Consider the following 126,912-nt stretch of genomic DNA (forward strand, 5'->3'; position numbering starts at 1 on the left):
GGCTCATTGTCATTAAAAAGTTTGAAACCCCCTGCTAAAGAAAATATAGGCTAGGAAATTCATAAGCTATAAACAATCATTTAACTTTGATGGTTTAATGCTGCCTGTACAATTAATTTACTGTACAAAAACACTTTATGGTTTTCCTGAACCATCTCAGTGTAACAGCTTATTTTTCTTTCATAATATATTATATTATTGTAAATAATTGAACTGTCCTGCAGAAGATTTTGTAAATAATTGTTCATAGGATTTCTTAGTAAAGACTGGAAACAGAGGACACCGAGGAATTGGAGGATGAGGAGGATACTATTTTGTAAATATGTTTTCTGTCATGGGTGTGGCTATGGCAATTAAAGTTTGAGCATATTGTTTGCAAACTGCAATTGATTAATTAATTAAAAACAAAGTAGTTGATATGCTGTGTTGTTTTTGTTGTTAAGTAGCAGCAATATGCAGTTATTAGCCGTGTCCACTGTATTTTTTGTTGGTTTTCATAAGACCCCCCTTGAAATGACCAGGACCCCCCATTGCCCCCCCAATCAAAATTGTCTGGAGCCGCACTGTTACAATGGCCATCAAATACATAATATACATAAAATACAAGACAGTAAATCATTCACAATAATGTTCTGGGATGCATGCTCATTTATAGATCCATTCATCGATAAATAAATGCAGGGAAGTCTGTTTCAATGTCTGTAGGTTCTAATGGCAGGGGCCCTGACCACATTCTTAACAGCAATAAAACCAACTTATTTGATCGTAGTCATGGTTACTAAGACCTTCTTGTCCTCACTGGGGGATGGGACCACAGACCCCAGAGTGAGTTTTTTTTAAGTTTGTTTGGTACATATACCAAATAATTGTGTCTGATTTACATTTACATTTATTCATTTAGCTGACGCTTTTATCCAAAGCGACTTACAATTGCTATATATGTCAGAGGTCGCACGCCTCTGGAGCAACTAGGGGTTAAGTGTCTTGCTCAGGGACACATTGGTGTCTCGCAGTGGATTCGAACCCGGGTCTCTCACACCAAAGGCATGTGTCTTATCCACTGTGCCATCACCACCCCTATTCTTGGGGTGACGACTGATTTGTCTCATCTAACGACTGATTTGTCTCAGTCGTTACATCTCCATACCAGCAGGTGGCAGTAGTCAGTATTTGTCATTCAAAAAAGGCAACCCGAAGAACTACGCCTGTAGATATACAAACCGTAAACAAAGTAGTGTTGTTAGAAGTATCGACTTCAGGACCAAGTCGGTACTGAAATTTAAAAAATGTGACGCTTTGAGCACTGTTGGACGGAATCGTAAATACTTCTGATTGGTCATGCGCTCATCGGATATGTCTATGATTGGCTACAATACTACAAAGTAATCAAAAAGATGCTTAAGTACAGTAACTAATTACATTTCCTCAAATACTTCACACAACTGCACTGTACACTAGCCTGGGCAAACCCAGACAACTTCCGGCAAATTTAGGCAAGGCAAGGCAAGGCAAGTTTATTTATATAGCACATTTCATACACAATGGCAATTCAAAGTGCTTTACATAGAAGAAATTAAAATAATCAAAACAAGTAAGAATAATTAAAACAGTTTAGAATAAAAAATCAAATAAAGTAGTACTGGTCCACCCCTATCGGTGCAACTGGACCTCTAGCCCAGGGACGTACTCTGCTGGGGTGGTGCTACACCAGTAATGCCCAGCGGGGCCCCCACAGAGCACGCTTCGTGTGCGCTGTCTGCTGCCGTTACCCTTAACGACGCTCTCAGCGACTTCTTATACAGCAGTATAACTTACTCCTTCACTCGCCTCATCGGAGTGAAGACTCTCCCGCTCTCCTTCAAAATCTCTTCCAGAGATTATAAAAATAAATAAATTAGAAATTAGAAAACAAACAAAGACAAAACCAGTACAGTAAAAACAGTCGGACGGACAGTGGCACAGTGCTCATTCAGTAAATGCATAGCTAAACAGATGTGTTTTGAGTCTGGATTTGAAAGTGACTACTGTAGGAGCACATCTGATCTCCTCTGGAAGCTGGTTCCAGCTGCGGCTGGCATAATAGCTAAAAGCAGACTCTCCTTGCTTAGAGTGAACCCTTGGTATTTCTAGCTGATGTGATCCTAATGATCTGAGTGATCTGTTAGGTTTATATTCAGTGAGCATATCTGCAATATATTGAGGTCCTAGCCCATTGAATGATTTATATACCAGTAATAATACTTTAAAATCAATCCTAAATGTAACTGGGAGCCAGTGTAAAGACCTGAGGACTGGTGTGATATGTTCATATTTTCTGGTTCTGCTCAGAATCCTGGCAGCAGCGTTCTGTATGAGCTGCAACTGTCTTATGGTCTTTTTAGGAAGGCCAGTGAGGAGTCCATTACAATAATCCACCCTGCTGGTGATAAAAGCATGCACAAGTTTCTCTAAGTCTTGATTGGAAACAAAGCATCTAATTCTTGCAATATTTTTCAGATGATAGTATGCTGATTTAGTTATTGCTTTGACATGACTACTGAAACTAAGGTCTGACTCTAGAGACACACCAAGATTCCTGACTTGATTTTTAGTTGTTAGACCCCTAGCGTCAAGGTATGCGTTCACCTTGAGAACTTCATCTTTGTTTCCAAACGCAATGACTTCAGTTTTGTCTTTGTTTAACTGAAGAAAGTTTTGGCACATCCAACCGTTGACTTCATCAATGCATTGGCACAGGGAGTCAATGGGGCTGTAGTCGTTAGGCGATAGGGCTAAGTAGAGCTGTGTGTCGTCTGCATAGCTGTGGTAAGCAATTTTGTTCTTTCTCATTATTTGGCTAATTGGGAGCATATACAGGTTGAACAGGAGTGGTGCAAGAATTGAGCCTTGAGGGACTCCGCAAGTCATGGATGTCCACTCAGACTTATGGTCTCCTATACTCACATAATAACCTCTCCCTTCTAAGTATGACCTGAACCATTTTAGGACTATCCCAGAAAGCCCCACCCAGTTTTCCAGCCTGTCAAGAAGTATGTCGTGATCGACAGTGTCAAATGCAGCACTGAGGTCGAGTAGCACCAGCACTGATAATTTGCCTGTATCAGTATTTAAGCGAATATCGTTTATTATCTTTATGAGCGCTGTCTCTGTGCTGTGATGCGATCGGAAACCAGATTGAAAATTGTCAAAGTAACCATTCGAGATTAAGAATTTGTTCAGCTGATTGAAGACAACTTTTTCAATGATCTTGCCTGGTTGTAGGTCTATCCAATTGCGCCCAGATGCATTTGAGCTACGTCCGTTGGTGACGCCCCTTTGGAAATGATTTGTCTATGAAGCTTTGCCAGACCATAACTCAGTTACAACTGAGAATGGTCTGGTTTTAACCAGGCTAACTGTACACTGCAATTTAAAACAAAATTAAAACACAGCACACACTGTAGTTCATATTCTCTTTTGCTGTTTATCAGAAAGAATGAAGAATATCTATATCCTTCAACTGTTTTGATTTGGACTGACAACTTTTCAAATTGCATCACTTATCAACGATAAAAATGTATCTTCCAAAACAATTGGGAAAGACTATTACAGAGCTGAAATGATGAAAAAGTTATTTTCAGCAATCAGTACAATCACATGTAATAAAAAATCTAACTTTATCATTATGAAGATAAACAAATAAGATGTATTTTATTAGGCCTACTCACTATCAAGCTAGCATATTGATATTGGTAAAGTTTAAAATATATATTTATTGATTCGGTAACGAGCTAGTTATCGATAAGGCAAAGCTAAAAACAGGTTGCATGATACACGTTTTTCCATTGCCATCATTTACACTGTGATGAAGATGAATTTCGTGTAACATTCATAACATATATGGTGTTCTGCATGTAAGAGTTTCCATGATGAAAGCATTGTTGACTCTGATGAGGACTACACAGAGACAAGTACCGCATCGTCAGCTCGAGGACAGATCCGGGGTCGAGGGCGAAGCAGAGGAGGTCGTCACAAGGCGTCACTTTTCAGCCCCTTGAGGTCTCTCAGTTCTCGCCATCGCTGGAAAGCCACGCCGATATTGACACGCGTTTTATTTCGTTGTTTATCCAAAGACTTTTTGTTCATTACCTTTTCTAGTAACGTTACGGTCTTCCTTTTTTGCCTGGTTTGCCTTCGCGAACTGCATATGTGAATTTTGATTGGTCTTTCTCTGCCATTGTTTTGCTATTCCTAGGTTCCGTGCCTCTTGAATTCCTCAAATCAAACGGATACGCGCAAGTGGGCAGGTCCTGTGTGGCAAAAGGGTGGTTGCCATGGTTGCGAGAGACTGACAGTCGCCTAAGCCAATCCTTTGTTTCGTCCCGGATGGAAATAATGAGCTGTGTTTAGTGCAGATTAAACGGTCTAGAGTCACTCGATTTGTATACTCTTTTTATCAGAGTACTTACATTTTAATTATGCATTGATATATACAGAAAGTTTAAACAAATTTGGAAAAAAGTTTTTTTTATAAAATTCCGACCTACAATACCTTTAATCCATATTTTATGTAATGCTAACGTAAATGTGCATTGTTCTAAAAAAGGGGCATCATCCCCAACCTTCAATGTATACTTTTATTTCACAAGGATGCATTAAATTGATCAGTGAAGTGAGAGTAAAGACTTTTATATAGCATATGGATAAAGATAATAAGTGCCTCTATAATGTAGTTGCAGCAAGGGCTAATGTACCCATGTCCCAAACATGTTTCTAGAATCATGCAAAGATGGCAGCCTCCAGGACTGCATGTACAAGCTGAAAAACTGCCAATGAGATGGAAGGGAATGTTAATGATAGCATCCAGGTTGCTTTGCAAATTCATAAATGATCCTGGTATACGTTTTTCATTGCTTCAACCAGTTATCCAAACTACGCATCTGAATTGAGCAAACTCCACATGAATCATCAGTGGCATGCATTATCAGGACCCGATTTCCCAATACAGACAGATGAGCTTTACCAGACGTCCTCAAACATGCAGTGTTTCTGAAAACCGGGATGTTCAGTCCTCCGTTCAGATGCGTGTTAGGTTTGTGAGATGTTTCCCGTTCAGCTTGTGGTCCCGTGAGAAGCCTGGCTGCACTGGTTCACAGGGTCCCTGGAGACTCCAGGCTTTTGAAGAGGGTTGAGCTGCGAGACCAAGCTCAAACCATCCAGCAGCCTCTGAGGGATCACTGACGTTTGAGGAGAACGCTGGGATGACACTCTGATGCCCCTGCTGTGAAGATTTCGGCTGTTTTGGCAAGGAGAAAGAGACAGACAGACGGGAGTTCTAGAACTTTAGCACACGTTACCACCTGGTATTATGCATCTTACAGTAGGTTGATTGCTCAGACGTCCCGGTTTCACAACATGTGTCCTGACATGACAAGTACAGTATATCCTGGTTCCTGTGGTTATAGGCTCACTGAGGTTTTTTCTTTGAAATTGAACATGTCAGTCTAGCCATTGTCTCTGCTATTGTTTGCAGATGGTTTGTCATTTTCGCAATAAGCAGCTTCTGAAGAAATGCGTATTCAAAGATGAGCAGGATTAAGCCGGTCAAGTTCTTTCCATAATGCGGTACATTATGTAAAGAAGTAAAAAGAGTAAAGTGACATTACAAAACATATTCAGTCCACTTACTAATTGCATCTTAAAGGGATAGTTCAGCCAAAAATGAAAATTCTGTCATAATTTACTCAACATTATGTTGTTCCAAACCTGTATTCGTTTTTTTTTCTTTTTCTGTTGAACACAAAAGAAGATATTTTGAAGAATGTTGGTAACCAGACAGTTGACATAATTAAGAGAGAATACATGACATTTTTACTTTTAAAAATTCTTTAATTTAAAAAAAGAGCATTTAGTATTCATTTATGAAATGACCATTTTGTCCTAAACTCAACAGTCAGCTTCTCCATATTAATTTATTCCTCCGGCTTAAGTCTAGTCCCAGACTAAAATGCATGTTTGAGCTGTTTTAACTGAAAGCAACTTGCACTGGCATATATATTTCAAGATGCACACCAGTAATGTTTTTTTCTAAGGCATGTTTATAAAAGTTACTTAAATGTCCTAATTGAACTAAGGCCTAACCCTGTCTGTGAAACCAGGCCTTTGTTTATTAAATTGTTGTATAGAAACGAAATCACACTTAAAGGGATAGTTCACCCAAAAATAAAAATTATCCCATGATTTACTCATCCTCAAGCCATCCTAGGTGTATATGACTTTCTTCTTTCAGACTAATACAATCATAAAAGTAATCCATACGGCTCCAGGGGGAAGCGAAGCAATTAAGCAATGTGTTTTTGTAAGAAAAATCCATATTTATAACTTTATACTCTATAATCCCTGGCTTCCGGTAACGTCTGTCTGCGTGTTCACAAGAGAGTCGAGTTCCGGCGTATGACGTAGGATGTAGGAGTAACGTAATCTTAGGTGAGAGTAGACGGCTCTCGCAGTTCAAACAAAAATGGCTGGGCAACAAACTCAAGATCCTCCCACATTTCTCCTTAAAAATTCTCTTTTTAGACTTTTAATTCATCACCGGTGTTTTGTTTTGCTCTATCCTCTGCGCTTCCACGTTCATCGATACATCACTCTTTCGCCAGAACTCGACATGCATGGAAGCTACAGTTTATAAAGTTATAAATATGGATATTTTTCTCACAAAAAGCATTTTGCTTCGCTTCAGAAGGCCTTTTATTAACCTCCTGGAGCCACATGGATTACTTTTATAATGGATAGATGCGCTTTTTAGAGGCTCTACTCACTCCCATTATTAAGCTTAGAAAAGCCAGAATATTTTTTATTATTACTCCGATTGTGTTTGGGTGAAAGAAGAAAATCATATACACCAAGGATGGCTTGAGGGTGAGTATGAATATTTTTTAGGGTGAACTAACCCTTTGAAGGTGCAGTATGTAATATTGACTAGTGGTTGAAATGGGTACTGCAGTCATAATTAAAAATATTGTAGAGAGTCATTTCTCCGACCCCCTCCTCCTCAGACTTAACCCTCTGGGGACCAAGGTGTTTTTGGGGTCCTTGAGATGTTTTGACATGCCCTGACATTTGTGCTTTTTTCAGTTGCTTATAAACATATTAATGGCACAGGTGAAATTACACTCTATTTAGCACAAACAGGGCTACAATAATATGTGAGCAACATGTATGTACATGTTTGTATTTTTGAGAGAATATTGTTTATGCATGGTTATTGAAAAAACTAAAAATTTAAGTTTCTGAAATAAAGCCACAAAACACATACTAAATATGTGTCCACAAGACTTTTGACTAATGGAAGTTGTGGCCTAGAGTTTTTGCTTCAAAATTAACTGAAAAACATCCTTTATAATCATTCACATAACACAATAGATTCTTTTAAATTGTGAAAAACATTTTTTGTTAGCCAAGGCAATATGCGAATGGGCGTGTGAACGGCCCAACCCCATTGTGAATAATTAGGTGGTTGAGAAGACAAAGACCCCGCATATTAATGAGCCTTTCATTCAGGTGTGTCACATAAGAAAGAATGCAAGGACAATATACACACACACACACATACATACATATACATATATATAAAATCAAAATATAAATGAAAGTCAAAAGCACATTTTTAGTCATACCTGGAAACAAATCCTGTTCAAATAGGTTATATGGGCCATTCTACAGAATTCGTTCAAAGTTAGAGTTGGAAACATCTTGAAAAGAAAATTGTCTTTTTCCATAAATGTCTTAGTAGGCCAATACATTTTATCATACATATTTCAAAGTTAAGGATTCATTATTTTGATATAGTTTGCATTGGATCAAACACTATTCTTAGTTGATTAGTTTATTGACAAAACATACTATATATTTAACATATGAGCAGAAACTGCTAACAAAAGCTTATTTGATGTCTATTTTAGAGTTAAAACTTTATAATCTATCCAAAACTAGTCACACACACACACACACACACACACACACAGAAACATGATTCAAATTTAAACAGTAGGCTATTTTTGCGTTTACAGACACTAACGTTATTATATATCGCGATTAGAACAAAGCACAAGAATAAAAACACTTACAGCTCAGCTCGCTCCTCGAAGTGAAAATAAACCAGCACTTGTTCTGAGGTAAGTAAATGTCCCAGGATTATTCCTCACAGGTCTCTTCCGCGCAAGACGACAGTACATTAATCTGACTAAATATAGTGTGTTTACAGAGTTTATGTGGGCGTTTACACGTCTCAATGTGTTGCTTCAGATCATTAGTGTTTGAATAGCGCGCGCTCTCCGTGGGCGTGTCACATTAGCGGAATAATGAGATGCGAGAACGATAATGAGAACGGCTGTCACCTCTCTCTTTTTATATAGATTACATAAACAGAGAATATTTATTTTAGTTTTAAATTAGATAATTTAAAAGTACAAACTTAAATGATCATAAACATATATTGCTCATGTCTGGGTGAATAGTATTCGCTGAGTTTTGTTTAAGTTTAGAGACGTGCTCCAGAAAAAAAGTTCACGGACACGGAGAAGCAGAACGCACACCCTGTTTATTTTCTTTACTTTACAAAAGCACAATACTTTATTTCGATTGTAGGTGGGCACATAAAAAAGTAGACATTTAACAGTTTATTTTTTAATATGTCTTAACTCTGTATGACCAGAAATGATGGAGTAGTTTAAGTCTATTTTTCTGCTATGTGAAAAAAATCTGCCAAAACGCACCGGTGCGTTTGCCATCCCCAGAGGGTTAAGGCACACGTGGGTTGCCAGATTGAGGACATGCAAAAGGAATGAGAGCAATTGAAAATAGAAAGCATCGCGATGAGCCTTATACTGTAAACGCATCTCCAATATTAATCTGCATTTTAATATCCTCTTGTCATAGAGCTTTTTAGGAGAATGCCATAGTATTTAATTTGGAATGCATGGCTTCAATACGTTGTGTTTTCCGCTGGCAACCCGGGGTGTCGAAATTCTACTGGGTAAAATGGCAGTTGGCGGGATCACAGAGACCAAAACACCAAAAAGACATTCAAAACAGAACGCACATTTCAGAGTAGAATAACTGGCTGTACCATTGTTTCTCAGAGAAACAGGGATTTGAATTTAGCATGTTTCTTAAATCTCTGCTAATATTATGATATTTTTGTGCTTTAGCAAAGTAATAAAATTAGATACAGCACCTTTAAAATTACGCTGTTGTACTGTATATTAACATGGCTGGGTTTCTTGAGGCCTTGTGCAGAAAGCTTGCATGGATAATTTGGTTCAGTTCATTTCAAGAAGTTATTTAACTATGCAGCAAATGTGTTTATTGGATAGCCAACAGTTATTAAATGATGACACTCAGTTATCAAGACATTTTTTATTTACATACTTTTCTGCCCTCTGCCCATGTACCTTAGTCAAATAGGATAAGTTTGACCCACTTTAGAGGTGGTTGATATGATCAATTTAATTCAAACTAAACAAAGGAAATGTGTTTTAATATTTAGAAATTCTCCTAATATATGATTAATTTTTTTAATTCACATCCTGGTTATAGAAGAAGAGAAGAAAACATTGGAGAAGAAAACACAAAACACTAAAAGAAGAAGTAAAAGCTTTTAGTTTCTTGTTTTCAGGGACAAGTCATTTAATAATGATTGCTGACAGGGCTATTTCTAAAAAACTTGATGATACAGTAAATTTCACTTGTATTGAGGAACTGTCTAGATTAATCGTGGGTGAAGAAATGTTATTTCATTTTGTCCAGTCTGCAGCAGGGGTGTTTTCTCCTAGGAGGCAGTGTCACCTCAAACTGGCATGAGAAAAATAATCAAAAGTTCAAAAATGAAACCAACCATATATTATGAAACATGAGATGAAAAAGGCCAACAGGGACACCTATAATGTTTCAAAGTGAAGCTTAATAATTAGTCAAATGACAGATTGTATTAAAGGATTAGTTCACACAAAAATGAAAATTCTGTCATCATGTACTCAAGTTGTTCCAAACTTTTATGAATTTCTTTCTTCTGTTGAAACCAAAAGAAGAATTTTTTCAATAATGTCGGTAACCAAACAATTGATGGGCACCATTGACTTCCATCAACTGTTTGGTTACAGACATTCTTCAAAATATCTTTTGTGTTCAGCATAAGAAAGAAATTCATACAGTAATTAATGTTATATGGTTTTAACAAACAATACAGTTATTTAAAAATACAAATATATTACATTAGTTAGGGTTATTGATAAAAGCATGTTATACAGTGTTCATATGCTTTTACAAATTAAGACTGTAATAATTCAGCAAATTTTAAACATGAATTTCCATTAGACTGCAAAATCCGAGAGCAAGACAAGGTTTCTCATTTGAGAAGTCCACCACAAGCCTGTGAAATTACATCTCCTCTTAACTGCTATTTAATGGAGATCGTTATATTATCACATGCATAAAGGTCAAGAGGGTCATTATTGAAAAAGTAAGAGCCTTTCATCGGAAGTTATCACCAAAACTTCAAAAGTTAGTAGAAAACTAATAACATTTTCGCTTCATTTTGGCTGCTACCGTATACTATTAAGCCACAAATGGGCTTTCTAATAAAATCTCAAAATATATGCTGTACTGAAGTTAGAGAATTTGCTCTTTGTCATTACATTGGACTTTTTCAATCAAAGCACCCGAGACACTTCTATTACACTTTCACGCTACATTTAACGCCTTGACTTTTGGTTAACAGGTCCTGATAGCGTTACTAGATGAGCTCAAGTTTCATTTGACCTTAGAAAACTTACTGTTAACAATAGGTGGAGACTTATATTGTCTTAGTTAAGGTATCTTTGGGTTTTCAAACCAGGTTCTGAAGTCATTCACATTTCACAAGGGAATCATATTTCCTTAGGTACATTTATATTTATACATTAAATTTTACCAGTTCATGCACTCCCTGGGAATCAAAGCCATGACCTTGGTGTTACTCGTAGCGCATGCTACTTTTCGAGCTACAGGAATGCCCAAGGTAACTTGAGTCATTATTTGATCAATGCATCATTGTCTATGTCCCCATCTGGCTTTTTACACATATACCTTCATGAATAATAAAACAAGAATATCCTAGGCACTGTTATATATCCATCTGTTTGTGACCTCTTGTGAAATAAGAATGTTATCCCGTTGTACAAGACACCAAAATCTGGTTGATCTGTGTGTCTAGAGAGCAATGCCTCAACAAAAAAAAGACAGATTCTGACTGGTACTTTCAAGCCTTAGTCCAGTCAAGACAGTTTACTACTTTGAGGAGTTCTTCAGACTCACAACAGAGATAGCAGGAAAGAATAGCGTCTACCTTTGACCAGAGGCTTCTCTGTGAATAAATTCTCTACTCGGTCAATTTTGCAGCGTATACTATCCCCTGACTCAACAGTGCACCGAGATGGGAATTAATTGAGCGGTTTTGGAGGACACAACCTAGAAGATCCGACTTTCTAGTGCTTGTATTAGATGAAATCAATACTTGGACAACTACAGCTTTAGAGTTTGTGACAGTGTGAGAGTCGACCGTTGTTTCATTTGCTCCACATTTGTTTTCTTCCTTGCACTTTTACATTTAACTGAGGGACGAGTTTAAATGATATCGATAGAGAGGTTGAAAGTTTCTGTTTTTAACAAGGAGGACTTCTGCAAGGAGAAATCGCTCCCCATACGTGTCAGACCCGCTTGCAGGGGTGTGAAGTGTCAAATTACAAATACTCACGTTACTGTAATTGAGCAGTTTTTATCAGAAATCTTTACTTTTTACTTGTGTACATTTTAAGGTATATAAATGGTGTAAGCTATGCCATAACCATAAACTAGTGCTGGATAACTGTCAAAGCCAAGCAGCCAAACCCTAACCCCTTAGTATAACACAACAAGAAACAAGTATAACTGAACAAGTAATCAGTGTTGGGCAGTAATGCGTTACTAGTAAGGTGTTACAGTAATGCAGTAGTGTAACTAGGTACTAACAAGGTTTCAGTAAATATTACAGTTACCATCCATAAAATAGCTCGTTACAACATTGTTTTTGTTGTCTCAACCCTTACTGATTTGAAATCCAACAATCCAATCATTCCTAGATTCGTTTTCATAGTCTCCAAGACTATTGCGTGCATGTGACGTTACCATTGCAGCAAGCTATAGCTTGGCAAATAGAAAGGCTTATATTAAGCAGCTGGAAACATTGACATTACTTTGATTTTGTCAGAAGAAATGATGACAAGAACACTGTTGTCAAATGTAGGCTGTGACATTACCTTACTCTGGCATTACATGGCTTGCCAATCCACATCCCTTTGATCCCAATATACATTATACCCACCTATTGTACATTTTCTAGAAAACACCAAAAAAAGACTTTTCTTATGACCTTACGTGAATTCTTTTGAAAACATACATCATGAAATACAACGTTCTGTCATGAAACTCTAGATGGCACAGGCTAATAGGTCCACAACTCAAACTGCTTGCAATCATATCATTCTCTATAGGGCACAGCTGATTGGTTCCTGCTGTATCGGTAGCCAATGAGCTCGCTGCTCAACCTTCAAATAGTTGGTTAGCATTTGCAGCACTCTTTCAGAAACCTTCCCCAGCTCCACTTGTATAGATTTGCTATAGGTAATTCATCTACGCTATATTGTACAGACCCAGCATGACTTACTTGCTCACAACAGTGTGTTGTGTATGTATTGGCAGTAGCAGGTCCCGTACATGCTCTGTAGCAGCAGCGTAGCAGATCTATTCCGTCAACTTCGAAAGTTGTCATGACAGAAATATAATTGTATCTGGGTAACAGGTAAATTAGTTACAATTAGCATCAAGCTACACATGAAAATTTATATACTATGCTTCTACTCAAAACTCACTGTAAATCCCGATCGAGTGTTTGTAATAACTTCCGATCGCGATCTAATGTGGATTTTGGTCATATGATGAGGCAGAAATATGTTGGTTGTAGCATTTTTAAATAAGCTAATCCTTACACCTGCTTAGCATATTTTAATGTGAACATCCTTTATTCTTATAAAAATAGCCCAAATCACATGCTGTCGTAATTGTGTGTTTATTAGCTTCATGTTTCATGTGTAGAAACATTTCTCTGGGTTAGTACACGGAACAGAACACAAGAAGTGTAGTGGAACTTTGTCATGGAAGAGACAGGGCGGATTATGTGGATTATGGACAACCAGTGGAACCTCAGATGGATAAATAATTGTACAAATTTTCAAATAATTATTATTTTGATTGTTTGATATTTTAGTAATTGTTTTATTTTATTTTTTATTGTTCACTTTTATTTATCTATATGTTTGTATATGTCTATTGCTTTGGCAATATTGTGCTATTGTACACATTCATGCCAATAAAGCTGAATTGAATTGAATTGAATTGAATTATGAACACGTAATAAGAGTGATGTGCAGCGAATGATCTTGGTCATAACAGTGATCACACAAGTGCTGTTCATGTGTATTAAATTGTGTAACAAGTGCTGCATCTGAAATCACTTTCTATATAGTAGGTATTTGGTTTGAAACTTACTTTGCAACCATTAAAAAGTATGTTTTATATAGTATGAATGAAATTTGGACGCACTACATCCGAATAGTGTAACGAATAGTGAAACAAATTGCTGTTGCCAAGTAATAAGTAAAGTAATTATATTCGTTTTAAAAGTAATGTAATGAGTAATAAGTATTAAATTAATTTATTTGAGTAGCGAGCCTAAAACTCCAAGTAATGAAAGAATGAACACAAACATCCTGAAACACATGACTTTAGTTTGCTTAACAACACTGTTCAGCTGGGGTTTGTAATCACTATACAATGAAGTGCATTTATTACTGCAACGTAAAGTGATCACTGAAGTCCTATTTAAAAGTCTCAAAGTGCTTTCACTTGGTGTGAAGCGATGGTGTGAAAGAGACAAATGTGAGAAGGATGGAGAAAACCGCACCTTTAATCATGTTTTATTCCAGAGCGAACAGAGAGCTGAGGGAGAGACCAGAATTAATTATTGCTGGGAAAAGACATGCCAGCGAGGATGAACAATTAAATCCTAAGGGAATGCAGCTGAGTCAAGTGAGACGTTCTGTACTGTAGGGTTTGTTTACACACGCATACATGAGCATATTAGGGTGCCGACCCGATGACTAGTATGGCATATTTGCAGCTTACAAATGAAGAACTTCTGCTTTGCGGCTAGAGCTCCCCAAATGGAAACGATCTGTGAGTCGTTGCGCAATTTGCTGTTGACCCACTGGACCCACCAATCAAATCGTTGCTTTTTCCACCAGAAACTGTACATAAGTTGCTTCAATTATTCACATTTATCATACATCCCATCTTTTCCAATGATTGCACAAGTACTGCAGGAATTCAGAGCTGGTTTGGACTATATAGAACCAATCAATGGGTGTTGAGAAAGATCATGTGGTCTTGTTGAATTGATTTCATGCACTAAGTCATGGCAAGCGAAGTTTGGTTTTTAATGAATGCATAGATTTCCTTTACCATATCATTATACCAACACCGCAAACCCCAAGGTCCACCATGTCATCTGTTTTGCATGTAAAAACACATACTGCTTGAATAAATCTTTATCAGAGCAAAGATAACTGCATAAGACTCTAAATAATTAATGCAGTGTATGCCAGAGAAGGGTACTTTTAATTATATTAGCCTCTGTTACTTCACATACTGTTCCATATCAGGGTGAAAATAATGAGCGTTTTTTCCCATAACATCTGTCCTGTGAGTGTAACCTTTCCCCTGAGCAAATCGCTGCACAACACAAAAGAGTGATTTACCGCATAAAGAAAATATACAATGAAGGATTTTCACTGTCGCTTGCCAATCAGATTCATAGTGGGCAAAAATGGTGTTGCTAATGTGAACCAGATGACTGTAAAGCAATCCTTTACAGGCGTCCATGGAATTCCACAGGAACGTAATAATCCTAGAAATTCACAAGTGGATTTTTGTATGTCAGTCAACAATGTAGTGCACTTCACGGATAGATTTCATGCATATTTATGATAATTATCATAATGTTGAATAGTTAAAAAAAAAAATTCTCACAATTTGGAAAAACAAACATTAATGTAGGTATCAGTATCAGTATTGGTATCGATTTTAAACGTGTAATAAATAATGTATATTTATGGCTTGTGTAATTAATTAGTTAATATTATATTATGTATTTTAAACATGTTAAATAATATACATTAAAATATTGTCAACTCACATGTATGTATACATATAGTCTACGAATGCAAAAAAAAAATGCAAAGAGTTCACACAGTGACCTAAATATTCAGTGGATTTGGTTTGTGTGTGTCAATCAACAATGCCAGTTCATGATTTTTCATAGAAAGAACCCTGACAGTTCCCTCTATGAAAGAATCATGAACTACTGTTTCATCCCGAAAACAGTCATGCAGAACTCCATGTTTAGTCGTGAGGAAGAAAGCTGACGATAAGACATTGCTAATTATACTTCACTGTTGAGATGAATGCGCATTTGAAGTTTCAACATTTGCAATCTGACCTAAGTTTCTGCAAACAGTGATAGTACTCTGCCGTTCCACTTGTGGGGAAGAGTTCAAAGGAGGGAGGCAGGATGTCTTTTTAGCCATCTGACAAGTCCCACTGATTATTTTCACTACAAGGCCATGCAATTTTTAAGCTGTGGTTTAAAGTTTAAAAAGGCAGATGGGTAGGAAACGACAGCAAAAAATAAACAAAGATGGCAGAATCTGTTGCTCATGTTGGGTATTTGGTATGTTAACACAGAATTGAATTATGCCTGACATATGGCAGCAGAGCATCTGTGCCAGTAACATGCCATGATCCGGACTGCCAGAAGCTCAACATATTCTCTAGGGCAGGAAGAATCTGCCTGGGTCAGTTTATGTGTTCATGTGCTGTTTGCTCTGGCAACAGGAAGTACTGTAGTACAGGCAGCTGCTTTGTAGACCCAAAACCTGGAAACGAATGAGTCATTTTAAACAATGGGTTTTTAGAATGTCATTTTTTTTTTGTAGTAAAATTACCTTCACGTTTTGTTCTACAACATAGATTTCACATAGTGGAATCTTACATGTGAATGGGTTTCATGACAAAACAGCCATACATATAGGCCTATGTATGGCTGTACATATCTTCCACAATAATAAATAATAATACTGACATTAAACAATTACAAATAATAACAATAAAAGAAGAAAAATACAAATTATATATAAATATACACTGCCCAGCCCAAAAAAAGGTCGCTGTTTGGATTTAAATATGCATATGCTTAAGAGTATATGATTGGATCATTATTGCAGTGATTATTATGTTTCTAGCATGTTATATGTCTGGCAACAGTTCTTCTAACCCTAATTGATGGAGTGTGTAGCTTTTCATTTCTTAAACAAGCATGTAGGAAGACTCATCACGGCCATATTCCAGGATGACAATGTCAGGATTAAATTCTTAAATTGTGAAAGAATGGTCGGGAGGGAGCATGAAGGATCATTTTCACACATGAGTCCAGACCTTAAATTCATTGAAAGTCTTTGGGATGTGTTTGAGTACACTTTACACTGACTCTTGCATTGTCAATTCAAGATCTTGACCAAACATTTATGCATCTCTTGATGAAAATAACATCACAACATTTGCCTATTTAAATCCAAACAGCGACTTTTTTTGGCCAGGCAGTGTATACACATAAATTAGCTCATTTATGTAAATGTGCCTTTAAATGTTAACGTTTTTAAAAAGAAATGAAGCACACACGTGGATGTTTGTTAATGTTTGCAACTTAATATTTGAAGTGTGACTGTGGTTTATTTTATAGAACAAAAAGCAAGTGTCTCTTCAAGTAATGTGATCGGAATTGAATCACTGCAATAAATCATATTCTTAATCAAAACATTTTTAATGGGAAGCAAAATTAAATACACATTAAAATTAAATACACATCTTACTGCATTAGGAATTGTTTTCATATTTTAAACAAATATCTCTATATTTAGTCAGAGTTATGCTTAAAACAAGAAAGAAAACTAAATATCTTATGCAATTTTGCTCACAAAAACAAAATCTTAATATATGGATAATTAAATATTTGTGGTGTACAACAAGACAAAAATATGAATTAAGAAAATGACACTGTGTAACTAGAACCCATTGCGATTAAGAGTTCCAATTTGGAAGACGACCTAAGAATGAATCCACTGATCAGCATTACAAGAAAATTCTCTCTTTCAACATTTATGTCTAATTATAAATGTCATCCTTTGTAAGTACACAGTGAGAACTTCGATTATTCAATAAATACGAGGACACTGTGAAAAGCCAATCACGACAGATTGTACAGATCTGTTTATTGAGAACCAAATTGTTTGTTTGGAATCAAAGAGTCAACCCCAAAAGAGCTGACAGTATGAAATATAGAAAACAGAGAAGTTCTCCTGTGAAACGGGAAGTCATGGTAAAGCCAAAACGGCTGGAGAAAAAGCAAAGATAAAGAAAAAAGGGGACAGTCCTTGCACAGTTCCCTACCCTTCATTAAAAGAGACATCCAAACGTAATATTTATCTTCGCGTCCTTCTTAGAAATGATTGTGTATGACTGGTGACCATCCAGATGCACGACTAACTTTATCTTAGAGATGAGGAGGGGTGGTGACGCTTAACCCGAAGTAGATGCTATTTCCTTTTCAGGCTCCTCTGACCCCTAACTTAGGAGGAAAAAAAAGTTTTCTCCCCCTTTCCTTTTCACTCTCCCACTTTCTTTCTCTCTCTCTCTCTCTCTTACACAATCTCATTTTAGAGGGTGTCTGCAAACTACATGCAGACTTTTTGCATCAAGTGTCAGGCTAGCAAGAAGAAACCTCCTTCTCTCTGGGCTCCCAGCTGGACTCAGAGGATTCACCGCGCTCAGATGGAGTGAAAAGCGACTGGACAGCTTGGGAAAGCGTATGGATATGGCACACACGGTGAAAACTCCACTCAGGAGGTCTTTTAGCGAGCACGTGAAGGATTCCACTAACAAGGCTTGGGATACATTTTGGAAGAGTGCACGTGAGAAGCGGCTCTCAGGTAAAGAGATTGTGGGTTACTCTGTTGTGGTCGACAGACCGCCTTGGTGGTCCATTGACGTTCTTGCTGTATGATTTTCTCAGTGAACTTTGCATAACCGAGGTGTAATGACAAGCTAAACGTTTGTTTAAGCATACCAGGAGTGCGCATTGGGAATTCTCCGGTTTCAAGGGTTTATACTCCAGCTAAATATGTATTTTAAGAGGTTGTTATATGAAGCTGTGCCTTCAGGTAGAGTTTGATACACTTCACCTGTCTCATCATCTGTATCATCCACTTAACTTCTCAAAGTTGTCAGTGATGATGGCTTTCCAAATGTCTAAAATGGTTTGAAACGTTTCTTTTAACTCTGTGATTGAAAAAAAACAACCCTGACATGTTAACACGAGCCAGTTAATTGCTCGGATATCCACATCTCTGGCACCCAAGAGCATGAAAGGCACCGCAGGAAATGGCCTTTGGTCGATAAGAGGTCTAAATCTTCCTTGATAGTTTTTCTATCTCTAAGTCTTTCTCGTGGGGCCTCCTCTCGCTCAAGGGTGGGGATTTCTGTCCGTCATACATTACAAGCCTGTCCTAATATTTACGCCCTGACCCAGCTTGTCATAACTCGGTGTAAACACGGTCGCACGCGCATAGATCACGATGTGCATCCAAGGATCCGTGTTGGCCAGATGCGGCCCATAAACGCGCGAGAACTCCGAAAAACGACATTAGCGGGAGAAAAGCTTTCTTAAAGCCAATTAAAACAGATTATTGCCAAACACTAACGCACCCCAATTAAATGCGGCACGGCGCCAGGGACTCGCGTTTTTTGTGCAACTTCGCACGACATCACGGCCAAGTAAAATACAATGCGGCACTTGCAAGAATGATGGTCTGGCATCTGGAGTAAACATCTGGCCGGGAAAGATTGGAGCTTTTATCGATGTGGGCTGATGTGTGAGGTATTGCGGTATCTGGGTTACGTCAAAGTCGGAATACACGCGAGTTCCTGCGCAGCAAAAACAGTGATAATTGCTTTACCTTCTTTTCTATTGTATTGCTTCACTTATTTTTTACCTGAGGTTTACACTGAACAGATTGTGCTCGCCATTCACGGTCAGCTCTTGTTTCACCCATGCCAAGAGGCATTACCTCATCGCAGGAACCGGAGCCACGTGTTTTTTGTGTGCCTGTCAGAGCAGTTGTTTGCGTGTGTGAACGATAGAGGAACTGTGTATAAAGAGTTCTAAGCTCCATTATGATGCAGAGCAGACCTGTTAGCTCCAGAGATTACTGTGAGAAAGCCTCACCAGATGTTGCAATCTTGAAAAAAAAAAAAAGGAAAAGAAAGAAGATGGGGTGGTGGTGGGGGTGTAGAAGAGAAACATACACAGCTGGAAAAAAAAGGAAGGAAATGGGGTCAGATTCCACATTTTCCTAAGCTACAATAACAGAATCTCTGAAAAAAAATAAGTTCTTCTTTTTACCACAGCCATGAATATTTTGCAAGTCGCTTTGAGGAATTGTTTGATTTTGAAACATCGCATATGGGAAATCATTGTTCTTCTGAATTCCTGATTTGAAAATGTCATGATTATTTTAACAGACCCTTCTAAAACATAATTTGGAATATTCTGGGATTAAATTTGTTTCAGACATGATGAAGCGACAAGTGATTTTGGAGTGGAAGCAGCATCACACAAGCGCAAAATTTTGGTTACCATTACCACTGTAGAAATATTATTCAATGACATGTTTATTACACATCATTCATTTATTCTCCCACCAAAACTATGCATCAATTGGGAGGGGTATCAAGTGTTCTCAAAATGACAGCCACCATGCAGAATAAAACTGTTTTAATCTTATGGAAGCCTATTTCCATCAATACACCAATGTATTAGATGAAGTATAAAGTAAACATTTTAACTTTTTTGAAAATGTTACGATTTTGAGATAAAAAAAATACAACAAGTTGTAGATATGAACAAGAAATGTGAGATATAAATATAGGAAGTCACAATTACAGGAAATAAATTCACAGTTGTGAAACAAGTCACAATTTTGAGAAATAAATTCTCAATTATGAGATTATAAATCACAATTAATATTTATTTTCTCTGAGGAAGTAATGAGCTTCCCCATCAAATCACAACACCTTTTTTTTTTTACGCCCACATTTGAATTTACTATATCATTTTCAGAACCGGAATTCTTTTGAGTCTGTTAATGTTTTTCACAAGTGGCTTTGCTGGAATAACTGCAGGGCATCAGTAAGACTATAAATTCCACTGACTTGTTTTTTAGAACCTTTGCAGGTCTCCATTTCATAGGCTTTACCTAATACGCACATGTTTCAAAGTATTAAAACATATTTTATAGCATCTTATATGTAGCAGATTATTAAAGGTTTAGTTCACCTGAAAAAAAAAAAAAGTATGCCACCGTTTACTCACCCTCACGTTGTTCTAAACCTGTATGAGTTTCTTACTTCTGTTGACCACAAATGAAGATATTTTGAAGAATGTTGTTAACCAGACAGTTGACGGCACCTATTGACTTCCATAGTATTATTATTTTTTCCCCACTATGGAAGTCAATGGCTACCGTCAACTGTCTGGTTAACAGCATTCTTCAAAATATCTTCTTTTGTGTTCAACAGAAGTAAGAAACTCGTACAGATTTGGGAAAACTTGAGGGTGAGTAAATGACGATATCATTTACATTTTTTAATGGACTATTACTTTAAGAAAGACTAACATAAACAACAGAAGTCAGCTGACTTCTCTAGGAACTAAAAATACAGAAGAACAGTCAGGAAGAAGTTGAGCTAAGTTCTGGGGTATCAGAATGATCACTTCTTAACACTGGCTGCCCTGTATTAAACCAAACATTGAACAATCGATCGCATCTGTCAGCAATTTACCATAAAAAATGCAAATAGCTGATTAGAGTAACAGATTTACGCGTGGACCTCTCTATAAATTGGGCTCAAAGGTTAGGTGGGCATGAGGTAGGCGTTCACACACCCTCATAACCATATATAATCTGGCTTCTCATTGCTGGCCAAGGCTCATTAAACCAGCTGCAACTCAGATTTACTGCTCAGTCTCCCTCTATTGTCCCATGTGACCAGGGGTTCATTGGACATCGGATGTGTTGGAATTTGTGCTGCTCCGGTCAATGGCCGTCTGTACAACTGTTAAATGAATGAATGAATGGTCTGTGCTAAATGATCATAGTTCATTTTGACAAAGACTTTTTTCTAAATGCAGAATTACAATGCACAGAGTGTTATAACCCCTCAATCGATTAATTCATTAAATAAATGGTTTATTAAATTAATAATTTTATTTAATCCATCAATCCATCAACCCATCCATCCATCCATCAATCCATCAACCCATCCATCAATCCATCAACCCATCCATGAATCCATCAACCCATCCATCCATCAATCTATCAATCCATCAACCCATCCATCAATCCATCGACCCATCAACCATCAATCCATCAACCCATCCATCCATCAATCCATCAACCCATCCATCCATGAATCCATCAACCCATCCATCCATCAATCTATCAATCCATCAACCCATCCATCAATCCATCGACCCATAAACCATCAATCCATCAACCCATCCATCCATCAATCCATCAATCCATCAACCCATCCATCCATCAATCCATCCATCCATCCATCAACCCATCCATCCATCAATCCATCAATCCATCCATCCATCAACCCATCCATCCATCAATCCATCAACCCATCCATCCATCAATCCATCCATCCATCAACCCATCCATCCATCAATCCATCCATCCATCCATCCATCCATCCATCAATCCATCAATCCATCCATCCATCAACCCATCCATCCATCAATCCATCAATCAATCATCCATCCATCCATCCATCCAGAACCAGGATGTCTGGGAACCTGGAAAAATACTGACAAACCGGTAACACTTTACAATAAGGTTCATTAGTTAACATTAGTTATTGTATTAACTAACATGAACTAGCAATGAGCAATTATACATGTGTTAGTTAATCTTATAAAATAAAATACAGCTATTCCAGCCCGTTCTCATCCTTTGGCGTCATATAGGTGACGCTATATGACAAAACGTCGAAATACTACGCACATGGCACCCTTTAGCGTGAATATAACACGCGAACCCAAGGCGTCATAAAGTTGACTGGCATCCTTTAGCGTGAATATGAGACGCAGACCCTACCCCACACCTAAACCTACCCATCACTTCGCGTGTTATATTCACGCTAAAGGGTGCCATGTGCGTAGTATTTCGACGTTTTGTCAGGCGTCACCTATATGACGCCAAAGGATGAGAATGCGTTGGCTATTCATTGTTTGTTCATGTTAGTTCACAGTGCATTAACTAATGTTAACAAATACAACCTTTGATTTTAATAATGTATTAGTAAATGTTGAAATTAACATCAACTAAAAAGTAATTAATGCTGTAGAAGTATTGTTCATTCTTAGTTCACGTTAACTAAGGTGGTTAACTATGTTAACTAATGAACCGTATTGTAAAGTGTCACCGATAAACCAATTCAAATTTGCTCAAAGTTATATTTGAACACTACTTGGGCCAATAATCGAAGGGTGCATGCCTTAAAACTTCTGCATTCAGTGGTTCGAGAAGCATGTTTCCTGTTTTTCATAACTCGTCAGTCGTATATTATTGCCTCAAGACTCTAACAAGACATTTATGCTACATTTTATGAAAACAAGACCAATGCTGAGGATCGGTTTCCAACTTGAAAAAAGCAATACTGTTAATACAATAATATGTTTGCTAATAAAACATTTGAGAATACTGTGCTACCCCACAACTCATAAATTAAAGTTAACATGCTTAATGGGCGCTTAAAGAACTGACCTCTGTAACTGCCGAAATGTCCTCCATATGACTCTCAGGGCACCGTTTATGACTTTTCTCTCTCTAATGACCTCATTTTCCTCCCCTTAAAGCGTTTTCAAAAAAGATAGTCTCTTCAGCTTTCCTTCATGTTTATCCAGTTCTAAAGGATCATCTGGAATTATGGCCTAATCAAAAGTCTCTTCCCTGAAGGAAGGATCCAGATCCTTCATTACCTTTGATGATGCATAAAATTGTCATCTCTCAGTGCTTGCACAGCCAAGGCAACTGTCTCTACAGCCCCACAAGTTATTAAATCAATACTTTTCAGCTCCACTCACCACTGAGAACATGCAAAATGACCGTCACAAATAAGAGTCTCGCAACGTCAAGTCCGACTTAACAATGAAATGAAAAATATTCCTGCGTAAAGTGCTTCCTTTAATATCCCTTGCCACTTGAAGACTATTTTTATGGAAATTACAGTGCCATGTTGAGATCATGTAAAGCTCTTTAGATGAATAGAAATGGTCATGTGAACTTGATCCTTTTGACGCACACCCTTGACTTTATGAGATCATCTGACCATGAAAACACAACTTTCTCAAAGTAAACAATGAGCAAATCAGAATAAACAGCTTACATTAGCCATGTAGGAGTCAGTCAAACAGACTAGCCATGAGAGTGCACTGAAATTGAATGGCACTTTCCACAAACGTGACTTTTTAACAACCATATCACAAAGCACACAAGCACAAATCCCATGTTTTTTTTATTTTATATATATATATAAAATCATCCATCGGTATACTCCTTTTGGCCTGTCTCACCTCAGAGGTCTTGTCCTTTTTGACTGTAACCAAAAATAAAAATCATTCAACAATGTCATTCTTTTCAATCGCATTGTCAAAATGTAGTACAGTTTTGAAACATTTGAATTTATATTCAAAATAAAAGAAACGTCATTTTAATGACCAAACATTCTGAGTGCAGCCCTATTGATGCATCCTTTTTGTTTACACACAAAAAGGATAATTTCTTAAAATTCTGGATTGCAGGAAGTGACAGTAAATAATCTCATTCTATTTTACTAATATTGTTGTGTTGAGATTTCATCGCTATGTACTGTATGAATGTCAAAATGTTTATTTTATAGAAAATTAGTTTATCAGTAATTACAAACAAACATTTGGTCCACTTAAATCTCTAACCCTGTTCCCTTTAAAATATATTGTCTATTTAATTTGAATGTTTGTTTAATGTTTATCACTATAACATTACAAAGCAATAAATCAATTCCTTATTAAAAAAAAGTTTGACTTCTTATTCAGATATATTCAGAAATGTTCAGATTTCTAAAGGTTAAGCACAAGTTTTTTCAGGCTGTATTATTATTACATAGTAAAAAGAGCTGGCTGATCTTCAAAATAATGGCTCCTTTTCTTTACATTAAAATAGCGACAGCAACATCTAAACCTTAACTTTCACTGTAAACGATCAATACGGTCCCAATCCCAAACTTTTATTACAGAGACATCCAAAAGAGAGCAGAACAAGCTAACTTTTCAGGTTTTTCAGCTGAAGTTCCAAGTTGGGAATCAAGGCTTTAGCATAATTTGAGACCAGAGCTTTATCATTGAGATTACTGGAAGCTGAAAGTTTTGTCTCTTGTTTCAGGGCCACTGTTCTATTCTGGTTCAAAAGCCTGATAAGTAGCAGTCTTCTAAGACTTACAGAGGTTTGCGTCATTGGTATGAGTTCCAAAGGTGCAGGTTGCCTAATGGTTTTTCACACTGCAATCTGCACAGTGTCTTCTATAGTGTCACTTGGCAAGCATGTCTGTTATTAAAGGCCTGAGCTTCAGTGTCTTTCGCTTAAGCACGGAGAGTGTCATAACCTTAAATGGCTAGACACCGTCTGGGAGATATCCAAGAGCCTAGTTTCTGTGTAGACTGTTAACCTTCAACAATTTCCTCAAACTTTGTCTGTCTACTTCCTGCATCCACTTACAAAAACAAAATATTAAGCCTGATTCTTATATCAGTATATTCTACAGATGCTCTCTTAAGAAATAAAACTACCCCATTGTTTTGTTTTGTTTTTTTGGAGCTTATATAACTTTTATAGTGCCTTGTATTTATTCAACAGGGCTACAGGGCCCACTCGTAGTTTTCGTTATGTCTTCTACTGATTGCTGATAACAGAATGTTAGACATCTAATCCCCATCGGTTCCTGAAGAACAACCAATTCGGAGACCAATTCATCTGCATGCCGGGCCGCATGTGGCGGGTGACAATAAAGGAGGAGCCGTTGAAACGGAATCATTGGCGCTTCCCAACGCCTCCTATTAGTTTTGATCTCAATCTAGTTTCACGCACAGCTGGAGAGAGATCGCAGATTATTTCCAGTAGACTCATGAAAAGTAGAAAGATAGAATCGCTTGATTATATTCTAATACTGGGCTTTGTGTGAACCCTGAAGCACTGTTGTGTGTGCAGAATGAACATGCAAACAGGAAGTGACAGTTGCGTGTTGAGCTCCTGAGCCACTAATGCATACTTCCACTTTTGGGACCCAGAGAATATGTGAAACATGGCGTGTTTGTTATCTTGGGGAGTTTCACATAATACGTGAAATGGATTAACAGTATAATCTGGTTAGTGAGTAAAATAAGTCAAGTATATCTATAAAATAACCTTCTGTTTATTGGTGATTTACTAATACTGTAAATCCGTAAAATTCATACAATCATGGCACATTTATTTACAGCAGTGGGAGTTGAGAAGAAGGGCCTGAAACTGATGAAAAAAAATATTTTTTCAAAACAATGGTCGGTGAAAGGAATTGTTTGTTGTTGAAAGTCAACCTGTGGTTATATATATATTATAAGTATACAGTAATAAAGTACTTTCAAATCATTAACAAACTAGTTTAAAGTTATTTAACATATTGTAGTATCTGTGCTGGGATACTAGCACAGATACTACATTAATATATTAATTAGGTTATAAACGGTGAGTTCTTCATTCATTGTCACTGTAATTAACCAAATTATTATTGTATAATTAGTGCTACTATTAATATTGTTGAAATATATATATATTTAGGGGTAGGGTTAGTGTAAGGGGATAGAATATACCAGCCCGTTCTCATCCTTTGGCGTCATACATGTGACGCTTTGTATATTTCGTTGAAATCTTACGCACATGGCATCCTTTAGCATCAATATGAGACGCAGAACCCAAGGCGTCATAACCGTACCCTAACCCAGACCTAAACCTACCCATAACAGTGCGTGTTATATTGACGCTAAAGGATGCCATGTGCGTAAGATTTCGAAGAAATGTCATATGGCGTCACCTATATGACGCCAAAGGATGAGAATGCGTTGAATATACAGTGTGTACAGTATAAAAACCATTACGCCTATGGAGTGTTCCCATAAACTGCCTCTGTGTGTGTGTGTGTATTTGTAAGCCTTTAAGGGAACACTGAATATGAATGCAATTAATGTGCAATGAAGGTTGGTTTAAAGCACTTAATTACCGTAATAACATTTTCCCATTTCCCTTGACCTAATCTAAAGTGAGAACTATTTACTCATAATAACCAATTCAAAAATTCCTTTAAAGCTAATTAAACACAGTTTAATGAATGAAGACCTCACTATTTGGATATAACCTATTAATTAACAATGTAGAGACTACAATATATAAACTATGAACTATAAAGTAAGTCTGTTAATAATTTGTAAGTACTTTATCACTTATAAAGTGTCACCAAATGTAGGAATAGAGGCACATTTTTCCTACGTTGTATTGAACAGTTCTCAGGCCGAACATGAGCTTTGTGTCTCTGGTGAATAAACGGAACAGCAGACCATATTCATGGAAAGCACTGGAAATCATTTAAGCGTTACAAATAGAGAGCAGTAGCTTGGTGTCGTGCCTTCCACTGCCAAAATGATGCTGTATCACAGCATGTCTATCTGTGTTTCCTCAGCCTTGAGTGTGTGTGTGTGTGTGTGAGTGTGTGTTTGTATTAAATCACAGCACCAGTAGGGTGAATGAACCTGCTGATTTACAGTACAGGTCCGTAATGACTAGAGCTCACAAGATACGCCAACAAACTCTCATCAAATCTGTCTTTTAAAACCTTTGTTTGTGGGCTCAGGTGTGAGTGTGTGTGTGTGTGTGTGTTTGTTTGCGAGCCCTATTTGCCCTTCATGGGTCTCAGGTTAGATGTCTCTGTCAACAGCGTCTAGACACCCAGTCGGACAAACAATAAAAACCCTATTGTGTGTCCAGCCTCTGTGAATGAGGATGCAATGGTCAAGAACTACAGCACTCACACACTACTAGTGTGACACTGTGTGTATCCGCTTATTGATGTCACACAGTCTTCAGACAACAGATGAAATGTCTCGCTCATACTCTTCACGCCTTTCTCCCGTTCCCCACATTTGAACCCGCAGAGGCAAACATTTGTCGGTTGTAACCACCCTGCTTTCAGAAGTCATTCCCTTCACACTTTCTGTTGAACCCTCCTGTGTTTCTCTATTTATTACCTTAGGCTCTCTGCAGTCTTATCAGAAAAATCAGTCTCTCCCGCCCGCGCTGTGCCGCTTCTCTTATCCGTGGCATCACACCCACCGGCTCACTTCATCCCGGGCCCTCCCTCACACACTCAATCTTTCTCCCTTTCCTCACTCCTATTCATCCGCTGGAAACCTGGCTCCATCTCTCCTCACCCTTCTTATGGAATAGCCAGTGTCTCCTTTTCTGCAAAAAGTGGTTCGGGGACCCGGCTTGATTGATTCAGGCCGACAAAAGACACTCTCATTTTGGGGTGAGACGAGGGCCGAATAATGCTGGATAAGCAGGCCTAAAGGAACAGGGCACGGATAGAGAAAACAGCTGACTATAAACACTGTGGGAAGAGAGAAGCCGGGGAGCTGTAAATCTACCCGATGAGAGAAAATAAGCTGCTGGTAAACTGGCAGGAAAAGGTCACTTTACACATTTGATCCTATTTGTAATATTGACATGGGATAAGACCAGGCAAACACTGAGCTGCCAGTCAAAAAGGAGAGATATTGACACTGAGTGTATAGGCTTAAGTTGAAATTAAAACGGAGAATTATGTAGGTGCCATTTTGATGTAGGGGCTTTGCATAGCCAAACAACAAAATATTAACTGGATTATATATATATATATATATATATACACTACCAGTCAAAAGTTTTTGATCGGTAAGATTTTTAATGTTTTTAAAAGAAGTCTCTTCTGCTCGCCAAGGCTTACACATATAACATAAATGAACTATTCTATGAACCTAAAGAATGTCAATCAGAAGAATGAAAGAATGAAAGAATGAAGAATGAAAGAATCAGTTGTTCATCAAGCTGTTCATAAATAAATACTCATAGATATTCTCAATATGTTTATAATGGACATTTCATTGTCTATAAAAACATTTGGAAATGTACTGTATGTATGCTAGAACCACACTTTAAATATGAATACCTGCAATTACCAATAAAGTTACATTGGCTCCACATGAAATTATGGCTTCGTAATAAGTGGGATATAAAATTGGCCTTAAACTGAAACATTTGGGGCCCTATTTTAACGATCTTAAACGCAAGTATCAAGCGCGAAGCGCAAGTAACTTTGTGGGCGGGTCTTGGGCGCTGTTGCTATTTTACCGGCGGGATAAATGACTCTTGCGCCCGACGCAAGTTTAAAAGGGGTTGGTCTGAAATAGCTTCATTATTCATAGGTGTGGTTTGGGCGTAACGTGAAATAAACCAATCAGAGCGTCATCTCACATACCCTTTAAGAGCAGGTGCGCATGTTGCATGGCGGATTGCTATTATAACGGCGGATTTACCAGGTGCACGCCAGGAGCGGTTCACAGCCGAGGAGACCGACGTTCTTGTCAGGGCAGTGAAAGACAGAGAAGTGACCTTGTATGGGGATGGGAGAAACCCACCCAAATCAGCGTCGGTTAAACAGGCGTGGGAGGAAAAAAACGACATTTTTTTACATCTTCATGGACACCACAATGATTTCCCTCATGTGTTAATATTTTTCCTTGTTATAATTCATGATTTGCAAAAATAAAAACTGCTGCATCTGTGTTGATGAGAGAATCAAAGTGTATGCGCATTGAGCATTATGAACAACGCGCAACGCGCCACTGACTTTGGACTAGTTTTTTTCTGGTCAGTGGCGGAATTGTTTTCTGGAAATGCAAAATAGCACCAGGGAATGTTTGCGCTGAAACACGCCTCCTTTTTGCGCCGACCCGCCCAGGGAGCGCAAGTTCATTTCCTAGTTTACCGGCGTGCGTCTGTCGAGGGAAAAGCCCGCTTTGCGCGGGTGCAAAATAGGAATGATACATGCGTCAGTGTACAAAGTCATTTGCGCCGGGTGCAAGATAGGGCCCTTGATGTTGTTGGCAACTATTTTGTGCCTTCCGAAAATTTTTCTTTTTCTTTTCTGTTGCTTTGTTCAGTCAGTGCACCCTGTTTAAATTTAGTTCAAGAAATGGTGTGATCCTCCGTCAGACAGTTCCTCATTTACAGAGCGAGGTCTGTTTCACTGCTCACGGCAATGAACAACTGCCACTTTCTTTGCCACTTGCTGCCAGGTGCAAAAATTCTCGAAAGAGCAGGAAAAAAATGTCTACCACTCTGCAGGACACAAAGGCAAGAGTTAACCTAAAGGCCATGTAACAACAGGAATCGGAATCTTCCAGAGTCAGCACAGCTTGAGTATCATCCATGCACAAACTGTAGTGACCTGCCATGGGCTGGTGTGGCTTTTGCACTGTCCAGAGCTTCTGAAGCATGAGTTTCATAGTGTGAAACCTAAAGCTGATAGAACAGGGTTTATATACTGTACGCAGCAGTTAGAGGTAAAGTGGAGGCGATTTATAGTAATATTTATCATTTGGTTTCATGATAATTTAAATCCAAATTTGGAAAGGCACGGAAAATGAATAACACTTTCTGCGGAGGCCCTAAAGAGACATGGATGCTGCCTGCGGTAGTCGGTTACATTACAGTACATCATATTTCACTTATCACGTGAAGATAGAGAGATGACTGATCCTGAGTGTCATTGACAAATATGACAAATTTAAAAATGTGTGGTCAGTACGCGTGATGCGAATGTAAAAGTAAAAAATGAGTGTGCATTCAAAAAGTGATTTCAATAGCAGTATATTGATAGTGTTGTCACGATTCTGGAAATTTCTAACTTCGGTACGATACCTTGAAAAATATCGATATTTGATACAATTTTCAATACCATGGGGAAAACTGCCATATATTCTGCCATACAGATATTTTACAAGATGTTTTTTTCCATCACCATGTCCCTTTAGGGGATCCGTAGAATTCGTAATTTCCTTTCCTAACATAGTATTTGTCTTCATGCACATCCCTAGTAAACATGTTATTAGTATTAAAAAAGTGCTGTATCAAGAAATCATGAATAGATCTGAAATTGGAGTCAACTACGAAGTAGTGGTTACGGGTTAACTTGACCACGATTGAATGCGTTTCTTAGGGGACATTTACATGATGCTGTCTAGCGTTCACCAACTATAACTTGAGAAACAGGCAGTCAGCACTACAATTTGTGTTATAATTAAGGTTTTTTGATGCATCTGTCAATTTTGAGATTTTCATAAAGTGTTTTTTTCAGACTAGAGGACAGAAAACATCCAAAATACACTTTTAATTGTATCTTTTAGAGCACTTTATCTATTTGCGTCTTTAGAATTCAATTACAGTATCTTTAAAGGCCGTTTTCTCAAAATGAGTTTTTCCTCCAAAATTATATTCAGTAACACTTACATACACCAAACTTTACAGTTGTATTCTTATTTGTATTCTGAAGGTTTTGGGGTTTGTTCATACATAATTTTCCAGATTTTATACAACATTTTATTCCTATTTTTGGCTGTTGACAGTAATTTGTGGAGTGATAAATAGAGATATCCAAAATCCCCTCGGTAAAAACCTTTGACTCTAATAAATAAATAAATAAATAAAATAAGACAAGAATTTAGAATTTTGTCTTCATCCAATGTTCAGATTTTTGTTCTAAAAATGTATGCAAATTACGGCATATTTAATTAGATAAAGCTTCATTTGCATATTTAAACATACATTTTCAGATTTTTTTTGTGTAATTATTAATGTAATCAATCAACTGGTGAAGTATGGTGATATTTATTCTTTTTTTTTTTTTGTTTACCCTATTCACCTGGGGTGTGTTGACTTTTGCATATTTTAAATTGTAATAAAATGTCGCAATATTACTGCTTTTACTGTATTTTTGATCAAATAAATGCAGCCTTGGTGAACATAAGAGACTTCTTTCAAAATCTTACTGACCCCGAACTTTTGAATGGTAATGTGTGTATTTATATATTTATTTTTATACACACACACAACACTGCAAAAAGTCTATAAACCAGGCAACCCTAACAATAGACTAGACCATCGTGGCTGATCCCTCCAATATTACAACACAAAATTGTACAGATTAGATCGCATTTCATTATTCAATCCATAGCTATGAATGCATAATGCCCATCCCCGCATGGTGTTTTGTCCTACCTTGTCTGTCTTCCTGAGCCAGGGGAGAGCAGTTCTACCCGCCACCTGCTCAGGCCTGATGTAGGGAACGCTTCTCTCATTCAGCTTCACCATGACGGATGAGCAGTCTGCAGGGCCATGTTAACCATAATGGAAACCATGATCACGACCGAGCTTTGGCGCTCCCATCCCAGAGTCCATAAAAAGCCCCCTAACCTTGAAACTTCAGTCAGCTCTGCTTAGTTTCCGAATCTATCACAGCGTGCTAAGGTACTCCGTAGTGCTGACTGCAGGCTTGAATAATAGATGAGAATAACAATAATGCTTAATAACTGATTGACCCGTTCAACATGATCGGTGGCCTTTCTTTTCGGATGGTTTTGTTCCTCGAGATTAAGATGGATTCATACCGCGAGGCAGCTAAAAGTGGACCGTTTGATTCTGTATTATTCTTCCCGAAGAAAAACGAATGATGTTGCTGAAGCTTTTTATGTGTTTTTATATAACGGTGTGTTTTTTTCATCTTTCGTGAACAGAAATATCTGGGGGATTTTTGGACTGTATCTCTTGGAAAATACCCTTCACAGGGGAGTAATGTCAACAAGTCGGCAGGTGGTGGGAATCAAAGAGAACCTATTTATCAAGCTAAATGACTATGGCTTGGAGACCAGACCCAATCATTTGCTTGGTAACACTTCCAAATTTTTGTCTGTCCTGGATGTTGCCTGTCACGCTTGAGATCCTTATTGACTGGGAGTGCAACGTTTTAGAGGACCATAAAAAATCAGTTTCAAGAGAACATTGCCTTTCGATCTTAACCCAACAGGCCAAATTTAGAAAACAACTGAGAGAACAATTCCTAAATGAAACAACCAAACCGACTGCTGATCTTACAGTAACCGCGATACTTGCAAAGCAATTTGTATGCATGCATTCGTTCGGTCATTTATATGCAAACCAGGCTCATTGGAAAATCGTGTGGCTATCACAACACTTTCAGAGTGAAATTCCCAGTGAGTGGGTGCTAAAAGCATCGTTTTATTTGGAACAGATGAATCTGAAAACGTTTTATTTTTTTACTTGTACTGCCGAGGCAGGTCGGAAATTAAATGAACAGTGAGTGTTTTTAAAAGGTTAATGCTCTATCATGTTCGAAAATGACATACTACTCTACACTAAACTATGTAAACAGAAGCAAACTTGAGATAAAAATGCATTTGCTGAAGCAACCATGCCATTTTAGCTTGCTTCCTTGAGTTTTTTTTGCAGGACTCGTACCCAAATGCTCTGCATTAGCAAGTTTACTGTATCAGAACAGCCATATGCGGTATATGGAGCTGGTTAAGCAATGCAAACATCAAAATGTATTGGTTTACAAATCATGCACTACAGTAACAGTGTTTTAAGGTCACAGCATAATATTGTGCAAGGAACTGTGTGAAAATAAGTCTTTATTAATTGATAATCTGCCCTTATAATCATCATCAGTGTGAAAAGGAATAATAGTTGTAGGTTGTCTTGTTCATTTCAGCTGGAAAGGAACGTTTTTTTGAGATTTGCAAAAAATGTAGGTAGAGGCACGTTTTTCAATGAGTCTATGTTGTTTGTATGCCCAGACATCAACTTGACCCAGGCATGCAAGGATAACGCTGTGAAGAAAAAAGAAAAAGAAAAAACTCTTGAGGAATAATTACGAGGAGAAACACGTTCAGAAACAAACCATGGAAAGTTCCACTGAGCCGTATCTCGCAGATTGAGAGGACTTCCAAAGACTGCATAACAAGCGCATTACCATTCCTGCCATTTGTTTAGTCTCTTCAACCATCCACTTCATTTAACTGCTGCAAAGGACATCTCCTCTGCCCTTTCAGGTGTGACAAATAAACAACAACACTTCAAAATGTAGTTTTTCCCACTGCCTCTGACCTGTATGCAAATGGAAAAACTCATTTTGGGCTGGTGGGATTTAAAGCTTTATTGATTGGCATTTGTCATATCAATAAGCTGGGGTGTCAAAGGAAGAATAACAGTTGAGTATGTGTAGCATTACCTACTATAAGGAAGCAATATAAGGTGCTTTGAATACGGTGGCCGAGAGAGCTCAACGCGCTGCAACTGAAGACAACGCGTGCAAATAGAAAAAAACACATGCAAATAAAATAAAACGCATGCAAATAGAAAAAAACGCGTGCAAATAAAAAAAAAACACCCGCAAATTAAGAAACCATCTTCATCAGTTTCACAACACAGGTGTGCTCCAAATACTCACAACACCACCAAATACATAAACGCGCTGCAAATAACACAGAGCACAACGGAAATGTTTCCAGGGGAACCAAATAAGTGACGAACCCGGCTGGGACGTGCTGGCATAGATATCCATAAATCTATGCGTGCTGGTGCTTACAGCTTAAAATTATACTTTATTTATTTGTTTATTTATTTATTTGTTTGTGCAAAACATACAGAGATTACATTTTTTTATGACATACAACTTGTATACAATGTACAAAATGTATTAACAATATGTTCAATGTCATCAGAATACAAATGAGAAAAGAACAATGAGCTGGAAACTAAAATAAATAAATAAAAAAGATAAAGAAGAAAAACATGAAGGAAATATATGTATCTATAGATCAGTTACACTGTACAAATTGTTTCATGTTATTACATTTTCATAAAGAAAAGTTTCATAAGAAATGTTAGGTAATGTAGGGTCCAAAATGTTAAAGTTGAGACACAGATATATAACGCATATTTTAAAAGCTTTTTTTGTAAAATAAAAATAAAAATGTATTTGCATCCGTTATGTTAACAGCATTATATTTCTGTGGTAAGACTGGCTGATGGACGCCGTGCTGCGTTGTCATTGGAACATCCCAGGTGAAAATAATGAGGAAATTACATTGTCTTTAGTTGCTCCCTTCATCAAGTGCGTTCCACACTGCTGCCTAACAGCACACTAGGGTTGCCACCTGTCCCGGTTTTACCGGGATTGTCCTTCTTTTTAATAACCTGTCCCGGGAAATTTATCCACTCTCCCGGGACATTGAATGTCCCGGTTTTCGAAAGGCTACGTGAATATGTATGTTCAACTTACTATTTTCTCACTTGAAATAGCCTATGCATTGTGCACAGAGTGGTCGGTGACTCTCAGGGTGTCTCTTGTGTGTAGAATGCGCTATCATTGGCTCTGGGACGGGTGTGTCATGTGACGCGACGTAGACTACGTCATCTAGCGCGTCTGTCTTGGCAGCTAGCCAGTTACTACAGGCGGCAAATTGAAGAAGTCAAGAAGATTGTACATCGTCAACATCATTTGGTAGTGTTAACATGGGTGGCGAGACGGAGGACGAAGATGACAGTGTGTCAACAAAGACTGACAGGCCAGTAAAAAAGAAAATGAAACGTTCGACATACTTCAATAATGACTGGATGAAAAATGACAATTATTCCACATGGCTAAAGCAAACACCAGGCGATCCACTATATGCTACTTGCTCCGTATGCTCAGTTAAAATTCTGGTTAAACATGAAGGCAAAACTGCTTTGGATGACCATGCTAAAACGAAGAAACATCAGAGTCGCGTTCAAGTAACCAGAAAAACAAAGGCAATTTCATCATTCATGATTTCAAAAAACTCAGAGGACAAAATTACTGTCGCCGAATTAACAGCTACCTATCACGGTGTGCGACATGGCCATAGCTACCTGTCAACTGACTGTGGGAACAAGGTCAGTGCAAAAATATTCAGTGACTCTGATATTGCAACTAAAATGTCTTGTGGCAGGACTAAAAGTGAGGCCTTAATAGAAAATGTGTTGGCACCATTTAGTCAGCAAAGATTAGCAGCAGAGTTGCAGAAAGCGCACTATTTTGCAGTATGTTCTGATGCATCCAATTCTGGGCACACAAAATTGTTTCCCTACACAGTCCAGTATTTCTGTGCATCCGAGGGTGTGAAGTATGGATTGTTAGACTTTTACGACGACTCCAACGAATCTAGTGAAGCCATATTCAAACAAATAGCGTCTATTACTGAGAACAATGGACTTTCAGTCAGCCAGATCAGTGCCTATGGTGCAGATAACGCATCAGTTAATTATGGTCGGCACAACTCAGTTTTTCAGAAACTCAGAGAAGCTAACCCACAAATTGTGAAGGGCAATTGCAAGTGTCACATCATAAACAACACTGTAAAAGCAGCTAATCGTGTCTTTAGTGCTGGAGGGTGTGACGTGGAGGCCTTTGTGCTGAAGGTGTATAGTGAATTCAGTTGTTCTGCTAAAAAAGTGGAATTGCTTAAGGACTTCTGTGAATTTACTAATACAAAATACAGGGAGATTCTGAGGCATGTCCCCACACGCTGGCTGTCTTTGCTGCCAGCGATACAGAGGATTTTAGAGTGTTGGCCAGCTTTAAAGTCTTATTTTGTATCCCTGGGAAAGGAGGACTGCCCAAGTATCATCTGGACATTTGTGTGTGGTGCAAGTGATGCAGAAAATGTAGACTGTACTGTGGCTGAATGTATCCTTGCATTCATGCACAATGTGATGCAAGAATTTGATTCATCTATTAGGGTGCTAGAGAGTGACAGTGCTACTGTGATTGACGTTTACTCTGTGATGAACAGATTGCACAGTCAGCTGATCGCAAGGCGCACAGACAAATTCTATGGCAGTAAAGCAAAACAAATACTGAGGAGCCTTTTACCCCAGCAACAGGAACAGTTCAGGAGCCTGGTGGACAGATTTTTTGAGAAGGCAGTGCTGTATCTTGAGGATAAATTTGACTTCAATGACCAGGTTCTTGCACACATTGGCTGTCTCAGCCTTCATGAAGGACAATCACTCCAATGGTCAGAGTTGGAAGTGTTAGTGGAAAAACTGGCCCTGGATGTTGAAGAAGACAAGCTGTATGGTGATGTAGTCATTCTGAATGAGGTCTTACACACCATTCCAACAGACCTTACCCCAGACAGAAAGTGGGCCTATTTTTTTAGCAAGGCAACTGAATCCACCGAGCTGTTGAAAGTAGTTGCTTTTGTTTTTTCCATACCAGTCAGTAATGCCTATGCAGAAAGAGTGTTCAGTCATATGGAGGATGTTTGGTCCGATAAAAGAAACAGACTGTCAGTTGCAATGGTGAAGTCTGAGCTTCAGGTCAGATTGAATTTCAAATTGTCATGCACTGAATTCAAGACATTCATTGAAGAACAGAAACCACTGATAGCTGCAGCAAAGGGAAACGCCAAGTATAGATGGAAGACTAGGTAAGCTTAGGCCTATCTATTTATGATTTTGTTATTCCAATGTCTGATTGAGACATACTAAATAAAAGTGGCTATAGATGTGGCTAAGGTATGGTAAATGCAAATCTAATGTCATCCCTCTACTTATTTCTTTAGCAAAGAGGGAGCAAAAGCAAGCACGAGCACCAGTATCTAAGCAATCAGGTAAGCTATAAGTTAAGTAAGATAAGTGAGAATACTTGAGATGTTTAAAATATTCACGAGTCACGACTATGCACAATCTTACTGCACAAAGGCCAATTTTGTCTTGTGGGTCTAATGTCTAATGGACATTTTGACTTGTGAGCAAAGCGGTCGATCAGGTCATCGATATGTCCAGGTTTTTTATCAGACATAGGTGGCAACCCTACAGCACACTAGAGCCTTGCTCACTCCAAAAGGGCTCTGCAATCTGCCCTTCGAAGGGAGTATGGCATAGGGAAGCTCACAAGCAATAAGCACGTCTCAGCCGGGTTCGTCACTTATTTGGTTCCCCTGGAAACATTTCCGTTGTGGTCTGTGTTATTTGCAGCGCGTTTTCTGTATTTGGTTGTGTTGTGAACTTTTGCAGCGCGTTTCCTTATTTGGAGCACACGTGTGTTGTGAAACTGATGAAGATGTTTTTTTTTTAATTTGCAGGTGTTTTTTTCTATTTGCATGTGTTTTTTTCTATTTGCATGCGTTTTTTTTCTATTTGCACGCGTTTTTCTCTATTTGCATGTGTTTGCTTCAGTTGCAGCGCGTTGATCTGTCTCGGCCACCGTATTTGAAGCTTATGAGGGCAATATTTCTGAATGTGCTATGAAACCTGCGAAGTCAAAAATATTGCCTTTTGTCTTTAACAGAGTAAGAAAAGGAAATGAAGGGGTGACATTAGTTTAAAACACGAGTCTTCATTGTCAAATAAATGTTTTTTCTCCAAAACACGTTGGCCACAATAATTGGCACCTCCAGAGATATTTTACTCATAAAAAATCCTAAAGTATATTCCCATTAATATTTACCTCTTTGTTTTTTAGCACACCAGCGTCACTAGGAACATGAAATGGTCTAGCTATGACTTCTTGTTTCACAGGAGTTTAAATATGAGGAAACACAAAAGCCAAATGTCCTTAATCATCCATCACAATGAGTAAAACCAAAGAATATAGTTCTGATGTGCATCAAAAGATTGTTGAGCATCACAAAATAGAAAGTGGCTGTAAGAAAATAGCTAAAGAATTGAAAATCCCCATTTCCACCATCAGGGCAATAATTAAGAAGTTACAATCAAATAAAGATGTTACGAATGTACCAGGAAGAGGACGTGTGTCTATATTGTCTTAATGCACTGTGAGGAGGAGAGTTTGAGTGGTCAAAGACTGTCCAAGGATCACAGATGGAGAATTGCAGAGATTACTTGAGTCTCGGGGGGTCAGAAAGCCTAAAAAATATTCAAACAACCCCTACATCACCACATGTTGTTTGGGAGGTTTTCAATAAAAATCCTCCTCGCTCATCCAAAAACAAACTCCAGCATATTCAGTTGTCAGACACGACTGGAACTTCAAAAGGGGCCGGATTCTATGGTCAGATGAAACTAAAAAAGAGCTTTTTGGGAGCAAACCCACCAGATGTGTTTGGTGCAAACTGGGGTAAAAAGTACCCCATGCCGTGCTAAATATACTGCTGGATCTTTAATGTTGTGGGCCTATTTTTTTTTTTTTTTTTTGCTGGAGGTCCTGGGAAATGTAGTTATAGTGGTCTCATAGATTCTATCAAATATCAACAGATAAAAAATCAAAACCTGACGGCCTATGCTAGAAATCGTATAATGGGCCGTGGTTGGATCTTCCGTCAAAACACCGATCCAAAACAAACATCAAAATCAACACAAAAATGTGTCACTGAGCACAAAATTAAGCTTCTGCCATGACCGTCCCAGTCCCAGTCCCCTGACCTGAACCCTACAGCAAATGAGTGGGGTGAACTGAAGAGAAGAAGCACCAATATAGAGCTGGGAATCTGAAGGATCTGGAGAGATTCTGTATGGAGGAATGGTCTCTGATCTCTTGTCAGGTGTTCTCCAAACTCATCAGGCATTATAGGACAAAACTCAGAGCTGTTATCTTGGCAAAAGGAGGTTGCAAAAAGTATTTAATAAAAGGGTGCCAATAATTATGGCCAACGTGTTTTTGGAGAAAAGCATTTATTTCATAATGTGATTCACCCCCCACTTTCAATTATTTTACAAACCCATGCAATTCATCCTTTTTTCTTACTAAGCGGAAGCCAACTAGAAACATTCATCAGTTTTTCTCTGAGTTGCCATATGGCTGGACATCCTACACAAGAGCTGGAAATAGGAATTGCATAATTAATGTGGATGAGGAAACGTAAAAAAGACAAATGATGCTGAAAATATAATATAAATAATATAATAATTATCTGTCTCTAGAACTGGTACAAAATAAATGCTTCTTTTTTTTTTATCACACTCAAAAAAAATGGTTGTTGATGCAGCCATGACTGATGTGGTGTGACATAAGAGCTCATCTAAATGTTATGCCATTTACCGTGGTCTGACAATTAATGTTGAAAATAAGCAGTTTTAAGATCTACTTGCCCTGAAATAATATTATAAATATTTGATAATAATAAATACACGCACCAAGGCAGTTGGCAGCCAATATTTTTTGTTTCTATGGAGAACCAGCAACTTCATGGAACAGACTCCATGATTAAGTCAGATTATTGTCAGGGGTTTGTTGGTAAAACACCAGACTGCACAAATATTCAATAATCTGACAAACACTGATTGAACATGTTCAGTCTGTAAAAACAAACACAGACATGATTAACACAACAATCCAACAATCTTTAGAAGTTGGGAGTCGTTGGAGCGAAGTTGCCCTCAAGAAGAATACGAGACTCCTGATTTATTATTACTTTAAGTTATTGCTGCTAAAGATATAGTTGTACAATATGCAATATACACTACCAGTTTTTATTATTAATAATACTTGTATACAGCAAGGATGCATTAGAATGATGAAAAGTGACAATAAAAACTTTTATTTTGTTACATAAATACATTTTATATTGTGTCACCTGATTAACCTGGTAATGTCCTCTTAGATAGTTGTAATTTGTTTTCTACATGACCAAATAAGGTGACACTGAACTTGCCAGACATTACATCAGATTTGAGTGACCTCTTATTTCCCCTTTTAGCCACTAGGTGCCACATGAGTAATAAACTCATTATGATTAATCCGAAAACCCAAAAGCTAAAGCCAAAACGAGACCTTATTATTCACTCAAGGTTTTACAGTAAAGCAGGGGTGGGCAAAGTTCTAGGCACATGGCCCATACTGGACTTTAAATAGCAGCCTACATGTGAGGACACGAGGTATAATTCCCAGTGAGATATGATGTCTACTGGTACTTATGCAAGATGCAGCTGTGACTGATGGGACTGTTCATACATTGCTTGAAGTATTGCTCAACAGAGAGGTTTTTGAAAAAAAAAGAAAAATCCTGGAAAAATAGTGATTCCATGGCGAGATTATCATTTAAATCAACACTCTCTAGATTCATATAATTCATATTGACCATGAATTACTGTCAAAGAATAGGACATCCATGGGGTCATGCATCAATATCTGGACAGCTCTTGTGAAATGTTGTCTCCTTATCAGCTGATGAATGGACATCCCGTCTATGACATTTTTCTCAGGCACCAATGGGAGAGCCACATTAGGACTCAGTGTTGGCCAGAGGGCATTTTTGCTTACTTGTACGATGTTTATGTACCCGTCTAGTTCCTTAATGTCATGATCTTTAAGGTGTTAATGATTTTCAATAAGAAAAGATGGTGTGACATTTTCATCAAAGCCTGGCTCATCCAACAATTTGAGAGAAAGGTTATGAGTATTGGCATGTTACTTCCTCAACATATTTATTCTGTCATTGCCATCCTTTCCTTCCAATTTAAACTGGTTTAAAGGATTCTACCTTATTAATGCACCACAGTCTCATTAGTGTAACAGTAAATACTGGCTCAGAAAGTATTCCATAAGAGAATGTTCACACCAACACATGATACTGTTGTTTATTAACGCGCGCTGCAGTTATGTTTTCTGCTGCTTTAAATGCTTCTGATTGGCTGAGCAGTGTTTTTATTGTTAATGAAAGTGATTCTAACAATATAATTTTTCTGTCGCTATGGTGTGGACTTCCCCATTCCCATAGAATTAGAATCATTATAAACACTTAATAGTAATAGTAGTCTTTACTACTTCAGTAGTAGTAAACTTTTTCCGCGTTTTGTGCATTCATTTACACGACAACAACGTTTTGGGGCCATGAAAACGCAAACTTTTGAATACGGGTTTCAAAGCGCAAGTTTTTTAAAACAATGCCATTTTCGTCTCCATGTAAACTACAAAAACACGAATTTGTGAAAACGGTCTTTTCATGCGTATTACGTGTTCTGTCTATAAGCACGTAGTGTTTCTTTACAAAGTGACATCGCCAACTACTGGCCTGGCATGAGTAATGCAGCGTTTTTAGTCATTTTCACCTATTTGTGTGAACAGGGAACGTTTTTGACAACGTTGTCGCCTGTACGCAAAAAAAACAAAGGAAAAACCTTTCCATTTTTAGTACATACACTCAACTAAAGGATTATTAGGAACACCTGTTCAATTTCTCATTAATGCAATTATCTAATCAACCAATCACATGGCAGTTGCTTCAATGAATTTAGGGGTGTGGTCCTGGTCAAGACAATCTCCTGAACTCCAAACTGAATGTCAGAATGGGAAAGAAAGGTGATTTAAGCAATTTTGAGCGTGGCATGGTTGTTGGTGCCAGACGGGCCGGTCTGAGTATTTCACAATCTGCTCAGTTACTGGGATTTTCACGCACAACCATTTCTAGGGTTTACAAAGAATGGTGTGAAAAGGGAAAAACATCCAGTATGCGGCAGTCCTGTGGGCGAAAATGCCTTGTTGATGCTAGAGGTCAGAGGAGAATGGGCCGACTGATTCAAGCTGATAGAAGAGCAACTTTGACTGAAATAACCACTCGTTACAACCGAGGTATGCAGCAAAGCATTTGTGAAGCCACAACACGCACAACCTTGAGGCGGATGGGCTACAACAGCAGAAGACCCCACCGGGTACCACTCATCTCCACTACAAATAGGAAAAAGAGGCTACAATTTGCAAGAGCTCACCAAAATTGGACAGTTGAAGACTGGAAAAATGTTGCCTGGTCTGATGAGTCTCGATTTCTGTTGAGACATTCAGATGGCTTGCCTTGTTACCACTGTGCAGGCTGGTGGTGGTGGTGTAATGGTGTGGGGGATGTTTTCTTGGCACACTTTAGGCCCCTTAGTGCCAATTGGGCATCGTTTAAATGCCACGGCCTACCTGAGCATTGTTTCTGACCATGTCCATCCCTTTATGGCCACCATGTACCCATCCTCTGATGGCTACTTCCAGTACGATAATGCACCATGTCACAAAGCTCGAATCATTTCAAATTGGTTTCTTGAACATGACAATGAGTTCACTGTACTAAAATGGCCCCCACAGTCACCAGATCTCAACCCAATAGAGCATCTTTGGGATGTGGTGGAACGGGAGCTTCGTACCCTGGATGTGCATCCCACCCATCTCGGTAACACTTTATAATAACTACACGCTAATAATCATTAGTTAAGCATGAGTAAACAGTTAATTCAACATTCATAAAGCATTAATAGACATTAATAAGCAGTTTATAAATACAGCTATAAATGCTTTCTTCTTGATTTACAAGCATATCTATAATTTATTTAATAATTGTATTTTCATCCTTTATTAATGATCAATTTATTATTTCTAAATGAATAATTGCATTTTTTATAAACCACTTATTTAAGAGTTTTCAGTGGTTCATAAGATTACTTAGAACGTGTAAGTAAATGATTAATAAACTATTTAAATGTACATTCATACATCTTATTATTCAGACATATAGTGATGGTTACTTAGTGTGTTAATAAATGCTTTATTAACATGTATTTATGCTGTAATTCAGGGTTAATTCGGGTAGTTATAAAGCATTTAGTAGTGGTCAGTTAACTATGTTTGTGAGCTCATCTAAAGTGAGGACTATTCATGCCTTGTAAAGCATTTATAAAGGAGATTTAAAGGCTGTTAAATATTTCTATGTTCTGTATCACTGTGTTGTGTTTGTTACATTTTACTGTTTAGAAGATTGATGCGCCTTCAAATATCCTTTATAAATGCTTTACAAGGCATGAATAGTCCTCACTTTAGATTAGCTCACAAAATAGTTAACTGACCACTACTAAATGCTTTATAACTACCTGTATTTACTACATTTACTTCAGTGTTAATTTTGTCATTAAATTTTGATTTAGTTTTAGTCTTAGTCTTTTGACTAAAATGCCATTTAGTTTTAGTCATATTTTAGTCATCTGAATTGTTTTAGTTTTAGTCTAGTTTTAGTCGACGAAATACAATAACATTTTAGTCGACTAAATCTACAGTAGATTTAGTCGACTAAAATATAATGGGTTTAGTTCAATTGTAAATGCGTTAATTTAGAATTTCTCTAAAATTGCCAAACCCATATACTCCCGGAGAAAACATCTATTAACCTATTAATATGAATGATTTTTAAGTTTGAACATGCAATACAGATACAGATTTAACTGCTGTTACTTAAAAAAATATCTTAAAATGAAATAAAACCACTTTTCCTAAAGTACAACACAGTCTTCTTTACAATGAATGATATATTCATTCCTTATAACTAGCCCTACTTACACATCATTCTTTATTCTTTCAAGCAGACATATTTATTTGTATGAATTAAATATAATTAATCCTTATTAAAGCTATTAACAAACAGTGAATGCTTTTCTCTTTTTCTTTTGTTGCTTGATCAAAATTAAGGACACGGACCGCATTAGGTTTATTGCCATTGTCACTTTAAGACGTCGGATCATGTCCAATGACATGCGAATACAATTGCACTGATGCACATCCGACACACTCACAGTTTAAGACATAACCAGCATAGTTTACATGAATACTCTCCAAAAAGGACATTTAGACATACTGTTGTGTATTTCTCCATTCAGACACGAAAGAGAGCTCAATTCAGTAGCCTAATCGCGCGCTGTAGGTGTATTGTGCATGACTGCACGCTTCGGGTTAGGTGTGTGCGCAAAGAAAACCGCACCGAATAGAGCTCTTTTTTGCATCGTCACTCTTATTCAGAGATCTATGTCTGCTCTACTCATTCTCCCAGACGTTCACATTTTTTAACGTTTTATGACCGCGGGGTAGATCACGTTACAGTAGCCTACAAATGTGCGCATCTACCACACACGCAGGACATCAGTTCTGACGGATCGCTTCCCAAATCGTCACTATCTAACATTTTCGTCTAGTTTTTATTCGTTGACGAAAATGTCAATAGATTTTCGTCATAGTCTTTGTCATTCAAAACTAGGTTTTATTTAGTTATCGTCTCGTTTTCGTCTGTGAAAAAATGTCGTTGACGAATAATTTTCGTCGTTATTTTCGTCAACGAAATTAACACTGATTTACTTACACTTTCTAAGTGATCTTATGAATGACTGACAACTCTTGTTTGTCAATAATGCTATACTTCATTTAGAAATTATTAATTGATCATTAACAAAGTATGAAAATACAATTATTAAACGCATTATAGATATGCTTATAAATCAAGAAAAAAGCGTTTATAGCTGTATTTATAAACTGCTTATTAATGTCTATTAATGCTTTATAAATGATGAATTAACTGTTTACTCATGCTTAACAAATGATTAATAGCATGCAGTTATTATAAAGTGTTACCCAAATCTCCATCAACTGCAAGATGCTATCGTATCAATATGGGCCAACATTTCTAAAGAATGCTTTCAGCACCTTGTTGAATCAATGCCACGTAGAATTAAGGCAGTTCTGAAGGCGAAAGGGGGTCAAACACAGTATAAGTATGGTGTTCTTAATAATCCTTTAGGTGAGTGTAGTTGTCGTGTAAACATACCCTTAGACATTTAACTAGTATTTTTGGCTAAAATGAATTTAAAAGTATCCAAAAACACAGATCCATAGACTTTAGAATTAGAAAAAGAGATGTCAGACGGGAACATTTGTAGCGTCAATGGTCAAGTTTCTCGTGTGCAAGATCTTGAATCAGTCAGATAAAACAAAACAAAAAAACAACTACAATAGATTACATTTATTTAACGACTTTCAATTTCTCCTCTAAAGGGAAATATTTTACAGATATCAAGCCATTTTTTATGCAGTTACAAACAATAAGTCATATTCACTTATCACTACCTCATTACTAAATTAACCACGTTGTTTAGGTTTCAATACATCATTATTCAGGAATCTGACACTCTTAAGGAGCTGGTTTATAATTACATATGGCCTCCACACTAAATTGTTCTTGTTCTCATAGCTTAAACAGTCAGTTAAACAAAAGTCAACCTAATGAAGACATACAGCTCTTGTTACTCAACTGCTTCTAAATGACTCCATTTTTTCAATTTGGATATGATATTCCGGCATCTAGAACACTAAATAGGCTACCTTAAAAGCACCGATTATGACAGATTTCACTTAACATGCTACTCAAAGTAAATAGTTGCGCATTTCAGTACGACTTCCAAATTACACAAGAAAGCACTCAAAGATAATATATTGTTCCCGCTACTTTCCATGTGACGATAATTTGACCAGCGCCAACTTTCTTTAATCTCACCCCTGCTTTCTATAAAAAGGTCACAGCACAGCATTTCAGCATTTTTTATTTCAAGGAACTTAGCCGTCCTTGGGAGTAGGCCATGTACGTTCCTAAAATAAGCATTAAAGATTTAATATATCTGCTGGATGCGTGTATTAAATTTGGCAGTTTAAATATGGTTCTCCATTAACACTTCAAAACAGGATTATGAATGACCAATAACTATGAGGAGTAATTTTTCCTCTGAAATATCATTCATCTTCCTATCAAAGGTTTATGGGGCCCGTGAGGGTTTGGAAATATTATTTTGGAGCGCTGCTCTAGTCCTGTCAAACACAATTAGCGAGAGACGAGTCAGAGTGATTCAGTCGAGTCCAGTCGAGTTTTGTTGCCGTCCGGGATGATCAACGGCACCCATCCCAACTCCTTGTATCTTCATCTCATGGACATCTATCCTTTCATAAAGCTCCTCATTCATTACTGTCCAGATCCTCAGACGGTTACTTATCTTTCTGTGTCTGTCTCTCTCTCACCTTGGGACTAAACAGGAAAGGGCTGGGCTCTGGGCCTGAGGGCAGGACTTGGTTAATCAGGCGAGGATTTCCTCTGGAGACAAACTTCTATAAACGGCAATATCACCGCTCAAGATCACAGAGTTCAGTTTCCATCATTACATCCTGAGTGTCACTGACCGATCTCTCCTCATAAATCAGCGACGGACTCATATTTGGCAAGCGCACATTTTTACATGCATAAAGACCCAGACTTTTGTCCTCAGACTTTATAGAAGTTGAAAATACTGAAAATGAGGACTGACATACATAAAAAGAGATGCGAATTCAAAAGCACGTTTTATTAATACGTTCATTCCTTTTGGTTGAAACATGAGGAAGTTGTATTAAAACGTCCCTTTGTTTTAGACCCATTGTTATGGTTAAACTGTGGTTGACTGTTCCTTTTGTTTTGTTTTTTCTTGGGAACTAATTAACACAATGTTCTCATGTTTGAACTAATACAAAGGAACAATTAAATTAAAAGAGAACAACAATTTCTTCATAGACAATATATATATTTTTTGCCACGTCATGTGCAGGGCTCTCGGGAATAGATGTATCAAAAAAAGTAAAGATAACAAATAAAGTATGCTCATAGTATTAAACAGTAATTCACTCATAATGTTCACATATAGAGTAATTCACCTTTCTATTTTTTATTATTTTTTATTTTACAGCATAATGCACACGTCTTTAATGTGTAAAATCTAAAATGCTGGCTATTACTGTACAGTAAAAAATAAGCATGCATCTAACACTGCCTTTACTGTAATATTTTGGTTACTGTGTGTCAGTTCAATTCAGTGATTCATTTAGGTATCCAGAAGCTTTTATTTAGTTGGGATTATGTACCGTAAGACTTCATATTCAGGCTTGTCATTTAACATTCCCAAAAATGCTGCAACTTTTGGATTCTTCCCAATTTAATTAACTCCTCAACGATGGAACTCTGACTCGTTGTTGTTGAACAGATGTCTGTCCTCTACGTTTCAGAAAAGTTAAAGGAGTTGATGTTGTACTGTAGGGGATTTTCAAGGTGTAGCAGATGGACCAGACTTGTAACCTTTCTGTAAATGACACTAAAGTACATCACTAATGGTTTATAAATTTACAGATACATTATAATTAAGTGATATGCTTTAAAAAAACATACGATTAGAGAACTTCCAAACGTATACTGCCGGCTGACTGTTTTCCGGTCTGATTCTCTGGTCATGAGGTTATTTGAGATTGTTTTAGCCATGCGCCTCACAGAGCACAAGGTGGTGCAAGTAGGACAGACAGAGGTGCAAATCACACTCGCACTCATATTGCCGTTTCTTCAACCATGGGCTTCTTTTGGCCATATGGACATTTAGAGAATAAACTCTTTTAAAACAAGTTTTACTTTTTCACTAGTTCATTTAATTTGTCTACAAAAAATTGTACAGCACTGGACATTCCTGTCATTTCCTGCATTCACACCATTTCATAATTGTTGTAATCACGAGATACCAATGTGTGACGTTCAAAATGAAAGTTATTTTTGAAAATTACAAGGACGTAAATGCTTTTTACAAGTCGAAATCTCATAATTATGGTAATTACGACATGGAGTTTCCTCAAGCACCAGTTGAGAAGCACCTCAAGCACACTAACGTTGGCATATTATTTTTTTTTAATTAAAATAAATATTGAAACTTGTCTAGATGGCCATAAACATGTAATGATTTAATAATAAAATAAAATAAAAACAGACAGACAGAAAAAAAAAAAAAAAAAAAAACTGTTTTAATAAAAACCACTGGGACTGCCCGAAGTTGAAGAAACACCCAATTGATGTGACCCGCAAAAAGTCTTTGCATTCTTAATCCACACCTATACATTTCATTTTATTAAAGGGGTCATATAATGCCATTTTTGTACAAGCTAATATGATTCTTTAGGGTCTAAATTAAAAGTTTGTAATATACTTTAATTAAAAATTCTCATTAGTATTGTAAGAAAACACTTATTTTACCTGGTCAAAAACAGCTCTGTTTTCAGCACGCCGTTTCAGTGCATATGACTTTAAATGATCATGAGCTTTGCTCACCCCGCCTCTCTGTTCTGCGTACACCCTTTGTAACACAATAAACATAACGCGTTGTTCAGTATAAACGTGGGATTATGAATTATATTGAGAACGTCGTACATAAACATGCCGTAATGTACCCTGAGTGTAAACCTTAGACGCATTCATCATGAAGCGTGCAAGCGATTTGCAAAGATTAATATAAATATTAATATAAAGGTTAATAAAACGCTACACTCACTTCAGTTCTTCTGGAGGTTCAGCAGGAACACGAATAGTTGGTACCGATCCTTTATTTAGGAGCAACTTCTTAGCAAAACCAGCTTTATACTGACCCTCCTCGTTTATAAAGCAGTCTGGTGAGAAATGATTTGCGCAAACATGAAACCATTGGCGTTGCTCGTGGGGAATATTCCCTTCGAAAACAAACTCAGCCACTGCGTCTTCAACAGTTCGGATTTAGGAACATTAAAAAGACTGCTGTGTTCGTTATTACACCCAAGAACAGAACACCACAATCGCTTAGACGCCATTCTGCTCATAGACAGTGCTCCAGCATATCAACAATGACCGCGCCGGTCCGCGCAGACTATGATTGACAGCTGGCTCACGAGCGAGGACGTCACACGGTCGAACGGCTTGATTTGAGACGGGTAAAACACTGGATGGATTTTTATCATTATATGATGGTTGTGTACAGGCACTGCCAACACACATTTCAGTACAATCAACTTGTAAAAGTGCATGTATCATTATATGACCCCTTTAAATAACAACCTAAAGCAAAATAGTTTTTTTTAAACACACTTTCTCTTTCTCTCTACATATATGCTGGGTACGATTAATGGTTTTTAAGTTTTTATCATCCCATACATCTATTTTGTAACTATTTTAAGTGTAAGCATAATCAGATATTGTCATTGAACCCTTTCAATTACAAATGATGTGCTAACTTTTGATTTGGTATTACAACTAATGTGCTATTGCGATACAAAATCATCACACTTGACTATAGCAACACTCTCCCACATATTTTGCTATTATAACTGCGCTGTAGTGAAACCACCCTTACATCACAAATTAAGAATTTGTTCTCGTTTTAGTAAATGTTGGCCACAATTTACTCATTTGTTGCCTTGTTTTAGTTTTAGACTTATGAACTTGTTCCCTCAGTTTAGTAAATCATGGCCACATTGTACTAATTCATTCCCTTGTTTTGATTTTGAACTAAAACAAGGGAACAAATGATTACAATTAGCCTGAGAAAATCTCTAGCATCATTTGATTGCAGATGCACTTGGTTTTGATAGTTTGTCATCTAAACCATGCAATGACATTCAAACATTTTTAAGTAGCCTATGAGAACTTTTTGGGGCCATTGTATGCACATTATAATGCTTTCAATTCACAGTGTTGTATAGTGGTTACAGATCTAGGCTGATAACTGAACCCATACTTCAAGTTGCTTCGGATAAAAGCGTCAGCTACAGTAAATTACTGAACTTGTATATATTGTGAGTGATTTTATATTATAGTTTGAACAGTAAAGAGATGATGCATGGATGCATGTACAGTATATGTGAATGAGTGTTTACAGCTTTGGCATTGCTGACTGAAGCCAGCAAGATATTACGCAAAGTTGAATCTAAACAGTTTGCATACTGTGAACTCACGCTGTGCGTACTGGCTCCAGGCCCCCTGAGAGTCAGGCAGCTGGCATTACAACTCGAGAAGAAAAACAAACACATACTCTCTCTTTCTCTCTCTGTGCTCTGTTTTACCGTGTGCAAACTGTTTGAATGCAGCCATCCCCTCAATTGCTGCGATTCTGCCATTTCCCTCTTATTCAGAATCAGACGTTAAGCTGAATTTGTAATCTTGTTGTCTCTGGGCCATTTTGATTCTCCAAAACAGAAAAATAAAGCGCAGTCTTTGTTTTCCTGGATATAGGATATAATGCAGCAATATCAATTTAATGTCAGGTTTTGGGTGTCGCTGCATTTTCAGCTGGCATGAATGTAAAGTCATTCTGTATGACTTTGGGACCAAACAGCGGACTAGCTCACTCCTACAAGGACATTCCTGCATCTTCATTTAAACGAATTGGAAAAACATATGGGGATTATGGGCTTGATGCTAAACACTAAAACTAAAACGTTTATAATTCACATGGTAAAATTTCTAAGGGAAAAATAAAACTTTGTAGCCCCTGTGCCCCATGATCACTTCCTGTGATGGACAAGAGAATAAAAGCACTATTTTTGCCCCTGATACCAACAGCAGGGCTGGCATGGGGATATCCTGATAGGAACACTCTATCCCTCATGAACAGAACACAGTGTCCTTCGTGCCAACAAGGCTGAGTATTTTCCACTCCACAGAATGCAACAACAAGAACAACTGGATAACTTTAAAGCCATAGTTCCCGAACAGAAACAGATGCTGCCCATTCGATCACCGTCAAATGATGCCTGATTGTGTTTTACTTCCCAAGTCTAGAATTTCAGGCAGGCATCAAATGGAGAATCAACCAATCATCTCAGAGCTACCCAGAATGACACAAAGTTCAGACTCTAAATTAATTGGTCAAAAGATGAAAAGCTAGTAGTAAATATATGGCAAGCCAACTTGGCTTTTAATATCCCCGTTTTAGTAGTAATACAATTTAGACATTCATGGCTTTATCTACCCCAAAAGTGTAAACATTGAGCCTCCCAGGCAACTAGGGGAGTAACGGTACATAGAAGTCACGGTTCGGTACGTACCTCGGATTTGGGGTCACAGTTTGATACGTACATCGGTTTTGGGGTCACGGTTCGATACGAGTTCGGTACATTTATATGTCCACCCAATTTCAATATCATTCAAAACTTTAAAGGGTCTATTTTTATTTTTTTATTATGTGGGACCATGATCAATGCGCTACATGGGAAAAGACATTCAGCTTCGGTCACAGAAATGCGAACCAAAATTCGCTGCATTTATATCTTTAAAGATTAAACAGGTCACGAACAAGTTGAAGCGAATGGGGCATTTTAATGGAACGCACTATACAATGGACGCTTCAGTCCCATACAGCATCATCATGCAGCCTTTCAGAAAGACAATTATTCCAGTTTAAATAGTTAAATTCGGCCTGCCCAATGTAGACGGCCTCAAACATCTGTGGCTCATCATGTCAAAAATGCAATTGTTTAAAAATATGCATTATTTTTGTCATTTTGCTATGCGTCACTAGTGTCGCAGAAACTGCATACATCACCTTTAAGATTATTCTTACTTTTTTTTGCATTTTCTCTCTTTATGTGTGGAACTCAGAAGGAGGAAGTACAGGACGTTGTCATCTGGAAGGGCATGAGTTATGATCAAGTGTAATATGATTGACAGATCTAGAGCGAATGAGCCCTCTCTGATTCGTGTACCCGGTAGACACACAGTGCTCTGGGTTCAAGCTCTTCAGATGACGTCATAATTGAGTGGTAAAAGAATAGAAATTATATTCTGTATAAAGAAATATGAAGTAAACATCCGTTCTCTTCTCTCTTCCGGAATACTTCTGTGTTTACACTGGTTTTCAAAACATAGTCACCAATCTTGCCTTTTTGTGCAACAGCAGCGGCTCCAGGCACGTGATCTAAGGTATCTAAGGTTTACACGGCAACGATATGCTTAAAACGGAGACGTTTTTCCTTTGAGTTTTTTCTGCGTACAGACGACACGAGTGTCAAAACGATCCCCATTCACACGGATCGGCGAAAACGACTAAAAACGCTGTATTCTGCTGCCAGGCCATTAGATGGCGATGAAACACTATAGACTGAACACGTAATACGCATGAGCATGACGTCATCGTCTTCAGAGATTAGCGTTTTTGCTGTTTGTACAGAGTGTGTCTTCAAAAATTTGCACTTTGAAACCCGTTTCCGGTAACCGCTGTTGTCATGTAAACGAACGGCCAAAACGATTTTTTTTTTTTTTTGAAAACGGTGTCGTGTAAACAGCCCCTGAAGCTCAGAACTAATTGGACGGCCTTGTTTCATCGTGGCCCGACGGGAAACAAATCGACACACTGGTTGAGAAAAAAAAAAACTTACTTTGGTCGCGCCGCGATTGATCTTCCCTGGTGGGAATAGCCCCATAGGGATCTATTGTTTTGATCCAAGAGCGTCGTCACGTCGTACATTTGCGTCGCTTAACCGCATGAGGCCCTTGATATGACATTTTCTTTTTACAAAGTTCAGGACATGCCTGATTTAGTGCCGCATAAAACCCGAGGGCCAGTTGGACTCTGAGTTTGACAGTGGATTGCCAGTTCTTCCAAGGCCACAGGAAACACTAAGTGCCACAGATCAGCTATGAGCGCTTGTTAATGTAATCTCTAATCATATTCACTCCTAATTGAATCTCATTCGAAAGCATCTGGACCCGAGCCCACTGCATCTCTTCTTGCCTCCGCACCAGATTGATTAGCTGGCTCTCTCAGTTCTGCAAGGCTATTACTTGGAGAAAAAGTCTCGAATAGTAGTCATCTCCACAGTCGGGATTATCTTGATAATGTATTTCACACTCTTAATTTCCTATCTCCACCGCCCCTTCGAGAAGGTCAAAGTCACAAAACCAGAGAAGATTATGACTGCACAACAGTCAGATCAGGGGCCGCACTGCCCCGGGCCCCATGGAAGTGGAGCCGATAGTCGCTGCTGCGATGACATAGTGTGTGTGTGTGTGTGTGTGTGTGTACAGGAAGGACAGCCAGTACTTGGAGCAGAACGCTTACGGAAATATAGGAAATACCACTGGAGAGACTCAGAGGCAGCCACGGATTCAAGTTGGCCAGTTCTCAAAGCTCTTCCTCGCATTTACAAAAGAACCCATCTATAAATATAACCAAAACAAGGGGCTCACCCTTTAATAACATCGCACAAATATCTCTTTACGGTCATCCATTCCCTGTATTCGAGAAAAGGAAACGTGCTCGTGTAACCTCTGTAAAGGGTGATCAAGGGGTCAACAGAACGCCCAGACACAAATTTACGATCACGCAAACAGCAGGTTCGCTTTGACAGAATGTTGAAAAAAACTGAGATGTTCAAGGAAGACCATCAGCCGTCAACCATCTGTCGCTTTGCATACAACTGAACACATAAGTCCAAAACAAGGCCATTCATCTCCATTCGATTTGGAACACTTTTTGTTAGTGCAAGTCTCGATCACCTCTCTTTCACGGGCTCCTATTCACGCCGTTCTTTCACAGGGCTCAGCACAGTTCGATCAAACAGATGTTTTAGTCTTTAATGAATGCGGAAGGCTGCCACCGGAGTAAAGTAGCATGTTGTGTTCTCTTGAAATGAAACACGCTGATAGTCCTGCCACCGCTAGTTCACGTCAGCCCGTCCGAAAACACACAATTATGTGAGCTGAGCTGGAATGATTTTTTTTCGCAGGGGTAGATTCACGCCTGTGCCAGCTCCGCTCACCGAACGACTATTCTTCTCAGACGCACTCCTTCATGAAGGGATCTGACAAGTCTGTGACAATCCAAATGCCAGGCGGTACACAAAACAAATCTTAAACAGAGCTGTAATTATCCCCGGTGTCAAAACAGCTCTACCCAGAACAAGAGCAATTCTTTCACAGAAAAACTGGAAATAAATAAATGACTTTTTCAAGCGATTAATGTTGGGGATTGAGTGCATCTTTTATGATATCCAAAGAGGCTAGATGCAAAAGCAATCTGGAAGTGAAAAGAGAGACTTTATATTTGCTTTGTACTGTCAGTAAAGCTTTTGACCTTTTGACTTTGAATAGTATGGTTACAAAAGTGAGCATACTTCTATTCTGCCTGAATACATCTTTTTCCAGTCTCTTTCATTTTGTAAATAGTAATTGAGTTTTTTAGATTACAGAAATTGCCATGGAAACCAGGCAGTGTATGGTTTATATACTTGTTATGTGAAATCTCAGCACTTGCCCTTATCAAATAAACATTTTTAAGAATATTGACTCAATGTGTCGACGGCATATTAAGAATCGTAATTCCCTGAAATTGAACAATTTTATAGTTTTTGTAAGAACACGCATGGAAAATAATACAAAAATAAAAGGCTAATGTGATCTAACCATATATGCACATGTAGATACAGTATGTTCAATACATATCCAATACCTTTTAGTTACTTGTATTTTCTCACATAATTTGGGGTGATTTTTTATATATTGTCAATCTTAATTTTTTTCCTTGCATTTTAAGTATTATAAGATTAGATTTTTTTTTTGCCCCTTTGAAGTAAACTGTGTTGTAAAGTTAAAGGCCCCCTGAAATCAAAATGTAAGTTTTTTTTTTTTTTTTTTTGCGTTTAGTATGAATGTGTTAGCCTTAAGGTTATGAATAAGCTGATGTGTTCCAAAACAATGACAAAATTCGCATTTAGGAGATAAGCATTCAAAAAATAAAAATTCAGTTGCTCAAACGCTCCAGTTTTATTCTGTTTTCCAACTACGTTGGTTAAGAATTAAATTGCTAGAATTTATTCACACCTCTACTATTGAATCCAATGTATCATCAGTGCTCGGATTCGCTTCCATGGTGCTGTCAAGTACGACTTGCAGTCTGTGAGGTAAACTTAACTCTATTGGCTATTTGAAAAGGGGGAGGAGCCATTCAATATGTCCCACCTTTGCTTCCTGTTTCAGTGGAAACTACGTCAACGCATCATACAAAGCTGTGCGTTCCAAGGCACTTGTACTTTTTTGAGAATTATATAGGTTTATGGTATGGGTGGGTCTAGGGGCTCAAAAACATGTACTTATATAAATACAATATATAATACAATTATAACATAAAAGATTTGTATCTTTCTAAAACTATGGATACATTATTGGATAATTTTTTTAAGCTGTCGATATATCCATATTGTACATTTCAGCATATATCCAAACATAAAACAAAATGTGTGTAAACGTAACATACCAATAGCTGAGAATATACCAATAAGATCAAGCTGAACAGGCACTATAGTTTATATATAGAAGTACTCTTCTTTTATCCAATTGAACAGGCTTTTATAGTGACACTATTGAAACAATTTGACGCAGAGCCAGAGAGGAAACTGCACTGTTACAGCGCTGCGTGTCTTGCTGCCAAATGACTCCATCCCACCCTTCAGCGAGGGTGGGACAGGCTGGGGACACGATGGAGCCAGGAACGCCTGTCATGCCTTCCGCTAACTTATCACATGCCTGGTTTGTTATTCCTTCCTCTTTCTTTCCGCTGGACACTGATATTTGTAATACAAAACAACAGATTTGTCTGCTCTTATAAGAAAACTGACGACTATAAAGTAGTAGTTCAGATCTGATCTGATCTCAGGTCAGATAGATTTGCGTAGCAGTGCATTTATTACAAAACACTCACTTAGTTTTCTATAGTCAAGTTTAGGAAATGTTTGCAGAAACAAAGTAAAAGTAAACCATCCTGTCCTCATCTGTACTTTCAATGTTCACTTAGGAAAGGATTTCGAACTGAGAACTTCAGGCTTTCTCGCTTAAGAGGATGTAATCAAACGCCGGTGTGTTTAATGAGAGCCATTAGTGCTAATGGGTTACTATGGAGTAAGTCCTGATGAAGCCTCAGAGTCAAAAACTATTAGCTGTGATGGGCTGTGTCGATATCCTTATGGGATTAAGGGCACTCATTAGCGTCATAGCTCTGCGTCTGTCCTTCGAAGACATGCAACAAAAGAGCAGATGTTCAAATCTAAAACCCTTTCACAAAACTTTCATTTAGGCATCAGTGAATTGGCACTATCTAGACATAATATCTCATGACTGAGTGCTGTTTAAGGGAAATTCCTAATAAAACTAAAAGGTTATACAGTGTAATGCCTTAGATTTATATATTATACACATACATACAAGCCATTCAAAATACTTACATGAATGACCAGTTTCAACAGTTGTTCAAAATGCTTAATAATTCCAGGCATTCACTGTAAATAACCTAGACAAAAGTCATTGTTTACTTTGGGAACAACCCACCCAGTCAAAGTTGAGTTTGGTTTGGTCCAGTGAGGAAAGAGGCGAATGCCTTTCCTGTGATTTCATTATGGTGACCAGTGTGAATGAGAAGCCTAGCTTTCTCCTAATAGTAGCAATACTTTGCATCCGTTAATTGGAAGCTTGGAGCTTATTGCCTAGATTATTTTTATTTTTTTTGTGGTAAAGTTTTTTGTATGACATTTCTGCGTAAGAACCAAACGAACAACAATGCTCATTACAAGTAAGTAAAAATCTTTATGTCTGCTCATTTTTATTTTAAACGATTCTTAAGTTTTATGTCAAATTAATCTACAGTTGATCTGAGCCATTTTATGACTAAAATTGCCCTTCAGTTATAAGACCATGGTAGATTTGAGTGGTTCCATATTCTAATAAATGTGGCAGAACAAGCATGAGCATAATTTAATCGGATGAATACAACTGTTCGATTGTAAATCAGAAGAGATGTTATCAGTGAAGCCGGTGTAACATCATAATGACTTTAAAGGCCCCACTTAGTAATCAAGAGTGAATACTTTGTCACCGAAAAACAAAAGTGAGTGTATTAGAGGATGTTGCATGTTATTATTGAGCTGAATACCTGTCTTTACCTGTCTATGCTTTAAATCGAGCATTTAATTTATCAGCAATATATCTGACAATTTGCAAAGATTTGTGGAGGAGTTTCAGAGTCTCTCTTTGCACTGGCACATCTGATCTATGAAAATATTGTTGTTAGCAACCAGGAGTTACAACAGTGTGTCTGAACAATTATCCCAATGACCTCATTTTTCTGTACCTGCCAAGATTTTTTATCGAAATCAGTCCTGTCACTGATGAAATGGAGCATATTTGTCAGTCCGAAAACAGCTGTGCGAGTTCATAGTTATGGAAAATGGGTTTACATGACTCAAAAACTTTTTGTGCCACATCTGGAGATTATTACAAAGCCAGTGACTTGTCACTTTTACTCTTGACGTATGAACGCAAAAACTCACAAGACTTGAGATAGTCTCTTTGTTTTTATGTATTTATTTACGTAATATATAGATACAAAACTATACTTATTTGTATGTTTGGTTAGATGATAAATACACAGTGAAGTAAATATCGACTTAGTGGCAGCATCTAAAATCTAAGCAATAATACAAATTTACAGCTATAGAAATGTAAAATAATTACGAATTCTTTATATCACAAATATATTTATATAGTTTTTCGATATATTTTAGATCTCTATGATATCCTATCCCCATATAAAAATACAGGCATAAAAATCTACAGTGACAATAATTTTAGTTTCAATATACAATTACTTAACAATCCCTCTCCTATCTCTAAACCTAACCCTATGTATACAAATGTATAGCCTACATTTTAAAGAGAATTTGCAACAATTCATTTATTTAAAAAAAAAAAGTATAATAATAATAATAGTCAAAAAGCAGTACCAATGATGATATGTTGCATTCAAAAGTGCTCACTGATGGTACAGAACACCAGTGGTGCTCACTGGAGTTTTGTCTGGTTCAAACTAAAAAATGTAGTTGTCAATCAAATCTTATTCAAAACCACACATCAGAATAAGCAGAATGTGACAGTTGGTGGGTGCTGTATTTGTCCCGCATTACTCTGGGTAACAAAGTAGACAGTGATGAGCGCTGCGTTTTACCCAAGCGGAAACCTTCTTGTCTCTCTCTTGAAACCAATACGGAAGTGACTTAAACTGCAATTCATCGACTGACCGCTATAGACAGGCTCCAAAAGAGAGTCAATCCCATAGACCCCCATTTTAAAATGCCCAAATTTACAGCAAAAAAAATATGTGTTTACACCCTGGTGCAAAAAGTGGTTTTGGTCTATATAGCTAATTTCGCCCTTCATGACAACTGTGAGAGGGGTGAATTTTTTTATAACTCTTAAAAGTTCTGCAAGCCTTAAAGTTCTGCATAATTAAGGGCGTGGCCACTTGAGTGACAGGTGGATTGCCGCTGCTGTCACTACTAGCCGTTTGTCTGCTGTCTGATCTTCAAAAAGATTTGAATTAGGTTCTGTTCCGGACATAATGCAATCATACAGTTTTGGAAAATTTGGATTACAGTACAAGAATAAAATGGATTAGGTTCATGATCATTTTATGGTGCATTTGTGGTGTATTTTATAGGTTCATATTTAGCAAACTGCCACATCCCAAGAAAAACAAAATAAATATTACATAAGTAATGGATTTCTTTTTATTAATTTTAAATTGTAGCTTTGTTTATACGTCACACTTTGAATAGAGAGTTGTCTTGTAATAAAGTTGTTCATATGTAAATTATTTACATTTAGACGCTATCAATACGTCAATATTTTACATATTAGTATCTGAGTAATGCAAGTAAATGGGCGTGTGGTTAAACCAAATTTTACATAAAATATATACAAATATTCATGAGAACACGTTGGAGCAGCAGACCTTCTCCCTGTGGGGCGTTTGACTTGCACTGCTGTCAAAAGCCAATTTAAAAAGATTTAAAGGGAGTAAAAAATCCCTCATCGTTTAACTGGCTTATTTAAGCCGTGAATCTCAGTTATCTTTCACACATTGAATTTTACAGGTTTGTACCAACTCTACGAATGAAAATGAAGTGTGATCATCTTGGATGTGAATACAGATTTTATAAAAGTACAATGACAATTCAAAACTATTAACACATTCAGTCCTAGAAAAAAAAAAAAAAACATACTTCAACTGCTTCAACATTTTGAATGAAATGAATGAGACCAGTATTTTATTGAACTGTACTCGCACTGTATTCTGTTATTATCAAACTTAAGTACATACGTATATGCAGACAATTGAATCTTAACGCAAATATGCTTCTCTAGACTTCTCACGAAACCTTTAGTTTCTCTTAAATCTCTTGAATTTCTTCCTAAACTTATGCAAAAGCTAAAGGTTGCTCTGCTTGAGCTCCGCCAAGACTCTCAAGGTTAGAACTGTTCAAGCTGTCAGCCAAACATGATGTTCACCACCCCTCAGGGGTCCCATAGATGCTTTTCTCATGTCAATCGACTCTCTGAGTGCTCCTCTGAAGATAGGTGTTTATGGCAGTTGCTGAATCCCCAGGGGTCCTGCTGTAGCACTTTATTAGGTGGCTTCAACCTGGAGTGTCTATGTGCCTCCTGGAAGGAGGAAGGGAGGTATCAGCCAACCAATCTAACAGCGTTTTGTATCATTCATAGCTTACAGCCTGTGCAGCACGTAGCACCATTAGCCAAGACCCTCCCAGACCATTCAGATGCTTGTAGAGTACGGTGGGTGGGGGACAATCACAAGCCACATCTGTTATCAGCATCCAAACCCTAAAAGCACAACTTCCTGTAGGGCCGCCTGAGGTATTTAGAAAAGGAAGTGCCTTTCCCTGCTCAGCTCTATTAAACAGTGGAGAGGCATTGTGATACGATCACACTTATATAATTCCCATGCTAGAGTTCTAAGAAAATGGCTGGAACTGGGTAATTTGCAGAGGTAGCAGTTATTGCATCAGCTACCAGCATGAGTATGTACACATTTCCCACAAGTTGCCTTTCAGATTCTCACCCACTGTCTGAGAAACTTCTGATCTGCAATGCTCATTTATTCAGACCAGAATTCAGCAGCCCAGATAAGCTACAGTAAAGCAAGCTAAATGCAAGCCATGGTGGTAACCTACAGATTGTCTGCAACACAGCTACATGACGCCATCGCATCCAGCACAGTCCTTTACAGGCCACTTCTGCGTCAGAGCAGGGAGTGGCAGCATTAACTGGGTCCCTATGTTTACATATCTGAGCCATCTGTTCTTTGTAGCACAGATCCAGCTGTCTTCCCCTGACCCCTTCGCCACTTATGGGAAAGATAGAATCCTATGCAAGGTTTTATGGATCGCCAGTCAGTGCAAAGAAAGGATTTGTTTCCACCATCTGTTCCTGGCAGTGTTCAGTTAGGAAAAATGTAAAAAGGTGAAAGTAAATGAGTGACAGAGGAATAGAAGCAGCAAGCAAGGCTGAAATCATATGCGCCTTCTGCCTGTCTTCTTTTGGTCAACCATGTAAAAGCCAAAGACATTCAATTAGCAGCAAATTAGCCAGCCTCCACTTTTAATCCACATGAAATTAATGAAATGAGAAGATGGTTGATAAACTTGGGGTGGAATAAAATGGCTTTGTACAAAAAAATGCTCCAATTTCAATGTTAATTAAAAAATAAATTGAATTAAGTGGTAATAGTTTGCTGAATTTGCCTCTTATGTTAGCCTAATAAAAGCTAAACAACCAGAAATGACATAATTTATATGCACTGATTCTCTTTTGTAGAGATAGAAGCAAAGGGGGCATGTGATTGGCTTCATGCAGCTGGTTTTCCTCAGTATGCACAGTTATTCACCGGTAAATATTTATTTTTATCATTTCTCATTGCATACTTTAATGTGTCCTAATAAATTGCAAATATTATTGTCCTGAAATTCAATTTAATTTGTTTGCCTTCCAGATTGCTGTTTCCCTATTGACATAGACTGGGTGAAGAGTGATCATGAATTTCTGGATAAGGATGCCTTGGATTCTCTATGCAGGTAGTGCTTTTCACCCCTCGGCGGCATGAGCCCGTACTATGCTGGCGTAGAACGAGCGCTTCTTGCTAATCACAGCGGGAGGAATTTGAGGGGAACATCATGCTGTCTTCCTGTTTGACATCAATGTTTTCTTTTGCCTTCAGGAGATTAAGTACCTTAAACAAGTGCGTGGAGATGAAGCTGGAGTTGAGCCGGTCCAAAAGAAGGGTGAGTGTGAGAGAAAACTCTAGAGAAGATGCATGTAAACACAGTATATAAACAAAAGAAAGCCTGAGGAAAAGTTTCCTTCCCACCATCCTTCGCTGTCTATAACCCATTGATTTGTTCATGTAGGGAGATGAAGAGGAGGAAGAAGACCTCTATGCAATCAGCCCAAAATGGTCATTCGACAGGAAGAGCAGGCGATGGATACGTATGGATGACGGGGAGCCACTGCACTCACTGAACAGCCCCATTTCAAGTTTTAGGAGATTGGGAAGCTGTGAGGCCTCTCTTTCCGATAGCGGTGAATGCCATGAGCTTTGTTCCACTCATAGCTCTAGTAATGCTGACAGCGATGGGGGAAGCGCTCCGAACACAATGGCAGAGGAACCGGAAAAAAGTCGTAGCTCCTCCAGATGCTCCTCGAACTACAAACCCCAATCTCCCGAGACTTCTTCCAGCAGACCTCCGTCCCCTAGTGAACATCACACTTTGAGCAGTGAAGAGTGCCTTGCTGAAAAGCCTCCAGTAAAAAAAGGAAAAAGCCTTCTCCGGAAGATGGAGAAACTCAGATTAACAGGAAGCACGCTACACCCACACACCAGAAGCATAAAAGCAAGACTTGTCATAAGTGGACCAATTATCCAGGAAGGTCTTGGTGAGGAAAGGCTAAAGCATCTCCAATGTCTAGATCTAGCAAGGCTCCAAGGCAAGACTGAAAGTCCTGCATCCAGCACACCGCCCTCTGGATCCAGTAGCAGTCCCTCGGAAAGCAGCAGTGCGGTCAGCACGCCAAGCCCAGTGACCAAGGTGCGCAGCAACTGCAAACGCCCTGGGCTGACCAAACAAGAAGACAGCCAGAAGCAAATCAACGAGCAGCATTTCAACAACCAGCGCAACCTTGACGAAAACCCCATCTTTGAAATTCCCCATGGACACAAGCCAGGCACATTCCCAACTGTGCTCTCCCACAACAATGCCTTCTCACCTATCGACAACACCTCGGTCAACTGGAGGACTGGAAGCTTCCATGGTTACCGAGGTAGACAGTGTAGAAGCAGTAGCTCCAAGGACCAGGAACAAGCATGCAGCCCACTGGCTACTTGTGATCACCGCGTCAGCATTTATGACAACGTCCCAGATCACATGCAGATTTTGGATGATGACGTCTTCTCTGCTTTGGACAGTGTAATGGAACGCATTTGTGGCCTGCAGCAGTTGGTAACCTCTTGGACAGATAAGTTGTCAGAGGACGGGGATTCAGATTTTTCCCACTCGGGTTCTCCCTCACCCTCCTCTCTGACTGACATCCACCTTGAGATCAAAGAGCCAGAAGAGACGGATGAAGCTTCCCTAGAGGAGGCATACAACAAGAACCCAGAAGCATTTGCACACACTGCTCAGCCTACAGAGCATAGTGATCGGTAAGAGACACAAACTACCATTTTATGAAGGCAGCTGGAACAAGAAGTGTCTGATTGAATTCATGCTACATGCTAGGGATCTAGTGTACACGCATTTGATAAAGAGCAAAGCGTATTTAAACAAAAGTTGGTTCATTTCCTACATTTCAGAATTCAGAGGCCCCACTGGTCCAGTGCACAGATGCTTTCACTGAGTAACCCCAGCACAGGCATACAGGCAAAATCAGCACCACATGTCTCAATGCTGCAAAGACTGAGCCTTCTCAGGCTCACGGCTCTGATGGACAAGCACTCACCCTTCAGCAAACAAGGCTGGAACTGGTAAGATGGGGTGAAGATGAAAAGCAGGGGAGGGGAAGAGGGATTCCCATGCTAGAGAGTGAGAGACCTGCTGTTTAGAGATTCATTCATTATTAATGCTGAGTTGCAACCTTGGAAAGTCTCCCAGCAGACAAAATAGACAAGGTTTCAAGAATAGTGAGTGAGTGAAAATGAGAGTGAACCCTATCACACCATAGGTTGCATGACACAGCATGAGTCTTGCTCTTTCTTACCATTTTGGAAGACACTCTCACACTGTGATTCGGCCATGTGATAGCATGGGGAGATATAAATTAGCAATGGAGATTTGTTCTTTGTGAAATTGAGTCCATTGATGTCCAATTCACGAGTAACTATGGGTTCTTAAAAATTGTTTTTTCCCCCCAACTTACTTCATCTTATTAAAAATTAAAGGTGACATGTTTATTTTTTCGATGTCAAAATACTTTCTCCTATTACAGTTTAACAGGTTCACATTCCCCTGAAAAGTGTATAAACTGTTACTCTGTGGCAATACTAGAGTATTATGGAATGAATTTGTGAAGGACTAATGGTAGATGGGGGTAGTGTGCAGGAAACAGAAAACGTTTATCTATTGGCTATTGATGACACTCCCTACAAGTCAACACACATGAAGCATATTTCAATATGTTTAAGGACTCTTTGATCAGATCATTAATAGGAAATATTTGCCTTTTGCTAGCCTGATATTTTAACCCAAATCTGAGAACTAAGCTCCCAATGGAGCAATTAATAACATGTTTGAGATTACGCATTTGTGTAGTTAACTGGACAAAAAAGAACAATTGCTTAAGCTGAAGAGGAGAGGATAATTGACTTCTTGGGAGAGGAGTAATTGAGCTATTTGTTTTAACAACCATTGAGCTAACTACAAAAGAAACAACGCTTTTAAGTCTACCCCCGCATTCATATTGATCGCTTGCTTGAGTATTCAGCATCTTAACTGCGTGTCACCTCACTTGATTTCAGATAAGCCGTTCATTCAAAATCTTCAATTGTTCATTTATTTTCCTTCTCTTTTCTTCTACAATAATATATGAGACTGGTTATTGCTAATTTTTGTAGAATGCAGAGCCTCTTGAATCTAAACAATCACATTGAGACACTAGGAGTGGATATTGATATTGTCTTTAATTGAACAACCAAGCTTGATGTTGAGGAGAGTTAGGCTAGAAGATACATGAAGGGGTAATTGAGGCTAATGCTATCAAGAGAAACTAGATTGTGTGAAATTTTGAAAATCCAATTTTTGACGAATTAGTTGGCTCCAGCAAAACCGAATTTAATTGGCTTTGAAGTTTTATCTCAAGGTCCCTGAACCTGATTTATATAGAAATAATGAGAAGCAGGACTTAAATTGCTGTCAGGTTATCTTCTCTACTACACAGCCTATAGTCATGGCAGCAAGTTCACCGTCTAATGAAAAAAGGCCTTTCATAATGTAAATCAATATGGGCTTTGCTAAACGAAAAGGACAGTTCGAAATTCATCACGAGCCTTTCGCCAGCAGGCCAATATGTACTCAAAGATTAAAACCACTACATCCATACTAATTGCTTTATTTCTTTACTACTAGATTCCTTAAGCTCATACAGAGAAAACAACAAGAAGCTTATTACAACAAACAAATGAAATGTCAGTTCAACACATGCAAGCACTTATCACTGATGCTGATGTGCATGAGGGCCTCACAACACTGCTAATACGATTAATGTGATCCGCTAAATATGCTGCGACTTCTACTTTCAATTTAGCACAACACTTCATTATCTCAGACAAATGTAGGTGAGAAATGCAAGTGACCATCTAAAAATACATCATTCTGCACTTCTGCCATTCTAGGACTGTGCCAAAAGTCTACCGAAAGGTTAAACCTTCAGAACATAAGAGCAGAAAGGTGTTTGAGGTGCCTTTGCTCCAGAGTGTCCAGCAATCGGGAAAACCTTTGCCACCAAGCATTTTGACAGCAATGGAGTTCTTAAGGACAGAGTGCTTGGATCAGGTATGCCATCCAGTCACCAACCAAAAATAGAGGCTGTTTCAATAAAAGCTGAATGTACAAAAGTTAAATTTGCATAATCATCCACAAATTAAGCTTATATTGAACAGCAGTTATTCTTGCTAAAGGGAAAACATGACTCTACATCAGTATTATTCTCATAAACAGAAATGGTCATTAACAACAAATAAATACTGCATCTCAAAGAGAGCAAACATAGTACTTCAGAACTACTAGTGGATACTCTGCCAGGATACAGCAAATTTGACCTGAGACAGTGAATTTCAGATTGTGCATAAATATACGTAGAGTCACGTTTTTTTTCCCATGAGACTAGACATGCTGAATCCATATCTGCACTCTATAGATGTGATTCATGACTGATGTGTTATTGACTGAGTTTCTACCCATGTATATTTTATGATAATTACAGTAGAATAAACTGCATCATTTTGGTATGTAACAGTTTGTTCCCTTCGCCAACACATATCTCGTTAAACCTGACAGGTTGGGCTCTTCCGAAAGTCTGGGGTCAAATCCCGCATTCAAAATTTAAGGGACATGGTGGAGGCTGACCCCGATGGCGTGTCCTTTGAAAATCAGTCGGCTTTTGATGTCGCTGACATGGTGAAGCAGTATTTCAGAGACCTACCTGAACCCATCTTCTCCAGCAAACTGTGCGAAAGCTTCCTGCACATCTACCAATGTAAGCCAGCATAAGTTGAAACCAAGCAAAACATTTAACTCAATCTACTGTAGTTACATCAAGAGTAAAAAAAACTGTTGAATTTGATTGTTTTGAAACAAAGTGAAGCATCTGCTTCCAAGCTTTTATTCTGCATTTATGATTTCCCTACAGACTTCCCCAAAGATCAACAGTTTGCGGGGGTTCAAGCAGCCATTTACCTCCTGCCTGATGAGAACAGGGAGGCTCTTCAGAGCCTCCTCCTTTTCCTCCAAGAGGTGGTCGCCTGCGTGGAGGAGAACCAGATGACTCCAACCAACATCGCTGTGTGCTTGGCGCCCTCTTTGTTCCACCTCAACTCTTTCAAAAGAGACAGAACCAGCATGAGGTAGAGTTAAGCAGTCAAAACTATAATCAGTTGCATTGTAACGATTACATAACATTTTATATTTTAAATATAATATTGCATTGGTGCCCATAGCTTTGTTCTGAACGTCCAATACACATTTTTATTGTAACCAGCTCCAGATGTTATGCACCATTTTGGCAATACTTAAGGCTTGTCATCTTTCACAATAAAGATTACATCAATTTCAGTCGAAAAGTCAAAATCTTTTTTCACCGTTTTGTATGGCACAATTGTTGGGTCAGTTTTGTGGGAGAGCTGCTTATGTAACAGCGCAGTTCAACATCTGGCTTTAATTTCACAGATAAGGGAGATATTGTATCTGTAATACAGTTCAGCTGGTTAATGAAACACTGGAAGAGAGAGAGCGCACGCGCGAGAGAGAGAGAAAGTGTGAGGCAAGAACGTCTGAAAGATAGATTCTAGAAGAAATTGGGATTAATATTTCCAAATCTGGTCCCTTCAAACTTTAATTCTGAGAAGATAAGGACTAATGTTTGGCATATGTTCCACAACAAGTTATCTAATACTTTTGGCACTGAAGTATAGGGATGCTATAGACACTAGTTTTTTTTCTGGAGTGTCTTGAGGGTAAAGAGGAAACTGAGACAGTTACGTCAAATTCCTGCCTGGGCAAACACATCCAAGAGGCTGACTTGAAGGCAATTGAAGAAACTCCCCCTATTTCTGCAAGCCAGCTGCCACGGAGCCAACAAGCTCTCTTTGCCCTCCCGCTGAGCTGTGGATGTGCTATGCACTGGAGATAACTTTTCCATGCTTAGATTCAGTGCACTGCTATAAGAAGAACCACTAGAAAACAAACAAATTGACTAAATGTGTTGTGAAATGAAATGCAGTCTTTGTGTCAGCAAACCCATCCCTCATTTCAAATTTTCTAGACAAAAAACATAAGAGAACCCAAGTGTCTTATCATATCAATACCCCTTTTCCCTCTAGGTCCCTGGTAAAGCATACTATAGGAGAGAGTGTTACTAATTTGGAAGGCAGCAAAGGTGTTTTAGTCAGCTCTGTGTGAAATTTGTGCTATTTTCTGCTTTTGGACACAGGTCTAGACAAAGGAAATACAGCTTGGGGAGGCCAGACCAGAGAGATCTAAGCGAGAACCTGGCTGCAACACAGGGACTGTCGCATATGGTTTCTGAATGCTCTCGCCTTTTCCAGGTACAAAGCATCATGTGCATTGAGTTTAGTACTAATGACTATCAGCACTTCCAGCTGCATGCAATCTCAACATGCTTACTGTGCGTTCACACCGGACGCGAATAGCGCGTCAAATTCGCGTCTACCGCGTCTAGTTTGACGCTTGACCACTTTGTGTTAATTCGCGTGTCAATGGCGAAATTGACGCGCGTAAAAACAAAAGTTTGAAGCGAAATTTACGCGCGTCAGAGGCGAAATCCGGAGGCGAAAGTTTCGAAACCCGTTGGCGGCCATCTTTTTTTTTTAGATGTTTATCGAGCATTAGCATTAGCATTATTCGAGAGAGTCACCGCTCGTATATGCTCTGGAGAGCAGAAGCAGCTCCGTAGGGGACATCGTCGCTGTACTCGGGTCCACCAGAACCTCCGGAGGGTTTCAGGAGTTTCACAATTTGCTCCAGGAGCTAGGTTTGGTGGACCTAATGGTGAGGACGCTGACGAGGACAGCGTAGGCCGTATAAGCCCTCGGCCTCGAGTGGTCTATGCCTGTCGAGCCCTCGCTCTACAGCCCGGCGCGAGGTTCACCCTCGCCCGCATCCACCTAATCTGTCATTTATTTTTGTTTTGATAATAAATGAAGCCAGCCTCCAAAAGTGATTAATCTGTCCTGTGATTTTTCTCTCTCTCTCACACATCACTGTCCAGACACGAACTTATATGTTGGTTGTCTTTACATTATAATAATATTTCATATAATCTAGATATGGAATAAATAGCATTCAATGCAAAATGAATATGTCTCATATATTGAAATCAAGTTTTATGTGATAAAATATTTGCTTTGTTGTGCATTAGAACCACAGTCATATATTACAAAATAATTTATTGAAGCATCCAGATACTTCACCACGTGACAGCAGCAAGCAGCTAGGCTCCTGATTGGTTAACGCGGCGCGAATTGACGCAGAAGTTCAGATTTTTCAACTCGGGCGGCAGACGCGAATTCGCGTCAAACGCGTGAATGCACAAATAGCACTAACTAAATCATTCGCGCGTAACGCGCTTAACGCGCCAGACGCTCAATTCGCGCCATTCGCGCGAACTTGACGCGCGAATGAGGCGTATTCGCGTCTACCGCGCCGCGCTCTACGCCTCATTCGCGCCGCAGGAATTTTTTACGCGCGTAACGCGTCTTTGCATTGACTTAACATTGAAATCACTCGCGCCTGACGCGCTATTCGCGTCCGGTGTGAACGCACCATTAGAGCTCTGTTGCACAACTGTTTTTTTTTTGTTGTTGTTGTTGATTTTTTAACCCAGGTGTCATAAGGGGGAAAAAGTTCCAAACTAGGGGTATTACAAAATACACACACACACTATTTCATGTATGTATTTGATTAGTTATTCTGTATTTATTCTGTATATAACTTGTATTTAGATATTAAAATTATTTAATTATTTATCCAGCTGAACAGAAATTATTAAATCAATGTGCCACATTTTTTAATAAGACAATTTGTAATGTAGTTTTGGAAAAACAAAAACTACTACTACTACTTGTACATAAAACAAAAAATATTTTAAACAATTTATATATATATATATATATATATATATATATATATATATATATATATATATATATTATACTTTATTTTCTCTTCTGACCAACATAATCAATCTCTCAATATTGTGGATTTGTTGTTCCTATTGGAGCAAGTGGGAACACAAAAAATATATTTCTTGTAGTTTCCATCCACCACTATAGAAGTTTATAATGACTTCTGCTTCTGAGAACACCTGAAATGTGAAAAGGGTTTTTTTTTTTAAAAAGCCAAATTTGTATATATATATGAAAATACACTCACCAGCCACTTTATTAGATCCACCTTAATAGTACTGGGTTGGACCCTCTTTTGCCTTTAGAACTGCCTTAAAACTTGGCAGATTCAACAAGGTGCTGGAAACATTCCTGAGTCTTTGGTCCAAATTTGGTTCACATGATAGCATCTTGCAGTTGCAGCAGATTTGTTGGCTGCACATCCATGTTGCGAATCTCCCCTTACACCACATCCCAAACAGGCTCTATCGGATAGAGATGATTTGAGCTTTGTGACAAAGCGCATTATCCTGCTGTAAATAGCCATCAGAAGATGGGTACATTGTGGTCATACAGAAATGGACATGTTCAGACACAATACCCAGGAAGGCTGTGGAGTTTAAACGATGCTTATTTGGTAATAAGGGGACCATAGTGTGCCAAGAAAACATCCCCCACACCATTACACCACCAGCAGCCTGAACCGTTGATAAAAGGCAGGATGCTTTCATGGTGTTTACGCCAAATTCTGACCGTACCATCTGAATGTCGCAGCAGAAATCGAGACTCATCAGACCAGGCAAAATTTTCCCAATCTTCTTGTCCAATTTTGGTGAGCCGGTGCAAATTGTACACACAGTTTCCTCTTCTTAGTTGACAGGAGTGGCATCCAGTGTGGTCTTCTGCTACTGTAGCCCATCTGCTTCAAGGTTCGATGTATTGTGCGTTCAGAGATTCTCTTCTTGTAAGGCGTGATTATTGAAGTTACTGTAGCCTTTTTATCAGCTCTAACCAGTCTGGCCATTCTTCTCTGACCTCAGGGCGTCAACAAGGCATTTTTTGCCCACAGAACTGCTGCTCGCTGGATATTTTCTCTTTTTTTGCATCATTCTCTGTAAACCCCAGAGATGGTTGTGTGTGAAAATCCCAGTAGTTTCTGATATACTCAGACCAGCCTGTCATGCACCAACAACATCATGTTCAAAGTCACTTAAAATCACCTTTCTACCCCATTCTAATACTCAGTTTGAACCTCAGTAGATCGTCTTGACCATGTCTACATGCATGGAGTTGTTGCCGTGTGATTGGCTGATTAGATATTTGCGTTAACGAGCAGTTGAACAGGTGTACATAATAAAGTGGCCGGTGAGTGTATATAGCTGCCTATATGTTTTATTTAAAGGGGTCCCTCACAATGGTTACTAGACTAGTCAAAGTGAAACCTATACCAAAGCTTCTTAAGGGGCTGGGAAATTTTATATGCAAGCATGTGTATATAAGCATGCGGGGGCGCTAATGTGTATATAAGCATGCGGGGGCGAAATTTTATATGCAAGCATGTGTATATAAGCATGCGGGGGCGCTATATAAAACATATAACATTTATATCTGTCATCAATACAGATACCGAAATACTGGGAAGACCAGGGAGCAGGCAGCTTTACCGAAGATTCACAGCAAAATGATGCAGGTCTAAGTTCTGTGTCTCACTGTGGAGAAAATGAACTTCCAGACCGTGCCAGGCTGTTTCTACTCACACAAAAACTCTTGAAGGAGGTCAGAGACAAGTCTAAAGGGTGGATATCCTGTTCAAGCTGTGATCATGTGGATGTGGCGGTTAAAAAGGTTTGTATGTACTCCTCCAACTTACATCCTAATATTGGGTTTAGAGACCCAAATTAGACTCTACTCGCATTCCCGCCTCTAGAGAAAGGAGTCCAAATATATTATGCGCACAAAGGATGACTTTGTGCCAAAGCCATATAATCAGTTGCGATCAAACACGTAGTTTCAGTTTGCACTTGCAATTCATCTTTATAAACGTCCTGCAAACCAAGATAAGAAGGTGATGACTCTAATGTATTTTTTGAAGGTGGAGGATGGTTACCCTTTGCGACTGTGGAGAGGAACGACAGAATTGGATGCTCCGCAGCAGGAAGTCTTCCACCACGTGTTACGAGAACAGAGTCAGTGGCAAAGAGACCTCTTGCATAGCGAGGTGGTGGAGACACTGGACAAGGATGCAGATGTGTACCATTACATACTTCAGGCTGCAGGGGCCCGACCACCACTGCAGCATGTTCTGTTAAGGTAAAGAGTTACTGGAGAATTTGGGGTAACATAGGGTGTACTCACAACTAGGCGATCTGAACGGTCCCCGAGAACGTTTGACCCCCAAAGTTAAGGTCTTTTGACAACTCAACCGTGCCTAGCGTGAGTTCGCCCTTATTCTCAATGACTTTTATTTACAAATATAAATTTGTAGATTGTAGATTATTAGATATGCGTCTAATTTTTGTCACAAGGTGCTTTTAAAGTTTATGGGCCCTATCATACACCCGGTGGAATGCCGTGCCAGGCGCGACAAGTGTGTTTGGCTAGTTTCAGCCTGACGCAGTTATCATTATCACATCGTACGCCACGTTGCTTAAAAAGCAAATGCATTTGCGCCCCTGGGCGTGCTGGTCTGAAAAAGAGGTGTGTTCGGGCGCATTGTTGGCGTGTTTCTATTTTGAGGCAACTGAATATAAAAAAATATTGCGCCATAGACCAACCAATATTTTTTTTGTAATTTAAATAGCGTTTTAGTAATGTGCGCCTATAGGCGGGTCCACAACGCGTGTACACTTCGTCCCGTAGATGGTCTCCTCGCGCGAATAGCGAATCCGCCGTGCCACGAGCGCAACTGGCCCTTTAAAGGGAATGGGAGATGAACTCTGATTGGTTTATTGCACCTCACGGCCAAAACACACCCATTACTCATTAAGAGAATAGGGACAACCCTTTTAGACCATGCGCCGGGGGCGCCGACCATTTTTCCCATCGTTAAACTAGAAAAAGTGGATTCGGACACACCATAAGTGCACTTGCGCCGTGCACTTTAGACCATGCGCTTAGATCGTTAAAATAGGGTCCTACAGTATATGTTATCATCCCTAATGATAACAATTCAATAACTGAGGGGAAATTGAAAACTATTACAATTGAAAACTTAGCAATATTTAGAAGGTCAAACGTTAAACAGAACTTGAGGCTTATCACCCAAAGGCAATAAAATACTTTGAAATGGGATGACGCTCACAGAATGAATTGAGAGCAAGAGCTTTGCACTTCATATTCAAAGGTGTTTCACCTTTGCATAATTCCCTGCATTAGCATCTGGGACAAATTATACTGATGTCTAAAATACCTTGCTGGAATGATAATAGGTGAACATTTCAGCAGAAAATTGAAACTTAACACGGGTTCCATTCCATCCTGGATTTAATTTTGCAAATTCGGTGACAAATTAGCAGAGTAAAGAGTAAATCCCTTAACAACGGCACCTCATGACATGCACGCCACTGCTCGTGTAATCCCGTTAACCGCTGCCATGGCTGTAATCCAGCCACCCCACATATCAATGCGCTTGCACTCCTGGTGTCACCCTACATGATCCTTTCAATTACAACTTGTCCATTCTTTTCCTGCAGGACGTGGCAAACGGATCATCCCACAGGGTCTATGTTTGTGTCCTCCACCTCGGTCGAACATGCCGCTGTGGCTGTCAGAGGAGTACGGGCGCAAGTTTTCTGCAGCTTCTTTTTAATCGAGCCGCTGGGGTCAAAAAAGTCAAGAGTCACGCACCTCTGCCGGACCGACACGAGGTGTGTATCTCAAACAAAATCGAGAATAGAGGCTAAAAATCCGAGCACAAAGGCTCCAAATTTATGGTTGACTCAAAGATTTTGTTACTTTTACAATCAATTTGTTCCCTGTTGGTCTACAAGAGCCCCTCTAGATTCATATTTTAGGGTAGACTCAATGAAACACAGGGATGTAATACAGAAAACTGTATGTCATTGAAAATTGAGATGCGTTCCTGGGGATGTGATGTGACAGCGCAAACATGCGGCACAATCATTGAGACATATTATATTACCTCCACCGGCTAGAACTTGTCTAGCTAGCATATTTGAGAGTGCAGGTGAAGGGAGACACTATACGTTATTGTGATTGCAGCATGTATTTGTCCTGTCAAAACAAAGTTGGCATTATATTGCGGCATATTGATTGGTGGGTTGGGAGCGTTTTGAAAACGGGTTTCAAAGTGCACGTTTTTTGAAACCGATACCATTATCGTTTAAATGGTAATTTGTCAAATCAGTGACGTCTTTACACAGTGCACATACGTATTACGTGTTCAGTCTACAGGCGCTTAGTGTTTCTTTACAAAGTGACACCGCCAACTACTGGCCTGGCAGCAGAATACAGTGTTTTTAGTCGTTTTAGCGGATCCGTCTGAACAGGGATCGTTTTCGCGTTTCGTTGTCGTCTGTACGTGAAAAAGACAAAGGATAGTTTCCATTTTTAGTACATCGTTGTCGTGTAAACATACCCTTAGACAATATGAGGTCTGACATGATATGAGCAAATAAATAAATCTCACTTTTACAAACCTGCTACGAAGAAAACACATGAAATATTATATTTACAAACCTGATTTAAAAGATATAGCTAAAAAAAATTACATTATAAAATTATATTATAAATACAAATTTTTGAATGTAAAATATATTAAAATAATTGTATTTATTTAATATAGTTATAATGCAAATGTAAACAAACATTTAAATCAAATTCAATAGATTTCTGGAAATTTGTCTTCGTGTGAATGGACAAATTGGATTATACATTTTTTTCTTCTTTTGGGATGCAGTGTGCTCGTGACGTGTTGAATGCTGAATTAGCGGTTTCTGGCTTACAATAGACCTGAACGTGAAGCAATGTCTGACATGCTAATGACAACCACAGCGAGACGTCATGAATGGACGTGACAAATGACAAAAGTTTCAGTTTTAGAATCTGATATTGACAAATAACAAATAAGTGTGAACAAAGTCTTAAAGTAAACCTGTCTTACTCTTCAATCTTTAAAGCTTCGGTTTACGTTATGATGCGACATGAACCCCTATATTGACTTTTCACTCTTTTCTCTTTCATCAGAGGTCGATCTCCAGAATGGCACCATAAAGTAGGAGGACACCTGGTTTCATCTGTGTTGATGGCCATGAGAGACTCTTTTAGACACAAAACAAAAGACTCAAAGCATAGTAAGGACTCCTAAGAGTAATTTGTTAAACCCCAGACAGCTTTACAATCCCCGAGCTATGAGTGAGCTAAAAAAAAACAAAGAAATAAAGTGCGTGTGAGCGAGCGAATGAGCTCCAAAGCTCTGAGATAATGAAGTGAAATCTTCAAAGTTGTTCCAGAATCTCGGTACCGTAGAGAGTTACGGAACCATTTCAATGCAAAGACAATTCAGCCTGCAGACAAGGAACAACAACAGTGTGATGAGGTGTTCCAAGAGAGCCGGTGAACTTTGCATTATCAAGACTGACAAGAGAGAGTGTCAGAGTAATGAAATGTCTCATCCTATTTAAAGGACCGTTCCACGGGATAATGCGTTGCAGTGGTTGACTCTCAAACTCTCAACTCCAGCTGTTTTTAAGCATTAAAGGATGGACTGGGTGACTTGATCTGGAACTATATCACTCTGAAGACTCGACTGCAGTGTCATTCTTGTGTACACCTTCATCATAAACATGAGAAATACAAGGGCAGATTAGCCATGTTGTGTACAGAAGCCGAGACACTGATTTAAGCAGGCGTGTTTTTCAGTTGGAAGCTGCCATGTTCGCTTTTATTTATTTGAGAGCGTTAAAAGATTGTCTGCTCGACCATTTGGTGATATATGTGACCTGGCACATTATTGCATTATAATTATTTTGCATTTTACTATCCTAGAGTTATGAACTATATGATAAAATTGTGATGCTACACATTTGATCAATCAAAATGTCATAATTATACTATAAATATTGACTTTATAAGAGCAAGTTCTAATATAACTTATATTTTTGTGATGGAATTGTTGATATGTTACAGATTTTATTTAAATATATATATCATTGAAGTACACCATGGCTTGACATGACTTATTTCTTGATGCTCTGATGAATTCTTATTTATTACATGACTTTATGGAATACTTGATTCTGATTGGTCAATCACTAGCCTGACTGCTTTTTACATTGTAATACACTATTTTAGTTCTTATCTGATCTTTAAAGGGTTAGTTTACCCAAAAATGAAAAATATCCCATGATTTACTCACCCTACACCCACCCTATAGGTGTACGGTATATGACTTTGCTTTCTCACAACCAATTCGAACGAATTCGTACGAGTGAGTAAAAGGTGGCTAATTCGTACGATCTCACTCGTACGAATTCATACTATTTGTCTAAACCCCAGTGATAGGTAGGTTTAGGGGCGGAGTCAGGGATGGGTCATTCGTACAAATTCATACAAATTGGGCAACTCGTAAAATATGTACGAGTTCGTACATTTTTTGCTAAATCATACAAGTGAGGTCGTATGAATTCGTACGAACTAGCCACCTTGTAAAAGGCGTATGAATTGCTGTGAAATCAGGTTGGTCAAACACAGAGTTGAAAATAAACCCATGAAGTATACGGATGCCCTTAGAGTAGCTTAGAAGAAAACTAATGGATTCACCAAGACTCGGCCAGGTAATTAAGTGTCCAGATCTTTACTTCTGATCTCAGACCTGAAATTATCAAGAAAATCCCAGTTGCAAAACATCCAAAGAGTAAATAACCACTGACCCTGCGAGTGAATTAAATCATTCCTCTTAATCTTCATACAGATTATCAGGAGCGGACGCTGCATTTATCACCCACAACTAATTAAATCCTAATGGCAAGAGAAAAACAAACACTGAACTCTATTAAAAATCTTAAATGAAATAAGTTACTATCTCAAACTGAATAATGCTCCGAAAGCCTCGAGCGAAAGCAGACACAGAAATACACCAGTGAATACAAACACATTACAAAATTGATTTATTGCATTACAATTCAAGGGAGAACAATATTTTATGCATATTGTGGAATGAAAAGTCCAAAAGCAAAATGAGCAAAGCTGTTGTTGTTGTAAAATCTTGAGGTCAGGGGTGTCCAATCCTGCTCCAACCCCAATTAAACACACCTGAACCAGCCAATCAAGGTCATACTAGAAACTTCCAGGCAAGTGTGTTGAAGTTGGAAGCAAGTTGGAGCTAAACTCTCCAGGGCTATGTGTCTGAAATCGGAACTTGAAATTTAGCAAACTGGCGGCTCCAGTAGTAATGACAAGATTTAGTCATGGAAACCATGCATAAACCTTAATTAAACAGTTTTTTAAAAATGAATTAAAAAGGAATTTATACCTATAAGATATTACGGTTTTGGAAACCGGATAAACGGATGATTCGGCTGCAGTCGCCATCTTCTGTTCAGATGTGGGAATTCATTCGCCACGTGACTCTCACAGTGAATTCTGGGTATTCTCTAACCGTTGAGCGTACATCAGTTGTACACTCGTTATTTCGGTGCATTGTGGGATTGAATGAGTGCACTCGATAACGTCCACTATGGTTTTGGACACCACTACAAATGGCTGTCCCCTTAAATAGTGCCCTATTTAAGGGTATAGGGGGCGATTTTGGACACAGCGCAGGACAGTGGTCCTCCAGGACTGAGTTTGGACACCCCTGCTTTAGGTAAACCAAAATTAGGTGAGCTAATTCTTACTGCTAGACTAAAATAAGATTCAGACTTGTTATATAGAAGGGAAAGGTTGAACAGATTGACTTTTTGGCAGTTTTCAGGGTCCAGTTGGCTAATCTGACATTTATGTGAGGAGAAATGACCAGGAAAATCAAAGTATTTTTTTATGGACAGGCGAATGACTTTTATTTGGCATACCATAAGAATCCGTCGGGACATCTATGTTTTTGAGAAAAAGGTCTTGTGTTCAGAGGAGGAAGGCATTGATCAATTCACATCCTCTGAACTGGATTGATACCCAGAATGTCAAAGCCTTTGGCCATCACAGCTGCGGTGGCTTCACAGAGGAGCATCCGCCACATGTTGACTTTGACCACTTCCCCTGAGGAGAATGATTTAGAGCAGTCATTAGTCAAACAGGCCATTTTCAAAGAGGCAGGTTCATTTCAATCAAATCAACAACGTTTAGTCACGTCTTGGTCATTAAAGGCAATCTATTAAACTTGGGGGGGAAAATCTATCTTAGAATACTTTCTGAATTTTAAGAAATTAAAATTTCTTAAATTTAATTTAATTTAATTTTTAGAAAGTTTACCCTCTAAACTTTAGAAAAAAAAGTCTAATGCACTTCCAATAAAAACAGTTACAAAGCCTTTATTATAGTTTTGGCTGGTCACAATTGGACATTAAAAATGTTTTTTTGTGTAACTGAGCAGTTAATTACCATTTTTGGTTTCTGACACAATCTGAGGAAGACTTTATGCAAAAATGCATCAATGTGCAGTTTTTTGTTTTGGACATTTTCAATGCCCAAATGTGACCAATTTCTGTTGTTTCAATAACGTTTCACTTCTTTCCAGCAAGTAGCATTCCAAGATGTTTCTTTCAAGATTAACTTTTTTTTACTAGTTTAAAGTGTATTTTGGGTTACTAATGTGTCTCACTGTTCGGGAAATTAGATAATTATTTTTGCATTTGGTGCCACGGAAATGACATTTTACCTTTAAATCCATGAGCTTTTAAAGCACTGTGCTTAAACAAAAGGAAACCCAAAAGTCCCACAAGCAGCAGTCTTTTTCAAACTCATAGTACAGCTAATTTCATTAGTCTATATTAAAAGACTAAAGAAGCTGTACGATTCAAGAGACAGTAGCTTCATCAGCGCCTAAGTAACTAGTTTTTAATGAGGAGATTCAAATGGGAGAAAAAAACAACTAAGGGATTTTCTATCTGATATTATCCTAGATTAGATTTCCCTCTTCAAATGAATCATTTGTTGTTCGTTAAAACGTATTGCAACAGTGAAAAACAAAGTTATTAAATTACATCTAAACTAAAACTCCTCTATTTAGCATCTTTCATTGCAGTATAAAAGTTTATACTGGCCTATGAGTTGAAACTAATTACATTTCTGGACCAATTACACTCCTGACACATCTTCTAAAGAGCAAACACCATATGCTCCAAGTACATGAACTTATTTAACCATTAAAACCTCAAGGTTTTGGGCACCGAATATGGTTTTCTTTCTGGGCGAGCTACACTTATTTTTAGTCATCACTGTCAGAGAAAGCGTGGAGTATATAGATTCCGCTCGCGTCTGGCTTCAGGGTACCCACCTGTCTGCCGGTCCTTCTCCACGCAGTAGCAGCTGTCGTAGAACTCTGTGAAGGTGGTGGCCAGCTCGTAGAGGTAGTCGCACAGTGTGTGAAGCAGCAGGTCGTCTGTGATCTTCTGCAGAATCTCGGGGAAGCGCAGGATGCACTTACCCAGTTTCCACTCTTTCTCATGGTCCAGTAAGACCTCTGTGGTCTCGGCTGCTTTGCGCAGGACGGCCTCCTGGATGTTAGCCAGTCTAGCGATAGACCTGGAGGTAGACAGAAGAAGAATGTGTCTTATAAAAGATACTATACATTTCTGCATGGTCAAACTTGGCACATCATGTTCGGTTGTGAGACATGAGTGAACCGACTTGAGTTCGGAGCAAATTTACTTTAATTTACTTTAGTTTTTGCTTGTTCAGTGTTTTAGTTTTGATTATGTTTTTTTTTGGTTTCAGTTTATTTTAGGGCTGCCAAAATTTACACTGCCTATACTGCGTATCATTTAAAAATGCTTAATGCCGTTAATATTCTAAGTAATATGTGAGGGTATTTTAAAAACGTATTTAACAATTTTGATGCCATGAAAATGTATTTTAGGGGCTGTTTACACGACACCGTTATGTAGTCATCAACGATAACTATGCTGCCATGCGCAAATGACATTTTAGAGGTAGAGTGTATAAAAAGGTTTTTAAGAGAATAATAATTTAAATTTAAATAATTTAAACATCTGTTTCTCACTAATTTCACAAAAAAAGGCTTCACAAAACTTCAGAAAACAGCTCATAAGTCATGTGAAACACTTTTATGATGCTTTTTTTTGTCCATTTTGGATCTTGACAGCCACCGGTCACTGATAACGAACGCATGGGTTTTGAAGAACAACTTCTTTGTTGGGTTTTTAATTTTCAAACAAGTCAACTATTGGTCAACTATTGAGATCAACACAGGATGACATCAATGCAAATGGCCAAACAAAAAGTTAAACGTGCACAAAAAAAAAGAAAAAAGAAGAAGAAGTGACATTTAACTGTAGCAACAGCTCACATAAATAAGAAAACATGTTACAAGAAAGAATCACCATGACTAAGTGTCTAAAAGGCCTTTCTGCCAGAGAAATAGAGGATCAGGTTATATTGGATGGATTCTGAGAAACAAAACACTGAAATCCCCATCAACTGCTGCCATGGCCAATTATAATTTTTTTGGCTCCTTCTCCTGTCATTGGCTCTGATTTCTACCTTCACTTCTCCCAAATATGATTTTCTGTTACCAATTGTTTTGAACAGCCAATCAAAGACAGGAAAAAGCTCTCCACGAGAGCCATGAGAGGGATTGTGGTACCCTACGCTTCTGACATCAGGTCAACAGCCCTACTGAGACAGAAGAGCAAACACAAGGTGATAAAGACTGAGAATAATAGAGCACTTGTGCCGAGCATCCACTCGGGGGCCAGCAGAAGTGGATCTGTCACAAACGCACACATTTCAGCCAGAAAACACACTGACTGCAGCAGATGCATGCATTCTTTCATGTGCACAAGGCCCCCGTTTCCCACACACATACCATTTCCACACAGCAGCACGGTTAAAACTGCCAGGAGAACAAATAACCAATAACCGTTGAGAATGAACATGAAGGGCCATTCCACAGTGTTGGTGAGCTCTTTCCCTACATCCATGTGGGAATCATTCAGGCCAACGTTTCCAGCACAGACCCACGTAAAGATATCCCAGAAGGCGTATATCAAAGCCCAGAAGGCCTCACCTGAAGCAGGCAAAGATGGCTCAATACTGTAGAAGACAATACAGGACATAAGAAAGCCATTCAATGTCCATAGCTTGTTAGTCAACTAAAAAAAATAACTTTGCTCAAAACAGTGGAGATGATTGTGGACTTTAGTGACTTCAGTGGAGCCATTCAGGTTCCAAGGCATCACCATCTCTCAGGGCCTGAAGTGGGACAATCATATTTGCAATATTGCAAAAAAGGCCCAGCAAAGGTTGTAGTTCCTTCGCCAACCTGCCACAAGAGCTGCTGATATACTCCTCTGCACTTCCATAACTGTCTGGTTTGGCTCAGCCTCAAAATCAGACATCAGAAGACTACAGAGGACCGTTTCGGACTGCTGAGAGGATTACTGGTGCTCCCCTGCCCACCCCTCCAAGAACTGTACATCCATGGACCATGGGTGAGGAAAAGGGCTCCGAAAATTACTCTGGATCCCTCACACCCCTCCGGCTGGCAATGAGCACCAGAACAGCCAGGCACAAGTTAAGTTTCTTCCCCCAGGAAATCTACATCATGAACAGTTAAATGTTCTCCCCACTGTACAATGTGCATTACCACTTACATTTATTTGACAATATCCTGTACATACAAATTTGTCCATTTTTGTTTAATAATGTGTGTGTGTGTGTGTGTGTGTGTGTGTGTGTGTGTGTGTGTGTGTGTGTGTGTGTGTGTGTGTGTGTGTGTGTGTGTGTGTGTGTGTGTGTGTGTGTGTGTGTGTGTGTCTATCTGTACTATCTGTGTATTGGAAGCTTCTTCTATCACCAAAACAAATTCATAATAAACAAAGCTCTTTCTGATTCTGATTATTTATGTATGTTTGAATAAATCTGTCATGAAAACAAGTTGACAGCACCGTTTAAATGTTTGTATTCAAACAATGAATTGGAGTACAAATTATTTAATTAAAAACGGCCTTAAATGCAATGTCACTGTTTGTATCCAACAAAGCCTATATAGAAGTGTTGAGTATATCTAGAAATAAACAAAAAGTTTATTTCTAGATATAAAAAAATATCTACAATATGACAGGGAGGATATCCTGATTAGTTTACAGTTTTAGTTGAGATTGGGGGGGGGGGACATACTGTACCTGATGTATCAACACCCGGCTCTATATAAGAGTGTCCATGATAAAGAAAGAGGAAGTGTCATTTTGTATATTTGTTTCATATGGTAAAAAAAAATCAAGGCAAAAAGTGTAATGTGTATATATATATATATATATATTTTTTTTACCATATGAAACAAATATACAAAATGACACTTCCTCTTTCTTTATCATGGACACTCTTATATAGAGCCGGGTGTTGATACATCAGGTACAGTATGTCCCCCCCCCCCCAATCTCAACTAAAACTGTTATATATATATATATATATATATATATATATATATATATATATATATATATATATATATATATATATATATATATAAAAAAACATAAATAACACATACATTTTTGGCCAGTCGCACCATATCAGTTTGTGCAACCTGAACTATTGTGTCATGTAAAGATAAAATTATGTGATATTTTAAAAGATTCTTTAAGAGATTCAAGACAAGAGAGTCTTGTGGGGTTTTTTCTACATTTAGATGATGGTCGCACCACATGACTGACAATTGGCAGACAACATTTTTATTATTAATAAGCAGTTTTGTCAAAAATTCTTCACTAAAAAACTACTAAAAGTTTTCATTAAATATCAGGACTTGAACACTGATATCTTCAGTTTCAGTGTTCAGTTTATCAGTTTTATGACCATAACATTGTTTTATTTTAAGCCACCAAAAAAAAAAATATATATATAAAATAAATTTTAACAGAAAACACACTCATCGTAGAAATAGAAGTATGAATTTAATATAACCTTTCACACGTAAGTTTAAAATATTCTAACTGATCCCGTGAACTGAGTTTTTCTAGGCGACCGTTATTTAGAACCTGTCACTTTAATGTTTCCATAGTGACGCGTCATTGCTTGTCACGTGAGACAGCGCAACCACAACAGCGCTGAATGAATGATGATCTGCTTTTGTGTCATTTTTCCTTTTTTATTCAAAATATTCACAAATGTATTCGCTATAACATGAAACTGATATTCCGATTGTCAAATATGTGCAAGTGGATGTGTTTTGTTGTTTAAACACCTTTATAACGATCGCGTTAGTTGAGCTGTATGTGCGATGGGCGGAGCCATTTTAGTTTACAACACGTCCAGTCCTCAACTTCTCAAGAATTACATAAAAGTAAGTGGCCGGTGAACTGGGAGAAGAATATGGTCAAATGTAAAGCTACTTACACAATGTGTATCTGATATGAATAAAACGTGTCGTCGTCTTATAATGGAAAGGATTATTATTGCCGCTTCCATAGACATCATTGTGTATTTTACAAACTCAAAATATTTTTTTTGCTAGTACTTATGTGTATTTAAATGTCTGAAACCTAAAATAAACATTATGTGGTTGAAAACACTGAATAGTTGTGATATATGACAGCACTGAGTGCGTCCGTCTCTGGCTCAGCGCCAGCCAACGCGCGAAAGCACGTTTGAATTTGGCTGTTGATCACGTGATGCACTGACCGTTCTAATCACACCGGTGTGATCGTACGCTCCAGGGACCAGCCAAGACTGATCACACCGGTGTGATCGTACGTGTGAAAGGGTTAAAGGGGTCCTATTACCTTCAGTCTTTAGTGTGTAACAACGCTGTTTTACCATGGTCTGCAAAGTTACAAAGCACAAAGTCACCCCAAAGTGAGCTATTCTTTTTATCGGTGCGCACTGTTTCTGAACTCCCTGAAACGCCTCCATTGTAAAGGGACGAGGCCTAGTTGAGTTGCACTAGTACTGTGTTGAAACTCGTGGTTATGTTAAGGGACAGACATACAAACTGGGAAAAGAGGTGTTGCACCAATGTTAAATATGTGAAACATAATATTTTCTAAACATTCAAGCATGAAAACCTATTCTGAAAAACAAAATCAAGACTTTGAAAAAGAGCATAATAGGTCCCCTTGAAAATACTTAAAAACCAAATGTATAGAAACGGCAAAAAAGAAATTGAGTACCACATTAAGGCAGATCAATACCCAGCGGGGTTCATTTGATGCGGTTAAAGATATCAATCACATTGAGTGCTTACCTGATGCGTGTGAAGGCGTAGAGGAGGTAGGCTGCGGTGTTGCCCCTGTCATCCAGCATCTTGTCGAAGGAAAAGACGTAGTCATTGATGCGGTTGTGCGAAAGGTCTGCATATTTAATGCAGCCAAAGGCCACGGCACGCTGAGCCTTTACCAGCTCCTCCGGGGTCAGCACCTGCAACACACACACTTTCAATGTTGATGACCCTTCATGAGGTTGAAGCAGCCAAGACCTTTTGCCACCTTCAGAAAAACAAGTTACCCAGTATGTGCCGAATAAGCAATGAGGATAAAATTACCTACGTTCTAGGGCTGCCCTCGACTAAACATTTTTCTAGTCGACTAGTAGTCGTTTATTTAAAGGTGCAATGTGTAATAATGTTGAGTATCTATTAACAGAAATGCAATATGACATCCATAACTATGTTTTCAGAGGTGTATAAAGAACTTACTTAATAAACCGTAATGTTTTTATTACCTTAGAATGAGACATTTATATCTACATAACGGCGGACACCCCCTTCTATGAAGGTCGACATATTGTGACGTCATGTTTCTACAGTAGCCGAACGCGAACAAACAGCGCTAAAGAGCGCGTTTCGTCACTACATTGAAAGAGAAGCCGCAGAAACCTAGAAGCTAGCCATAAACACCGTGAGTAGTGACTTTTCCCTTGTCAGTGGTGTCAAATATGTAGTTGGACTGTTTCATGTAACTTAGTTCTTCTCCCTCGCTGTGTTATGGCTTTGCTATGTGGGGATAAATGTGCTGGTTACGTTCGTGAGACAGCTGATTAGTACTCTTGTCATTGACCGTAAAACAGTATGTTACAGGAATCACCAACCCGTCGATCGCGGTCGACAAGTCGATCTTGGAAGCATTTTAAGTCATTCGCGAAGAGTTTTCAAAATCAGAGAAAAAAAGCCTATTGCGTGTAGTAAATGGTGTCTAGGGGATGCGGAGGCGCGCGCGCTGTTACAATCACGTCATTTTTGCCGCGCGCACCTTTGGGCTCATATCATGCGGACGCTTCGAGTTTAAACAAGGCTTTACGCTTTAACCAGCTCAGCCACAGTAACAGCTCATATTTAGCCAGCTAAACTTTTACTACCCTGTAAGAAAACATATATAGTTGCATAGTTTCATGTGGTTCTTCTCCCTCGCTGTATTATGGGTTTGCTATATGGGGAGAAATGTGCTGGTTACGTTTGTGAGACAATCAGCTGATTACTATCATTATATTATATATTAAGACCCTAGATCCTCACCTGACTATGGCTTTGTAAACTTTATCCATGATGTGGTTTATAATGGACTGTGGTACAGAAACAGTGACAATGTTACACACTCTTGGCTTACTCTGGCTATTCTCTGCTGTCTCAGACGACGATATGTTTTTCCCGTTTTAGCCACCGTAGCTTCCTCGAAAGGGAGGGGTGAGCGGTGGGCTGAGTGCAAACTCGCAACCGAACCGCTAGACGTCGCTAAAAATCACACACTGCACCTTTAAGCGATTAGTCGACTAATCGCGCGTTTATATTAATAAACCATAAATCATAATAATGAGCCTTTAACTGCCAATAATACATAGCCTAATCAGCGCTCAGATGCACGCATAAAGCTTGCCACGACGCACTGGCAAAAGTAATGATTATGAGTGTGTAAACATTTTAATAATTTATTGATAATCTTTTTCTGTGTTTTCGGCTGCAATGGGTCTGAAGAGAAGAGAGGTTGTCCCGGTATATTTTTCTGTTGATATGAAAAATCAGGTACATTAAGCAATATAACAGCTGAATTATGTATGTGATGTATATTACGGTGTTATGATGAACAATATGCCTTTCTCCACTGACAATTTGTTGATTTTTAGAAGGCAGCTGTCTGACTCTGAGATAGCAAACGGGAACATGGTTTGTGTAACATTAGCAACACATTATTAGCTGTTAACTAGGGGTGTGCCGGTTTCAGAATTGGTGATGACGGTTATGACGTGAGTCAAATGTGACGGTTCGTAACATAACCGTCGTCGCCCGGGGGTGGGGGGTTATAGGACGTTTGGTTGAATAACTGTTCGTCTGTTATAGGACAACTCGCTCTTAAAATGAACAGCAAGACAACTAGAAGTGAATGTGCTTTCCATTAAATGAATCACACACAGTAAACAAAACCTTAACAAATGAACTTTGCAATTTAGACGCGCAAACTGCGTGCCGGTGCGGTGAGACATACATGCTCGGGCAGATTCGGCTTGAAGTCGGTCATCCTCGGACGCGGCGCCGCGCGCGCTGTTAAAAAAGCCGTGCACAGCCAAGCGAAATGAAGTCTTGCTGGTCTTGCGCACCCAACGCGTCATTTTTTGCGGTGCGCACCTTGCGCTCGTGCGGACGCGTCGAGTATAAACAAGGCTTAAAGCCTTGTTTATACTCGACGCGTCCGCACGAGCGCGAGTCTCCGCTGACTGCGCGCGCACCTCTCCAAACTGACGAGGCGTTTATACTTGACGCGCTCGCCGTTGTGCTATTCTGTGAAACGACAGGGGGCGACTCGGAGTAATTCTCCTCTAAACCACCAGGAATCAGCAGTGAAGAAGTAGTTTGCCGTTTATTAGTAGTTTATTAATAGCTGATTCATATTAAAAGAGTAATAAATGCAGTAGGTGTATTGTACTTTCTTGTACAAACTCGTTAAACAAATGAAGCCTTATTGAAGAGTGTTGAAACCTTAATTTCATCAGCAGGGCTTACTTCTGCTATTGTAGGCTTATTTTATAAATGTAAGCAGTTACTTTAGACAAGTGCAAACTGGGTGCTTAATGCAAATGTGTTCCTATTCACAAAATGAGAGGCTTTTATGGTCGCCCATCAATGCAAATGTCTCTGTGTATAAAGGATCATAAACATGCTGATACAGACGTACCAGTTCGGCCTGATTCGGCTCGAAGTCGTTCATCTTCGGATGCGGCGCCGCGCGCGATGTTGTCTTGCGCACCCAACGCGCACGACCGCCGACACCGCAATTACGTCATTTTGCCGTGCGCACCTTCGCGCTCTTGCGGACGCGTCGAGTATAAACAAGGCTTTACTCCGTGTCAGCGAGCGCTCTGATCGGTAAAGGGGGACAGACCTCTCCCGAATCATCTCCAGCACTCAGCCTCCGACGCACCACTAACTCCGCCTCCGTTTCCCTCGTAAGCTGATATTAGTATTTAAACATTCTCTATGATAAAAAATGTTTGTAAAAAATATTTTAATAGCACGATTTTGGCGGTTATAGAGTTCTAATGACGGTGTTCAACTATAACCGTCGGTCTCACGGTTATATAATAACCGTCACACCCCTACTGTTAACACATTACTAGTTGATAATGTACACAAGCAAAAGGCTAATCATATTAATTACTGTTATGTGTCCGACATTGTAGATAGCGATACATAAAACGTGGTACCATTCTGATACATCGACTTGTACCAATTCACTCTTCCACTTCTCCTGAATCAGTTTCTGGTTCAAACATATATGGCTGAATTAAACCAGTATTTCCACTTGCCACCGTGCAGCGTTTACTACAGTAAAGTTGACAGAGTGGATCAGGTATTCTGAGCTGGTGTGAGTGAGTGGAGGCGGGGCTAATTTGCATATTCATGGATACGCGTATATTAAATGAATACTAAACTATTTAAAGGCATGAAGACATTATTTTTTTCCCACCGGAAAAAAAAAAATGCTAAATGTCATTTTGGTGATCAAAGATGAGTTTTAAGGGATAAAATTACTGACTACAGGGGGATTTTAAGTTTCTGAAAGCCTTCCAGTCAAGAGCAGTTTGACTACTTATGACATCATATACAGCGGCAGATCTAATAGATCTATATCCTGTCTGTTTAATCCTATAATACATAACTTACGGTGTTTACATTAATTAATCGTCATTAAAGCATTTTAAGATGCAAGTGCACACAGCCGCGGGCGCTCTTCACGAAGCGCACGCGAGCTTATGGAAGTCTGTCAGTAAGTGAGTTATGTATTGAAATAAGCTTACTGCTTTCCAAACGGCATAATTGATGCCTTCGTAGAGCATTTGAAGTGGAAAACACTGGAATGCCGGAGGGCAAGACATTTTGTAAGTGTAACAACGAGCAAAACGCACGTTTCTCACAAAGCATATATCCGATGCAATAAAGTGTGCGATTGCCCTTGTAATTCGCTTCAACCTTTTCGAACTTTATGGAAGACTATTTTATGGACGGTTCGAGGGTTTTTGCTTTTCTGTATGTGTGTGGAATTGCAAGACTACAGCTGTTCCTAAAGCACAAATACGACAAATAGTACCAATAGTTTTGCCAGAAAACCAGAATTGCTCCATAATCGCGATGCATCGGAAAAACCCATTTTTATCTTCCACCCCTAGTGTTCAGAGTGCTTTAAAAAGATGAAAAAAATGGCTTCAGATCAGCAGATCAGATCAAATATTGGCTCTGTCCTACATCACTGATTATGCTCACAGGATCATTGCATGATTACACACCTGCTAACTTTTTTGCCTAATTTAATGCAGCATATGCTAATTTCAATATTCCTGACAAATAAGGCACTTGGCTAAAGTCTGATTCACTTTAGGGAAAGTAAGTCTTTTTTTATACTTGGTACATCTATAAAATAATAAAATCTACAAAAAAAAACAACGTTTTAATTGTGTGTTTGCCTTTGACGTTTCCAAGTAAGGCTATTCGAGGACATTTACTTTGCTTACTTGCGTCTGAAACAATATAATTGTCTTTTTTACAACTCCTTTACTGTCAGAAGCTCACTCGTTTGCGAGATATATCAATGTAGTGAGTGAGCCATTAGGATGCTCTTCATTTCTGAGTACAAAGGAGTTGTGAGAAATATAGGCAGTAATTGTCATTAGCACATCTGGTCTCATTTGAGATCCATTGATCTCTTCTGAATCGAGCTGAAGTACTCAGGCACACAAAAGGTTTCAGGGTGAGAAGCATAAGAAGGTGCTAGTTTCCACTGAGTTTTTTGGGGCTCACCTTATCTCTCTCTTTCTCCTTCAGTTTGTCCATGGATCTTTTCAGTCCCTCCTCCAGAAGGTCCATTAATCGCACCGTGTCCCCTGAACGAGTCTTGAACTTTTTCCTGGGATGGAAATTCCATGTTTATTAAAAAAGACTCATGGAAATGTGGAATCAGTGCTCTTCAAATACATCATGCAAAACAATATTTCTATGACAGCTAAAACTAGTGCTACATGAGCCACTAGCTGATTTACTAGATGACAACTGATTAATCGGTCAATTATTTCTTTGATAAATCGTACATTAAATATTCTATTGGGTACCTTGCAAAGGTTTCTCCTTCAAACAATGCTATGGTTTAAAAGGTAAAAATTACAAAATAACGTAATTGGAAAAAAAGACCTTTCAGCAGATAAACCACCAATGCTAGCATGCACATTATTTCCTCTGAACACCGAAGTGTAATTATTTTTCATTAATCCTACCGTAATCCAGCTATCGTTCATATAAAAATACAATTTTTTTGCATTTCATCAAATCTGATGTTGAACAGCAAATATTGCTTTAATCAAAAATTCATTCCATTAATGCTGCGCTCCATGTAACTAAAGCTAAGTATTCAAAGTGTCGCACTGACAGTGACATTTAATTACACTTTTTGCCAAAAAGAAATGCTTGCATTATAAGAGTATATTCAAAAGTTAAGGTTCGGTAAGATTTTTAATGTCTCTGAAAAAAGTCTTATGTTCACCATGGCTGCATTTATTTGTTTGATCACATATAAAATAAAAACTGTAACATTGAGAAATATTATTACAATTGTATTTAAAATAACTGTTTTTAACTGTTTTAAAATAACAATTGTATTTAAAATAACTGTATCTGAATATATATTAAAATGTCATTTATTCCTGTAATGCAAAGCTGAATTTTCAGCATCGTTACTCCAGTCTTCAGTGTCACATGACCCTTCAGAGATCATTCTAATAAACATTTCTGATTGTTATCAGTGTTTGAAAACATTTCAAAAGAACAGTTGTAACATTCAAAAAGTTTTTACTGTCACTTTTGATCAATTTAATGCGACTTTGCCGAATAAAAGAATTAGAACGCAATTCGAAAGTAAATCTTTTGAACCGTAGTTTGTGTAAATGTTTTATTTTTCATAGAAATGCATTTAAACTACTTTAGGGTCACACCACAGGTTCGTTGTGGTCACGCACAAAGACTTTGTTGATTATTTTCTTAATCCATTATTAGGAATTTTATTGATTACTAGTTGTTGCAACACTATGGGTCATCCTAGTGAAAACATGATGCTGACAAAAGGTGACTTCCATACTGATCAATACACTTACTTGTCCTCCCCGAGCACCACGCCGAAACCTGCATGTTCTACCCGTGTGACCTTGGGATCATACCAGCCTATCAACTGAGCAGCAGCAAAGACCACCTGGAAGTGCATTGCCTGCCGTACATCGTATAAAAATACAGAGAACATTTAGTTACATGACCATCAATACAAATAATACACCAAATAAACAAAAAGTTCTACACAGTTTGGATCAAGATCCTCTTTTTGGATTTTGGATAAATCCTTAAATCAATTTTAACCAAAGAAAGCATATTTCCTATCTAAACAAAGCAGAATTGTAAACTAGCAGTGTTGATAGAGATGCGAGCAGACCGAGTTCCTGACCTATGCGACATTAATATTTGAATAGGTGGGGAGTCTATTGCGCACATCTATAAACATACAGAAATTTGAATTCTGTGTCTCGCCCAGCGCCCTCGACATCTGCTTCATGTGTCCTCATGCGCATCAGATAACTTTGGGAAGGCTTGTGCCGTTCAAGATTTCCCCAACACTCTCCATTACAAACCCATACACCCACACACCTGGCCGCTGTCAGTCACGTAGATGATGATGTCAGCCTTCTCGTCAAACAGACGATTTTTGATGGCAGCCAGATCGGAGGTATCGTATGTATAGCCTCCGTCCGATTTGACAACCGTCAGGGGAATAGACTGGCCCGGAGCAAAAACTATCTTCCTGCCCTCGTCCAACTCCACCAGCCCTGGTGAGAGAGAAGAGCATCAGCAGGGAATGGGAAATTGGATGTATAGTAAAGCTAGAGTCTAAAAATCAATCTTGAAACAACACTGCCCCCCACTGGACATGTGCGGATAGACATGCAATGCTTTTTTTTAAAGGGATGTTCCGGGTCAATCAATTTTTGTCGATTGGCACAGAAAAGACTCGGTTTCTAAAAACAAACAAAAATTGTGTTTACAGTATTGTACTTACGGTTGCACTGCACCAGAGTAAACATTAAACACTGTTTTGGAAGAACAGCCACTAGTACATGACACCAGTGCAATAAAATGACATATCAGCCTTGCCTGTACAACGTTATATTCAATCTTAAAATCACGATGTCAATGTAAATCTTCGCAAGGATAACTGGGACTGTTCAATTGTCAATTATTCTTCAGAACAAACACTCAAACAAATATTAAGCAATTCAAAATAATAAATGAACAAAAAAAACCTAACTAAATAAAATGGAAATAAATATTAAATAAAAAATAAAATAAAAAAATGAACGACACAAATAAAAAGTAATACATTTAAAAGTAATAAACAAAAAAAAAATTAAATTAAAAAAAAAAAATACAAAACAAAATAATAAATAAAACAAAGATACAAATAAAAATAAATATTAATAAACTAAAAAATAAATAAACAAAAACAAACTAAAATATTTTATAACTAAAATAATAAAATAGTAAAAAAAAATTATATAAAAAAATACACACTTTATTTTATCCCATCTTAAAAGTGAAGTCCATTATTTTGGTACCACTAGCAGCACAAAACAGAGTTGCAATCTGGACTGCCTGTTTGTCTGAACAACAAAAGATTTGAGAAATTATTGATGCAAAAAATGTATGCACTTCTTTGTGTTTTGTGGCTCCAGATCGATGCGTGTTAGCTTTGAGCCCATCAGTATTATGGTGTATCCCTAAAAGTTCCTAAAATAAACTTTTAACCCTTTGATACGTCCCACCCACACTTCCTGTTTTAATAAGAACCACAAAAACACAGGAAATAAAGCAACATATTAAAATGTATTCAAATGTCAATAGACTATGATATCTGTTCTCAAAGCAAGCAAACAAAATATTTGTATATCAAAGTTTACTATTAGTGACTAAGACAACAGACTAAAGAAAGAGTCAAAGAACCCTCCATCTGTACCTTTTTCCTCAAACTCTTTCACCACGGCTGTCATCATGTCCTGGTAGAAGGACTCTCCTCTCTCTTGTATGCGAATTTCCAGGCAGTCGTAAATCTTTTGAAACTCTGCATCAGCAAAGCGGACAGAAGCGGAAGGGACAAGAAGACGGTTTAATTACAACAGTCACACCACAGGGAAATCAAATGCAGCACCCTCCTGGTTTAGCAAAGCCTGATTGGACAGCATCAGCAGAAAAAACACACACTAATTGACCTTCATTAGGCAAGCCTCAGTGGGGGAACGAGGTTTGATTAAAGGGTAAAGGTAGATGCTGTCACATCAGAGTCTAGAGCTGCTGTCGCCGGATGCTGGTGAAGGGCATCTGTGCTCGAAGTGTTTAAAGTGTTCCAACTTGTTTTAACAAACATTTTTCCTCTGCAATAAATGTAGAAAATGTGTGAGTAATGTCTCAGCTTATAAATGTCGGACGTATTATAGAATTAAATCAAAATGACAGGTAAAGCGTCTAAAAATGATAACATTTCAGACATGAAAGCTCTTAAATGAATTACAATATTTGGAACAGAAGCTTCACTACTTTAGAAAAACACATAATCCTGTCCAGAAGTAATGCGAGTAAATGATGACTTTCATTTTTGGCAGTATTATTATTATTTTGTTCTAGTTACTGGTATAAACTATATAGACACTGAGTCCACGCTTATGTTAACTTACTACTAAGATGCAGTTATATACTGACCTCTACTGTCCTTATAAAATATTAGGTAACACTTTAGAATAATGGTCCGTCATTATTAGGTAATGCAGGACAAATGAGTGGTACTACATGAACACTTCAGTTACTACTATTAACTAACATGGAAACAAGATTAACTAATCAGTGGATGAACCAAACATTACTTAAAAGAGTCTAAACCCTGGTGATGTCATTGTTCGGTCTCGCGGCATCCTAAATTTGGTCAATGTGCACTTTTAGGCTTCAATCCCATTGGAGGAATTTGAGGGAAGTCTGCCTGAGTAGATGCTGCAGTTTGCATGCTCCTTTGAGAAGAAAATAATGTTTTTATCCATTAAAAATCTTGTACAGCACTTTTAAAACATAACAATAAATGCAAATTTTCATAATGCATTTTCATAAAATGTCAAATAAAATAAATAAAACATCTACTAGATTAATATAAGTATTTTAAAATTATTAATATAGTTTTAAATTGTGAATGCAATAAATAAAAATGTGTTGCATTATGAATATAAAACCTAAAATATAAGACTGCAGTTGGTAATATATTTTAAAGTCTAACCAAGGCATAATTTAATTGATCAAAAATACGGTACAATGCCATACTGTGAAATATTATTACAATTTAAAGTAACCGTTATCAATTTTAATATATTTTCAAATGTATTTTATTCCTGTGAATTGCTTCAGTCTTCAGTGTCACATGATCCTTCAGAAATCATTCTAATACGTTGATTTGCTGCTCAAGAAACAATTATTATAAATGTTGAAAAGGTTCATATTTCTGTGGAAACTGTGATACGTTTTGTTCAAGATTCCTTTATGAATAGTAAAATCAAAAGAACAGCATTTATTTGAAATCTTTTGAAACATAATAAACGCCTTTAATGTCCCTTTTGAACAATTGAATACATCCTCACTGGATAAAAATATGAATTTCTCACAAAAGAAAAAGTTATAGGTTGTGTAGATGTTTGCATCTTTGATATTTTGTCCGCTTCCTTTACCAGTTAACAACTCACATTATCCTTAGATAAATAAAGTAGGGCAAACTACATCTTATTGCCATTTCTTGCTGGCTCAGCTGATATTCTCTCCACACTGCGGGCTGTTGTTTCAGAGAATAATGTAACGCAGAGCGTGTCGGCTGTAAATGCCTCTAGGGGGCACATGCTGTCTGTGGAGGTTTGTACTAGCATTAATGTGGCAAGGCTTTAGTCTATTCAAAACTTGATAAAGTGAGAATGACATTCTCAGTGTGCCTCGCACGTACCGTTCCGGGACACGTCACAGATCAGGTTCCAGGCTTTGATGAAGTCTGTCTCTTTGCTCTGGAGTTTAACCACACACTGGTAGGCCCTCTTCTTAAACTCTTCATCCTCATCAAACCTCTTCTTAGACTCCTGATAGAGATGAGAGAAGAAACGAGTTGAACAGCTTTGAAAAGTAAAACATTCAGCTGAACAGGATGAAAGCTCTTAGCGAGACCAAGATTCCTTCAAAGCCTCCTGCAAAGATACTATATTACAGGGGTACCATAAAAAAACTCTACATTTTTGTGGAGACAAGATGCAAATACAACCATAGATCTAAATTAAAGCATAACTCAATCAGTATAGTGTCCCCAAAACAAAACAAAATTATTAATAATAAGAGGGTAAAGGTTGTCAAACTTCACTTTTATTTTTTCTCTCAACTGTGTAACACAGCAGTTTAGCAACCAAACATTCTGTTGGGTAAGCAAAATGGCTCTGTAAGCAATAAGCAAAGCATCAAATGCATCACAACAAATGAAAAGGCACAAAGTGTTCGGACAGACCTGCAGAAAACAGCTGATTCTTGCAGTTTGTGCGCATTTTTTTGAGATTTTGCCTATTTTTATGACAGAGCCAGTATAGAGGGAAAAGGAAATTATAGGAGTTTTTGAGTAACACTTTATTTTAAGGGTCCATAACTATGCAGTAGTTAAGCATTAACACACCACTAGTTCATGATTTACTGAACATATTGTAAAGACATATTAGTTATTATTTATGCAGTAGTTAAGCTTTTACATAATTAACTGAACACATATTAAGGGCATATTAACATTATTTGATTAAACATTTGAAGGATAAATAAGCAGAAATAAGCCAATAATTAATGGTTAACTACATACAATAAATGCTTTTTATGGTTTGATTTAAACAATGTTATAAATCAAAAAATTAAGTAACGTGGTGTAAACATTGGTGAAATGTTGGTGAAACATCGGCAAGTACGATCAGCAGTCAATATCCATTTTTAAACATCCCTTCAGGTTGTATATAACATGTACTCACTTTGTAGAAAGACTGAAGGTCACAAATTGGCGGGCAAACACTGAGATAATTTGGGAACTTGTCTTTCAAATGAGCAATGAGCATCCCGAACTGTGTCCCCCAGTCTCCAACATGGTTCAACCTGACAGATAGAGATAGAGGACGAAAGGATTAAAGAGATGCACTCAAACAATAATGAACACACAGATTACTGCTGGCCAATTAATTCCAATGTGTTACGCAGCACGTTTGAGCTTCAGCAAGAACCAATGAGGTTCATCCTCGTGTTACGAGTGAAAACGTGACGTGGTGGACTGACTGCCTTAGGACTGACTGCCTTAGGCCCCATCCACACTACGGAGACCTTTTGCTACGTTTGCACCTCCCGTCCAGACTAAAATGGCAAAAACAAAGACCTAAAACGGAGAAGTTTAAAAACGCTGCCGACCCTGTTTTGCGTTTTGAATCTCCGAAGGGCGTTTTAGTGAGGACGGGTCAAAACTGAGGACTTTAGAAACGATGACGAAGAGGCTCACGCTCGGCTCTCTGATTGGGTGTCATCAGTCATGGCGTATCCTTCCCTGAAGCGTTACTGACTTTGATGTCTTTGCTAGCAGCTGTTGTGCAAGTAAATTCTGCATTTTACAATGCTATAACTGCCTACATGCGCCGGAGGCAAGCTATTGCTCGAGCGATCTGTGACAATTCCCGTTTGCAGCGGCGGGATCGACCGTAGATGGAGCGTCGCTCTTTGCAGAGGTAACTTAGCTACTTTCTTCGTCAAATCTGAAGAATGGTCAATCTGTTTCCTGTTTACACCGGCCCGCGCATGCCCAGTGTAGGTGAATGGTCCCGTGATCCGCGTTTTCAGTTGTTTTAATGTGGACGGAGATCAATTCTAATATGCAGCTAAAATGCTGGTGTGGACGGAGATGGTATTCGGTTTAATTCTACGTTTCTAAAATAAAACGCAGTAGTGTGGACACGACATTCACTGAACAAAAACTTCCTAACTTCATTTGACCTGGTTTTTGGTAAAGTGTTAATAATATAATGACACATGCAAATATATGATCACATATAAAGCCACAATATCAAATTTGACATCACTGTGTTTATTATTAAAAATGTTTTTTTTTTTTTTTTAAAGAAAAATGTCACAATATGAGGTAAATCCGGCCCTGGTTGCAGCCAGTGGGAATAATAATATTCATAGATCTAGCCTATGTGACATGGTTGTGTAAGATTTGGCAATAGTGACAGCCTAGTCAAAAGAAGCGGGCCAACTCCCCAATTCTTTTAAACATGTTTATTGGGAAGTGCTCGTAACATGCTCAGGCTCGTCTCATAATTCCTCACACAACGCGAGCCGCGTCCATATGAGCATCAACGATTTCCACGCAGATTCTTCCGACAGCAAAAAAAAATTTGCACCAATTTTTCCAGCAATCAGTAATCGGTTCCGATCAATCGGTAGACCTCTACAACAGATATTTCAATTGTATGAAAGCTCACAGTTGAGCTTCACAACTAATACACACCAACCTTAGCACATCATAACCCAGGAACTCAAAGAGTCGACACATGCTGTCTCCAATAATGGTGGAGCGCAGGTGACCGACATGCATCTCTTTGGCAATGTTAGGTGAGGAGAAGTCCACAATAACCTGAAAAACAGCAATAAGGGTAAAGACCACTTGAAAACACACTGCTTTATGGAACTATTTTGTGATGCATTTCATCACTAGAGTAGTGTTGTCACGATACCAAAATTATTGTTTCGATACCGATACCAAGTCAAGAATTGCGATTTCGATACTTTTTCGATACTTTTCCTGAAAAGGGAGAAACACTCTCAAATATCATTGCTGTGCTTTATTTTAAAACTGGGACAACATTCCAATCATAACACACTAATAAATGAACATTTGAACAGCAGATAGGCTATAATAACCATTTGAACAAAATATGAAATATGAAAAATATAAAAAATAAATTAGAGCAATGACATTCAAGGTAAAAAAAAAACAAAAAACTTAGCAGCATTATCTCAGTTATCATAAGAAACATAAGATTTTATCAATATCAATGCCACTGACGATTCTGCTTATCGATCCGATTCTTTAACGATTCTCTTATCGATTCATGATAGCATTGTGTGGAAAAAAGTAGTCATATGCTTTTTCGGTGGGAAATAACAAGTGTTTTTATTTGTTTTATGTAATTTATGTAATAAATGAAACCTTATTACAAAGTGTTAACGATTAGTTATACACCGATTCAGACAGATCAGTTGTTTTAACCATTCATTAAAACGAATCGGTTCAAATGAGTCATTAGTTCGCGAATTGGACGTGTCATTATCGGACGTGTGCGCGTTGTGTGATTATCCAGGCGGTTACATCCCACTGTCATCACAGAAAACATTTCATGACTGGATAGTTTTTTTCGTTTATTTAAAGTGTGGTTTATGTCAGCTGAATGTGCGGAACGATTCAGAGAAGATAAGGCAACGTATTTTACCACAATTTACACCCAGCGGTAATTCAGAAAAAAAAAAAAAAAAACTCCGAATGCTTCACATGAAACTTTAGTCTCCCGACCTTACCATCGTGTCGAATTATTTTGATTAATATGTGCGAGGGAGAGAGAGAGAGCAAGACAGCGCTTAGTTTTGAGACGGTGAAGCCTTGTTTATACTTTCGCCTGGCTCCGCAGAGAGAGAGAGAGAGTGCGCGCGCGCGACCGGGGCTCGCTCTCTCTCTCTCTCTCTCTCTCTCTCTGCTCGTTCAGTTCACGCGCCCTGTCACACGCGCATGAGGAGAAAAACACAGACGTCCATAGGGAGGCACTGGAAGCGTGCGTTGCACACACCAACATGCAATACTCTCTTACAAATCTGGAACGCGGTCATTCTTAGAAGTATCGATACTAATAAATTTAGGTATCGTGAAGTTTTTAATTTCCGAGTATCGCGATACTTTTGAAGTATCGGTGCACCGTGCAACACTACACTAGAGTGAAACTCCTACCTTCTTTTTCTTCACCAGTGGTGGAGGCTGAACTCCATTCACAAGCAGGTTTGAGAGAAGTTTAGAGACAAACATTCTCTTGAGATGAATGTTGATAAACCCTACAATGCAATATGTACTTGGTTATTTATAATAAATCTTTAAAATGATGGAGAAAAAAAGATCTCGGTGATAATGATGTACTGAACAAACCTGGTCCTGCGATTTCTGTTCTCTCAATGAACTCATTGTTGGGAACGTTTTGGATAATCTTCTCTGCTATCTCCCTGGGGCTGACCTTCTGTCCTTTAGCTTTCATCATCTTAAAACATACATTTACAAATATAATTCCATACAACTGGACAAAAGAAACAATTCACATCAACATTCTTCAAAACTTTTTCTTTCGACAAAAAGTTTGGAACGACATTAAAGGGGAGCATCAGAACAGTTCACCAAAAAATGAAAATGTGGACATCATATAAAGAAAACTGACCTGAGACATCGCCATGGCACTGTTACACTGATAATCGCCAAACTTGGCCTGCTGGTTGGGGGAGACCGAAAGTGGCGGGTTCTCTAGGTCAGGGTAGGCGGTACTGATGGCCTTCCCAAAGATCTGCTGCAAACTCTGGTTGATGTTCAACATCGCCTTGCCGTTTTGGCTCATCTCCTCCTGTAAACTCTGAGGAAACACAGTGGCAACAGATTTAATTACTGAATTGCAGTGTTTATTTTAGTATGTACTATGTATATGTTCACACAGCATCAGAATATGGTTGTCAGTCCTGTATTTAAGTCCTTAATACAGTTACGTTCACACACAGTACGGTTATCTACGGGAGTGACAACCGCAAAATTTCAGGACTCACAACCGCATTCTCGGAAAACCTGCGCTGTGTGAACGGAACCGGACTGGACAACTGGTTTTCTGTCACATCAAACATTGCGAGAGAGACGCTGCGCTCCACAGATGCATGTCTACCGTGTGTTGAGGGTTTTCATGTTTGGTTTCAGTCATTTATAATGATGGAGATATGAGCTGTGTGTTAGCTGAAGGTTTTAGATAATGTTTCAAATGCTCCACTCTCCACCCAGATATAAAAGCTGATGTCGGTTAATGAAGATTTGACGGATGAATTTGCGGCTCAATTGGACTCTTGTTGTGTCAAACGTGATGAGGCTTTTCAGTTTTATAGATTTCACCATCTTTGATATCACTTTGTTCACTGTCACTTTGGTTTACTGATGATAAGAGAAAACAGGCTTGACTCCCGTTGCACGTTCATACAGACAGTATTCGAGACGCTACTGTAAGTTGATGTGTGAACGGGACATTTTGAGACTCACACCTGTAAGTACCGTAATTGCAGTTGTCAATCCTAAAAACTGACAAGTGTGAACATAGCCTATTATAGTATTTAATCATATTTAGAATTAGCTTTTATTTTATTTTCAGTTTTCATTTTTGTTTTAGTTTTTTATAATAATTCTATTTAGCTTATAAACCAAGTATAATAATGTTATAATTAACTGTGGTTGCAATTATCCATGAGATCATGTATTGCATTATAAGGTGCATTGCAAGGTATAAATAATGCATTAAGAATAGTTTGATATACATCGGTGGTGGTTGAGGAGATTCCCCCTTCTATGTAAAGCGCCTTGAGTGCAGAGAAAAGCGCTATATAAATGTAATGAATTATTTATTATTATACAGGCAAGTGTAACCTAATTTTGAACCCTTTAAGTTTTAGTTAACATTAACAGCACTGCTAAATTGTTTCAACAAATCCCTAATTCAATGGAAAAAAAGACACGTTTACTTTATTTATAATTTTATTAGATTCAGGCAATGTAACAAACAAGTCACAGAGAAACTGATTATCCTTTTGTGAACGTCACATTGTGGCATTTACAACCCAAAACTATTTCATATGAATGCACAGATAAAAAATTTGGCCAGTACTAAGCTAATAATTATTTCCATGTTATGGTTGATAACCTATAAATGGCAGAATATAATTTATCATCATTTTTGCCATTATAAATGTAATTAAATTAAAACAAAAAACTAATAATCAATCCTTTTAGTTGTTACAAGTGAATTTAGGCATGTCATGTAATGTCTCTTTAGACATTACACTAACTATAAGTAACATTGCAACTACATGTCAACTAGCAGTCATTAGCGTATCAATCTCAGTATAATTTTATGTAATGCCATGTTAGCATCTATGGCTACCTTTATGGCAAAAACTGAATTACAAAAATACAGGAGTTACATATATGCAATAAAAATAAAAACCAAGCGAGCAGAAAAAAATACAGCAATTAATATTATACAAGATTTTTAACATTAACGCATCTATGATAAAAATTCTAAAACATTTTCTGGTAATATCTTACTAAACAAGTCCTAAAAGAGCAACATGCAGGTTGAATTTATAACTGAATTAATACTTGATATTGTCTGAAGAGGTCTTTTAAAAACACATATGTAGAAATTACTAATGAAATCTCATTTGATGTAGAGATTTTGATGAAAATGTGCTAGGCTCTGGAATACGCCTTTCCCGCTAGCAACGCGTCATATGACGTAGGCCGAGGCAAACAAGAGCTCGCGGTCAGCTGTAGTTAGAGCGGTAGTGAGAGACAGAGAAAGTTTTAGATCGAGTTTTAGAGATGCCATAATGGTAAATTATTGTGTTTGTGCTGGTTGCACGAATTCCAGCCTGTCAGGACATCGTGTCCATCATTTTCCTTCTAGGAAAAACAAGGCTTTTCGTTCTTGGGTGCGTTTTGTGCAGGTGAAGAGAGCAGACTTCACTGCCGCGTCTGTCACCACGCACATTTCACTCCGGAGAATTATAGACCTGGAGATTTTTTGCACCACAGACAGATGGTTTAATTAATACGGATTTGCAAACATTGCATTTTGCTGTCTTGCTCTGCGGTGTTTCCAGTGTGAAGTATTTACACACAGCTCAATGCTGTCCTGCTTGCTGGCTGCAAACTGCGGAATGGATTTCCTGAGGGGGGTCTCTGTGTCTCATTGAGCCGCGCCTCCGTTCAGGAAATCCATTCCACAGTTTGCTGCCAGCTAGCAGACTGGCCGGCGGGAATCACTTTTGGAGTCATTTCAGCAGGATATCGGATATCTCCGCAGGTTTGGATCGGGAAAATCAGTTACATGAATTACACTGGTATCTGTCCCGATACCGACACTGGATCGGATCGGCCCCATCCCTACCTGTGGGCCATAGGCATGCTCGTCTACATCGGAGAACTCGGTTTCTTCATTCACATCCATTGTAACCTGAGCTTGAACTTGACCAGACTCCCTCGCCCATCGTCACTTCCGGTTAGTGCTTTATAGACGCGGAAGTTATTTTATCACAATTTATCTCAAAATATCGTTAATGGCTAAATATATATTACTCCAGTTCCGAAAATCTAGTTGTTTTATCATCAACATACACTATGCTATTTAGGGGTGTCCAACCTGCATGTTGCTCTTTAAGTGAGCATAAAAAATGCTTTCTGCTTGCATTAAAAGTGGGACAGTCCAATAAAATGTATTTAATGGAAAGGGGGTGTCTTGCAAAACACATAAAGTTGGGTCTTCGTCTTAAAAAAAATGCATGTGTCTATTCTTGTATGACCTATACGACATTGGGTGAACACCACTTGATCAAATATTGTTTTAAGGGAGATTAAAAGTCTGCTTGAGATTTCAGGATGGATTTCATGTCATTTATTGTTTGTACACGTATCCCACTTTTCATGCCACTTAATAATGAATATGTGACAGCAGCTCTAATGTCTAAGGAATTTGACATTCTTCTACGTCCAGCAGTCATTAGAGTATTAGTAGACTGTCTGCTTATTATCTAACACTTTATTTTGATGCTCCCCAAGTTAAAGACATTCTACTGACTATATGTAACTTTGCAACAACATGTCAACTTATTCTACTAATTCTAACACTAACCCAACAGTCTACTAACACTCTGAGTTTACATGTTAGTTGAGATGTAGTTGCAAATGAATGAGTTAGTTGACATGTAGTTGCAAAGTTACTTGGTTAGTAGAATGACTAAAGTGGACTATCAAAATAAAGCGTAACGAAGTATGAAAAAACATTAATTTTGAGATTTGTTAAAGATTACATTAAATATAAGATTCACTTTAAGTGAGTGTAAGATGAGGACAAAACCGTTTATAATTGTGATAATAAGCCGGGAAATCAGAATGCACAATAAAATATCCAATATTGACGGATACTGATAAATTTGTTAAATATCTGATAATCGATATGCCATAATGCATAATTACAGTGCAGATTGTTTTGTGATCCTCTTACAATGTACTAAAGCTTTGCAAATACAAGTTTTACAGAACATTCCATAGGAATGAACTAGAAATTTCCACAAACAGCGAAATTTTTCAATAAAATGTGCTCATGACGTGTGCAAATTATTGGGTTTTATTCTTACATTAGCTGCTGACACATAATTGAATGTGTGAAATGCATGTAATTCCACAGAACATGCATTGAACATTCGCAGTGAAGGTCAAACTGTCGCACTACAAAGATTACAATCATCTCATTTAAAGGAAGAGCACATCACACTCACGGCTTTCAGGATGTTGAGGCGGTACTTCAGACGGGAATTCTCCTCTCGTAACTCATCCAGCTGTGAAGAAGTGAAGTTCAGCTGCTGTGGATCTCTAAGCCTCTCGATTTCGTCTTGGAGTAACTTGATTTCTCTCTCCTACATGGCATATTGAAAACACAGAAAATCTCAGGAAGGCAAGGGACAAAGATCACAACCAACAGATACCACATATCTCAGTTATAAGAAGTATTTCAAAGTGCAAGGTGATTGTGGCAGTAACAATGAGACACGTGACGTCACTAATATTGTTTGGTATGCTAACACATTTCTATTTCAGTTTCACTTTGACTGGGAATGTGGTTACTTTCCTATAGGCTTTCTGTTCAAAGTAAGAACAAAAAAACACCACATTCACAAGCATACGTCTTTGCATTTAAGAATTAGCTGTGGACTTCAGTTTCATGATGCTCATATTGTAAATGTACAATAACTCTCAAAGAATCCTAGCTCTGCAGCTCACTAGATATTAAGGCACCCTCAGTACAGTATGTCATGATCTATTATCCTCATATTTAAATAAACCAGCTAGACTAAAGTATTTGACATCCCATCCGAACCGAATGTGTACGTTGAACGATCATGACTGTCAGACCTGATGCGTGTTTCAGTCTCTTACGTCAGAACACGAGAAAAACATGGAAACATGAAACACAACTTTTAAATGTACAAAACTTTTAGCGTTTTAATGCAAAGCTGACCTGTCGCTGAAGTCGGGACGTGTGTTCGCCAACGGGGTCGCCCATTCTTTTCCAATAAAGTTAGGTAAAAACAGCCACAAATTCTACAAATGTGCACTTCTCCAACGTAAAGAGTCGCTTTCACCGGCTTCGTCGCGTCACTTCCGTTTTACCAGCGAATGGTGAATCAGTTGGACGGGGATCATAAAACCATAGACAGTAAAAGCATAAAACTGCAGAAAGCAGCAGTCGTGCAAAAAAAAAAAACCCTTTCGTTTTCTCCATAGAGGAATTGATTTGGATTTATACCTTACAAACCTTTAAAGAAAGATTTACAGTGAGCGATATATTTTAATAATCGCACATCATGGTGAGAAACTACATTACCCATGATTCTGCAGATGATATCTCCACAGTCAGTGTACTTTTTGATAATTTCATTAAATGAAAACCAGCTCGTTTATTGTTTTTTTGTTTTGTTTTTTTTTTGGGGGGGGGGGGGGGGTTAAACGAACATTTTGATTTTGGCTCGATTTTCCTCTTTTTTTCCATGAATTGTTTCCATTTTTTTCCAGTTTGTGGTTTACAAATCGGTTTATGATTTCGATATTTTATTTGCACACGTGGGCGGCGCTGAAACGCCCCTTTCATCTGATTGGTCAAACCGCTCCGCCTTCAGTACGAGCTTTTCTCTCTGTCACTCAGGCAGAATAGTCAGTAGTCTCTGGTAGTAGCCATGGTAGTAGCCTACGAGTGCGGCACTGACATATAATGTCTGAAACCACCACTCACTGTTAACTACGCACAATATTTGAAGCAGAAATATGTTGCTGGTCAGTGGTCACGTAATTCGTGCTGCTGCGAGCCTGCGACTTGCAAGCAACCCCATTAATGTGAGCCACAGACTCAGTAGGCCTACTACGTCTACATATGACAGATTATTTTAGCGTGATGTATTTCCCATTGATAAATACAGTGCAAATAGTCTCTTTGGATAAAAGGGAAGTGGAAATAAAAATCGATAATAGGCTACAATAGGATAACTGTACCATGATAATATGTCCGTTACATTTCCACTCTCGTCTTTTATTTACATCAAAAGGTATGCGTGTGTGAAACGTGTATAAATCATTTAGAAAATCTAATAGAAATAAAGTTATGAATGTAAGCATGTGTACCCTATTCAGTTCACATGAAAAGAAAGAGACAGAACAGAGAGAAGCTAGAATCAGTGAACGTACATTAGCAGGGTTTGGGATTAATTAAAATCATGTCGGTTTAAGAGGAAAACATACCTTTAAAATGTTATTAGTTTTATTATAAAACTAATACAATTTTATTACATACTGAGTTGGTCTATGTTTCTCTGAGTTTTCTTTATTATGTTGGCTTGAGAAAGCCAGCATATATTTAAACATTATTATTATGAATTATTATTAAGAGAAATTGACTCCGCCTAGAACTTTAATGCTTCACCAAACTCAGACTCGCTTATATCTTTTCTAACTGGTCAGACAGACAGACTTACTTTCCCAAAAAATCCATTGACTTGCGTTATCTGAGCAATGAAGGCGTAAAACTTAATGCTGTCCACTAGAGGGGGCGACAGGATAATAAGTGTTTTCTACTCTTAGGCCGCTGTACGTGAGCTGTATCGTTCAGTTTCGTTCCGACAAACGGGGCACTACATTTTCTTTTGCTCAATATGTTCAACGTTAATAAAAGGTATCCAAGCAAAAAGTTCTCCACGCATTATCCTGCAGTTAATGAGAAAAGTGTAATTTATTGGCGCACTATATTGACTGCGTATTGAGACATATAAAACTGTTTAGCTAGATTTTCAACCAATCAGCATCGAAAATGTAAGTAGGTCACAGCCAAAATCAAGCTAATATCACTACGCACATGTAAACATTGAGGAGGACGTAAGCAGCGCATCTTCATCTGATAGCGGCGATCAAGCTCGATTAACACCCGTAAAGTGTATTCTTCATGTCGGAAAAGATGGCGGGAAGGTCCGCAGCCCTTTACTGAACTCCGATGGGAACAAATCAAGCAATGTGCGAAGGAATGGCTCAAAACGTCGGACACTACGGAGCTAGCTATCCCATGGTGCAGGTAAGTTACTTTCATAACATATCAATATTTGTTCATTATCTTTGGGTGATGCTAATTTACAAACTTCCCGATCAGAATCCCGATAAAAACATCGACACGATGAGAGACGTTGTCCTCCGTTGCTTGATCTGTTATCTGGGTGAAAAATAAGATAACCTCATCCATGAGTACAATGTAAGTGACAAGAATTATTCTATATATTTATGGTGTTTTGAGAAATGTATTTGTACATCGTTTTTATTTATAAAAATAGAAATGCAACTTAAACAATAATCTTTTTTCTAAGTAAATTATATAAAGCTAATGTGAAAATATTTAACACAAAATAGATTTTTGTCAGCCACTTATATGAAAAAAGGTAAAACTTTATTTTGATGGTCCACTTTAGACATTCTACTGACTATAAGTAACTGCAACTACTGTACATGTTAACTTACTCTATTAACCCTAACCTAGCAGTCTACTAATACTCTGTGTTAGTTGACATGTTACTATACAGTTAGTAGAATGTCTATAGAGGACCAGCGAAATTTAATTTCCCCCTCTACAATAGTGTCACCAAATGTAATTTTAAATTTATTTAATTTTTTCTTCCTGAATACACCCTCTGTCATTGGTGAAACTGTACTTATGTTATTGTGACCGTCTTTGTGGTCCGCAAAGTGGTGGTCTTTGTGGTTTCAGTGATTACAAAGAAAATAAACTATAATGGTGTCTTAGCATTTTAAGCTGTTATAAGAAATTTTTACAACCGTACACAAATCAAGTTTATAATTATGGACAGACTTATAATGAGACAGACGAGATAAAAATACTTCTTTAATGTTTGTTTTACAGTGTGACAATGGAGATATCCTGTAGCACATAATGAAAATTGCCATCTGCAAGAGGGATTCTCAGGAGGATTTCAGCATCATCTTGGAGGGGATGCAAGTCATGGCTGGCTTGGAAAATCTGGCAAGAGCCTGTGCTGTTCTTCTTGGACTCACGTATGCACTAAACCTCACCTACCCGAAAGAACTGAGGCACACTTTTGAGGCCTTTCAGAAGCTCTTCTTGGAACTGGATGTTTGCAAGTTTTCCCCGAAATTACTAACACTTAAAAACAAACTCATGACTTAGATTGAGACAATGCATTATGACCAAGTTCTGGTGGAAAAAAAAACTGCATTGATTGATGAACGTTTAATATTGTTCTACAAGCTTTCAGCAAGTACAAATGATTTGTTTTGCTACAAGTTATTCACAAGTTTTAGTCAAGAATGTGACTTTTCCAACAGAAATTTGTATGCACATGTTTTTGTGTAACAAAATTATTTTTCTCAATGACATGGAAAATGTTAGCATTGTTTTGCTTTTATTTTTCATATCTTAAAACTGCTGTCTTACATTTTATATAGATTTGTTTTATTTGTGCAAAAAAATACAGAATAAAAGCATGTTTGATAACAAAAAGTGCATTATGAAGTCATTATTATCTTAACCTGAAAAATGCAGTAAATGTTATAATTAAGTCAATTTCATTAATACAAACGAGTAAATTCTGCTTAATTTATTATTGAGACAACTTATATTAAAAAAGCACATTCCACACTAATAATATTAAATGCATCATGTGCCATAGACTAAATAATTTAGGAAATTTTACTTAATTTATTTGGGTAGATTTCATTTCACACAAAAAAAACCCTCAAAATCTACTCAAATATAATACGTGTAATATTGTTACCATAATTGTTTAGAGTATAGCATGTAAAAAATGTGTACATGCAGTGCAGTTACTGCTCGTGTATGCGAATTGACAATTCACCATTAAATGCGTTATTTTGAAAAGTGTTTTTTTTTTATATATATATAGCCTATATATATACACTCACCGGCCACTTTATTAGGTACACCTGTCCAACTGCTCGTTAACACTTAATTTCTAAGCAGCCAATCACATGGCGGCAACTCAGTGCATTTAGGCATGTAGACATGGTCAAGACAATCTCCTGCAGTTCAAACCGAGCATCAGTATGGGGAAGAAAGTTGATTTGAGTGACTTTGAACGTGGCATGATTGTTGGTGCCAGAAGGGCTGGTCTGAGTATTTCAGAAACTGCTAATCTACTGGGATTTTCACGCACAACCATCTCTAGGGTTTACAGAGAATGGTCCGAAAAAGAAAAAACATCCAGTGAGCGGCAGTTCTGTGGGCGGAAATGCCTTGTTGATGCCAGAGGTCAGAGGAGAATGGCCAGACTGGTTCGAGCTGATAGAAGGGCAACAGTGACTGAAATAACCACTCGTTACAACCGAGGTATGCAGCAAAGCATTTGTGAAGCCACAACATGCACAACCTTGAGGCGGATGGGCTACAACAGCAGAAGACTCCACCGGGTACCACTCATCTCCACTACAAATAGGAAAAAGAGGCTACAATTTGCAAGAGCTCACCAAAATTGAACAGTTGAAGACTGGAAAAAGGTTGCCTGGTCTGATGAGTCTCGATTTCTGTTGAGACATTCAGATGTTAGAGTCAGAATTTGGCGTAAACAGAATGAGAACATGGAACCATCATGCCTTGTTACCACTGTGCAGGCTGGTGGTGGTGGTGTAATGGTGTGGGGGATGTTTTCCTGGCACACTTTAGGCCCCTTAGTGCCAATTGGGCATCGTTTAAATGCCACGGCCTACCTGAGCATTGTTTCTGACCATGTCCATCCCTTTATGGCCACCATGTACCCATCCTCTGATGGCTACTTCCACCATGTCACAAAGCTCTAATCATTTCAAATTGGTTTCTTGAACATGACAATGAGTTCACTGTACTAAAATGGCCTCCACAGTCACCAGATCTCAACCCAATAGAGCATCTTTGGGATGTGGTGGAACGGGAGATTCGCATCATGGATGTGCAGCCGACAAATCTGCGGCAACTGTGTGATGCCATCATGTCAATATGGACCAAACTCCCTGAGGAATGCTTCCAGCACCTTGTTGAATCTATGCCACGAAGAATTGAGGCAGTTCTGAAGGCAAAAGGGGGTCCAACCCGTTACTAGCATGGGGTACCTAATAAAGTGGCCGGTGAGTGTATAAGTTTGGGTGCGCGGTGATCAAAGGTAACAGGTGTCTAGGACGAACAATATCCTCATACAACCCCTCCCCTTCTATACCATCACACACAGTGGAAATACACAAAAAAAATACATATAGATAAATACATATACATAATCACTCCGATCTTAAATGAAACCCACATACACAAATGCCATCAATTAAATACCTAAACTCTTTTCAAATTTCAAGTAATAGTACCTAAACTAATGTGGCAGTGTCACAATATGATCCAAAATTAATATATGTTTCTGTAATATTTCAGAATTCACTAAATTCAATATTACTCATTGTTGTAGGACATACAGGATGTGGACAGTGGCGAAAAGGAGGCACTTGCCTATGTGTCTGGCTGGGTCGCACGGAAAGTGGCTCAAGAGCCATCAGTGAGAGAGTGTGGAGAATGTGAAAGTTTACGTGCGGACAAATGACGCAGAGCACAACTACCACACTCTGGCGGAGGATGATGTCTTCATCGCAAAGAAAAAATACACCACCACATCTAGGCTATTTCAGCCATCTTCCTTACTAAAGGAATGCATTTGCAAATGTGAGGGCGTCGTTAAAAAGATCCCCCCCAAAGCATTAGCAAACTAATGGCGAGGCTGAAGACCTCGCTCAGGGACAGTGGTGTGTTCTCCGACCTCAACCGCATTCACCCTACCCACTCAAATGCCATCAAAAAGGTGGCTTTAAACAAATATGTAATGTGCAGGATGGGGGCCGAGCTCAAAGCTCGCAACCAAGCTTCACAGAGTAAAAAAAAAAAAAAGACACCACAGCACAGCGGAAACTGACGTGCTTTACCAATTAAGCACGGTCAAAATAAATACACAATTTATACAACTATAACTGGTCTGCATCTTCATTAAAGTTGTTCCACACAAATTAGGTATTTAACTACAGTTATCTAGAGTCAATTCGATTTTACGTTTCTGCTTATCGTTAACGTTAGCTAATTTAGCATTAGCTATGTAGGAAAGCTGGCTAACTAGCTACGCCGTACCTTGATAACACAACATATTTTGTGTCTTTTACATGATGCTCTACAGCAAATACTTAGAATGTAAGGTAACATATTTGTGGTCGATATAAAATGCTTTAACTAACTGTTACCTTGGTAGTCCGGTGCCTTCGCGTTGTTATCACCCTCTGTACAGGCAGGGCTGTCGCCAAATCGTCTCCGCTGTTGCAAACCTCAACTGTGCGCATGCGTCAGTGGAACCAGACGATAGGCTTAAATGTTTCCCGGCTGTACTGTTAAAAAGCAGACGATTGGCTTTCCAGAAGGAGGGGCGGGGCATGTGCATACAACCGCCATCTTTGGTGTTACGGGTTTTCCCTATAGTTGTATTGAGGATTGAGGAAGTGACATGTCTCTATATAAATAGTCTCTGGTATAACACACCGTTGCCATGAAAAACAGAGCGTTCCCATGGACGCAGTTCAGAGACGAAACGGACTATTTTCTTTAGCGGAAGCAATACAATCGTTTTTAAATCAATAAACTCCTTTTAAATCAATATTTTGTGTCAAATTATTGATTTATTTGGTAGGTAGCCATGTAATAACCGGGATAATGTATATCGAGGCGGTTGTTATAGCAAATACAACCCCTTCAGGCTAACAATCGCCTCGCTATACATTATCCCTTACATATGACGCTATCAGCTGGCACATAAGCACTATTAGGCTACAACTTGTGCAATATTGATAATTTTTTGGTAGATGGCGCGATCCATTTTGTCTAGCAAAATTTTGTTTGCAAATGTTTGCTTGAAAGTTGTGCGATTCAGTGCGAACATTAATGGAAACACCTTAAAATGTCTCAAATCAATTCGATATACCAATTTGATCGCAAAACAGCATGTGACGTCATTACGCACTGGTTTTTATTCACTTTAAAGCCGTTGGATGGAAACACACTTTCACCAGCTTTATTCGCATGAGTTTTTTTACTGAACTTCAGATAATTCGATTGACAAGTAGATGGAAACTTGGCTTATGTCAGGGTTTTGTTTTATTTTGTCTTTGTTTTCATTGCGTTTACCTTCTGTTTGTTCATCTTTAGTTGACCCGTTTCAGTGAGGATCACTTAAGTAAAAAAAATACCATAGACAAAACTTTTAGTAAATTTTACTTCATATTTTTATTTCAGGTTTCCCCCTCCTTTTTTCCCACAAATGTCGGTCATCGGGTATTGCTCCACCACAAAAGATCTGCAGCAAATGCACAGAAATCAAGAATCAGAAAAGTGCTGTAATAGCTCTGTTTAAAATTACAATAATTCAAATATTCAAATAAATTATTTTAACGTACTGTTTTCTCCTACTATATAGTAGGTAAGTAGGCATATTCAAAATGCACTATAAGTTTATGCATGTCCGAATCTCGCAAGAATCAGTACGTCACCCAGGTAATTCTCGCCTACTCTTTTATGGATACTAAGGATTCGGACATACTTATTCGCTCGCCTACTGTTTTTTCCCTACTATATAGTAGGGAAGTATGCGGTTTCGGATGCAGCCAATGTAAGCAATACCGGTGTTCTGTTGTTGGATGTAAAAGTGAGCATAAAGGGGGTCGCACACCGGACGGGAAGCGCAGTGCAGCGTCATGTCTGAGACAACTCGAGGTATCGCATACCGGACACGCACATTCTCAGTTTATGGCCAGCAATTGTTATTTTTAAGGACATTATGAAATTAAGATAATGTCTGTACTATGTTATGATTGTACTGTACAATTAAATACAATCGTTGCTGAGTCTGAACACTTTACCTCAGGGTGTACGTTAACTGAATTGAGAATCTGAAAATCCGATAACATCAGCAATCTTCATCCACGCAGCTGATTTCTTAAATTAATGTAAAACTAAATGAATCTTGCAGCACAGGGTGAAGTCAGTATGTACATTAACGACGATTTGAGACAAATATAAGGCCATGCTTAAAAATATTCTTGTTTGCCGTAACCCGACCGACCCTGTCAAATTAGGACCGACCCAATTATTTATTTTTTTCCCCTTTTAGTCCGACCGACTTGCCGGTTGTAAACTTGCATTAAGACCGACCGATTTTTTTTTTACTCTTCAAACAACTACAAAAGCAATAAAATAATATACATTTATTATAGTAAGTATTGTGAATATAAATTGCGTAGGCTACGTTCTTTCTTTTAAATAAAAACCCGTGGCGTCATCTATTATGATTATGTTTACACCATTGGTTTACGTATGTCACACTATGGCCTGTGCGTTCGCTTCGTTTCATTCACTGTCAATGGTTCGCGCTCGGTGATGATGGCTGCAGCGCGGCTGCTTGTGAAAGACGTCTGTATGAGCCTACATTTAGTCGCTCATTATTCGAAATTCTTAATGGTCAAATAGGGAATCGATGTTAACGGCCTTTTCTCGGAGCCCGTCCAGCTCGTCATGACATGCCCACCGCGAACGCGCGTCACACAGCAACTGCAGGCTCTGACAAACAAACACACATAAGTGTGGGAAGCCAAACACACCGAAAGGGGGACGAAACGGCGCGGTGTGTTACAGAGTTCGCGCTGCGCTGACTTGTAATCTGCGTGGCTCAATGGACCGAGACGCGCGAGCGCGACAGACTCGACAGCGCAGGAGAAGTGTTTGCTTGCGCCAGCCAATGGTCAGAGCGGCGCGAATTAATCTCACCAGCGCCGCGCTGACCAATAAAACAGCACATCCCATACCGAAATGTACTAAATTGCACAAAAGAAAATCGACCATTCCATAATATGTCAGGACTACTTAATCGGCCTATAGTTTCCTACAATGCGCCTAGCTATTTGACCACACTGATTTCCGTTAATAATAGCAGATGTTTATGGGTCAAATCTCTCACTCTCTCCCTGCAACTTTTTGTTACCCTCCTTTCCTGCCCCTAGACCAGAAAGGGGGCTTGTAACAGTATGGGTCAAATGTAAACGAATGGTGCCAAACGCGCTGTTTTATTGGTCGGCGCGGCGCTGGTGAGATTAGTCATTTTAATTTATTTGTTTCCCTCTGAAAATCCACTTTCATTGAAATCTAGTGGCTCCTTTTTTTCTTTTGATTCTGCCTATTTTTTTCCAAATGAATGCAGCTGGAATTAATGCAATAAATATGTTGTTTTTTTTTTACAAAGATTTCAAATTGTTTGTGGTCTATAACCTGTATCAGAATGAGGTTCGCAATGGTGCGCCCGAAGGCATGGGGGTTGAAGACCCAGTCAGTGACGTCACGATATGCAAATTTGTTTAAATTCATACCGACCTAATCACCATGACCAAAATTATCCTTTTTTTTTTACATTGAATCTTGAAAAAAAAATATATAGACCTACCTACCGACCCTTTTTTTTTTTTTTTTTGCTGTTACTGCAAACCAAAATATTTTTAAGGATGGCCTAATGAAAATTGAATATAAAACTATATAAATGGCGCTCTGTGGCGCGGCAGGATTCTGAACAGGGTCCTGTGCCGTAGCTGGGTGCCGCAGACAGACGCCGAATGGCGCTGCTGGTGTGTGTATACTAATAGAAAATAATGTGTTCGAATTTTACAGATGTGGCGCAGAGCGACGCTGTGTGCGACGCTGTGCTGTGCTTCTCATCCAGTGTACGACCCCCTTAAGAGTCTTCATTTTCTCCCAACATCTGAGCCACTGAGGACACAGTGGATTAGTTTGATATTTTTGAAGCTAATGCGCCCCCATATACCTAAATTTGTTTATATTTGCGCAAATCATTTTACACCAGACTGCTTTGTGAACGAGGGTCAATACAAAGGGACAATACAAAACACAGGTTTTGCTAAAAAGTTGTTACTCAAAGATGGATCAGTACCAACTGTTTGTAATCCAGCGTCTCTGGAGCGATACTGGTCACGGCAATAATGAAAGGGACAGCACGCACTTTATTACAGTTCATCTGAGTTGTTTTATGGATATAAAGTTTACCAGTTTATTAAGCACCCCCTGAAAAGGCATAAGGTCTGTAGTATTTGTTTACTGATAGCTGTAACGAGCGTTTCTGTGTAATTTGCTATGTGTGTTGATAATAATGCAAGGGAGAGAGAGAGAGTTTATGGATAAGACTTTAATGAGCACTTCTTGTAGTGTGTTTTATTCAGCTCTTACAGTGATTTTCTGGAGTGAAACAGACGCTTCATCTTTTGTGTGAAGTACAATAAACTTCATAAAACTCATTAGTAAAGTTTTGGCCATCATTTGGTCCGCTACAACAGGCTTGTACTAAGTGGATAAAAGCTAGATAGTCAGAAGCATATCTCTATTGATCATCCAGATGACAACAAGGATCCTGGCACAAAATGACCTGAGTTCCAGTTTGTCTGTCAGATGGTCATTTCACCACCTCTGCATGCCAGTTGCTCACCTGTAGAATGTCAGGTCCTGTAACAAAGAGTACTAACACACAAAGACAGCTTCTTCAAGATCTGAGTTGGTCGAGCTCTAGCTCTGTTCAGGAAACTTTCCCAAAACATACTATGACTACATAAGATGTACTTTCTCTCAGTAAGAGGTTCAGCCCATGTTCATCACTATTCTCTAGTGATTGAAGATGAAAAGTAAAGTAAATGCTTTAACTAAGAATTGGTCATGTACAGGTCCTTCTAAAAAAATTAGCATATTGTGTTAAAGTTCATTATTTTCCATAATGTAATGATAAAAATTAAACTTTCATATATTTTAGATTCATTGCACACCAACTGAAATATGTCAGGTCTTTTATTGTTTTAATACTGATGATTTTGGCATACAGCTCATGAAAACCCAAAATTCCTGTCTCAAAAAATTAGCATATTTCATCCGACCAATAAAAGAAGTGTTTTTAATACAAAAAAAAAAAAGTCAACCTTCAAATAATTATGTTCAGTTACGCACTCAATAGTCAATACTTGGTCGGGAATCCTTTTGCAGAAATGACTGCTTCAATGCGGCGTGTCATGGAGGCAATCAGCCTGTGGCACTGCTGAGGTGTTATGGAGGCCCAGGATGCTTCGATAGCGGCCTTAAGCTCATCCAGAGTGTTGGGTCTTGCGTCTCTCAACTTTCTCTTCACAATATCCCACAGATTCTCTATGGGGTTCAGGTCAGGAGAGCTGGCAGGCCAATTGAGCACAGTAATACCATGGTCAGTAAACAGGTCGTGCTGAAAAATGAAATCTTCATCTCCATAAAGCTTTTCAGCAGATGGAAGCATGAAGTGCTCCAAAATCTCCTGATAGCTAGCTGCATTGACCCTGCCCTTGATAAAACACAGTGCACCAACACCAGCAGCTGACATGGCACCCCAGACCATCACTGACTGTGGGTACTTGACACTGGACTTCAGGCATTTTGGCATTTCCTTCTCCCCAGTCTTCCTCCAGACTCTGGCACCTTGATTTCCGAATGACATGCAAAACTGAGCAACAGTCCAGTGCTGCTTCTCTGTAGCCCAGGTCAGGCGCTTCTGCCGCTGTTTCTGGTTCAAAAGTGGCTTGACCTGGGGAATGCGGCACCTGTAGCCCATTTCCTGCACACGCCTGTGCATGGTGGCTCTGGATGTTTCTACTCCAGACTCAGTCCACTGCTTCCGCAGGTCCCCCAAGGTCTGGAATCGGTCCTTCTCCACAATCTTCCTCAGGGTCCGGTCACCTCTTCTCGTTGTGCAGCGTTTTTTGCCACACTTTTTCCTTCCCACAGACTTCCCACTGAGGTGCCTTGATACAGCACTCTGGGAACAGCCTATTTGTTCAGAAATTTCTTTCTGTCTTACCCTCTTGCTTGAGGGTGTCAATGATGGCCTTCTGGACAGCAGTCAGGTCGGCAGTCTTACCCATGATTGCGGTTTTGAGTAATGAAACAGGCTGGGAGTTTTTAAAAGCCTCAGGAATCTTTTGCAGGTGTTTAGAGTTAATTAGTTGATTCATATGATTAGGTTAATAGCTCGTTTAGAGACCCTTTTCATGATATGCAAATTTTTTGAGACAGGAATTTTGGGTTTGCATAACAATAAAAGACCTGAAATATTTCAGTTGGTGTGCAATGAATCTAAAATATATGAAAAGTTTAATTTTTATCATTACATTATGGAAAATAATGAACTTTATCACAATATGCTAATTCTTTGAGAACGACCTGTAGGAGACAGGCCTGAGTGACCCCAATGACCTAGGCTGTCAGGGTAAACTAGAAAGTAAATATGTTTTAACAGGTGTTAGGTGCTTCTCTTACAAACAAAGAGAATGTTTCAGGGAACCGACATGTAATTCTATAACTAGTAAATCTCATAAGCTTAAAGAAGTAATTCAAATCATTTAATATTTAGAAGGATAAATATTGATTAATAACGCGATTACCTAGGATAGGATATATATTGAAGCAGCAGTGAATTCCATAATCCACCCCTTCGCCATACTTGTCCATATTGCGTACCAACCCTGAGAAAATCAAACTATTTACCTGAAAGTTATGGATCAGAACATGAACTTTGATCACTTAGACCAGGGATGGGCAACTTCAGTCCTGGTGGGCCACTGTTAAGTCAAGTCACCTTTATTTATATAGCGTTTTTTTTACAATACAGATTGTTTCAAAGCAGCTTTACAGAGATAAAAGGAAAATAATGCAACAAAGTTTGTTTCTAGAAGAAAATAGCATCACAGTCCAGCTTAAGTAAGTTCAGTGATGGTTCATTTTTGTTGTAAAAAGTTATTAATTTAGTTCATTTATATATATATAGCCGCTCTGGACAAAACTGTGATGTCCTCGGCCAGCTCAGTTTAGGCAGCATTTTAGGTCAGAAGTCAGATTGGATTGGAACATTCAGAATATTATCCAGTTCTATCTGGTTGAAGATTGGAGTCATCACGCCGGTATTGGAGACGGGTTTGTTGAGGATCAGTGTCAATGAGGCCTTCACAGGGGAGAGTCTAGTAGACAATCTCTGCTGACACTCCAGGGACGTGTTGTGGTCATGTCTAGGCGCAGGTCCACCATCTGATCTGGATATGGCCCAGATCCGGCTGACTACATCATGCATTGTGGTCATGTCTAGGCGCAGGTCCACCATCTGATCTGGTTTCTGGTCCTGCAGAGATTAGCTACAACCCTAAATCAAACACACCTGAACAAGCTAATCAAGGTCTTCAGGATGACTAGAAAGCTACAGGCAGATGAGTTTTTATCAGGGTTAGAGATAAAGTCTTCAGGACAGTGGCACTCCAGAATCGATGTTGCCCATCCCTGACTTAGAAACTTTTGGGCAATGCTTTTTCATATGAGCTCGCATATTAGAATAATTGGCGAAACTCTTCCCACATGAAGAGCACTGGTGCAGCTTCTCTCCAGTATGAACTCTCTCATGATCTTTCAAGTATTCTGACCGAGTAAAACCCTTCCCACAGTGTGAGCACTTGTAAGGTTTCTCTCCAGTATGAATCCTCTGGTGTGTTTTTAAGATGCGCAATCTAGTGAAGGTCTTCCCACAGTCAAAGCATATATAAGGCTTCACACCAGTATGAACTGTTAGGTGTGCTCTCAAGCCTGATGCCACAACAAATGTTTTATCACACTGATCACAGCTGAATGATCTCACTCCAGAGTGAAAACGCAGATGATCTTTGAAAGAGCCTATGTGAGTGAAACTCTTTCCACACTGAGTGCATGTGAATGGTTTTTCTCCAGTGTGAATTCTCATGTGCACATTTACATCCTCTTTGCGAATGAAACTCTTTCCACACTGAATGCATGTGAATGGTTTGTCTCCAGTGTGAATTCTCATGTGTCTGGTAAGTGCCGATTTATGCGTGTAACTCCTTCCACACTCAGAGCAGGTGAAAGATCCCTTGACTCCAGATTTTCCATTTGTGAAATTCTGTTCAGTCTGTGAAATAAGACTGTTCAGTCTGTTTCCATCTTCATTTGTGAAATACTGTTTGTCTTTATTCACTTCCACCGGGTCTAAAATCAACATTACATTTCCATGGGTCAATTGAAGATGTACAAATTAGAAACAAAATCAGGGACCACCAAATTAGCAAAATATAGTTTACTATTGAGTTTAATAATATATAGTTTTACACATTGTTATTTGTCAGTTTTCATCTTAATGTTCCTCATCAGTCATTAAAGAGAATGAAGGAAAACACCAACCTATTAGTTTCTCTGTATCTTCATCTTTTATTCTGCAGGGTTCTTCCTGAAACTCCATCTTTACAATTGTATGCGATTAGTTTCTCCTGGAGTAATTCCTCCTGCTTTCTGCTGCTTCTCCTGTGGGAAGATGGGAATATATAGCATTTAAACTCTCATGAACGGCTGTGGGAGCGGCTTCACTGACTGAAGGTTTGAATTGTGGTCGCTATGATGAATCTTAAGCCTGGAACACACCAAGCCGACGGTCGGCCGTCGGGCAGTTTTTGTGCGTCGGCCGACTGAGTTTCCTCGGTGTGTTCCGCACGGTTCTGTGCCGTCGGCTGAAATTGGTCCTCGTCAGGTTTGTTTCGGCCGATTCGACATGTTGAATCGGCGTCGGGCCGTCGGTGAAAGAGGGAACTCTGATTGGCTGTTCAGCTTAGTGAAAGAGTCAATGCACGAGAATAATAGCAAAACAGCGAGCAAAGAAGTCAAAACTCTACAGATAGAAGGCTGTTCTTATGTTACGTCATCTTTCCTGAGTGTTCCCTGGCGAATATTTCAATATTAACACGAGCGGAGTGGAATAAAGAAAGTGTTTAGCAGGATTGATATTTAAAACGGTAAGCACGCACTGCTTTGTTTATGGTTTGTGTATCTGCAGCCGACAGCGTCGGTTTCCCCTTTTTGAATGACGAATATAGAGAATATATCTGCAGAAATAGACAGTTGTCTCATTTACATGCAGGCGCAGAACGCGCATTCTAGCTGACAGTCGCCTGTAGTTCTCTCGGTGTGTTCAAGTGCAGCTTTTTACCCGACGAGAGGCGACCAAGGGGCGACAACACAGTCGGCTTTCATCGGCGCTAGTTCGTCGGTGTCGGCTTGGTGTGTTCCAGGCTTTATTTTATTTAGCAGATGCTCATCACACTTATAATCGCTCTCAATAATCCAGGTTTAAGTGGGGGGTTTTTTCTCAAAGAGACGTTTTAACAAGAACAAGAAGCTAACCTCTCTAGCAAAGCAGCATTTCAACTGGCTCCACCAAGCCAAAACACTCAGAGAGCTGAAAGAAACACTACGTGAGGATAAAGTCTGCATTCATTTGAACTTCTCTGAGAACTATGGCTGTAATCTCAGCAGTGAAATTAGGCTTTCCACTTCAGTGGCATCCACAAGAAGGTTACAATCCACACCTGTGTGGTGTATACGGCCTCATCATCCTTTTCCTATAACACTCTCTCCGCCATGATGAACATGGGCTCACATGGAGCCTGTATTGAGGGATGCCATAGGCAAATGTAACACACCGCCTTGTACTCGACATATCATCAGTGATGGACCAGTGACCCAATTCAGGAACCTGAAAAACTTCTACTCAGCACAGTGCCTTTTCTATCTGGCTTCCAAAGGGTCACTTGGAACTTTAGTGAGAAATCGCATGGGAAAGGAGCTCCTGATGGAGTAGGTGGGGCTGTATTGCATATTGCAGATAAAGCAGTCCAAGAGGCACTGACTTGCAAACAGCTGATGAACTTTACAAATTCGTGAAGGATCAACACTCTACCATCAAATACTATTGGATATCGGAGGAAGCCATTGCAAAGTATGATGAATCTTAGGGGTTTGCGATATCATGATTTCTTTCCATAGTAGGAAAAAATATAGGCTACTATGGAAGTCACTGAGGACCAGAAACTGTTTCGTTACCCACATTCTTCAAAATAACTTTTATTTTCAAAAGAAGAAAGAAACTTATTCGGTTTTAAAACAACTTGAGAGAGTAAATGACATTTTTTTATTTTGGGAGGAACGATCCTTTTAATGTTAATAAAATAAAACACAAAGAGAAAATCACTCACTGCTCTCGAATGAGAACTTACTTTAATAGTAGCTTTAAAAGGATCAATGCATAATTTATACAGTGAAGTCTATGTAATAGACTTAAAACAGTTTATTTAATTTGTAAATTATGTTGTGTATATGTAATGTGTATCTTTGTTCTTATTTTTTTAATAACAAAGCCTTACAAAGTAACAATATATATAAAATTTAGGCCAATGTCTAGGCAGACATTTAGGCCAAAGTGGATAAGATAAAAGATAAAAAAATATGTAATTATTTTCTTTGTTTTTAAAATAAAACATAAAGACACATTTATTGTCTCACACATCTCAAACCTCAGGCCAGCTGATAATACCTAGAATATCAAAATCAACTGCTGGCAGTAGATCCTTTTCCTATTTAGCACCTAAACTCTGGAACAGTCTTCCTAACATTGCCGGGGAAGCAGACACACTCTATCAGTTTAAATCTAGACTAAAAACGCATCTCTTTATCCTGGCATACACATAGAAAATTGTACATTCCTATTATTCAAATCAGTTAAATGATTATTAGGCTGCATAAATTAGGTCAGCCGGTACCGGAAACACTTCCTAGAACACCCGATGTACTCGTTACATCATAAGAAGATTGGCATCTATGCTAATGTTAGTCTTTCTGCTTATTCTGAGGTTTACTGTAATCAGCCGGATCCGGGCCATATCCAGATCAGATGGAGGACCTGGGCCTAGACACGACCACAACGCATGTAGTCAGCCGGATCCGGGCCGTATCCAGACCAGATTGAGGACCTCCACCTACACACGACCACAACGCATCCCTGAAGTGTCAGCAGAGATTGTGTCAACTAGACTCTCATCGAAGGCCTCACCGACACGACAGCCATCGGAACTGATCGTCAACAAACCCGTCTCCATACCGGCGTGACTCTGATCTTCAACCAGATGTAACTGGATAATATTCTGATTGTTCCAAACCAATCTGACTTATGACTAGGGGTGTAACGGTTCACAAAATTCACGGTTCGGTTCGATACGATACACGTGTCACGGTTCGGTACGGTTCGGTACGTTTCCGATACAGCAAAAAGAAAGAAATGCCAGAGAAATTTCCTTGATTTAATTATATTTTTATTAAAACTAACATCATAAAGTATGATATTTTTTAACTTTAAGCAACGATGGAGCTATACTTGACTTTTCTTAGGAGCTTATAAAACAAAACAGCTCCTTGGACAAAATGAAATGTAATATTGTAGTAGGCTAGTTATAAACAAAGGTTTATTTTAGTTCAGATTAACATTTGAGGGCAGCAATTGTATTCACAATGTCAAAATAAAACTGACGTGATGTTACTTGAAAGCATTATAGCCTACTATTCCTGCCAAACTTCCATGGTTACAGTTAGTGTTACTACAGTAGATCCATGGTGAATGTTGCTGATCTGTGGACACTGGATAGTTCATGGCACAATGTTTCTTCCTGTTTTCCACGTCAGCGCTGTTTGATCTGTTAATAACGGAGAAATGTGAATGTGTCTCACTAGATCTCTCAGCGATGTTATTACTTCAGTGGCGAATTCAAATGTTTTCTTTACTGGATGTCGCTGTATAGTGCTGCTTGATCAAGATCGGCTCGCGGTGCTTTGGTCCTCCAAACTGATAAACGGTCCGTCAACCACACAATAACGAGTAGCTCAGTTTCGTTCCGCTTACATTACATTTGCCATTTGATGTTGGGCAATGTTGTGGTCACGCCAGCATCTCTTACATTATGAGCATGCGTGACGCGCCTACATTTGAAATAACGAAATTTTGGTCGGCAGGAAAAATGGTCCAACGAACCATTCGGTTCAAAAATGCGTACCGAAAACCGAACCGAAAGCCTCGTACCGAACGGTTCAATACGAATACGTGTATCGTTACACCCCTACTTATGACCTATAATGCTGCTTGAATCATAATCATACACAGTTCGCTCATTGGCCAGAGGAGAACTGGCCCCCGACTGAGCCTGGGTTTTCCCAAGGGTTTTTCTCCATTCTGCCACCTGATGGAGTTTTGGTTCACTGTCACTGTTGCCTTTTTCCACCTTTGTTGCCATTGGCTTGGCTTGCTAAGTTGGGGACATTAAATTTAACATTTAATGTAATATTCAACAATAATATTGATCTGCCTGCATTGACACCATTATCGAGAACTGAACTGAGCTGGACGATGACATCACGGTTTACTCCAGAGCGGCTATATATAAATGAACTAAATTAATAACTTTTTTTTTAAGGAAAAATGAAACATCACTGAACTTACTTAAACTGGACTATGACGTTATTTTCTTCTGGAAACAAACTTTTTTGCATTATTTTCCTGTTATCTCTGTAAAGCTGCTTTGAAACAATCTGTATTCTAAAAAGCGCTATATAAATAAATGTGACTTGACTTGATAATCTTATTAGATGATTAGATAATTGAATTTGAAAGATTTGACTTTCAATAAAAAAAAGTGCAATTTTTGCAAAAGGTGCAAAAGGTGTTTTTATGCATGTTTGGCCTGGGTTTTTGTTGCATTTACACTGTTCTGACCACTAGGGGTCCCCGTGGAGACACGTCAGATTGTTTCGAAGCCTAGACACAAAATGCCACATTTGCTTTAAACTGTTTCAGTGTTCCAAGAAGCGAGTTTACCAGGACACACAGACCACACACACACAAACACACTTTGAACATAGTGGTTTTAATCTAAGAAAAATCACTTATAATGTAAAAATAATTCATTACCTTTGGTTATCTGTATCAGAAATTCCAAACAAAGTAGAAACTATATCTATAGAATCTGTATCTATAGAAATCTATAGGTGTACCAAATGATTAATTGATTAACCATTAAGATCAGTTGGATTAAATAATAGACAAACGTATTACACTGAACACGAAGAAATGCAAATCCAAAGTTTGATAGTTATGCATTATGAAAGGCAGCTACTGTGAATGAAACATTTATATAGATGAAACAGTTATTTTGTGTAGTGAAAAGGATACTTTGTGATTTTGGGGATTGTACTAACACAATTGAAAACATGATGAAATGATTGAAAAAAAGTGCACTTTTGATGATCTGTTGTGATATTAGCACTAAGAGTTTTGAAAATGTACACCTTACTTGTTAAAATAGTACCAAAGCGAATTAAAAAAAAAACGAATACTATTTGTGCAATAATTATGGTCCATTAATGATTTTTTCTAATATTTGTATTATTTATATTACAATTAGTGTAGTATTTAAGGTTAAAATAGAGAAAAGGGCAATGCAAAGAACCAAATTAAAGTAATTTTGTGCCTGGAAAAAACTTTTTTATGCCATGGTTTACCCACTAGGTTCCTGTATGGCTCTTTAATAAATATACATGCATCTACTAGTAGTTGCTCAAAAGAGTATTGCAGATCATAACTGCTTACTTATTTTTAGGTTTTACATTTGAATAAATATTTAGACATGATCAAACACTAGATTTTTTTAAATGTGAAATTAAAAAGAGTTAACTTTATAACTAGTAAATAACTATTTTTTTAATGATACTCGTATAAACACACACAAGTGAATATTAATGAATGCAAGCAAATACTGAATTTAACCCAAATTTTAAAAGAGTGCTAAAAAAGGCAAACTTTAACTTCTAACTCATCTAGCTCATATTTATGTTGCTCTTACATTCGATATGATTCATCATTAAAAACTCTGTTTACCAGGTTTAATTTGTTCATTACATAAAACGAAAACAAATCATAGTCTTCACAAACTGTAGTGTAAAATAGCCTTCCAGTCAAGCTTACGTTTCATTAGTGTAATGTACAACATCGGTCGGTTCATTTCGATTCATTTCTGAGTGATTCACTAAATAAACTAACTCGTTTAGTCGTTTGGATTTAGATTTCTCCTATAAAAAAATCAAATGATTGCACTCACGGTATGAAAACAATCAGAATTTGGAGCAGAATGAACGGTGTTCCACTTCACATGTTTATGCCCTTCCCTCTCGTACCTCTTCTTCTTCTTCTTTCTGGTTTAAATGGGGGGTGCATACTATTATAAAGTACATTACTGCCACCTACTGGGAACTGAATCAGAGACTCTACTCTCTTTGTCCAAGCTACTGTGTGATCCAAGCCACAACAAAGAACGTATATTGACAAGAAGTGAAAGCCAATAGAGGGAATGCATTAACGTCACTTCCCCGCCGGAACACGCCCCCCTCAGCGGGACGCGATATTTTTTTTCACAGGATGGTAGGGGAAGACTCATGAATATTCATTAGGGAACTCATCCCTGATTGGTCTTAACCCCAGTTACTGGTAGGTTTAGGGGCGGGGTTAGGGGTAGGTCATCAGACCCCCAGTGACGGGTAGGTTTAGGGGCGGGGTTAGGGAGTAGGTCATCAGACCAATCAGGGATGAGTTCCCTAATGAATATTTATGAGTCTTCCCCTACCATCCTGTGAAAAAAAATATCGCCAGCGGGACTGAGTGGCAGAAGAGCTGCTGCGTGACTGGAGTTAATAGGGGAAACTGCGTTAACGCGAGTAAAACAAACTATTATCAGTTTAAACTAAAAGTTGGACTCGATATATAGTGTTCCTTACAACTTATCAAAGATCCAGTGATCCATGGATATTGACATGCAGCCAGGAATCGTGTTTCCTGACATTTATATGTGCCTGATTTCGACGCCGGGGAAATAAATGAAGACAATTTGCCTGTAAACGTTATATATAAATACAATATAGATAGGTCTAAATCCGAGTGATCACTTACATTAATGGTATACTGTATATCATCATATCGTCCAGCCCTAAAACTTGTATAGTTTTTTGTCAGTGTTTATTTAAAAACATCCAATTATGCAGAATATAGTCTGTTCTGTAGCTTTTTGCAGTCTGTAAAAATATACAGTACCTCAGATTTCTGGTCAAATCTAGTTGTACAGTCAATCGCAAAGCTCTTTCCCGTTTTAGATGTGTTTTGTGTGATTTTCACGGCGTTCACGCTGAAAACAAATGCTGCCGCTCAGTCTTTTTGCCACTTGTGGGCGTGACCGCATTCACTCCGGCCGACGCTGACGTCATGCGCATACCCTCTATAGAACGTTCCATTGCAACACCAGCGCCCAGCAGCAGCCCTACGCTTCCGCCATTTTGGGGTGAAAGCGACTCGGCAGTCAGATATATATTTTACATATATTTAGTCCAGTGCAGAGGTCATTTTTAGGTTGAAATAATTAGGTGATTATTTTAACTCACAGCAGTTAACGTTATAGCAGTTAAAAAGAAGTTGCTACTTAACCAGGCTTTTCCCCCCACTCATCCATTCCCGCACTAGCACCCCTGAGTAATCTCTGCGCAACTCTGAAGGTATGATAGCACATAAAACTCATGTACTCATTACCAAGAAAAGGCTTAAGACTAGCACATTTTAATATAAACAGTCTCAGGAATAAAATCAATGAAGTTGCTGAACTGCTAAATGAGTATAAAATACACATTCTTGCTATCTCAGAGACCCACTTGGACTCCTCCTTTGATGATACAGAACTATTTATTGAAGGTTATACAGAAATGACAGAAATGGTTTTGGTGGTGGAGTGGCTTTTTATACTCAAAATCACTTACCAGTAAAAATAAGAACTGATTTAATGAGTTTTAACATCGAAATATTATGGTTGCAAATGCATCTACCTCATCGAAAGTCGATACTTCTGTGTTGCTGTTACCGGTCACCAAGTGCCAATTGTGAATATCTTGACACTATCTGTAAAATGTTGGATATAAATACTAATGTAAGTCAGGACATATATTTCATGGGTGACTTAAACATTGACTGGTTTTCTAAAGACTGCCACTTGAAAAGAAAACTGTTAACTACTGCAAATGCATGTGGACTTACTCAACTGATAAATAAGCCCACAAGAACATGTTTCAAGAGCGATGGCTCCAGAACATCAACCTGTATAGATCATATTTTTTACAAACCGTCCTGAACTGTGTAAAAAGGTACTGTCTATTCCCACTGGTAGCAGTGATCATAATTTGATCATTTCTGCGTTAACAACCAAGCTGAGTGGATCTGGAACTGCAGTCTTATTTAAAAGATCTTATACATTTTTTAAAAATGACAAGTTTATTGAAGATGTTCAAGCTATATGCTGGTCTGATGTGTTGGCTGCTAGTAATCCAGAAACTGCTCTCTTTAAATTTAACAATCTATTCTTGTCACTGATTGAGAAACATGCGCCTTTAAAGAAGTTTACTGTCAGGAACAACATCACACCTTGGTTGGATGATGAACTGAAAAATTCTATGAACATAAGAGGTCAAATGAAAAGAACAGCAGTTACTACAGGAAATAAATGTGATTGGGACCTATATCGTAAAATGAGAAATTCTGTTACTAAACTTAATAAAAAGAAGAAAAAAATTTATTTTGATAATCAAGTTAAAAATATAGGTAATGATAATAGGAAGTTATGGAATGTTTTAAATCAATTGACTGGTAAGAACGGGAATAAATTTTTAAACGGGATAAATTTATAATTAAGCCAATAGATATTGCAAATTATCTTAATGATTATTTTATAAGAAAATTAGATAAACTAAGAGAAAATATGCCTAATCTAAGTAATGACATATCTTACCTATTAATAAGAAATCAATTGATGAAAAATAAAAACTTAAGGTTTAAATTAGAAAGTGTAAATATTGATCAAGTAAAGAATCTTTTAAAAACCTGCAAAAACAAACCACCGGGCGTCGACGGTCTTGACAGCAGGCTTCTTAAACTAGCTGCTGATTTTATTGCCCCTGTTCTAACCCACATCATTAACCTCAGTTTAATCTGCTGTACCTGCCCACAGGCATGGAAGCAGGCTAAAATAGTTCCTCTGCCCAAAGATAAAAAACTGCCTTTCTCTGGTCCCAACAGTCGCCCGATAAGTATGTTACCTGTATTATCTAAAATAATGGAATCTATAGTATACGATCAAATTAATAACTATTTTTATACAAATGATTTATTAACAGATTTTCAGCATGCATACAGAAAAAGTCACTCCACTGCCACTGCACTGACTCACATGTCTGATGATTGGCTTAGAGAGACTGAAAAGAGAACTATTACAGGTGCTGTATTTTTAGATTTTTCTGCTGCCTTTGACATCATAGATCACGACCTGTTATTAACAAAATTATCTTGTTATGGTTTTGAGCAATCAGCAATCACATGGATGTACAGTTACTTGTCAAACAGAACACAGACAGTGTTTTTTAATGGCAGTCTCTCAGGTATCAGAAATATTGAGCCCGATCTCATGAAAGTGCGTATCTATACCACGAATGTCATTTCTCGTGCCATTTATACGCCAAAAATGTTTTTTGCGTCTATATGATACGCAGTTTTCGCGTGCATATGATACGCATTTTATGGCGTGTAATACGCACGCACTCCCCACCCCCCTCCCCCCTAAACCTACCCAAGGGGTTTTCAGTGCGTAGCATATGCACGCAAAAAACATTTTTGGCGTATAAATGTGGAGTACCCCAAGGCAGTTGTCTGGGTCCATTATTATTTAATATTTTTACTAATGATTTACCGTATATTCTACATAAGGCTAACATTGTCATGTACGCTGATGATTCAACTATATATACATCAGCAAGTACACAAATGGAATTAGAAACTGTTTTAAATAAAGAATTACAATATGTAGTAGATTGGATCAAATTAAATAAACTGACATTAAACACTGTAAAAACTAACTGCATGATTTTAGGTTCAAAATATAAC

General features: G+C 38.4%; 3 protein-coding genes and 1 long non-coding RNA gene across 5 annotated transcripts; 1 reads left to right on the forward strand and 3 right to left on the reverse strand.

Moving 5' to 3' along the window:
* Positions 1-17,706: 17,706 nt before the first annotated feature.
* On the forward strand, positions 17,707-74,669 carry si:dkeyp-23e4.3 (rho GTPase-activating protein 7). 2 transcript variants are annotated; one of them, XM_056262312.1, is made up of 14 exons: positions 17,707-18,155; positions 60,719-60,790; positions 60,894-60,975; positions 61,119-61,182; positions 61,309-62,600; positions 62,751-62,921; positions 64,785-64,944; positions 65,449-65,647; positions 65,801-66,014; positions 67,100-67,214; positions 70,416-70,637; positions 70,885-71,102; positions 72,485-72,658; positions 73,998-74,669. In XM_056262312.1, exons 1-14 carry the CDS (start codon positions 18,035-18,037, stop codon positions 74,116-74,118), a joined length of 3,225 nt encoding a protein of 1,074 aa, XP_056118287.1. In that variant the 5' UTR covers positions 17,707-18,034; the 3' UTR covers positions 74,119-74,669. The 2 variants fall into 2 exon arrangements, with proteins under 2 accessions (XP_056118287.1, XP_056118288.1); XM_056262313.1 differs by lacking the exon at positions 17,707-18,155 and adding an exon at positions 56,562-56,618.
* Positions 74,670-76,780: 2,111 nt separating this feature from the next.
* Positions 76,781-103,044, reverse strand: rars1 (arginyl-tRNA synthetase 1). Its single transcript, XM_056262314.1, has 15 exons — positions 102,888-103,044; positions 102,148-102,285; positions 98,004-98,192; positions 97,721-97,829; positions 97,529-97,629; positions 96,042-96,163; positions 94,518-94,638; positions 93,470-93,599; positions 91,457-91,561; positions 90,094-90,272; positions 89,553-89,662; positions 88,210-88,315; positions 83,173-83,345; positions 78,244-78,491; positions 76,781-77,006 (listed from the first exon to the last, which is right to left on the reverse strand). Exons 1-15 carry the CDS (start codon positions 102,930-102,932, stop codon positions 76,897-76,899), a joined length of 1,986 nt encoding a protein of 661 aa, XP_056118289.1. The 5' UTR covers positions 102,933-103,044; the 3' UTR covers positions 76,781-76,896.
* Positions 103,045-116,305: 13,261 nt separating this feature from the next.
* LOC130095553 (zinc finger protein 239-like) lies at positions 116,306-116,990 on the reverse strand. The gene has a single exon (XM_056262317.1). The coding sequence runs from the start codon at positions 116,881-116,883 to the stop codon at positions 116,308-116,310; it is 576 nt and encodes a 191-aa protein (XP_056118292.1). The 5' UTR covers positions 116,884-116,990; the 3' UTR covers positions 116,306-116,307.
* A 14-nt stretch (positions 116,991-117,004) lies between these two features.
* On the reverse strand, positions 117,005-123,116 carry LOC130095559 (uncharacterized). Its single transcript, XR_008808131.1, has 3 exons — positions 123,044-123,116; positions 117,255-117,374; positions 117,005-117,062 (listed from the first exon to the last, which is right to left on the reverse strand). It is a non-coding gene; the product is annotated as an uncharacterized LOC130095559 (long non-coding RNA).
* Positions 123,117-126,912: the final 3,796 nt, after the last annotated feature.

Source organism: Rhinichthys klamathensis, unplaced genomic scaffold (assembly GCF_029890125.1).
Source record: "Rhinichthys klamathensis goyatoka isolate OS25496 unplaced genomic scaffold, OSU_Roscu_1.1 h1tg000191l_1, whole genome shotgun sequence".
In the NCBI taxonomy this organism is placed as follows: Eukaryota; Metazoa; Chordata; class Actinopteri; order Cypriniformes; family Leuciscidae; genus Rhinichthys; species Rhinichthys klamathensis.

Coding starts and splice junctions, on each gene's coding strand:
- si:dkeyp-23e4.3 (XM_056262312.1), top strand. CDS start 18,035: ATGGATATGGCACACACGGTGAAAACTCCACTCAGGAGGTCTTTTAGC. Junction 64,945..65,448: donor GGACAGAGTGCTTGGATCAG/GTATGCCATCCA, acceptor TAAACCTGACAG/GTTGGGCTCTTCCGAAAGTC. Junction 70,638..70,884: donor TGGATGTGGCGGTTAAAAAG/GTTTGTATGTAC, acceptor TATTTTTTGAAG/GTGGAGGATGGTTACCCTTT.
- LOC130095553 (XM_056262317.1), bottom strand. CDS start 116,883: ATGAGAATTCACACTGGAGACAAACCATTCACATGCATTCAGTGTGGA.
- rars1 (XM_056262314.1), bottom strand. CDS start 102,932: ATGGGCGACCCCGTTGGCGAACACACGTCCCGACTTCAGCGACAG. Junction 97,630..97,720: donor AACAGAAATCGCAGGACCAG/GTTTGTTCAGTA, acceptor ATTGCATTGTAG/GGTTTATCAACATTCATCTC. Junction 77,007..78,243: donor GGAGAAGGACCGGCAGACAG/GTGGGTACCCTG, acceptor CATTCTCCTCAG/GGGAAGTGGTCAAAGTCAAC.